Source organism: Salvia hispanica, chromosome 6 (assembly GCF_029641045.1).
Source record: "Salvia hispanica isolate PSC_SH4W2 chromosome 6, Shi_PSC_v1, whole genome shotgun sequence".
NCBI classification, from domain to species: Eukaryota; Viridiplantae; Streptophyta; class Magnoliopsida; order Lamiales; family Lamiaceae; genus Salvia; species Salvia hispanica.
The window spans coordinates 22971707-23097843 of record NC_142697.1 but is presented as its reverse complement, the minus strand read 5'-3'; the positions used below and the strand labels follow the sequence as shown (position 1 = coordinate 23097843).

The 126137-nt window shown below is 36.4% G+C and overlaps 16 protein-coding genes and 1 non-coding gene across 30 annotated transcripts; 5 read left to right on the top strand and 12 right to left on the bottom strand.

Moving 5' to 3' along the window:
• Positions 1-2117: 2117 nt before the first annotated feature.
• LOC125204651 (uncharacterized) lies at positions 2118-3357 on the bottom strand. 2 transcript variants are annotated; one of them, XM_048103359.2, is made up of 3 exons: positions 2910-3357; positions 2658-2767; positions 2118-2549 (listed from the first exon to the last, which is right to left on the bottom strand). In XM_048103359.2, the coding sequence occupies exons 1-3, from the start codon at positions 3160-3162 to the stop codon at positions 2544-2546; spliced, it is 369 nt and encodes a 122-aa protein (XP_047959316.1). In that variant the 5' UTR covers positions 3163-3357; the 3' UTR covers positions 2118-2543. The 2 variants fall into 2 exon arrangements, with proteins under 2 accessions (XP_047959316.1, XP_047959314.1); XM_048103357.2 differs by having other exon boundaries at positions 2118-2516; positions 2910-3355.
• Positions 3358-9602: 6245 nt separating this feature from the next.
• On the bottom strand, positions 9603-13033 carry LOC125208601 (nucleobase-ascorbate transporter 6-like). 2 transcript variants are annotated; one of them, XM_048108253.2, is made up of 15 exons: positions 12904-13033; positions 12362-12510; positions 12138-12235; positions 11883-12059; positions 11709-11809; positions 11552-11627; positions 11406-11465; positions 11137-11321; positions 10965-11061; positions 10802-10888; positions 10668-10726; positions 10505-10596; positions 10342-10419; positions 10094-10254; positions 9603-10011 (listed from the first exon to the last, which is right to left on the bottom strand). In XM_048108253.2, the coding sequence occupies exons 2-15, from the start codon at positions 12474-12476 to the stop codon at positions 9793-9795; spliced, it is 1605 nt and encodes a 534-aa protein (XP_047964210.1). In that variant the 5' UTR covers positions 12477-12510; positions 12904-13033; the 3' UTR covers positions 9603-9792. The 2 variants fall into 2 exon arrangements, with proteins under 2 accessions (XP_047964210.1, XP_047964208.1); XM_048108251.2 differs by lacking the exon at positions 12904-13033 and adding an exon at positions 12585-12858.
• Positions 13034-14635: 1602 nt separating this feature from the next.
• LOC125208603 (Acyl-CoA N-acyltransferases (NAT) superfamily protein) lies at positions 14636-19435 on the top strand. Of its 7 annotated transcripts, none has more exons than XR_007174144.2 (6): positions 14636-15319; positions 15725-16000; positions 17074-17145; positions 17373-17442; positions 18431-18867; positions 19010-19435. XR_007174144.2 is itself a non-coding variant. In XM_048108255.2 (2 exons), exons 1-2 carry the CDS (start codon positions 14703-14705, stop codon positions 15984-15986), a joined length of 879 nt encoding a protein of 292 aa, XP_047964212.1. In that variant the 5' UTR covers positions 14636-14702; the 3' UTR covers positions 15987-16446. The 7 variants fall into 7 exon arrangements, 1 of the variants encoding a protein (XP_047964212.1); XR_007174143.2 differs by having other exon boundaries at positions 17289-17442; XR_007174142.2 differs by having other exon boundaries at positions 17074-17175.
• On the bottom strand, positions 16711-19091 carry LOC125208602 (Protein kinase superfamily protein). 2 transcript variants are annotated; one of them, XM_089061818.1, is made up of 7 exons: positions 18959-19091; positions 18695-18879; positions 18412-18610; positions 18162-18325; positions 17966-18076; positions 17334-17456; positions 16711-17247 (listed from the first exon to the last, which is right to left on the bottom strand). In XM_089061818.1, the coding sequence occupies exons 1-7, from the start codon at positions 19026-19028 to the stop codon at positions 17011-17013; spliced, it is 1089 nt and encodes a 362-aa protein (XP_088917944.1). In that variant the 5' UTR covers positions 19029-19091; the 3' UTR covers positions 16711-17010. The 2 variants fall into 2 exon arrangements, with proteins under 2 accessions (XP_088917944.1, XP_047964211.1); XM_048108254.1 differs by having other exon boundaries at positions 17966-18073.
• A 6781-nt stretch (positions 19436-26216) lies between the features above and the next one.
• On the top strand, positions 26217-26967 carry MLP423 (MLP-like protein 423). Its single transcript, XM_048101781.2, has 2 exons — positions 26217-26445; positions 26586-26967. The coding sequence occupies exons 1-2, from the start codon at positions 26265-26267 to the stop codon at positions 26864-26866; spliced, it is 462 nt and encodes a 153-aa protein (XP_047957738.1). The 5' UTR covers positions 26217-26264; the 3' UTR covers positions 26867-26967.
• A 29-nt stretch (positions 26968-26996) lies between these two features.
• LOC125203441 (WAT1-related protein At1g70260-like) lies at positions 26997-30555 on the bottom strand. Its single transcript, XM_048101780.2, has 7 exons — positions 30292-30555; positions 30056-30118; positions 29846-29962; positions 27911-28151; positions 27675-27833; positions 27445-27596; positions 26997-27364 (listed from the first exon to the last, which is right to left on the bottom strand). Exons 1-7 carry the CDS (start codon positions 30483-30485, stop codon positions 27208-27210), a joined length of 1083 nt encoding a protein of 360 aa, XP_047957737.1. The 5' UTR covers positions 30486-30555; the 3' UTR covers positions 26997-27207.
• Positions 29287-29358, top strand: TRNAH-GUG (transfer RNA histidin (anticodon GUG)). Its single transcript has one exon. It is a non-coding gene; the product is annotated as a tRNA-His (tRNA).
• Positions 30556-42043: 11488 nt separating the features above from the next.
• LOC125204976 (WAT1-related protein At3g28050-like) lies at positions 42044-44543 on the bottom strand. Its single transcript, XM_048103754.2, has 6 exons — positions 44240-44543; positions 44111-44173; positions 43933-44046; positions 43483-43858; positions 43250-43401; positions 42044-42291 (listed from the first exon to the last, which is right to left on the bottom strand). Exons 1-6 carry the CDS (start codon positions 44416-44418, stop codon positions 42162-42164), a joined length of 1014 nt encoding a protein of 337 aa, XP_047959711.1. The 5' UTR covers positions 44419-44543; the 3' UTR covers positions 42044-42161.
• An 836-nt stretch (positions 44544-45379) lies between these two features.
• LOC125207892 (WAT1-related protein At3g28050-like) lies at positions 45380-47826 on the bottom strand. Of its 2 annotated transcripts, none has more exons than XM_048107400.2 (7): positions 47568-47826; positions 47437-47499; positions 46888-47001; positions 46295-46529; positions 46069-46227; positions 45804-45955; positions 45380-45738 (listed from the first exon to the last, which is right to left on the bottom strand). In XM_048107400.2, exons 1-7 carry the CDS (start codon positions 47753-47755, stop codon positions 45600-45602), a joined length of 1050 nt encoding a protein of 349 aa, XP_047963357.2. In that variant the 5' UTR covers positions 47756-47826; the 3' UTR covers positions 45380-45599. The 2 variants fall into 2 exon arrangements, with proteins under 2 accessions (XP_047963357.2, XP_047963358.2); XM_048107401.2 differs by having other exon boundaries at positions 46888-46990; positions 47568-47790.
• Positions 47827-56683: 8857 nt separating this feature from the next.
• LOC125204771 (protein RICE SALT SENSITIVE 3-like) lies at positions 56684-58400 on the top strand. Its single transcript, XM_048103500.2, has 7 exons — positions 56684-56919; positions 56999-57052; positions 57126-57248; positions 57327-57432; positions 57512-57553; positions 57641-57697; positions 57772-58400. The coding sequence occupies exons 1-7, from the start codon at positions 56783-56785 to the stop codon at positions 58231-58233; spliced, it is 981 nt and encodes a 326-aa protein (XP_047959457.1). The 5' UTR covers positions 56684-56782; the 3' UTR covers positions 58234-58400.
• Positions 58401-60231: 1831 nt separating this feature from the next.
• On the bottom strand, positions 60232-70241 carry LOC125205395 (AP-1 complex subunit gamma-2-like). Of its 2 annotated transcripts, none has more exons than XM_048104290.2 (18): positions 70007-70241; positions 68300-68602; positions 68019-68160; positions 67597-67770; positions 67303-67482; positions 66963-67117; positions 66275-66365; positions 65017-65180; positions 64393-64447; positions 63573-63695; positions 63386-63481; positions 63173-63300; positions 62943-63047; positions 62589-62842; positions 61595-61846; positions 61338-61513; positions 60899-61003; positions 60232-60639 (listed from the first exon to the last, which is right to left on the bottom strand). In XM_048104290.2, exons 1-18 carry the CDS (start codon positions 70036-70038, stop codon positions 60544-60546), a joined length of 2631 nt encoding a protein of 876 aa, XP_047960247.1. In that variant the 5' UTR covers positions 70039-70241; the 3' UTR covers positions 60232-60543. The 2 variants fall into 2 exon arrangements, with proteins under 2 accessions (XP_047960247.1, XP_047960246.1); XM_048104289.2 differs by having other exon boundaries at positions 61338-61519; positions 70007-70240.
• Positions 70242-70331: 90 nt separating this feature from the next.
• Positions 70332-73367, top strand: LOC125205396 (NHL domain-containing protein). The gene is made up of 6 exons (XM_048104291.2): positions 70332-70538; positions 70636-70833; positions 71585-71749; positions 72146-72343; positions 72560-72657; positions 72737-73367. The coding sequence occupies exons 1-6, from the start codon at positions 70469-70471 to the stop codon at positions 73229-73231; spliced, it is 1224 nt and encodes a 407-aa protein (XP_047960248.1). The 5' UTR covers positions 70332-70468; the 3' UTR covers positions 73232-73367.
• A 485-nt stretch (positions 73368-73852) lies between these two features.
• LOC125208430 (NHL domain-containing protein) lies at positions 73853-76632 on the bottom strand. Its single transcript, XM_048108039.2, has 7 exons — positions 76307-76632; positions 76149-76229; positions 75898-76074; positions 75509-75679; positions 75131-75343; positions 74959-75047; positions 73853-74777 (listed from the first exon to the last, which is right to left on the bottom strand). The coding sequence occupies exons 1-7, from the start codon at positions 76404-76406 to the stop codon at positions 74109-74111; spliced, it is 1500 nt and encodes a 499-aa protein (XP_047963996.1). The 5' UTR covers positions 76407-76632; the 3' UTR covers positions 73853-74108.
• Positions 76633-80403: 3771 nt separating this feature from the next.
• On the bottom strand, positions 80404-85484 carry TPS8 (trehalose-6-phosphatase synthase S8). 2 transcript variants are annotated; one of them, XM_048107328.2, is made up of 6 exons: positions 85222-85484; positions 84881-84943; positions 81504-83529; positions 81141-81408; positions 80718-81053; positions 80404-80613 (listed from the first exon to the last, which is right to left on the bottom strand). In XM_048107328.2, the coding sequence occupies exons 3-5, from the start codon at positions 83483-83485 to the stop codon at positions 80730-80732; spliced, it is 2574 nt and encodes an 857-aa protein (XP_047963285.1). In that variant the 5' UTR covers positions 83486-83529; positions 84881-84943; positions 85222-85484; the 3' UTR covers positions 80404-80613; positions 80718-80729. The 2 variants fall into 2 exon arrangements, with proteins under 2 accessions (XP_047963285.1, XP_047963284.1); XM_048107327.2 differs by having other exon boundaries at positions 80404-81053.
• Positions 85485-97019: 11535 nt separating this feature from the next.
• Positions 97020-101271, bottom strand: KUP6 (K+ uptake permease 6). Its single transcript, XM_048105304.2, has 9 exons — positions 100898-101271; positions 100699-100764; positions 100125-100611; positions 99985-100038; positions 99102-99362; positions 98972-99024; positions 98761-98884; positions 98420-98674; positions 97020-98331 (listed from the first exon to the last, which is right to left on the bottom strand). The coding sequence occupies exons 2-9, from the start codon at positions 100735-100737 to the stop codon at positions 97265-97267; spliced, it is 2340 nt and encodes a 779-aa protein (XP_047961261.1). The 5' UTR covers positions 100738-100764; positions 100898-101271; the 3' UTR covers positions 97020-97264.
• Positions 101272-110669: 9398 nt separating this feature from the next.
• LOC125207114 (Potassium transporter family protein) lies at positions 110670-115906 on the bottom strand. 2 transcript variants are annotated; one of them, XM_048106330.2, is made up of 10 exons: positions 115785-115906; positions 115156-115433; positions 114429-114657; positions 114104-114352; positions 113637-113687; positions 113136-113396; positions 112424-112476; positions 112235-112349; positions 111881-112135; positions 110670-111808 (listed from the first exon to the last, which is right to left on the bottom strand). In XM_048106330.2, exons 1-10 carry the CDS (start codon positions 115819-115821, stop codon positions 110772-110774), a joined length of 2565 nt encoding a protein of 854 aa, XP_047962287.1. In that variant the 5' UTR covers positions 115822-115906; the 3' UTR covers positions 110670-110771. The 2 variants fall into 2 exon arrangements, with proteins under 2 accessions (XP_047962287.1, XP_088917358.1); XM_089061232.1 differs by lacking the exon at positions 115785-115906 and adding an exon at positions 115624-115777.
• An 878-nt stretch (positions 115907-116784) lies between these two features.
• LOC125205976 (spermidine synthase 1) lies at positions 116785-120110 on the bottom strand. The gene is made up of 9 exons (XM_048105215.1): positions 119821-120110; positions 118688-118764; positions 118447-118569; positions 118055-118159; positions 117874-117946; positions 117692-117763; positions 117423-117618; positions 117142-117271; positions 116785-117056 (listed from the first exon to the last, which is right to left on the bottom strand). The coding sequence occupies exons 1-9, from the start codon at positions 120002-120004 to the stop codon at positions 116985-116987; spliced, it is 1032 nt and encodes a 343-aa protein (XP_047961172.1). The 5' UTR covers positions 120005-120110; the 3' UTR covers positions 116785-116984.
• Between the last annotated feature and the right edge of the window lie 6027 nt (positions 120111-126137).

Sequence of the window (126137 nt, the reverse complement as noted above, 5' to 3'; positions counted from 1 at the left end):
TCTTCATCTCAAAACATTTTTCTTCTCCCAAATTGAATCAATTCATGGATCATTTGAGCAAATGCGTCTAATAATGGAACAATCGCTAGAAGAAGATCGACTCTTTCTTCTGCTTCTTTGCCTCCATTTTTTTTAAGGTGTTTTTTTTTATGATTTTAATTATGTGTTTTTATTTTTTTAGGATTTTAATTATATGTTTTTTTATATTTTTAGAATTTTAAATTGTAAATGAAGTGTGTTTTTTATTAATTGGATTTGTTGAAAATAAAAATAAAAAATGAAATTGAATGAATAGTTAAGAGATGGAGGGATGTAGGTGTTGTCTCTTAGTTAAGAGATGGAGTGAAAAAGTACAGTGGGGCCCATGAATAGTGAAGAGATGGATAAAATTCAACGTTGTGGATGGTCTAATAATTGATATGAGATCCAAAGTTTCAAGCCATAAACATTCAAAGACTTAGATAAAGGTCGTAAAGGCATCAAAATGTGAGCAATCCCTTATAAGCTAATATTTATTAATGTGAATCTTCTAGATTGAAGACTCATGAATTTGCTCCGGACTTATTCTTGTAAATAAACCCAATAAATAAACAAGATAAATAAAAAAATGGAACCAAAAAAATGGATAAAAGGATAGAGGATGGATTAGTGTTATGATTTAGGTGAAGAACAAGAAAGAAATCCCAAAGACAATTTCACATGCAAACACCTAATGGCTCCACAAACTAGCAACACAAGTACTAGCAAGCATACCTTTACAATCAACCTTAGCCCGACAAAAGATCGAATGCAACCCGAAGGAATTTGATAAGTCTTCAAAAGATGAAGAAGGTGAGCTCTCAAATATGGAGAAATTGTCTCTTACAACTATTCAAAAGCTCCTTGAAATGAACCCTAGCAAAAGTATTTATACTAGGAGTTAAAAAGAAGCAAAACAAGACAAGTCTTGGTAAAAAAGTCATATTCCGGACAAAACACCCGACCAGGTATTTCCCACGGCTCATTTCACCTGCCCGCGTGAAGTCTCTGGACAAAAACTGATTTCTCGGCAAAAAAACCCGACTACGTGTTTTTGGGTTGGCAAAACACCCGCCCGCGTGTTTCTTTCTGCATTGCATGACTTTCTTAAAACGATCATAACTCTCTCATACGAACTCCGTTTGGGGCGTGTGAGGTACTCACGCGAAGCTCTTTTGACGATGAAGACAATGGTGGTCTTAGAAGAGCATTTAGACACCATCTTGATAGACAAGTTCTGGTTTGGTTTGACCTCCGAATCTGGCTTGGCTCCTTGCCATATCTCCACCTTCTTTTCAGACCCCAATCAACCCATGGCCCTCGATGTCATTGCATCCTATGATTGTAAATCCCCAGATTCACATCATTTATACTAGACGACATGCATATGCTACAAAACATGAATTGAACAAAATAGGTACTATAAGATAGAATCTGGTCGGAATCTTTAGGAAAGCAAAAATTTAGAAAAAGTTGTAACATGATTTATCATTTATCATTTATCATTTATCAGTTGAGTCGTATTCCTTTTTAGTCTGTCCCAACAAAGTTGAGTCATTTCATTTTTTAATAAAAGACAAAACATTTAATCACTCTTTTTTATTCCATCATTTACTTTACTCTCTCTTATCTTTCCTACTTTTTTCATCTTTCTTATTTATTTAATATAAATTTTAAATCTCCGTGCCCAAAAGTTTTGTCTCAACTTTTATGGGACGGAGGAGTATCATTTATCATTATCCATATCACATGGAGCCTTGTTAGATATATATCATTAGCTTTCATATATTTTCCTAGGTTTCTGTTCACAATATCTCTCCAACAAAATGGCTCAACACAACTTGCTTTTAACTTCTCAATCACCTTTGTGCATATCTCAATAAACTAAAGCTGAATATCTGTACACTAAAAGCAAGGCCAATTTGTCGTAGCCACAGTCCAAGACATGATTTCTTTTTTCCTTTTTATATTGCATAAACAAAATCAACTTATTTCTGTGGTTGAGGAGGTACGAGTGTGTTTTTCTAATATATCTTCATATCATATAGTATTAGCAAAGTAAGCCATTGTTGGATTTTGTTGGGGATGCAAACCACACATTTGAAATCGGGAAATAAGTAATTGTAATTGCATCCCAACCCCATTATGATACTTTTGGGGAGTATCAGTATCCTAAACACAAAACCGTTTGCCCAAATCGGATGATACTATACTAAAGTGGAGTTCAGGTACATCGACCAACCTTCACAGATTTAATCTAAACCATGAGAGTGTTGCCCAAAGCTGACAATATATACTAACGTGGAGTTGGGGGCAATTTAGAACTCCGGTTGAATAAAAAAAAATGAAGTCGAAGAAGGAAGGAATAATTTGTTGATTATGTAATCTTGTAGCTATACAAGTATTGATCAGGTTGCAGCCTCGGATATGCTCTGTAAAGACGGCCGCCACGATCTCGACCTTCCTCCGCCTTCCCGGTGCCGGAGCCTTGCATCACCCTGATATTAAAATTCCCAACAAAAACATCAATTCTGTCGGCAAAAAAAAGAAGTACTTTAACAATCTCTCATATCCATAAAATAAAAGGAACTAAAATCACTACAAGTCTTAAGGTAAAGGGTGTAAGATTTAATTATTACCTCATCATGGTCGGTCTCCGAAGCAGGCAGTCCTGGCTCGGGCTCGGGCTCGGAGGACACGCTCTTCTTCATCTTTGCATGCTTCTTGGCTCTCACAACTTTCATCACCTCTGCCAAACCAATTCATATTTAATTAGCAGAGAACTCATCTATCTTCGAGTTTATATATATGACTAAAATATGTGGGTTTTTTTTTATATCATATTTTGTTTATTTATCTAGAGATATGCAGAATAAAAAAAGGTAAAAGACCTTGAGTGGTGAGGAGGCGATAGGCGCGGCCGAGAACGAGGGTGTCGGTGGGGCGGAGAAGCTTGACGCGGGTGAAGCGGACGGTCTGGTTGTGGTGATCGGGGAGAGTGAGGGGGATGATGAGAGAGATGTAGTGGCCGGGGTTAGTTTTCATGACATCGGTAGCGGAGATGGGGCAATACATCCTCTCCAGCTTGCCGCATGGGTGCTGTATCACCAGGGCGGCAGCGTCCACGGCCTGACAGTTGCCCATCTCTCTCTCTCTCTCTCTCTCTATAGAATGTAATTGTAATGAAGGGGGAATATGGTTGGTTTGGTGTAGTTTTCTTTCAGTTAGGAATGTTTGTGAACGACATGGACGACCAAATTAATTATACTAACCAAGAGAAGAAGAGACGACGAAGCTCAACATGGTCCCTTCGCACCCTCCATTCCATATTCTTATCTCTCATATTATAATACTCTATTCTTCAAAATTTATACTACTATACATTTTATTTGCGTTTACACTATTATTTATGTCCGCTAATACTCCTATTTTTATTTACTAATACTCGGATCATTCCAAAGTTTCTATTCTCAAGATATATTCAATTTGACCGGTACTACCTATTAATCTTAGTACTCACATTCAAATTCAAAATTTTAACATATTTTTTTAACAGATAGTAGAAAACTATTTTAACATAATTGGGTTCCATATGTTAATGTACGTGCTTGTTTTTTATATTGATATTCATATAACATATAATTCATCCATTTATTTTGTGATTCCAAAGTCTCTATTCTCAAGCGGCGGAGTCACGGAGAGAGATATATTCAATGATTTATAGTATGAAGTAATTTTTGGTTATGCATGGATAATTCTATTATAATGCTGGCCGAATCAATTAATAAGAAATAGTAGTCCTCATTTGTTTCATATATGATGGTGCTCATCATAATTTTGGTGAGCTTAGTTGAAACGGTCAACGGGTCAAAGCTAATTTTTATCAGAAGTATGGTTTATTTATAGTACTCTACATTGTAATAAGTCAATAATGTTTCTTTTATAATAAAAGTATAAATTAATTAAAAGTAAATATTGCATTTATTTAAACCGCATCCTTATATCTCGTACTCCATGTAATAGGTCATCGCGTTTTAACCAAATTTCTTAAAAATCAAGTTAGTATATTGGTTTGAAAAGATGTTAAATGTAATTTTATATTTTCTCTTGTTTTCTTCTGCAATAACGCATAATACTATAAACGCTTCATATATTGAAATAGTTTTTTTTGTACATATCAAACAATACAATTTAATTAAAAGAACAACACTGATACACTTAGAAGATATCGGTACTTCTGTTATTGTGTGAGACAAGTTGCATAAATAATTGCCACTTCAAAATAATTGAATGCCACCTCAACATATTGAACAGCATCTCACTCCATCCAAGTATAAATTCAAACTTGATTTCGAATTGTAGACTCATCATCACAATTCAAAATTGAAGAAATTCAATCTTATTATTATGGTGGTAATTCGTAACTTGGAGTATATTATTTAACATAAATTGTAGAAAAAAATAAGAAACATGGTATTGAAATTTTTAAATAGATCCACACACTCTACCTAACCATGCGTGGACAGTCTCGATTTGCTAACGACCGGCCAACCTTCGTCTGTCTATATATCTAATGGAGTATTTATTAGGAAATTGCACTGTCCTAATAATGATTAGCTCCTACAAAATAATTAATTTTCCCCTGATTAATACATGCATATGCCCTTAAATTAAAAGTAGTTATAACAAGATGATTTTTTTTAGTTACTACTGTACAACTTAAAACTCACCACCCACTAATACATCGACATTCTAATTTTTTTGTTAAAGAAACAACATCTTATAGTACTAATTAAAAAACAGGAATTGTGTTGTTCAGTCGCTATATATTTCTACACCCGTAAAAATTGACTAATTTCTGTCTTGGACAAACTTTTTAAAATCTCGTGTGTATTGTATATAGATTTCCGATTACTTGCAAGATTTACTATTAACTAATGCAGAAAATCCCCTAAATCTTGTCAAATATCTTTGACTTTCGAAAACCAGATTTACAAACAACTAAACTAGAATCCCTCGATTCGAATATTACTCAACTTAAGGTTTGTGAACCATGACTTTCGCAATTCCAAAAATTTCTGACTGATTGCCAGTTTGTGTAAGCCATGTGAGATGTTGGGGATCTTAGTTCCAAAAACATTAAATGGTGAAATGGACTATTTCCTGTTCAAACGTGACCTAACTAGGGGACTATAACACTTGGTTATTATATTATTCCATAATATTTTATTAGCTAGTCAGTTGATGAACCTCATATGATTATGGACCGCGGAATTGAGTTAAATATATACTCCATATGTATACACACACATACTCAAATTATATAATCCAGCTAGTGCTAATCAGTTAATGAATATGAGAGCCTAGCTATTGAAGCATATGTGGGCACAACAATTTGTTTAGGGAAGAAATTATATTGTAGTAGAGGCTATACTTTGTGGAAAGGGTTTATATATCAATAACAGAAACCATTAATTATGTGCTAGTACATTGCATCGATCTCATTAAAGCATTTCCAAAAAGGCATATGATTAAAAATAAAATCCACATTTTATTTAATCTCGCGCGTGATAGTACAATATATCATGTGTGTATAACTAGTCTTCAAACTAAAGTTGTATACCTATGATGTGAGGGACAAAATTAGGTGTGTTGAAATCTAGCTATGACTAAACCACATAATTTATAAATTCAGTGAATGCATTATTGATATTTCATGAGTGTCAATTAATTATGTTTAATATTTTAATTTATAAATTCAATGAGACCCATGTTTTAATTGTGACATTAATTTCTACTCTTTTAAATGAAAAGGACTAGAAGAACACATATATCGATCATTACGGAAATTCTTATCTATCTAAAGGAACCCTACAAGAATAAAGAATCAGTACTCTTAATTGCAAGATAATGCAGCATATATTCTTGTTAGTAAAAAAGAAATCAATATTTAAACTTACCTAAAACGAATCTACAAGTATTAGTACTATTAGGGTATCTCCACCGGCGTCCCTCCCGGTCGCCCGTCGGCGACGTCCGATTGGACGTTCGTCGCAGGGAGCGGGAAGGGCGCCCACGCCCGTCCCGAGTGCCCCTGCGATGGGCTCGCCCCTCGCGTCGACGTCCGACCGGACGTCCGACATTTTTAATTTTAATTTAAAAAAAAAAACTCTATAAATATGGCTCCCCCAACTTCATTTCATTTACACCACTTGTGTTGACAAGTTTCTCTCTCTAAATCTACAAATTTCATTTCTACTACAATGGAGTACAATAGAAACTCCCCCACCACGAGCGGAGGAAACACACCCTCGATTCCCATCGGATCGGAGGGAAATTTTGCAGGGATGAATCCCCAGATGGCGGGGATGAGCGGTATGCCGGCGATGACTCCCCAAATGTTCTACACTATGTACAGTTGGATGAGTCAGATGGGTCAGATGATGCCAGGGGCAGCGGGTATGCCGACAAATATGTCGGGGATGGGTGGGACGATGCCAGGGGCAGCGGGGATGGGCGGTATGCCGCCAAATATGGCGGGGGTGGGAGGGATGATGCCCGGGGCAGTGGAAATGGGCGGTACGCCGCCAAATATGTCGGTGGGTGGGTCGATGGAGAGGCGGAGCCCGAGGACGCCTAGGGAATCTGTGTATCGGCCATATATAGATTTGTTGGCCGATGATTCCCCTAGTACTGTTCCGGAGACTCAGTACGGCGGCATCGAGACTTTTTCTTTTGAGGATCTGGGGCTATCGCCGATCCGCGAGACTCCCGATGAGGCGGAGCCAGCTGCAAGGGGCAGGAGCAAAGGCAAGGGCAAGCCCAAAGGCGGGGGTAGGGGCAAGGGCAAGGGCAAGGGCAAGGCCAGAGGCGGGGGTAGGGGCAAGGGCAAGGGCAAAGTCTCGAGCTCTTCATCGCACACGGGGGCAGAGGAGGAGGAGGAGGAGGAGGGCGAGGATGAGACTGAGAGGAGGACGATCTGGACCGTGTGGGAAAATGCCGCGCTTGCGAAGGCATGAATCGGTGTTGTAGAGTATCCCTATGTCGGGGAGAACCAGTATGTTGACCGAATGTGGCATCGCATTAGTGCCGCCTACCGCAACGTCAAACCGGCTGGGGCGAAGCCTCGCATACCCGAGCAATGCCGAAAACAGTGGCTTCGGTTGAGGCCTAAGCTCAGTCGTTTTGCCGCCCTCTACCATAACAACATGCGCATGATAAGCAGCGGCATGTCTGAGGATGATGTGAGGAGACAAACCTTGGCCCAGTACCCCAACCGAGATTTGAACATCAAAGAGTTTGACCAGTGGGAGGCCTTTCTCGTGGTCAAGGATTCGCAAAAGTTTGCGCTTGGTGTCGAATCAGGCTGGAAGCGGATGAAGATCAACTCTTCCGGTGAGTACAGCAGCAGTGCTGGTTCGCACGAGCTCCCCGAAGCCGAGGAAGAGGCCCCGCTACCACGAACAGACTCTCGCCGTCGTCGGTGCCCGATGGGGCAACAGGCTGCGCAGCGGATGGCGAGGGGAAGCGGCAGCGGCAACGGGTCCTACGAGGTCGAATCGGAGGCCCCAGGAGAGGACGACGTCCTCGCCCGCGCGCAGCAAACGAAGACCCTGATGCAGAGCACTATGAAGTGGTATAACGCGCAGGATCCAGTGTTGAAAAGGCTGTGCAAGGAGGTGGTCGACCAATGTCGGCGCGATTTAAGGCTGCCACCAATTGATGATTATGGCGTCGAGATCGGGGGCGGGGACGTCGGAGGCGGCAGCAGCACGAGCGATGGGGACGAGGACGAGGAGGAGGAGGAGTGAGAGCCGAGGGTATTATGTAATTTTTTTTTTAAACTATGTTTTTTTTTAATTATGTAATGTAATTTTCGTATTTTCCGTTCGTATTCGTATCGAATTTTAATTCCGTGAATTTTAATTTTAATTGTGAGTTAATTTAATTGTGGGAAGGGCTAGTGCAGTGGGAAGGGCTAGTGATGTGACCGTGAAATGGGAAGGGTTAGTGCTGACGTGGCATGCAGTTTTTGTGGAAAGGGCTAGTGGAGGGGCGAGTGGGAGGGGCGCCACCGGAGACACCCTTAACTAATGTGATGGAAACCGATCAGAGAAGCAGGACCGCGTATATCATGTGTTTGGCTTTAAGAAAATAAAAAATACTAACTAAAACCGCGTTATTGATTTAATTTCTATGTCTAATTTACAAATAATAAGATCAATTAACTTGACAATATGTATACTCCCCCCACCCCGCTCATACTATCATTTTGGAAAATTCATAATTATATATCTCATTTATTTTTTCCTGATTTTAATAGATTGATTTAATATTTCACTTACTTATTTCATTCACTTTGTACTCTATGAAATATAAGACTTACATTGTATTCATGTTTTTATTCAATTTTATTTATATTTTTTAGAACTTAGAATTAAATTTTAGAAGTTTATATGAGTACGGTAAAAATTTGCCCCAAAATAAAGGATGGAGAGGCATTTGCATCGGACTGGATTTTGCCTTTATCATGATCCAACCCACCAATAAATGTGCCTCGTGACCCGTCGGCCGTCGCCCCCACCTTATAATAATAATAATAATAATAATAATAATAATAATAACAATAACAATAACGGAAAGTTTCCAAAAATAATAATAGAATTCCATGTCCAAATAAATTATTATGTGAAATTATTTATTTGAAATATTTGCGGCTGAGTTCATGTTCGGATTTGTTGTAAATTAAGAATAAAATAAAAAGAATTTGACACTGGCCCAAATTATTGGCTATGCACAGGACCATGTCGACTAACTTAACCAATCCCGCGAAGCTATACGTGTATCTGAAGTGGTTTTGTTGCCTCTATAAAGTATAAACTGAGGCCACATTTTGCAAGGACTACCCAATTATTTGAAGACATGCTAACTGAGATAGTTTATGTGGATTAATAGGAGTAATAAATTAGATAATGTTGTTACTTGTTAGCCATGCAATTTGCCCTTTATCAGACCAAAAATTTAATTTTGATCCCCTCCCCCTCGCTCTACAGTTAGCATGTTTCCCTAGTGCAAATTATAAATCTGGCACAATTAATTATTGTTTTGTAACTTTATCTGTAAAGTTTTTGGTCAACACATGTGGACATCAGTGAGAGTCGATTAGACAAATTTTTTATCTATTTATTTTGAATACAAAAACAAGACAATTCGCAGAAGAGCAGGAATGTTTAAGCAAGATTTAGGGAATAGGGAGACACAATTAAGCATATCAACATTTTCTTGTATATAGATATAGCACTTGTATTATTACTTTATAGAATGCCAGACACTGTCACAACAATAATTGAAGAAAACCAAAACATAAATTATAAGGAAAAATTGTCATAAAATTATTATGTTTGGTCAAATTCTAGTATATCCCAGCATATAAAAAAATTGATTAAAAAATCATAAATCAATTTTCACGCTGAAGAGATTGGTTCATAGAGATATACTCCCCATGACTTATAATCTTTGCTGTAGCCTGTAGGTGTAAAACTTCACATTACTTCAAAATAATCACTAAAATTTACACACATGAGTAGCATAAGTTTGTCATTACATAAGCTTAAGGGATTCATTGAGTAGAAAGTTTCCTAATCATAAGCAAATATTGATCTCATTTTACAAGAAGAAAACACAAAATTTTGACACAGTATATTAATAACCTTGATACTACAGTCTACAGTTGGTGAAGAAAACATAGATAGTGTGATAGTATTTTGCAAAGATCTAGACAGATGGGAAGAACTTGTTGAGATTGAGAGGCAGAGAGTAGAACTCTTCACTCCTAGTATCGGTCTTGTAAGACCGGAACTTGTCCCACCAATGCATGCCTCTGTCCTTCCTCGTCGTGGTGTCCTTGGGAGGCATAGTCAGGTCCAGAACCAGGCCCAGAAAACCAGCCACGAATGGCTCAGACGAGAAGGGCACGTTGATCATGTCGTTGAACTGCACAAACATTCATGTCTAGGCTCAAATGCTCGAAACCAAAATTAGTGACAGGAACGAATATGGGTGGCTTCTTTCTTACCCATCTTGCTTTGGTGTGAACAGGTCCATAGCCTTTCAGAGATTCGTACTCGTTGAAGTAGTGTGGCACGGACAGTCCCATGAACACCGAGAATGCAAGAATGAACTTTGTCCTAAAACTGTTGAGATTGCAGAACTGCAGGAAAGTAAGCCCACCAACACCTGTTTGTAACAATCAATGTACTAATGAGATGAATATAATATGATTTGGATAATGTAAGATCAACACACACATTAGTCATTACATACCAACATAGGCAAAGAGAAGGCAATACAGAGCAGCGATGATGGGAGCAGGGATTGAGGCGAAGACAGCTCCAAATTTCGCTGAGGTGAAACGAGGAAATGGCCTTTTTAGTAAACAAACATAATTCATGTTCATGCTTGGAGAGTAGTAATGGTGACTACTTGCCTAGTATGGAGAAGAACAGCATGAAACCAGCAGATATTTGTATCACTCTACGGCTGCCAACGCGTGTCAGCCCAAGCAAGCCGGCATTTTCACTGTAACAAGACAATGTGAGTGTGTATCTGTATAGTATTTGTGTTGTGATGATGAAGAAGAGGCAACTTACACAGACACTGAAGATCCAGTTCCCGTACCAAATATCCCGGAGAACAATATGGCGACACCCTATAACAAATTCGGGTTGATTTAGACGAATGAAATTAGGTAAAGAGAAAATAAGCAGGAGGCAAGTCATCATACCTGCCAGCCGATGCCACGGCTAAGAACAGAATGTGGTACAGGAGTTGCACTCGCATACCTTGACACAGCAATGAAAGCACCAGTTGACTGCACTTCACAGATTCAGATAATCAATGTCAACAATGTACAAGAAAATTTTTGTGCTGATTAAGAATTTTGAGACCTCAACAAGGGCTACAAATGAAGTTGCCATCATGGCAAATGATTCCCCAGCATGAAAGCTTGGAGCTCCCCATTGAAATGGATACGGAACTCTGATCCTGCAACAACGCGCCTCTCATTTTAGACATGTTCACTTTTTTCTCTCTCATTCAATTTTATAACACTTTTCTCACCAAGGAGCAGCGCCTATGATCCCAGCACGGTCAGTTCTGCAGCTTAGCTGAGTCGTGAGTGGCACGTTCTTGTATGCTCCGCCCACGGTGAGTAGGTGTGCATATATCCAGACGATGATCACGGAGAATAACACTGCAAACCGATCAAACACATTTCTCCCCCCTTTCATCAGATGTGGCAAGTACTGAAAAGCAGCCATATTAGGATTAGTTATGGAGTTAGTTACAAGCTAAAGATTCTTGCTATATGTATTTGATCAGACTCTCACCTGTGAAACTATCACAAGCAAAACAAGCTGAGGCAGTCCAATCTCCACACATTTTGTAAGCTGGAATCACAGATCAAATTGGATATCATGTAAGAAAGGAAACAGAACCTCTGAAAACTTGCTTGCATTCTTCACATAAATGTTACCAGAGGAAAGCCTAATTCATACAGACCGAACCCGGTGAGAGCTACCAATGGAACTGTGGAAAGGGGGCTCATTAACCTGAAATATTGAACTACATTACTAACTTTATGTCATAAACAAGACCATTGTACAGACACATACACACACGAGGCATGTCACCTGGTCACGTTGCGCCACAGGCCACTGAAGCCGATGACAATCTGAAGAGTGGAAGCTACAATCATAGCCCCTTGAATTCCCCTCATAATCTTCTTGAATTTCTATAAATCAATGAAGGCATCAAGTTAACTAATTAGCTAAAGAGGGTGAAAAGGGACATGATTTGATGATCACCTCATAAGGATCCAAAATATCACTATATCGGCCAGCTAAGACGATAGACAGAGTGGCGGGCACAAAGGTGTAAGAGCCTCCGATCACAGCCGGTAGGCGAGTGCCAAACAATGTCTGAGCAAGAGTGTTCAAACCAGCAACAAACTGTAGTGTTTGAATCATCAAAGCTTTCTCTTCCTAACAGGGGACAAATCATTAAAATAAAGAATTTGTGGGACTTATTCAAAACTTATACAGAACTAAGCATATCCTTACTTTTCCTCCTCCCATTTGGGGGACCAAAATGGAGGGTATGAGCACAGTTGTGCCAAGCATCACAAGAAAGTGTTGGAACCCAAGCAATATGGCCTCAGCTTCATTAATAAACATCACCAAAATTTTAGAAATTCAAATCATACTTTCCAATTACATTTACACACACAGTTTTAACATTACTAATGAGAAAAGAAGAAGCAAGAGAATATGGAAGATGGGCTCACGCCATGGAGGTGGGCTAGTGATGCAGAAAGAAACTCCGGGAAGCTGATCTTTGACTGGAAATGGCATTAACTCCTCTTGCTTCGGCGGCGGCGCTGCTGCTCCTCCTCCGGCCATGATCTCTGCTTCTTTTTCACCCTCAGTAAAAAGCCTTGAAATCAAACAATCTCAATTATTACAGCTCCAACCTCAGACACAACAAATCAACAACATTAATAAATTTACCAAAAATGATGGAAAACAAGAAAGTCTTTTTGACAGCGCAAGTGATCAAGAAAAAGAAACCATGCAAAGTCCCTGCCACAACATTGGAGCGCTGTTTTTTTATTTCTACTGTGAGTGAGGTTTTGAGGAAGAAAAATAAAAGAGTACTAGCGGAAAAGGACTAACAACCTTCTTCAAGAAATTCAAGAATATGATAAAGCAAATGTGAATATGGGCCTAAAAACAAGGCAGGGGTGAGAGGAAAGATGGCCAACAAAAAAACGAAAGAAACAAGAGAAAGAAAAAGAGTAAAGAGATAAAGCAAAAACCAAAATGCAACCTTCTCAGCAATTAGCGCCTTCCTAGGCGATTCTGTTTCGTGCAATTTCAAACACTCACAAAAAATAAAATCAAATTCAACTTCTCTGTGAAGCAAAAGATAAAGCTATGGAGCATCTTGCCACCTTTATTAGACCATCCACACAAATTGAAAACTAATTAAAAATTGTACATGCAGATTTAGAAGAATTTATGTTGTGGGACAAGTTGCTTTTATTATTTGGGTATAATTAAAGGCGATAGCTTCTGCAAGAATACACTCTAGGATTCAGACTCTAGGCCTTCTGCACCAGCATTGTACTAGCCATACAAGTCCAACATTGGGACGCGTGGCATGATTTCATTAGCCCAATGCTGCTGGACTTTGTAAGGCCACCGTAGAAATGGCTGCACGCTACTACGGTCGACATTGTAATATAAGTTTCCATTTCTTCAGTCGAGTAATTTTTTTTTACTTACTCCCTCCTTCCATCATTACCGTCAATTTGATCGGGCATGAGTTTTAAGAAATGCAGTAAAAGTGAGTGAGACATTTATTGATGAAAAGATGAAAATGATAAAATGAGACAACCGACTGAGTATGATTTCAGGGTGGTTCAATACTAAAATGTCTATAAAAACAAAAAATATTCAGAATCCATTTTCTGAAATTATTTTGAAATTGTGATACTGCTAGAACTCTCTTTGGTTAATAATTTATGCTAGGAAATTTTCATAATCAGGTATAATGGGACAGAAATCAGGTATAGTGGTTCGACTTTCTACGACATCATTTTAATTTCGTTCTTTACAGTTTACGAGAGTATAGTAGGGGTATTTTTTTTTTAATTATTGTTATGAATGGGAACATTTGTAGGGTTTAACACCGAATAGTGTTTTTGTATAGAGCTAATTTTTTGCTGAAAATTATTTTCTATGAACTTAAAATTTCGTTGCAAAAAAATCATAATGTTATGTGTGTCCATGATGTTGAATTGTGATTGGAATTGGGAGAAAATTTGAAACTCATCTAACTCACAAAATCGATGCGATTTATACCCATTAAAAACATCATTTTTACAATTGACCAGATTGTCCACTTATAATATGATATGCAACATTGAATTTAATTTAGGGAAATATTAAATTCTTGAAATTTTGTTTACAAGTATAAATTTATGATATTAACGATCAAGTTTTAATAAGTTCATGAACAAAACAAAATTTTAACAAAAACTTGTGATTTTAAAAACCCTAAGTCTATATTATACAAAAATCTACTATAGTAATATTGAATACATAATCACATAGATTTGTTGGTAATGGTATTTGTATATATACCCTCCCATTCTTAAGGAGGTGTGGGCTGGGCGAAGTTTTGTCATTTTGAAATAAATGGGCTTGAGTTGGGCCTCTGATTTTCTTTGAACTTGTTGCAAAGGTTCTGCTTAGCTTTAAGTTTCTTTTCACCACTAATTATTGAATGTAGAGATGATTTGTCTCCGAAATTAAATGCAAATTCTAATTCTGAAGCAAAACTGAAAAATGAAGAATTGAATTTGGATAATAAGAAGAAGAAACACAGATTTCTGGCGTTGAGTTGTGTGACTTTGTACTGTAAATTATTATTATTATTATTATTATTTAAAAAAGTGTTTAAAATATTATCTTGGAAAGTGAGAACATAAAAATTAGTGGAGAAAAAAGAAGAGCATATATGTGTAGGAGTTTGGAAATCATTAATGAAAATAATAATAAAGTTGTTGAATTGCCTCAACCATACACTAAATCTGGGATTCCCAAATCATATCAACTCTGGCAATGGCAGCAGAAGCTTCCCTCTCAATCTCCCTACGCTTGCAGCCGCACCACCACCACCTCCACCTCCCAGCCGCAACCCACCGACATCCATTTCTCCAATTCCCCAACCACAAGCTACACAATCACTCCATCTCTCTCTCAGCCTCCCACTCCCCCTCTCCCTCTTCGTCGTCTCCATCATTACAGAACCCACTCCAAACCGGCCGATTTCTCACCGACGACGACCTCGATAAGCTCGAGCTTCTCGGGAACTACAGCTACCACAAGCAATTGGAATCCGGGCTTCTCTGGGTCCGCGCGATGAGGGAGGAGGAGATGGACCTGACCGTGACTCTGCTGTCCGAGTCCTTCGCGGAATCGATGATGATGGCGGGCGGTTATGTGAAATTGTTGGAGTTCTTGGTGAAGAATTACCTGATTGAGAGGAGGGAGATGATGCCTCACAATGCTACGCTTCTTGGAGTGTACAGGGAGAATGGGGAAGAGGATTTTGAGCTGGCCGGAACTGTTGAATTGACTTTTGATGGAAAGGGGGCGAATGCGAATCCTCCTACTCCTACGCCGCCCAACAACTCGCCTTACATTTGTAATATGGCTGTCAGGAAGCCTCTCAGGAGGTATCCTCCACTCTGAATAAGCTATATCAAGATGTGCTCTTTAATTGTATAAGCTAGGTAGTAATGATTTTAAGCTCAAACTGTAGCAATCATGAATCCATCTGGCACAACCATTATAGATCAAGTTTCTCACTTAGTATATGTATGAAATATGGATTTGGATGCTGGGATGAGATGGGTGATTTTCTGAGTCATATTCGTGTTTGACTTAAAACTCTACCACCGTTTGAGGTATCTCATTGACTGCTGACTTCCCATTGTGGAAGCATTCTTTTTAGATGGAATGCGTTATATGTCATTCATGGGAACAGTTATATCTATGTTGAATATCATCCTGTCTCTGGATTTCATTAGTTTCATAATCTTATTGGATGATTCGAGTCTTCATGTAAAAATGCATTCCAGGAGAGGCATTGGCTGGCATTTACTGAGAGCGGGTGAAGAACTTATTACAAAAATGAGCTCGTCTAGGGAGGTCTATCTGCACTGCAGAATCATTGACGAAGGTCCATTCAACATGTATACAAAAGCAGGTTACAGCGTTGTTCAGACGGATAGCATCTTGACCTTGTTAACGCTACAGAGGCGGAGGCGCTTGATGCGCAAAGAACTTCCTGCCTCTGAGGATGCTTCTGTTGTAGATGCTCCTCTTGATGAACGGTTGTAAAAATGGCCTTTGAGGTACGAATCAAGGGGAAAATGTTGGAAATTTCCCATGAAAGCTTCTCATGTATTTGCTTCATTTTTTTTCACTTGCTGAGAACTGTTGCTGTACACTATACATGACCAAGAAATAGAATATACCCGGTACCGACTTCTGCACACGACATAGTTTCATCAGAGGTGTCTGAAGACGGAAGAGTAATAAGCAACATAAGTTCCACTTTGTTTTACCAAGTTCAGTGGTGCCACTCTGTAATAAACAATTATTCTGATCTAATCTAACTTCTGTGGGATGTTATGTCCCAGAAAATGGCCTGAAGCTCCCAATTAGTAGGTCAATGTAGCTTCAGTATTCGTCTGTGTCTTACTCTTACACTGAATCTTATGAATGCCATCACTTGTATCCTTGACCATTGTTGTTACAGTGATGGTCCTTTTAATTTGGCTGGTTGACTTATCTCATCTTTCCATTTTGCTTGGATTTATAATTTTTCATCTGCTGTTTCTTCTTTTCTTTAGTATATAGTCTGGTGATGCTGAGCTGCTTACACTCTTATAGTTATAAGGGATTATCTCATATTCTCATCTGTTTTTTATTTGCTTAAGTGCATTACACTCTTAGTTATTGTGTTATATGGGTATGGAACTCCTATTATTCAAGTTACTCTAGCTTGTAATTTCGACAGAACTGTAGTAAGCATCCAGATGGCATTATCAATTCTTGAATATGTTTAATGACCAGAAACATCTATATCAAACACAACAGAATAAAATTCTTATGAATACAACAAGAACATGTCTCGTCCGCATGAATGTTTTTTAGCTGGAATTTATGATTGTTTTGTTGAGTACTATCAGATTACTCAGAAGCACATCAACATCTCTGATGTGTTTGAATTGAAGCACTTTGAATGGTTCCCTGTTATCAAGATTTAGGGAAAACCTTGCGGTTGACTGCCCATCTTATTAAACCTTGCGGTTGACTGCCTATCTTATTCTGTTATAAACAAAATCACTTCTGAGTGGTTTCACAACATTCTAAGTGCATGCATTGTCATCCCTAATCCTTTAGAATTGATGTACATGATCAGTTGGAGTTCTTTCACACATTCTATCATCGAGGGCCTCTCGTGACTGTCTACTCGGATGCAGCGTGATGCCAGGTTTGCAAACATGGCTACCGACTCCATTGTGTATGAACTCCGTGCCATTTCAGGATCAATCACCCTTTTCAGTTTCTTCTTGTCATTTAATATGTGCCTAACCTGTGGAATTTGATATATACACCACTTTATATTGGTAACAGGTTTAGGATGCTCAAAGAAAGTACAGTTTATATTATATCCAGTACCTGGATCACTAAATTTTGATCGCTTGGTCCTTGGGTCAGGTCAACTGCTCTCCGTCCAGTCAAAAGCTCGAGTAGCACGACTCCAAATGCGTAGACATCACTTTGTAGAGTAAGTTTCCCTGTCTGTTGCAAGGTAGACATAAATATCTCGATCCCTCTTGCCATTCCTTAAGTTAATATTAGAAATGGTTTCCCTGTTGGTTGGTTTGAAAGCCCTATCTCAAGATAAAAAAAACTAAATAATCCCTCCTTTACTCCTTTATATTAGCTCCCACTTAAGGCAATGATCTCCAAGATTTGTAAAACTGAAAATGTCTATATCCAGTTTAACTAGTTTATTATGAAGTAAAGAAATGTTAGTTAAATGATTCCTCAAGTAAGGAAATGTTAGTTAGTTTCCTAGCTTTATCAAAAATTTGCAACCAAGACAAAAATATAAGAGTTTATGTTTGTAAATATAAAAATTTAGCTTATGGTAAGATAGCTATTGATGGATTTATTGCTTTCATCTCCCAAGTTTCTAATTCAAAATTCAGTCTCTGGCATAGAGAATTTAGTAAAAGCAGTCAAGAAAGAAACCAAACCATACATTCTTTAAGACGAAAACTATAGAAAGAAGTTTGTAGTCATACCAAGGTATATTCGGGATCAAAATAGCCAAAAGTGCCAAGCACTGTTGCGGTTGTGATACAAGTTTCCTGGCCTTCTGGCATTAATTTTGCTAGTCCAAAGTCTGATATCTGCTAATAAAGCTTTTGATGATAAGTCTTAATATGCTTATGATAACAGTTGTAAGTAATATGTTAACGTTTCTGGGAAAAATGTTACCTTTGCTTCCAAATTAGTATCAAGAAGAATATTAGTAGATTTGAAGTCTCTGTGGACAATAGGAATCCCGACATCAGAACCTGAATGGAGGTATGCAAGTCCTCTTGCTGCTCCGAGAGCCACTTTCAGCCTCGAAGGCCAATCAATCTTTACATGTTCGATTCCTGTAGGATGATTTGCATATAAACCAATGAGGCAATGGAAAATGTAATACGCTAAAACCTCTTTTTATTAGTCCTTACTAACCCACCGTTTAAATGATCTTGCAGATTCCCTTTGTGCAGATACTCGTACACCAGAAACCTTTGCTTCCCATCTGCACAGTATCCAATCAAGTTGACAAGATTGGGATGGTCCAGTCTGCTCAGAATATCGACCTCTACGCGGAACTCCCTCTCTCCCTCTGCCTTTTTGAATGGTGGTAGCTCCATTTTCTTGATCGCCACAACCTGTCGATTCAGATACAACTTATTGTTACAACTTCTTATTTCAGGTATTCTTTTTTACTGAAGAAACGTGCAACTCCAACATACCTGCCCGGACCTTAGAGTGCCTTTATAAACCCGGCCAAAGCCTCCTTTCCCAAGCAGGTATTCATCACTGAAGGAACATGTCGCCTCCTCCATCTCCTTCACCGTGTATACTGCTGATGCAGTTCTTCTCTTTGGCGGGGGCCCTTTGCACTCGATCTGCCACTGCTCCACAGGTTTGTACACCCCTAAACCAACCACAAAAATCTCAGAACTAAAACATAAATATCATATCATCTTAGAAAGTATGAGAAATAGAAAAATTACAAGGATTGGTCTGATCCTCGGACTTGCTTCTCCTACGTTTGTTCCACGCAGAAACTAATCCAAAAGGCATCTTTTGTTGCTCTGCTCTAGGAAGAAGTAGTCCTAACACAACAACAAAGGAGTTGAGTTTTCCTTAAACCAGAAGCAGGTGTAAGTATGAGCCCGGAGAGAGGTTATATTGTTTGGAAGTACGAGAATCGGTATATGAGTGTGTACAAAGCAAGTGAGGTAAGTTAGCTTTGAGCATACTTAGTTGCAACAACAACCAGGATTTGGCACTTGAAGTTAAAGAAAGAGGTGTAATTTGCTTAGGTTTGTGCGTGCGTATGTATGTCTGAAAGGGAAAGAGCATCTGCAAAATCTTGTTCCATAATATCTTATTTTGAATAATTGTGAGATTGAGAAAGAATATGGTTGAGGGGTGGCTTTCATTGCTGCTCCAAATCAATCTTCTGTTCAACTTCTCATTTGATCGCACGTCCTTGTTCTTCAAAGCAACTTTTGTTTGTTAGAATAGAACCATAATAGTAATATTTTTATTTCTCGATTCTGTATTTTTCAAACTAAGAATTATGGGCTTTTGAAGATTCTTGATTTTTTCACTAGATTGGTATGAATGTGTGCCATATCTTGAAAAGATTTCCATTTGTATATGGCCTTTTTTGAGGAATGAGTTATGGGTTTCAATCAAGAAAAGAATCACTACTTCCAATCTACGCGAAGTGTACACTACCCTCTCTTTGTATTAGAATTCGTCGTATAAAACAAGGAAATAAATACATACTAACAAAATTATTTTTAAAAATATCCCTAACAATTTAGCAATTATTAAAACTTTCCCACAATAGTTATTCCCTCATTTGAATGTAGCAAAGATTTTTATGATAAAAAGAAATGGAATTTATTATACATCTACAAATTGGAGAAGAGAAGCCGCGTGCGGTATAAAGTTTAGATCACTGTGGTTATTATTATAGGCACCATTGAATTTTGATGTTTTTCTATTCATTTTATAAAAAATCAATAAAAGTTCCTTATTAACTTCAGTGATTATGGTGGCTCAAATTCTCAACACATTGATTGAAGGGAAACATCATATTAACAATGCCGTGCTTCCTCCCAAATCATGCTCTCGGATTGAATTCATTAATCCGATTGCACTAAGAAGGAATTCGTTCATCCAGATTCAAATGAGATAAATAGGACTTCATATCAGCAAAGGAAATTTATGAGCTTTGAATATATATATAGCACTAAAGTTTTTGCTATTTCACGAGATCTTTTTATTATTAGTAAAACTATGGAGCCATAATGTACAAGCCACAAAATTGCTATCCAATAATATATCTATCAAAAAATAATAAATTAATTCTCATTTAATATTCAAGTATTTTACACTAGCATCATTTCCTACTTATTTTATACTAGATGGTATGATTATCTTGCAGTAAGAGAAAAACAAGGGTGGGTGGTGGTGGTATTTCATTATGTTAAGTTCATTACTTTTTTTGGAATCATTCATTTTTTCATTTTTCTTTTCTTTTAATTCTTATTAATTAAATTTAATTGTAAAAAGTAAATTCAATAATAATTTGTATAATTAAGTTCTGCCGATAAATTATAGTTTTATAAATGATTAAATAATAATATTACTTTTACTATTATTATTTAATTATGTATATAATGGAGTAGTAGGATTATGTTAAGATGACAACCCTTCTTAACGTGATAACGTACCACCAATCTCGTGCTGCCACATGTCACGTTATCCAACAATATTAGAGACTTATCCAGCAATATTCATTTAGTATGCGTTTACAGATTGCATGATAGTAATAGGTGGATTGCTGTGTAGATTGTTGAGTATTGCTGTATAGACATAGAATGTTTCACTTGCTGTATATATATAGACAGATTGCTTATTAAATTGTAATCCACGTAGTACTATCATGCAATCAGTAGAAATCCATCTAAAACGCTTACTATGATATTGCTGGATACGCCCCTAATATTGCTGGATAGCGTGCCACGTGGCAGCACGTGGTTGATAGTACGGTATCACTCTAACTATAGTGGCACCCTAATGTTCCCCTGGAGTAGTATATATTATGACAAAATATTAGTGATAATCTTCGTAAGTTATAGGAGTAACTGAGTAAGGGTACGACTTAGTATTGTAGGAGTATATAAATATTATGACATCCAAGATATTATAGTAGGTTTTTGTTAAAATGACAACACCTCTTAAAGTGACATTGTGACACCACGTATCCAGAATATTATAAATGCTACACATCAATAGTATAAACGCTAGACAACAATCTATATTGCTGGACGAGAAAAACTGCTGTCTAGCGTATTGGATATTGCTGGACGAGAAAATTTATCCTTGAGTTTTTTTTATGATTGCCACATGGTAGCTGATTATTCGTCCACGTTTACGAATGATTGACTAAGAATGATGGTATGATGTTATTTTAAAAGGTGGTGTTATTTTAACACACCCCTAGTAATTAGATTTTAGATTCAGTTGGATAAATGATATTGGAATTCAATTGGTGATTTTTATCATTCTTTCTTGGTCAATTTGTAGTGTTGCTTATTAAATGATCCGTTCAGTTGATAATAAATTTAATTGTGAATTTTTTTTATCGATATAGAATTTAATTAAATATTTGGTTGTCTCAATTGGAATATTGGATAATTGGTATTTTTGATGATTCTCAATTTATTTTATTGAAGAAATTGGGGCATTAATATTGACTAGTATTAACCCTCGTGCGATGCACGAATTAACTTATTTCTATATTGGTATATTTAATATTGTCAATTAACAATTTAATAAGAGTACATCAAGTCTAGGCACTTGTGAAAAATACCTTTGACAAACCTTTACATTTCTATACTACGAAAACAAAAATAATTTTTCTAACAAATAGTTAATCCACGACTTATAATATTCAAAATATCAAAATTATTAAAAAAAAAAAACATTTTGACACAACTATAATTGAATAATCACCATTACTATTAACTTATTTGTTTTCAATTTCAATTGGGAACGCTTTAATGCGCTTTAATGCACTCAAGTCGTATAGTACAAAATAGAAAATTATTGGATTTCACTACAGAAGCTAAAATAACATCTAATGAAAATGAGATTATGGACTTCTTTAACACTTCTACCATAAAAATAATATCACCAAATATCAATTCATTGCACTAAAAATGGAACATAAAATGGTAGAACTTTATTGCATTATAATAACGTTAAACGTATATAATTTTAGACATTTATTCACACTAATTCTAGACGATGAAGAAATGATTCATATTAGAATAATGAAAAATGAAACTTGAATAAACAAATATTGTTGTATATCTGAAGGGTCGGGTTTTTGCACGTGTGTCGTGTGCACGTGTCCCTCCTTTCAACAAGATTTATAATTTTCCCACTAATGCAACAAATATTACTAAGTATAAGCGGCAAGAGCGGGGTCGAACCACATGGACTATGGACCTACTCGAGATCGTTTCTATGACACAAGCGGAAAAGGGGTCGGCTGCTGCCACGCATTCATTGAGTGGGTTAAAACTCTAATCTACTTGACCTGGCGGAATTAAACTGGACTCTATTTGCCTGACCTAGGAGACGGGAGAAGTACGGAAGGAAAATAAAACACGAAAATATTTTTCATCAATTTAATAAAATATGAAAGCAACTAAAGAAAACAATTGAAACTTACTAACCAAGCTAAAGGCTTTCCTAAAATAGGCAGACAAGGTGTAAAAGTAAAGTGGGGACCATTTTTCTCAAACTAGTTGGGCTGACAGAAAAGCGGGAAAACCAAAAAGCAAAAGCAAAAAGCAGATCTGATTCTCTAACTAACTCCTACTTCATCTTCTCCAAACAACCAAGTAAAAACAGAGCATAGAACAGAGCTTCAACACCATTGACGAAATAAAACAGAGCATGCTTCAAAACGAGACGTAAACACGAAATTCAAGCTAGAACTACCAGATCTACGCTACTGGGTCAAGCAGAAAACGAAATGAACACAGATTACCTTGCATGCATCACCTAAACTATCGGATCTCAGAAATCGAGCACGTGAACAACTAAATCTCAACCTCTAAACTACTGGAAATCATGTAAATAACATGGATCTAAACATCTAAGCTACTAATTGCGAAAAGCATCCAAGAAACATAAGTAAATAGCATCAATAACATGAAAATAAACACCAAATCTTCATAAAACCGAAAATAAGTCGAGATCCAAAGGTGAAGTCGTCCATTCCTCCGATGAAACTACATATTTAAGCCAAGAAAGCAACAAACTATCGAACTAAACTAAGAGAGCGGTGGCGTTAAGCGCCTACGAGAGCTTCCTACCTAAACTACGAAGCGTTAAGCGCCCCCTCTTCATTGTGGAAAGCTTCTATTTATAGAGTGGCTTTAACTTCAACCCTAAGGCAACTTCTTGTCGGTATTTGACCATTTTACCCTTGCAATAATTGAGGATCTTCATGTCAGTATGTCATTCTGTCTCCTTGACCAGGTAGATGACTTTTTCTGCGCTTTTGCTCCATTTCTACTCCTGTCGTCAACTTCCTGATTCTCCTAGGTCCGAGCGACGACTTCTGGTATTTTACTTCAAAATCAGCTATTTTGCATCTGCCAGGTCAATTAACACAAACTCCCGGATCCAACAGATTTCTGCACACTTAAGCTCAAAATTTGTGCATTATCTCCCACAAAAGCATATAATTTTAATCCAAAACCAATGCATGAAACGAGCCTTATCAATATCATAACTAACAATCATAATATAACTCAAGAATCTACCCTAATTCTAGAATTATTTGCAAACAATAAAAGGGAATCAAGGGATGCCTGAAAGTCTAGTCTTCACTTTTCTTGAATCTTCCGTTCCTTATTCTTTATCTCGGCTCTTGTCAAATCTTCCATCTTTGATGCCGCTATACTCGACTGAGCACATCTCACTCTCAGCACCGTCACCCACAGAAACACATCTGAAATTTTGATTGAAGAAATTTGTTGGGTGAATAAGTATTTATAGAGAGATCCGTGTAAATGTGCTAACATTATTACATTAATTACCGTTCCTTTGAATATTGGTTCATTAATCATTTTTTATTACATTTTAAGTGTAACTTATTGGAATATGAATAGTCTAGCCTATTTTTTATGCATGTTTATAGTTGTTCTCGATAAAGATTTTATTTTTATGACATAATTATAGCCAAATATTTATTAATTATAAGGAGTATATTTTATTCAGCACGTTTAATCACCTATAAATAAGATTCTTCATATTAAAATTTATTGTGCCACCAAAATAGCTAAATCCTAAATCCTTCTTTCTACCTCAGTCAATAATAGTTATGAAGTAACGTTTATATGATAAATAATCAATATTAATTGTATGAAGAAACGCATATATGAGAACTAATAATGAGTGAAACCATGATTAGGATATTAATTTTTTACATTGTGGACTATTAAAAGTAACGTGTATGTATGAGTAGTACATATGAATATGTAAATTTATACTATTAATTACAATAGCACCCAAAATTTATAAATATTTTAAAAAGCGGCCCAAACTCGCATTTTATATATGTATAGATTATAGATTTGATTGACCAAATGGATTTCAACTTATATTTAATTCGATTGAGATTAAATTCATTATTGATTTAGTTGAATAATGGTAGTACAATATTTCAATTGATTCTCGATTTATTCTAGTATTATTTTTTGTTATTCTTAGATCTTGTATGTGAGATTGAGATAACAAAAAAAAAAAAAAAAACTTCCATTATTATTCATTCTTAATAATTATGTTATTCTTTCTAATGCTAAAATTCTTTGTTATTATTAGATCTTGTCTATGAGATTGAAAAAAAAGAAAGAAACTTCCATTTTTATTTATTCTTATATAATAACTAAAATTCTTATTAATAATTTTTAATACCCCCTACCTACCCTCATAGAAAGAGAATAGAAAGAAGAATTTTGATTTCCTTATTTACAATTTAGCAACGGTCTTTATTTATTTATTCCCTATTTGTAGAAATAAACAAATAACTATATAAATAAAATAAGTGTGGTGCATTAATGTTCTGTAACTGCCTACTGTATTTCCACCTGCTGAAATTGAAGGTCCAACACAAGCAATTAATTACACATCCGTCTCTTACCCATCTTTTTCCTTTCGGAACTAACTCATACCCACCTTTAACTTCTCAATTAATTCATCACCTCATTCCTCTTTCAAAATAATACAGCTGAGTAAAATTCACAACATCCATCCGTCTGTTTTAATTAACACTGCCTTCCTCTCTAATATATTATTGATTATTCCTTTTTTATATATGTCCCCCAAAATTAAAATGAGTATTTTATAGTTTCATATATCTCGAGATTAAAAAAATATAGTACTACATTAGTCCATAAAAAATAGTTTTAATAGTAAACAACATGAGTGTTAAGTAAGAGAGGTAGAAGAAAAAGAGGTATTAATCATGAAAAATTGGACTAACTTTGTTACAAAGTACTACTAACATATTATAAAAAAGAAGAAGGCTAATTTTATTGGACAACCATAAATGAAAAAATAAGACTATTTTTCGTGCATGTATGGTGTAACATTTTTGCATCACGCATTAAAGAATTAAATACCCGTGTCGAAATATTTCAATTGGACCATCAAATTTTGTCGAAGTCCTAAAACTTTCATATAGGTATATAGTACTAGTACTACACTACTACTACTATCAATCCGTAAACTGGTAATTTTGTTGTCGTAAACTCGTAATGCATTAAAAAACGAATAAATTAGTTGAATGATAACAACCATGTTTGAAATGGTACGGTTGTAATTCAATAATCATTTATTTGCAGTAGATCTCGATGCTGTTCGAAGTAAAATGTTACTGTATTATCATTATCATAGCAGACAGCATGGTCAACTAGAATAAGCCCTAGTCTATTTCGAGATATATTTTTTTACAGCCTTAGGACACATGATTTTTAATGTCTATAAACATATCTGAAGCAATTTACAATTTTGGGATGAATTGGATTGAGATTTGTAGCATAATGAAATATGGTTGGGCAATCTATAGTTGTGCATTAATAGATGCATGGAATCAAGTGGTTAGGTTGTTAAAGGAAATTGAATGTAGATAAGGAGAAAATGAGTGTATATAAAGAGGGGTGTGTAACAAGTTTATACATAGCATCATCAATTAGTGATAGTGATACAAATAATCAAGCAATGGCATCAAAGATTGAAATGGAGGTTGAGTTGAAAAGTGAAGCAGAAAAGGTTTGGAACAGCATGAGGGAGTCCACTACTCTCTTCCCCAAAGCCTTGCCTCAGCACTACCAAAGCATCCAAATTCTTGAAGGCGATGGCAAGTCCGTCAACTCTGTGCGCCTCGTCACCTATCCACAAGGTTCTCTCTCTAACTCTTTCTGTGTTAAGATTGTGACTGTACATTAGTTTGATATAGCTAGTCTGTCTTGCATCAAGCCCGCACAAGGTCAATGAATTTGAGTGAATGAATTTTTCATCATATCAATTTCACAAATGCAGGAATATCACCAGTTTCAAGCATCAAAGAGAAGATCGAAGCGGTAGACGATGAGAAGAAATTCGTGAGTTACAGTGTGATAGAGGGCGACATACTGAAGTACTACAAGAACTTCAAAGGCAGCCTCAGCGTCAGCAGCAGCAGCAACGGCGACAACAAAACTTCACTGAAATGGACCTGCGAATTCGACAAGGCCACCGAGGATACCCCTGACCCGGATTTCATCAAGGAATTTGCCCTCAAAACTTTCCAGGATTTGGATGCTTATCTTCTTGCTAATTAATCTCTATGTTTCTACTTATGGAAGAAGTAATGGCTTCATCGAAGCACTATAATAAATTATCCATAAGTTTAATTAATATATATTATTCCCTTTTTATATAAGTTTCCATTTTCATTAGTAAAGGAAAAGCTAAGAAAAATAGAAATATTCGTAAACACAAAGCGACATTTACATAAGATGCAAAAGTAGAGCATGATTATTAAAATATTGAAAATGGGGAGATGGAAAAATAACAACCCCCTCCAGAAAAAGAAAGTGCATGCATCTTCTGATGAGAGCATTATAATTTATAGGAGTATCATAATTAAGATTAATCCACGTGATTAATATCCATAATAAAATCACACTTGAGAATCTTGCTGCAGAAGAGGGACCTTCTCATCCCTTGATGGGCTGACCATCTTGTTACGACCGTCCAATTTACTCGCCTCCTCGTCCTTCGTCTGGCCCCACAGCACGGTGTAGTACCCCACCCCGCAGATGAACGCTCCCATAATGCTACACACACACAACACAACACACCATTTTACTAAAAGTCAGATTGAAATTATGAAAAGTGGGTTTAGAATTTAATTTACCTTCCATAATGAAAAGTATCGGAAAAGAGCAAACAGCCAAAGGTGGTGGCGTAGGCAATCCCACAAGGCTTGAATAAGGGCACAAAAAAAGGCCCTTTCAAACGTGTACACCACATTTGAACTTTCGTCCGAATCAGGCTGCTGAATATTCCCTGTTACCACCATCATGTTCACGTAATAAATAATTTACCTTCATTTTTTACATTAGTGTATTAATTAATTGATCTTACAGTTAAGACGATGATGAGAAGTTCGAAATTAAGCCCTAGCTTCCATGCCTCAGGATCCCTTTCAAAGTAGAGGGCCACACCAGTTGTTTGGATGGTCCCAAACAAGGTGTAAAATGAGATTATTTTCATCACTTGTTTGCATATTTTGAGAGTTTTCGCCTGATGATCATTTATACAAATATTTAGTGATTAGCATAAATCATATGTAGGGGGGTACTTAAAAAAATTGGTTATACCTGGAGAAAGTTCCAGATGGCAAGAGCAAATGAAGAAGCAGCAAAGAGTTTACAACCAAGAACCCAGTTTTCATGAGTTGAAGTGAAGACCAGCAGCGGCGGCCGCGAAGGTAAGGTTAGGGAGGGAGCTTTGATGGTAGGGCCTTTGTAAAGAGTGAGTGAAATTGCACCACCAAAAGATATGAGGGTGCCTATCAATCTTGCTAGGCTGCCTGACCTCTTCCAATCAAATTTTGTACTCCTAAAACAACATTAATTATTTAGTAGAATTAGCAAACTATTCTATCTATATCCAATTTTTTATGTTAATTAAGGTATTTAGATTTCAGAATAAGTGAAAACTATTTTTGCCTTCTCAAATCCGATAATAAAAATGTTTTTGTAATATAGTAATAGTACTACTACATGATTTCAAAATAGTAACATGTCAAATGTCAGATTTAGGCGACTAACTGATAGAAAAGTAACTATATCAACAAAATGATACTTAAAAAAAAAATGAATCAGAGTTGAAATATTAAGAATGACAATCACATGCATAATTATCGGATGCAACAGACATATGTCATACTGATCACTAATTAATACGCTATCTCTTCTCATATTTACAAACAACCAAGTCATTAGTTGTTCAACTTCAACAACACTGTTTCTATAAATAATTAAATAGGGGAGTGTTATATTGTTAACTCAATACCTAATTGCTAACTACAACTAAATAATAATCATTAGATATTCAAATTAAGGGCCTATATCATCAACCACGAAATTTCAATACGATCAACAAAAAATATCAATAAAACCATTGGATTAATTCCATAAAATATCAATAGGGGTATTAATGTCAATTAACTACATGTTTAGTTATAACTAACTTTTAAAAGAAATCTCAAAACGTTAAATTCATATAACATATATCAAACGATATCATACACGCATATGTTCCGACGTCAAAATTTGAAAAAAAAATTCAAAATTTTTTTAATTTTTTCGTAAAGCAGAAATGTCAACATACTATATAAAATATGTCAATATAATACATGTAGAATGTCAATATGAGCAATGAGTTAACATTCTTAAAGCATTGTGTTGACATTCTCAAAGCATTGTGTTGATATTTTCGAAACACTATATTGACATTTTCATCTAAAACCCTAATTTGACATTTTTTTTATCTTTTTTTATTTTATTAATAAAAACGAAAATTACACGTAGCAAATTGTAGACCACACGTTTTCTAAAATCCTATGGCCTTAAATTAGTTGTAGTTAGCAATTGACCACTCCCCTAATTAAATATTCATTAAATCCCGAACTTGAATTGAGCTCCGTGTCACATCGAAGTTATAATTATTAGTGATGTTGCTAGACAACGATGTGGCTGTAGTTTAGTGGTAAGAATTCCACGTTGTGGCCGTGGAGACCTGGGCTCGAATCCCAGCAGCCACACATCTATCTCCTTCTATGCTTTTAATTTTTTCACACTACTACCAAATAGCGCATTATCACGTTTTTACTGTTAATATTTTAATCACTTTATATGATAGTTTAAATTAATTTTAAATTAAGTGATCAGTTAAGATAAATTAAATACGTAACTTTAATAAAGTAGCATCAAGTGATCGGTTAATATCTGTTAAACTGATTTGATGAATCTCACAGCTCAGCGCAAACCAAATACACACAATATCCAATATAACAACTCATTGATCTTCTCTTATACTACGAAAATTGCTTTAAAATTATTGACTCATCTTTTGCTTTTAGGGCTAACAAATATGTAGAGAATAATGTCAATATACAATTTATAAATTATTCATTTAATTTGTACTACCTGTGTTGTATATATATGTAAACAAACATTAATAGTATGTAGTAGGTGAAAAAAAGATTAAAGTCAGGTTTGAGGAATAGATTAGTTTGAATAGTTAAGCACCTGAGGAGTATGGCCAAAATGAAAGATAAAGCAGGCATCTGATTTGCGAAGCCACATGCAACAATGGGAGAGCTGTAGCTCAAACCCACAAACGCTAGGTTTTGAGCAATTGTTACCCTGCAAACCAATTTTTAACAACATACTATATAATTACTTATCTATGACAACTCCATGTGAACGTGTGTGCGTGGAGAGCGAAAGAGAGCAAACCCTATCAAACCGAGGACGAAGACTTGAACGAGAAAAGGTAGGGTGAGCCATGTCCCTTCCGACCTGACCATTTCACAAACAAACCATATTACTTAGTTAATCTGCGTTACATGAATCCGTACGTTAAGCTTCATCCACATTTTGTATATGTATATGTAAATACGCCAAAAACACACATAAATGTTTTTATGTTAGGGTATTGAGGTTGAAGAAGAATCAAAGTACTTTATATATACCTATTGGTATCAAAAAAGAAGGAATATGGGAGGAGAATGAGTGAAGAAAGGGCATTTGTATAGACAACAAACACGAAAGGGCTCATCCCTTTAGCCATCGCGGTGCTAGCCATGATCGTCAGCCCAATAATGCAACCCTCCACCACAACCATGCTCCCACATGCCATCACATCGCTTAACGCCACCCTCCTCATCTTTCCGGCCTCTCTCTCTATATATAGTCTATTAGTATCTCTCTCTGATCACTCTGTGAAATGAATGATCGATCAAGTTCAATTCTCCTTCATATTTATAGAGTCGAAAAGTTGCATTATGTATTTTCAAAAAGTTGAAGAAATTCAATGTAACCTTTCATGCTCATGTGAAGCTACTTAGGGGACTTTGCAACTCGTTCTGCCCCATGCATAGTTAGTAAAGTCCATACATCATCTACATATCTAGAATTATTCACATATATTCTCACATTTTCTGCTCGCATTGTCCATTTCTGACCTACACCTTTATTAGTTATTACAAAATACTACTGCATTATTATTATTTGGTAATATTAACTTTTCCAATTTTGTCAATTTGTCGCTCGTCTTATATACTTTAATTTATTTTTTGTGTGAGCAACTCTAACTTGTTTTTTTTTTTCTTTTATTATTCCGCATCAGCAACGATTCATCTGTGTTTTACTTTTAAACCACACTATTTGAATATGCATTATATATCTAGAATAATGGACTTTATACTTCTATCTTCTAAAGTTGTACAACAATGTGAAATGGTACAACTAGAAAAACACAAAACATGAGTTGAAAATAGTAAGTTGAAGTGACAATATTGAAAAACGTATAAAGTTGGATAAACGATAAGCAAAGCGGAGGGTGATAAAATGACATAAAATGGCAAATCAAAAAAAGTAATTTTGTTTATATAAGTTCTACCAAGAAAAAAAAAATTGATGTGGGCCAGGGGGGCGGAGATGAAATCATTAAACTGGTTTACTGAAATTGGATTATTAATGGTTGATATCAATTAAGGCCCTACAAAAATTCAATTAGTCAACTGCGGCCCCTCTAATTACGTGTACCTATAAAAATAGTAGGCCATTTTTTTCCTTTTCGGTAATTACTGCTTCGTTTAAAAGCTCAAGAGATTATCTCAAAAAGAGAATAAAATTAAAGGTAACGAGATTAGTACGTAGTAAGATCACTAATTAATTAACGTGTGATCCCAGTATTCTATGTATGCACCAATTAAAGGTTTTGTTAGACAGTTGTTTAATTCGGAATAATAAATGGACGTCATTATTTTAATTAATTAATTAGTGGTTATGTAGTTTCAGTGTTTTATAGTGGTGCATCAGCAGAATTATTTGTTGGGGTCTTGACGGAAATAAGACCTAACAATTCGTCACGCTGTTGCCAATTAATTATGGCATGTTTACGTGGAATTTTGTCAACTTTTTAAGATGATCTAAGCACGTTTTTTAGATCGATTAAGTATTAGTATATCCTCGCCACTTAAATTAATTTGCAAATGATTTTAAACAAAATTATTGCTATTGGTCGGTTCGGGATAAATTAGATCATTTATATGGACAAACCTATAAATAATAAATCCATATATACTGACGGCGTTCAATTGCGTATAAAAATCAGTATATGTGTGCAGTGGCAGATGCAATAAAAAAATGTGGTAGAGACCGAACTGTATATACTTTCTCGTCCACAAATAATTGTGTTATAGTACATTTTCTTATAGTCCATTGTCGAAGAATAATTATATCTATATCATCTCATACTTTTGGTAGCAGTGATAAACGTAGTGAATATCTACGTACATAATTGGATATTTTAGATATTTTCACTTCAAAATCAGTTTATTACTTTTAATTATTTTAAAATAGATTACTATATTACATATTTGTCCTTTAATATAATACATCCGAAAAATTTAAATTTTCAAATTAAAGATTATAGATTTGGAAAAAGATTTGCTTTTCTACCGTATATCTATTTAATTATATCTAAATCAAATGCAAATCGTTATGAATCTTACAAACACATTCCTTCAAAGCATTTCCGTCAATTAAATGTTAGTCATATAGTTGTACAGAGAAAAAGAAAAAATATTGTTGATATAGCTTTAAAATATTAAAATCAGTCCAAAAAATTAAAAATTATACGGAGTACTATAATTCTTATAATCAAAATCGAAAACTCAATCAATATTCATACACTATCAAATTTTCATTTATTCCCTTCATCTCTAGTAAGTGATACTCCCTCCGTCCCATGCTACTTGCACATTTCATTTTCGGACTGTCCCCAAACTATTTGCACTATTTATATTTTAGATAAAAAAAATTATGGTATTTAATTAAGATATTCGAGTTAGTTCGTGTTTCCTTTATCAAGTGTTGTTTTATTGCACTTAAAATTTTAATTTAATTACACTAATTACTCGTGTTCAAATTTGCGTTGTTCAAGTGAAAAGTGTGAGTAGTATGGAACGGAGGAGTACATTTCTTTTCCTCACGTGTGTTTTGAGAAAATGATAATAAATAATTAAAGTACAATATTCTCTCACTTACTTTGTTTTTTCATCATTTAACTACTTATATTAATTTTTCAAAACACTTGCAAAAAAAATGTGTCACTTACCTTAGGATGAGTGGAGGCAAATTATAAAATACTCTGTATAACTTTAAAATATTAAATACATAAGTCAGGAACATGTTATAATTATTTTATTGAAATTTCACTGTAACGTTCTAAAAATTAAGAATTTAATGGAGCTAAAAATTTGGAAAGTGAAAAGTTAAAACAAAATTATGAAATTCTTAAATCAAAATTGTAAATTCAATTGTTGGTATCTTTAAATCATAATTTTCCAATTTTAATTTCTTTTATGATAAACTAAAATGAGTTAGGAAGTCTAATATTTTTACAAAGAAACAGAGAAATATTAAAAATATAAATTTAAAATATTAAAGCTATACCAAAAATTAAGAGTTTAGTTAGAAAACTGAAATTTGGAATGTCAAGTAAATTGAGCTAAGGTATTTAAATAAAAAGATATTTAATATTTATTTTTAAAATATTAATTGGACAAGTTAGGAACATGTAATTATTTTCTAACAGAATTTGCCTGTAAAATTCTAAAAAATAAGAATTGAATAATATTAAAATTGAAAAATAAAGTATTAAAATTAAATAAAGTCAGAAATAGTCAGGGTATGATTTATTTAGTATGGGATAGTAATTATAGGATAAATAATTAAATACTTAGCTTCAAATATAAAATAAAAGAGTTAAAAATATATGATTTTTTTTTATCATGGTTCAACTATAGCATCCCAAAAATTAATAATTTAATGAAATTAAAATTTTAAAAGATAAAGGTATAACATGAAAGTGTATGAAAATATTTAAAATAGAATTGTATATTCAATTAGGATTACAATAAAATATCTCAAATTTTAATGTGTTACTTCCTTCATATAGTATATCGAGCTTGAACTCTAATATTTTATGAAGGAAAAGTTAAAATACTAATTATATAACTTTAAAATACTATATTGAATAGATGAGTTATGAACATATGGTTATTTTTTTTATCGATGTTCGACTGTAACGTTTCAAAAATTGATAATTTGTAGAAATTAATCTTTTGGAAAGTAACGTATTCAAATCAGACTTACAAAATTTTAAAAAAAATTAAAATTGTAAACTCAGTTAGTAGTATTAAATTTTAATTTTTGCATATAATAGTAAATTGAACTAAAAAACCTAATACTAACCTAATACTTTATATAAAAAAAGATAAAATATTAAATAGAAGAGTTAAGAACATATTTTCGACTGAGGTTCAACGTTTTGTAAAAATTAAGAAGTTGAAGAATGAAAAATTTGAAAGTAAAGAGTTAAACTCCATTAGGATTAATATATCTCAAATTTTAGTTTGCTGTATGATATAGTAGTGAATTGAACTAGGACCTATAATATTTTATAAAGTAAAAGATAAAATATTTACATATACCTTTAAATTAGTATGGAAGAGACGAATTAAGAATATGTGAAATTTTTTTTTGGGTACGATTGCAACATTTGAAAATTTAGAATTTAAAGAAATTAAAATTTGAAAAACAAAAAATGACTATTAAAAGTATGAAATTCTTAAATATAATAATCATAACCTCAATTAGTATTAATATATTTTATATTAGATTTTAATTTGTTACATGTTATATTGAATTGGGTTAAGAATAACAAAAATTGAAATATTAACTGTATATCTTAACGATGAGTTAAGAATGTTGATAACTTTTTTTTTAATTGAGGTTTAACGTAATGTCCTAAAAATTATGAATTTACATAAAAGAAAAATGTAAAGAATTAAATCAAAATTATAAAATTCTCAAAATCAAAATTGTAAACTTCATTAATAATAATATATAATATGTATCAAATTTAAAATTATTTGAATTCTTTTTTTTTTTGGAACTTTACTTTGAACCCCGATAAAAAATAATCAAATACTTTTTTAATTCATTTAATTAACATTATATATATAACTAATATTTTACTATCTTTTTAAAAATAAATTGAAATTTGAAAAGTAAAGGTATATACCTTATTAAAATACTACTCCATGTATTTTGGAAATTAAGATATATTTACAATGTTTATTTTTTAAAGTAAACGTATATAGTTAACGTTCCAAAATTAGTACTCTTATAAGAACAACTTAGAAATTTAATTAAAAATAAAATACGTATATAATATAAAATTACAAAACATCATTTCCCATTCCATTGCTTCAAGATTTTAATTTGTACGTTCGTAAGATTGAATAATTGATTTGTTACATATAGATTTATAATAGGGATAATTTAGTAAATAAACAATATAATTAATAACAAAAATAATAGAAATAAAACTGATTTGGTCCTATTTAAAAGGGAAGGGTATTATGTACGTAGAAATTTTGTGTGTTTATCTTTTTCCCCTTTTGGTAATTTAGCTCTACATCTCATTAACTTTCGTCACTCAAATTTTATATAAAATTAATATATAAAGTAGGAGTATTACAAAAAAAAATTATTTTTTCCACTCATATTTTTCTACAATTCTTAAAACTTAAACATAAATATATATAAAAAAAATTTAAGTAATATATAGCATTTATATGTGAGAAAAATATATACGTATTAAACAAATATTAAAATTTCAATTAAAACACTTCAAACTCTAATTATAGAATTTTAAACTCCAACCATGACATTTTAAACTTCAATTGTTTTTCAATTAATTACAAAATCCTATACGAAATAAACTACACATTCAATCCATGACATTTTTTTCAATTTTCACTTTTAAATTTTATGCCAATAAAGTAATGTTAAAAATTCTTATAAAATTACATAATTGAATTGAAAAGAAACAGAATAAAAAGTTTAATTAATCACTAAACTTAATTACAATATAGAAGTACTCCTATGAACCAATTTAAAATGGTGAGACACGCAAGGCTCTTATTTATAAAACTAAAAACGCTATTTAAAAATATTACTCCTAAAGTCCTAGGACTCTCTCCGTTCCCTAATAATAGAGTCATTTTACCATTTTGATACGTTCCATAGTAATAGAGTTATTTCTTTTTTTAGTAAAAGTCAACACATTTTTCCACTCCTATTTTACTCTCTCTTACTTTATTTTCTCTTCATCTCTCACTTTTTTCATTTTCCACTTTACTCCCTATTTACTTAACCCACCTAACACAATTTTTCTTAATCTCCGTGCCGAAAAAAAACGCCTCAATTACTATGGAACGGAGGGAGACTTTGGGAACTGAGTCATCTTCTTCCTCAAAAGCTATGTCAGCCATTTTTATTTAACTTAAGTTCAGTAAAGTTGCGTCTCCTTCCTCATGAACACACACAACAACCATTTTAAAAGTTCAGCCCTTCCTATCGTTCAACTTTCAGAAATTTATTCTTCACCGGCATTAATTTGGTGAGGGTTGTTAAGAGTACTTGAAAATTTTGAAAATTTTCAAAGTGGAAAAAAACACAAAAATTACTTCTTGGGATGGGGAAGGGTGTGTCCGCCACTGTATGTGTGTCAGATTCTAATTGATGTATATTTCAATACTAATATTATTAGCAAAGCTACTTAAGAATTACTAATTCCTAACTAAACTTTTATTTGATTCATATTTTTTACAAACTGATCAAGTGATGCCTTTGTCCACAGTATTATTATAATGATAGTTAGGGTAGTTAATGTTGGATATTTTAGTGTAATTGGATTAACTTGATTGATTAGTATTATTATAATGATACATCATTTAAGTATGGAGGTGCGGAGTGCAAAGTTTTCAGCAGCATCTGCATCTTGCCTAGGATTGACCGCTTTCCAATCTGTTCATCGCTACGCATCATACTTTTTGTTGGGTTTTCCCGGAACTCCTTATTTGAATTCATTATGAAGCCCCTTAACAGATGAACAGGGGTCCGGGGGCAGCGCCCCCGGGTAGCGGGGTCCAAGGGGCGGCAGCCCCTGGCGGGGTCCAAGAGGCAGAGCCCCTGGTTGGGGTCGAGCTGCCAGGTCAGCTTGGAAATTTTTTATTTCCAACGAAGTTGCTATATAAGAAATTCATCCGAAAATGTAATTTCTGAAAGTCAAAGGACTAATTTGCAATTTCGGAAACCTTTTGAAAATTAGTTATTTTCGGTTATTTTTCCCAACAGGTGCACTGGTTCGTCTTCTTCAAAATCTGATTTTTCTTCTGGTTCTATACAATCTCGAATATCAACATATTGTAGTTCTGAAATCTTCTGAATTTTATCCGATCAAATATTTTGGTAGAACCACCGAAATTGATTTGATCTGAAAGTGATATCTTCACGAGTTTCAGATTATCCGTTTTGTTCAATATTCAAACTCTCCCTACCAGTTAATTCATCTTAACCATTTAATTAGGGAATATCATGATATGCAACACATATCTAGGGGTGCCCAGTTGCAGGAGCGTAGATAAAAAATCATTACAGCATGGACAAATTTATATGTAGAATAATTTTGAGAATTTAATAAGAGGACATTTAGCGAATAATTTGAGTTATGTTTAAAAATAAGTGTACAGAAATATATGAGGAGTGGGAAGGGGGAGAGGGGCATTTTTGCACACTCCTCCATTGGCTGGCTCCGCCTATGCCTGGTTGTTTGGAGGAGTGCGGTCCAAAACAACCCCATGTTGCAGGGGGAGGGGTCTGTACGGGGCTGGGAGAGGGGTGGGAGACCCTGTATGGAAATGTGTTTGGCATAGAGAGAAGTATGCGTGACCGGGCCCTAGGCCGGACCTCAATATTTTTATTATTTTTTAATTGTAAAATTATATTTAGAATTATTTATTTTAATTACTTTTAAATTAGAAATTATTTTTTAATAAAAATTAAGGATTTCAAATTTTATAATTTTTAAAGTAATATTGATATAATTTTTAGAAATTTTAATTAATTGTATTTTATTAATGTCAATTTAGTTATATATTTTAATATTATATACGACAAAAAATTAATTTAAAAAAAATTTGGATAGTAATACAAACAAAAAGAAAAGAAAATATTATGATGGTGGTATAAGTAGAGGTAAGGTATATAGAGGGAGTAAAAGAGATTGCATAAGTTGTAGCCTGGCCGTATAAACTTTTATATACACCAAATTTAAACCTAATACTCCGTATATTAACTTCTCACTTATTTTATATCTTACCAACTATACCAATATAAATCATTTAAATCACACACTAACCTCAAAACAATATCAAATCAATGATTTTTTATAAAATTAATATTATAATATATATTGATTAATTAATTTAACTATTCTAATTAAGTAATAATTTATTAAGTTTCATAGTATATCATGAAATTTTATTTTATATTTAACAAATACCATAATTATTTCTTATAAAAATCAACAATTAGAAAAAAAAAAGTTAATTTTATTAGTAATAGTAAAATAAACTCACGTAATAAAAAGTTCTCAGCTCTTGTTAGTTACTTTCTCCCAAGCCAAATAATAAAAATTAATCCCATGTTAAACAATAAATCAATTTATTAATCTCATTTTAAACATAAATCACTAAATAAATATACACAACTTTCTTTAGCCTTCTTCCCCCACGAGTTTTCTTCAGAGTTTTCGGCACTTCTTTGATTCGTCCCCACAAGTTTCTTCCCAATCACAGTATGTCTATGTCTCTTCTCTTTCCTAAGTATTTCTCTACATACAATGAGTGCAATATTTCAAAAATAAAAAGGTGGTTTGCATTTTGGATAGTACAAACGCAAATATATAGTTGTAGACCTACACCAAATCTCCTTTGTGGCGTAGAAAACTTTTTTAACTATACTGCAAATTTAAACTCATTTTTGTGTTTTTTCAAACCAAATATAGAGTTATTGCAAAAATGTTGTGAGACGTATACTAAAAATGGCGTAACATTTGATTTTAATGTAAATGATTAAAGTAAAATTACTTTTTGGTATGACATATATCAAAAATGAGTTTAAGTTTTGTATAAATATTGGAGATGCTATTACAAATCCTTGTTTACTTGAGAGGGACGCTCTACTAAAAAGGGACGAGGAAGTACTATCTTGTCATAAACTATAACATTTGATGTTACATCTCTTACTACATCTTGCATCTATGTCACATACTCTTTGTCCATTCGTGCCACCACCAAATCTTCGCAGGCAACCCATCCACAAAAATACACCACACAACTCACAAGCCTAGCTTCGTCATTGTCGAAAAAGTTGGACGAAAGTTTCCATATTGGGCTCTTGCCACTTGCCATTGAAGCCCAAATCTATTTGGTTTAACGTCCAGAGGAAATGCCTTCTCTCTTATTTTTCGAAAAGCAAGTAACTTCTTGCATAATACTACTCCCTCCGTCCCACGGAGATTGTCTCACTTTGACCGAGCACGAGTTTTAAGAAATGTAATGAAAAGTGAGTTCAAAAAGGAATGTGGGTCCTACTTTTATATATTAGTTTTATAATAAAACATGAGTAGGAATGAGTTAGTAGAATATGGGGTCCACTACCAAAAATGGTAAAAAGTGAAACAAATTTTGTGGGACGGACGGAAATGAAAAAAATGGGACAATCTTTGTGGGAGGAGGGAGTATTTGGTATTTACTTCATACGATCTAAGAAGATGTTTGTTCCTCTTCTCAGGAACTTGACAAGTGGACCACAACCTTCATAATATGTTTGACACATCGGATCGAGTAGATGTATCTCTACAATCGATGCATATACATGTACATAGTTGACACAATCACCGATTGTCCACGTTTGACTTCTTCAGAAATGTAATGAAAAGTGAGTTGAAAAAGGAACGTGGGTCCTACTTTTATATATTAGTTTTATAATAAAATATGAGTAGGAATGAGTTAGTGGAATATGTGGTCCACTACCAAAACTGGTAAAAAGTGAAATGAGACAAATTTTGTGGGAGGGACAGAAATGGAAAAATGGGACAATCTTTGTGGGACGGAGAGAGTATTTGGTATTTATTTCATACGATCTAAGAAGATGTTTGTTCCTCTTCTCAGGAACTTGACAAGTGGGCCACAACCTTCATAATATGTTTGACATAGATATCTCTACAATCAATACATATACATGTACATAGTTGACACAATCACCGATTGTCCACATTTGACTTCTCCAGTAAACCTTTTGCCTCTCAGATTCTTCTTAACTTTCGGTTTAAGTACACCATTATCATAAACTTTCTCGAACTCGGGTCGGATTTCATCGATCACGTATGCACCATCAATTGTGCAGGGTAATGTTTGTATCTCATGACACATATTTGCTCCAACCCTCTGTCCAAAGAGTTTTATATTCTCATAGGAACTCGTGCATATTTAGCCGCAACTGGGATGTATTGTTGCTCTAATTGCGAGAGCACAAAGAATGTACGTTGGCCAAGGTAATAAAATAGCCCATGTTTTTCTTATTGACGCACAAACGACCATAATGCTAGAGTCACATTAGTTGGATCGGTCACGTCGGGAAAAATACTCCATGAATTCTTGTTGGCGCGTAGTTTTGAACATCTATAAAAAAACTATAATTAGTTATGTAGACAAAATATCATCTTCAAAATGATAAGAAACAAGGATGCAAAGCAACTTAATAGGATTACCTCTTGAACTACACTAGATTGAAGAAGTGTATTCATTTCCACATCTTACTTATTCGAATCTTCATGTGTAAGTTTAGAAGGATCAACCCAAACCCAAGCTAGGATAGGACAACTCCATATACCATGTATGCAGAGCCTCGGATCAAGTACCTTCGTTCCCTCAACCAAAAAAAGAACCGTAGGGAAAGACATAGACTATCTAGATATGCGTCTTGGCTCCATGGTTCATTCCTAAATCCATAAGTGGTGAGATGACGAACTGATTCCAAAGCTAGATTCATGAGACTTCGACTTTGGTTGATTAGCTTCCTTCTAAGATGTTATTCTTTGTAGAAATTTAGGTGATGTTTTTTCTAAGATTTTGAGCTTCAAAATGTGGTGTTGTAGAAGAAATGATGAAATCGATCTTTTGCACGTTGGGGATTTGCTGCAGAGTCTCTTGTCATTTCTACGTCTTATTCTTTTTTAGTTTATTCAAGTATCATACTTTATATGGTAGAGTAAAACGGTGTCGTCGCTGATTAAGTGTTTAGCATAATTAATGTTTACGTCATTTTTATTTCATAGTTTCAATTAGGCAATGCCTCGTGATTATTTTTAGCAAATGACTAATTATAATAAAAATTTGTACAAAAGTATATGTTTCCCGGTGGGCTTATCCCAATTCATCGGTGATCTTAGGCTTGACTAAGTCTGAATTTATGAAAAGAAGCTCAGCACATTTCCCCGGTGCGTCTGGCATAAGCAATCCGTGTAAAGAATTAGGTTTTTAGTACTAACTTAACTCTGACATTTATGTGTATACATAAAAGTATAAAAGGTATGTATATGAAGATATAATCTTAGCCTTTGTTGTTGCACTACTTTTATCTATTCCAACCTAAGTAAGGATTAGAGATATGTTTTTCTGATTATTGCGTATCATGAACTTAACAAGTACTTCCTCAGTCCCATAAAAATATGTGCACTTTCCATTTTCGTTCGTCCCAAAAAAAAATGTGCATTCCATTTTTGGAAAGGTATATCAATTTAATAATGTAGGTCCCACTGTCCACTAACACCATTTTGGAGTCACTTTTATTGTGGGCACGAGTTTTAAGAAATGTAAAGAATAGTGGGTTGGAAAAGTTAGTGCAATATGTGACCCAGTTTTTTATATTGGTTTTATAATAAAATGTGAGTGAAATGAGTTAATGAAATGTGAGACCTACTTACCATTAATGGTAAAAATAAAGTGTGACTCTTATTTTGGGACAGACCAAAATGACAGTGTAACTCTTATTGTAGGACGGAGGGAGTACTACTTACTATTAGAAATTTAACAATACTATCATATCTTTCATGCTATAATTTTGCTTAAAAATTTATTTTTCCAATTAAATTATTTATACTAATGAATTCCCTACCTTTGCTACGATGAAATCATCGGTTCTACAAACTTTGTCACTTTGATACTTGTATTTTATAAAAGTTAGGTAGGAGTATACAATAATACAAATGTAATTAGTGTAGTCAAGAATAAGGAAATATAATGAAGAGAAAGATTGACTAAAAATTGAATTACGATACAAAATGGACACTGAAAATGGGATGGATGAACACCTTATTAATTGCGTTTTTTCCCAATATAGATTGCATATATCAAGCTAGTTAGCCTTGTTCCTGCAGCAGCGGCGTCGTAGTAGTCTTCCCGTCCTCATTGTCAATCACTTTCGCTTCTTTAGCTTTTCCCCACAACACAGCGTAGAATCCCACCATCACCACCATCGCTCCGAGCAAACTGCAACCCAATTTCAACCATATTAACTAAACAATCCCTTCTCTCCATGTAACTAAATACTCCATTACTTAGGTGCTGGGGGGATACATAAAAATTTGATTGTATGGGCTTCATTATACTATCTCCGTCTTTTAGAAATAGTAATCTATTTTGGTTCGACGTTTAAAATTAGAAAGTTTATGTTTAAATTTTTTTTCTCTCTCTAATAAGGTTGAACTCATTCTACACTAATAATATTTCTCTAATGTGGTATAACTCATTCTTCACTAATAATATTTCAATCACTTTTTCTTTACTTTATTAATTATTCAATAAAACACGTACAGTTTCAAAAGTTTCAATTTTTCAAAACCGAAGGTAGTATTTGCTCCTATATAAATTGGGTTCGTGCCCCTGCTTACGTGCGTTGGTTTAGTGGTAGTGTAGTTAGAGTGAACTATATTTATGGTCCCTAAATTATGAAAAATGCGACACTCAAAAATTAAAATTCTCCTCAATCCGCTCTAAATTTTGATGTAATATCATTGGAGGGACTTTTGACATTTTTAGACTTTTTTTTTTCTCTAAATGCTCTCTAATTCTTGAAAGACATTTTAGTCTATTTGTGATGAGAGAGTCGACCACCATTTCTAAATCTAAAATTACCACTATTCATTACTACAATAGATCAATGAAAAATTGAAAAGGAAAATTTTTACATAAAAAGTTGATGTGTTCGGAAAATTATCATTTTCTCTTCATCACAATAAGACTAAAATCTTTTAGGGGCTGGAGGGTATTTTGGACCAAAAAAGTTCCAAAGTGCAACAGATCCTTCGATAATATTGCATTAAAGTCTAGGGGCATGTGGGGATATTTTTAAAGTTTTAAGTGTCGTATTTTATACAATTCTCAATACCAAAAATCTCGAGTTCGATAAAGCCTTTTTAATTTAATAAAATAAAATAAAAAAGTGTACCTTCCAAGATAGAAGGTCTCTCCCAAGACGAGGACGCCTGCTACGATGGAAACGATGACTCCAATTGGATGGAAAATGGATGCAAAGACAGGACCCTTTTTTCTCACACACCACATCGCTATACTTAGTTGAAATACATTCCCAAATAGCCCCTGCATCAAATTTCATTTCATATAGTAGGAATTAGGAGAGGAGTAGTAAGTAGTGTGGTAGCTAGGCACCAATTAACCTACCGATAATATAACAGGAATAAACCTCCCTGTGGAGTTGAGGCTCCAAGCGCCAAGGTCTTTCTCCACGATCGCAGACGCCGCAGCCGATACAACGGCGATGAAGCAGCTGTAGAAGAGCATGAGAATGAGCACAGCAGGGCATTTCCTCACCACCAACGCCTGCACAATGATTAAGATCGCCGCCGCAGCGCTGTCCAAGGTCAGGAGCAGCCCCCCGACCACCCAAGTAGACGATACTGCCGTCAGGAGATCACTGGAATTCCCCAAAAGGGAAGGCCCCTGGTACAGAGTGGCCACCACCGCTCCCCCGATCGAGACCACGGTGCCCGTTGATTTCGCCAAACTAGTCGAGCTTCTGTAGTTGAATTTCTCCAGCCTGATTTATTTCATTTCAATTCAGTCGTTGAGTATGAGTTGTATACAACGAAATTAGGGCTCACCGTCACAGACCTGAGGATAACGGCGAAGACGAAGGTGAAGGCAGGGATGAGGTTGAGTATTGTAGTGGAGAGTGATGCAGAGCTGAATATAAGCCCAGTCATCCCCAACACCTGCACCGTGAATCTACATATATACGCATTACTCATAGCTACTCACATTTATTTTAATCACAAATTACGTGCCGTACCCTATGAATCCGAGCAGGAAAAAGCCACACAAGAAGACCGGGAGGAGAGGAGGAGGATCGGATCTACAACCACACAGAATATCATGAGAAAATATTGAGATTTGCAGCGGAATTGATGTATTGGTTTACCTGTAAATGGAGAAACAAATCGGAAGAAGAAGAATTGCAGAGAATATATTGGCGTATGAGAGGAATGCGAAAGTAGTCATCCCGTTCGATATGGCAGTTTCCGCTGCTAACAACATCACCACCTGTGCAAACTGCACCACTACCATTCCTATGTATGGAAGCGCCTCCATCATCCCCATCTCTCTCCCAAACAACTATTCACTATCTCAACTTATATATATAAATACACCTTTGATCGAGGTAACTCACATGCTTTCGTTTCGTGAAATCCAACAATGTTGCTTGTGAGTTGTGATAGTACAGAGACTGTGATTAACAAAGTTTTAATGTCATAATTAAGACTTCTTTTTTTAATTAGTCATAATCAGATGCACCACGATCCTAACTTTTTAAAGCATTGGTTATTATTTAATTCTAAGGTTCACATCCAAATGTGGACGTAAATATTAACTTAATTCATTACTATAGTAGTTGAGAATTCATCCAATAAGAATTATCCACTAACAAATCTTGATTCAGAATGGGGCAAAGTGTCTTATTCAAAAAATTTATTTAATCTTGATTTCACATTTTGTTAATAATGATGATGTGCCTAATGCAGAATTATGCAGTTTCTTTAACCATTCTTGCTAATTACTATTCCCTCCGTCCCACAAAGATTGTCTCATTTTTTCATTTCCGTCCCACATAATTTGTCCCACTTCACTTTTACCATTTTTGGTAATGGACCTCATATTCCACTAACTCATTCCTACTCACATTTTATTATAAAACTAATACTTTAAAAGTAAGACCCACATCCCACCAACTTTTTCAACTTACTTTCCATTAGATTTCTTAAAACCCGTGCCGAGTCAAAGTGGGACTATCTTTGTGGGACGGAGGGAGTACTAGATTAAAAACACTAATATTGCATACATCAAATTAAAAACACTAATATTGCATACATCAAATCAAAGACAGTGGTCCTTAGTAGTATGTAGCAGTTGAGCTATCCCCCATAAGACTGAGAATTCAAACTAAAAACAATTCAAGTTCAAAGCATCTACTTGGACTTGTTGATTGTGTTTACTTGAATCTCAGTAAGTACAATCTTCATCAACAGCAGCTGCTCTAATTACTTGATCATTTGAGACAAAGTTAGCCCACAAAATGTAAGAAAGTTGTATATCAACAAGATTCACTATCACCTATCAAACATTGCATTCAGGCCTTTGATTTACAAGTTACAAAATAATCTTCAATCCACTAACTGTTCCCCTCCCTTTTGAGGGTCTAAAAGAACAGAAAATAAGAGTTTGAGGTTTGAAATAATATACTAGTAACCATTTCCAGTGCTGAAAAAATGTTCGTAGAAAAGCTACACTAGTTCTGTATTCTCGTGCAACAGGAGAGCCTGATAGTTTGATGATTGTGTGTCATTATTTATCTTCTCTTCTTTGGATTTTCCCCATATCACCGCATAGAAGCCAACAACCAACACAAATGCCCCAACCAAACTGGAAATATGAAGAAAAAAATTGAGTAAAATGGTTGGAAAATATTGACTTAAGAGTAGGAATACCTTCCAAGGTAGAGAGTCTCTTTCATAAAGATGACACCAATGATAACAGCGACGACTATTGCCAGCGGCTTGAACAGCGCAACGAAGAGCGGGCCTTTCTTCCAGATGCACCAAGAAGTTACATAGAGCCTGCATGCTATGTTAATGATTGCCTGCAGAGGAAGAGTATTTCTAGATTAATAGCAGGTATACTACAGCAACCCGAGCAAATTAGGCTTTCCTTCGATAAAGATGGTGAAAAGCTTTATTATCTAGGCATGCTTACTGAAAAGAGAATAGCATATAGGCCAATCCTCGTGTCGATTCTCCATATAGATGCATCTCTTACGGCAATCAGAGTGACCACTGAAGATTGGATGGTTACAAAGAGACAGTAAAAAGCAACTACAATCATTTCAGCTGGATACATCTTCAGTATGAAGGCCTGCAGGATTATTAATAGGAAATCAACAGCCGAATTTTTGCGCAAAGATGTCTTTAAGAGGTTAAACCTGTAATATGCACCAAGATGCAACTGCAAAGGCACCAGAAGCGAGCAAAAATCCTCCAAGGACCCAATTTTGTGTCGATGACAAGGAGAGATGAGTTAAAGAGCCGGAAGTTAGTGGCGTGTTGAGGATAGCTGGTCCGTTATAGAAGGTTACCACAAATGCTCCTGATATGGAGACTACAGTGCCCAAAGATTTAGCCATGGTACTTAATCTTCTGAAATCTACTTTTTCCAACCTGGCACAATCGAAGCCTAGGATGTAATAACCGTGCATTTTATTCATATCAGGTGCAATGATTCGACTAGAAATTTTCTCAGTGCAATGATCTACATAGTTTCAATCCTCTAGCTAGAAGATGTAGTTCTATTTATAACAAAACCAACATAATTGTCATTTGAACCTCAATCAGTTGCACAAAAACGTGTCAAGTTGTAAGAACTTCTTCCACAAGTAAGAATACATTATGTCTTCTCTTCTTAACATGTGCCATAAAACATAGTAATATAGTAGAGGCTTGAAACTTGAAACTACACAAGGATCAATGTATTAGAATTCTATCACGCGATTTTGGTGAAACGCTGATGGAAAATTACCTGAAAATAATAGCAAGGATGTACGCGAATGCTGGAACAAGATTCAACATGGCTGTACTAAGTGTTGGCGAGCTATAATTTACACCAGAATACGAAGTCATGTCTGAGAAACATCTAGCAGCAAAAAATCCATAAATTCAATTAGAATCCTTGTCTTCCATAAGTGTCAAATCCGAGTTTATCTAGCAAATGGTATGATCTTTAAGCCTTTCTTTACCAAAGTCATGAAGCAGTAAACTTTAGCATAATTTGGCAAAAGACTGAACAAATAAGCACACTAGTATTAAACATAAATTCTTTGCCATCCCTTTCCGCTGCACTAGTCAGTCTTTGTTTGTTGAGATAAAAACACATTGAATCATTGAACAAAATGTGCATAAAAAAACTAGTGATATTAAAATAAGATGCAGAAATAACTCCCCATCTGATCATGCTATATTACCATGGTAATTAAGCTAGCACAATCACAAAAATTTATCCAACCAATTCCTTGTAATCTTGAAATCTAGCATGTAAAACACAGTGAAGTAAACAAGTTGATCCACCAACCCAAAAGAAGCAAGAAAGAAAATCCTCCAGAGCACCGAAAACGATAAAGGGGGGCGCTTTGACCTGCCAAGAATGAAACCATCAGCCATAAACAGAGAAAAAAAAGGCAAAAATGGAAATGGGTTGCGTACCGGTGGAAGAGATAGGCGGTAGGGAAAAGAAGGAGAGCGGCGAAAGCATTAGAATAGACGGACAAAATGTAGAAGCTGGTGCCATTGGACATGGCCATTTTGCTTGTTATCTGGTTTATGGCTATAGTTACGACTGCCGACACCATCCCTGCATACGGCAGTGACCTCCGAATCCAAGTCGTCGCCATTGGAGGACTGTGATGATTGATGAAGCTTTGGAATTAATTTGATTAAGAATTGATGCAAGTAAAGGAGCCTTTGGACAAGTTGGCTAACTAAAATATTCAAATATTTACACTATCATTGGTGGATTAGTTTAGCTAAAGATAATATTAATAATAATAAATGGGCGTTGTTTGGTGGGTAAAATAGTATCAGCACATGCTTCATTCACCGTTCATCTCATATTTTACAACTCACCACTCATTAAACATTATATTATAATACTAATGACGTGAATGTTATTCTGTACACTTCATAAACTGGGACACTTGATCATAAAAATTTGATCCAATTGTTTGACCATTCTGCCATAATCGAATCTAATTAGTAGTGATTATGTGTCATCCTAAATTCAGGCACAACAATATTAGGAACCTTAAGGCTTATTGAACAACAAGATATTGCAGTAAGGGGACCTCATGGCTTGTGGATTCTCCCCCAATCGCGGAGGAGCATTGGTTCCATCTAGGGGTGGTTCGGTACGGTATACCGTACCGGGAGTGCCATACCGTATACCGTACCGAAAGTTACGGTATGACAAAAACCATACTGATACCGTACCGTAAGTTTCGGTATACCGGAGTTTGGTATACCGGAAATTCGGTACGGCATTTTGCCATACCGTTACCATACCGTGTTATCGGTATACCGTACCGCATTTCGGTATACCGTACTTTTGCGGTATACCGAACTGCGATATGACATTCCAATATACCGTTATACCGTGTTTTGCGGTACGGCATACCGTTATATCATTATACCGTGAAAAAATCTATTATATCCAAAATATTAAAAAAAAATCTAGTTTTAGACTACTTCAAAAAATAGGGTTCCCAATTTTGATTCTTTTATTTTTGTATAATAAAAGTTCTTATTTTTTAAAATTTAGTTTAAATATAACATATATAAATATATATTTATATATTATATATATCAATCGGTATACCGGTATACCGCGGTATGAGAAATCTAATACCGTTACCGTACCGATAGAGATCAGTACGGTATCATACCGTACCGAAAACTACGGTATACCGAAAAAACGGTATTTTCGGTATTTTTTCGGTACGGTAAGTCCGGTATTTCGATATAATTCCTCAGCCCTAGTTCCATCTTTGTCATTTGTGTTTCCACTTCCATCTTCTCCTCTAGGCTTTTGCTTTTCAAAATCAACTTTTCTTTTACCTGAATCCATGGAGAAAAAATCACACACCTCTTTTGCAATTGAAGCTGGCCCAAGTCTCCAGCTTACTCGTAACTATATCCTTAAAATATCATGCCGAAGATGTTTAATGGGCCCAGACGGCCAGACCCAACTCTCATAATATCGACTATGCTAGTTATGATGATAACGAAAAGTCAGTTGGGAATCATGATAATTAAAAAAAAAAAACTCAATTACCATATATTTAATCATTCATTTATTTGCTGCATATTAAGAAATTTCCAAATATACATGATTCTAAAATTATACTCCCTTCTATTGTACTATGGTAGTTGTTTCGGTTCCATTAATTTTTCTAATTTAATAAGAATAAGACAATTTGACTTGTGTTAAGTTATTTAATTGGTTTATAAACCATAGATATTTTCATGAGACCGTTTCATTAGTTAGTCAAAATCAAAATTTAAATCTAAATCTTAACCCAATTATTGCTGATTTTTATAGCATGAGATAATAATTGGACCGAATGAATGAATGAATAGCACTTAGGTTAGGCCTACCTACTAAATAGGTCCGACCAACTGAAGCCCCAAAGGCCGTGGGCCCCGATTCTAGGCCTAACTTTTATAAGCATATACTACCATTTTCATTTTGAACCACTAACTCTCATTTCTAAATACGTTATACCCCCAAAAATTATACCATGCAATAATCATGTGACTACTTATCCTAAATATCTGTTAAAGAAATGTTCACATTAGAAAACAACAATTTCACCAACCAAGACCCACCATCACCATATATGTGTAATGGGCCTTCCAAATCAAGAATTTCATGATTAGACTAATCAAATTATCCAATTTCACTTTTAGGGTTACCTAATTGGCTTCCAATTATAAATATTAGTATCAATACACTAATATTCCAATCACGTCGATTAAAACAGCGGTATATAAATATATAAAGTATAATAAAAATGAAGAATATGAAATTGGTAACTATTAACAATAAAAAGAGAAGAACAAAGAGCATCTTGGATAGATGGAAACCATTGAGCATGTGCAATCTCTTCTGTAAAGATAAACTCAAATCAAGCAAAGTACAGAAGATGCTGCCGGTTGACATTGAAGTGATGTTCTGATAGTGCAAAATATGCCAATGGAGTTGGTAAACACAACCTCCCCTTTTGAGTCTTTCGATAAAAGAGTCACATCCCTCTTCATTTCATGTCACCGGAATATAAAATTCATCCAACCTTGAAAAAATAATCTCATTTATGGATAATACGGGGAACTGATAGTAAATATAAGGGCTAAAAAGAAAATGTGGTAGAATAGGATAGGGAAGAAAAACACCGATGGAAAAGTTTCCATAAATAAAAATTGAGACTAATTTTGATGGATTGAATAAAAAAATAAGAATAATTTTATGGACAAAGGTAATATAGATCTGTCGAGGAAAAATAGTTTTATTTTTTAGGATACAAATTTTAATACATAATTAATAAAATAAGAGGAGTATAAAAAAAAGTTGAAATATTGTTAGTGAAAATATAAACCAGCTAACTAGAGATAATTGTACCATAAATAAATTAGATAACAATTTTGATTAAAAAAAAAAGGCTAAAATGGCAAAAAGTGACTATTTTTATGTGCTAAAACTATTACTATGGTTTAAAAGATTATACTACTACTATTCAAGTTGCTAAAATATTGAACATGCAAGAAATTTTAAATTTAAGCGTGGTCTCTCTCTCAAATCACAAAGCTTTAGATAGATGCTTATTCCATCGAGTCATTTTCAATGCATCTGTTGCCTAAAGATGCTAGCATCACCCATTGACCCACTCCTACCCCAATTATTCCAATTTAGATGATGCGTAAAATAAAATTGAAACTCAATGATAATGTAAAAAGAATTGAACTAGATATACTTGTACAATTTGGATAATACTCATATTATTTTCTTCATATGTGAATAGAAATCTTATTTTATTTTATTGGTTCGTCGGCTAATAGAAATCTTATTTTGTTATTTTGGTATACTAACAGAAGTCTCATTTTATAATGATAGTAAGTAAGCCTATTACCTTATTAAAGTATTTTTCAAAAATTCTCGCCGAAAGAAAATAGGAATACTATTGATGGAGTAAGTAGCATGTACACAACAAATTAACGTGCCGATGGTTGATATACTGAAATGCAGTACAAAGATTTTACTCTTATAGGGAAGTTAGAACTTTTAAAATATATGAGTACATCTTAATTAAAAAATATGTAACCAATGTGATCATTTCAAGACTTACTTTGAATAATTGTTTTTTAAGGAAACGATGAGGCAACCCTGAAAATTAAATTGCGCACTAAAAGGACCACATTCAAAAGAGCTTTTCTCAACAGTTACTTTCATTGGTTAACATAATCATTCTTAATATTCTAATCCACGAATAAGAAGAACCAATGATTGCAAAAAGTAATTAACAGAGACTGCATCCTAGGTTATGAGCTATTTTAGATCTCCTAATCATAATTCATAATAAAGTATTACATGGGTTGACATGGTTGAACTCTTTTCTTAGTTAGGGTTACACAAGCATTTTTGTTAATAACTAGGTTTCTTTTATTTATTAACTAATTAAGCATGAGAAATGGGCTAATTTATGGTGCTTACTTCCTAGTTCATTATGAAAAGACTGTTGTCCAGGTCAAAATTTAATTTTCTAATTCATAATAGATTGAATAACATATAAATGATAACTTCAATAATTTACAAGCACAATTAATGCCTTTATTACTTCTTTAGTTTCTCCTCTACGCTGTCAAAACAATATATAGATCCTCAATTGCATTCCAAAACTGGGCCACCGACTTCAGTCACGGTCGGTAATATAGCACCGTTATATTTTTCCTACCCACTTTTATATGTTTCATGTCTTTTTTTTCCACTATATTTTTTCTAACCGCTTTAATATGTTTCATATTTTCTTTGGGTATATTTTCTGATAAATGGACTTTGTATTTTTATAATTTTTCCACCAAAATTTATCATATCTTTAAACAATTTTTTAAAACTCATTTCGATCAGTCTTCAGGATATGGTGCGCGCTCCCACAAAAGAGCTTTAGCCGAATATAATTGATTATATATTCGAATAGTTATATCTTACTATCAAATGCCAAAAGGAACCGTTTTGACTAAGTTGCGTGGCATCCAGCTCTTTCATCACTGGCTCTGAGTATTTTCCCTTTGCTTCTTTGACAAATATACACCCATGCTCTCATCAAGTCTTCCACTAACCCAACCTATTTAATTTTAGTGCGAAATAATATACCACAAGCTGTCATAAGATAATGAGATTTTTTTAGTTGTTGAATATTTTGTGTGCTCGAATCGGTCTTTTTAATTATAATTGTGAATTTATTTATATGGATTTCAGAATTCGGAACATGAGGCACAGTGCAACGTGTCGCTCAATGTTACAAACTTAGTGCGTTACACCCTTCCCCACAATGATACCAATAATTTTAGTTTGATGTATGATCAAAATATTTATTTAACTACCATCTCTAGATTTGATTAGGACATATTTTATGGACTGCTGCGTAATTTTTCATGCACCAAGGTCAGTTAAGCTAAAATAGTACTCCTACCGTCCAAAAAAAATAAAGATAGCAAATAAAACAAATTTTAATATAAAAATTAATACAAGTAGAAAAATGATAGAAAAAATTTATTAGCCATTTAAATCATAAAGTTTGGTCAAATTCTGGTCAATCCATAATCTTTGAAATCCGAATATTAAATTATGAAATTTTTTATATTCATATTATCTCATGCATGTGTAGAATGTCGTCTTTTGATGATGTTGAATAGTACAACTTGTTTCACTAAAATAAATATTTTCTTTTATTTTCCTTTATATATGTTATTATTGATTTGTTTACTTATCAGATAAACGAGAAAAAATGAAATTTGGTGATTTCAATTTCAAAGATTATGGACAAATTAGAATTTAACTAAAATTCATGATTTAAATGATTACTGTTCTTTTCCTTTTTATACAGGGGAGGAGGGGGTGAGAAGACGGCAATGGAGGAGGCGGTGGGGCAAGGGGTGCGCACACCAAAACTTTGGTCAAAATAAATAATAGTACTACAAAATAACTTATCAGAATCTTATAAGTATATACATAAAGAAATCGTCAAAATATTTGTATATAAACTAGAGTAGATGAACATGCATTAATGGCCGCTGGAAGGATTGAATGCTAACGCCGATTTCTGAATTTAGAAGGTCAAAAAATTACAGAGACATGTGGGAAATTGTAGAAATTTAACTAATAACTGCATATATTTTATAGTATAAGATCCTGGGAGTATCTAAATTCATCACTCCAAGAAAAAACACTGAATTTTATATCAACTGATATCTCTTAAATTTGTGCACTCTTTTAACCAATATCGATCGAGTCATTAATATGGTAATCCAATTTCAACGATTTAGCCCAAAATGCCCTTTTTTTAACCGGGTAATCTTCTTTCAAAAGTGCAACTATTTTGTAAAAATGATGAGTAGTATTAGGAAAATATTAACATTATAAATTTTAGAATCTTCCGAAATCCTGATTCTGTTAAAGAATTAAAGAAAATCAAAGACCCATATATAAATATAAACATATATAATGACGTAGGCTACCTCTAAAGTGGTTAGTTATTTAATCAACATAATTCGTTTTACTGCACGAATGCAATATTGCTTAAAAGACGAGCAACAAATTATTACACAGCATTCTAAAACCAATTTATGATGAAAAAGTATCCAAGATGTCAGATCATCATCATTATATAATTTTAGGGAGAATTCTACCGGGAATCAAGGAGAAAGACCAATATTTGTCTCCTATATTCTACGCTGCAGTATCATCCATTAATATACGGAGTATTTATTTTGAGTACACCACTAATTTATACTTCCTTCATCCAAAGATGGTTGGGTCAGTATTTTTTATTTTTTAATCGAGTTATTTTTATTTTTGGCAAAAATCTCTCTCATACTTTGTCATGTATTCCTCACTCTTACTATACTCTTTCCATTTTAACATTTAACGTACCAATTTCTTAAATCTCATGCCTAAAAGAAATGTATCTACTACCTTACCTTGGGATGGAAGGAGTATATGAATTTGTCATCAAGACCCGTTCTTGAATTTTTACATATGAATGGTGAATAATGTTCAGTAGATATATATACAGTAGATGAAAACTATTGGATATTTGGGTGTAATAATTAAATTGAAATAAAATAATGAGAGACAAGTAACAATGAAAAGGATGGGCCGGAAGGGCAGAGATTCCACTTCCTTAATGGAGGAAAGGGATGGGGCAATGCATTCCCACACTTTGTTATCTTTCACCCAACCTTTTCTTTCTCTCTCATGCCATTATTTTTCAAACAAAATCCACAGAAAATCTGGGAAATTTTAATATATGTAGCTAAATTTTATAAATAAGAACAAAATCCAATAACACTTCAACCATCACTATCCCAAATCAGAAACAATAAATGTGAAAATTAATAAAACTTGCAAATTATTATTTCCAACCCCAAGCATTGCTTACATCATTTCCTCAGATTTTGTCCCAATTTTTCTCTACTTGTGCAGTCGTACATACACGCACCCAACCAATATTATATCAATGTACCATTACCATTACTATATGCTTCACAAAAACCCTACTCTCTCTCTATCTCTAGTGTGTGGTGTGTGTGAAAAAGGGGATGGGTTTTGGGTAAGAAGAAGCCAAGAGAGGGATAAAAGAAGTGAAACTAAAATTGTGATGTTGTTTTCTTGTTTCTATTTTTAATAAATCATGGAGTTGGTTGCATCAATTTTCACCACTGCATAAACAGTACATTTTCTTGTTAATGAATGGTCAAAAGGACTTTCTTAATGTTTCTGTCAGCCTGGTAGATATGAAACCACTCACACCATCTATCTATATATATATTACAACTTTATTTTAATTATTTATATAGTCACACACACACTTATATTTACTGAGCTTCAAAAAGAACAGTTTTTTTTTTTGGAGTATATTTTAGAGAAAAATAAATAGCTTTACACAACAATCATAATAGTAGTAGATTGTAATTGGTGGAACACACACATATATATGATGTATATATGCATGTATTTTTATATGATCAGCTGTTGTAATCATGCAGCAGTATGTAAGGAAAAAAACAGTACAAGTTACCAAAGACTCAGAAAAAAAAAAAGTACACTGAGGAATTCGACCACTCTTTATTAAAACTGTGATATGTTTGTACACGATGAGTCAGAGATTGAGAGTGATGTATACACTGTTAAAGGAGTACTCACAACCTTCTATTCACATCACATTCATATATGCATTTATTATTTCCATCTTCTTACCTTGACAAATGTAAAAAAAAAAAAAATAACATCTGTGGGCTTCTTTTAATTAATTTTTTACCTAATTCTCTTATGTTCTTTTAACCGAAGTTAGGTGGCAATAGATATTGGTTGGTCAACCGAAGAGAAATTTTAAAATGAGAAATGGGCAAGATCACCTGATTATTTTTCATGTTTAATTTATCGACCATTAAAAATGGGTAATGAATTTTGCTCACCACTTTTTGCGGTTTGAGTCTTTGTGGTTATATTGACAAAATAAAATAAAATTCCACATGACATTATTTCAAGCCATTAGAATCATTAGATCGCCAAAATAGTGGTTAATAATTGGTCTTTGTTAATATTTAGATTTTAATCATTATTTGAATAAATTCTCAAATATATACTACATGGTTGTATTTTCATAAAGTCTGTATAGTTTTGGCTTAGCTAGGCCTAGGCTGTCTAGATTCTAGAATGTGTTCTAACAGTAAATATAACTCGATTATTAATTTAAGCTACATAGGTTTTAACAGAGAGTAAATTCTTGATTATGATAGTCAAGAAGATTACAAACACTTGTCCTAAATTGGGAAGATGATTCCTGCCTATAGTTAAGTACGTTAGCATGATGTGACTAGGTGTATTATTGAAAACATCAAATTTAGGTGCATTTAATATCAAATAAATTTGTACGATCCTAATTAAACCCCAATATACTACCATCATAATGTTGTCTATATACATTTGCAGTCATTCATTATAGATAACGAATTAACACATGACACATCTATACAATTATGTTTGCTATATATCCCTAATTTCTGAATTAATCTTATGGGATGTTTGGTGGTTTTGGGAGAAATAATGTAGATTAGTTAGTAAGAATGCATAATAATAATAATTTAATTAATTAAAATTGAAATTCTAGGTACCAATACCATTACCAACTAGTCCTATAGCTAGTTGGAGGCATTTAATTTGATAGTCCATAATTGAGATTAGGCAGAAGAGTGTAAATAGTGATAATGAGTGTGATAATGAGTGGTAGTGTGTCAGGGAGGAAAAGAGAAATAAATGGGAGGTAGTGATTATGGATGATAAGGTTTTTGGTGAGGACGAAAAAAGCATACGACTATAGAGGGCTCTAGTGTTGAATGGAGGTTTGAAAAACTCGACACCATAAAGCGTGGGCCATCTCAAATCATTTTCGTAAAATAGTACTCCATTATGAGTAATGAGAGAGAGAGAGGCGTTGGTGGTGGCCTTACCCTTATATAAAGGGTCTAAAGAGATGTTGGGGTTTTACTTGTTTTGTAAATTGCCTCAACAAACATACAGAATACTTAGTATAAAGAGTGAGAGGTACTCCATTCTCTCACTAACCCCACCAAAAAAAAAGAAAAGGAGAATGGAAGAGCAACTCAATTCTCTAGCTGTAACTCATCTTCTCCAACACACTCTTAGGAGTCTCTGCATACATGAGAACTCCCAATGGGTTTATGCTGTTTTTTGGAGGATTCTTCCTAGAAACTATCCTCCTCCTAAGTCAGTCCTGTTGACATACATACTCTCTATCTATTCTATATGTATGTATGTTTATTTATTTGATGGTTGTTTATGACAGGTGGGATGGGCAAGGAGGGGTGTATGACAGGTCAAGAGGTGTGAGGAAGAACTGGTAAGCTTACGGTTACTAATAATAGTAGTCCATATAGTAGTAAGTAGTATTGATGTGTATTTAGTTGAATCAGGATACTGGTTTGGGAAGATGGGTTTTGCAATTTTGCAGCTTCTGCTGGTGAGGTGAAGGAATGTGGGCTGCAGCCTGACCTCTTCTTCAAAATGTCACATGAAATCTACAATTATGGTGAAGGGTATGCATGTTTGTATGTAGAGTAGTACTACTACTTAATTATTTCATTAATCTGTTTAATTAATTAATTGATCCTCAGTTTGATTGGGAAAGTGGCGGCTGATCACAGCCACAAATGGATCCACAAAGAGCCAAATGATCAAGAAATCAACTTCCTATCTGCATGGCATAACTCAGCTGACTCTGTAAGTATACTTTAATTATCTCAATAAAGTAGTAGTAGTAAATTGGTTTTATAACATTATAATAATTGGGAACAAACAGCACCCCAGGACTTGGGAAGCTCAATTCCGGTCTGGTATTAAGGTACAATGAACCTCAATCATTCAATTCTTTTTTTAATCGTACTATATTAGTAAGGAATTAAATCGAAGCCCACATCCATTATTGCAGACTATTGCTTTGATTGCTGTTAGAGAAGGTGTGATTCAATTAGGAGCTGTCCACAAGGTTCTCACTCTCTTAATTTAATTGTCTAGAATATTAATATAGATAGATAAATTAATATTGAAAATGTGGTGCAGGTTGTTGAGGACTTGAGCTATGTGGTGCTGCTGAGAAAGAAGCTGATCTACATCGAAAGCATACCGGGAGTTTTGCTGCCACATCCGTCATCGTCTTCATCGTCGTTGTCAGCTGCAGCCGGCTACCCTATGAAGATGGATGCATACGGTGCACCTCAAGAAGCGTGGCATTATCAAAACAACATGATGAATCCGGTTGCAAATCATGAGTATTACGATCATCAGTTTCAAGCTGGGGGGATGAGAATAGCCCCATCGATGAGCAGCCTCGAAGCCCTTCTGTCAAAGCTGCCCTCGGTGGGGCCCTCCGCGGCCACGGCCAGGCCGGTGGAGCTGATGAAGGAAGAGGAGGCTGAGGAGGAGGAGAATGAAGAGGGAGAGAGTAGCATGCCGCCGGGCTACTACGGTTTTCATCACCATGATTTGAATGTGAGTAGCAGCATGAACAACAGTGGATGTTGATGATCGATCTTCATGTTTCTTCACTATTGTAGTAAGTTGTATGCTTGTTTATTATTAGGATTTAATTTGATAATATGTTGTTTGATGATTGTGTAGCCTTCTAATTTCATCTTGGTCAGTCTAGAATAAGGGCCAAATATATTTATTCAATCCATTTTATAGTAGTATATGCTAATCTATTTTTACCAGCTCTCTCTCTCACACACACACACAAAGAAAGACACACAGAGGCAGACGATGGATGCTGTAAATAGCAGTTCCCTGGTTGAGTCTGAGCAAGTATATATATATACTAATATGGCAAGTGCAGTAAGCGTGTATACAAAATTGCAAGGTGCAGACTGCAGAGTTGCATCTAAGCTCACACACACTTGATGCTCATTTTCAACTATATATATAGGGTTTCTTCTCCAATTGGACCACGATTTTGTGTCTTTAACTGTGGCCAGAATACACAATATGAGAGAATTGAATGTAAATTTTAATGATATATAGATCAATTTCAATTAATAAAAGAGTATATATAAGATAGGGAAAACCAGTGATCACGTGTAGCATAAATAATGAGTGAGGGTCGGGTGTTTGTTACTCCTTTAATTCTCATTTTAAGTAATATACTAGCCTATTAAAATAGACATTAAATAAGATAATTAAGGTGATGTATTAAAAAGGGATTAACGAATTACTCCCTACATCCGACACTTATAGTCTCATTTTGATTTGGCACGACTTAATAGAATGTTGACCCCACTTTTATATATTGATTTTATTATAAATATATAGTGATCAGTGTAATAAGTTGGGTGAATGGTAGGGTCTATTTACTTAAAATAGAAAAAGATAAATGGAACTTCGTATCGCAAAACTCTGCGAAACTGAAAAATGAGACATTATTTCACGGACGGAGAGAGTAATAGACAACAATATTTTTCTCATTTTATGTATACTACTAGTATACTACTCCCTCCGTTTCTTCATAGTTGAGTCATTTTTCCATTTCGAGAAGTTTCTTCATAGTTGAGTCATTTCTATATATGGTAACTTTTTTCTCTTTCTTACTTTACTCTCCCTTACTTTATTCACTCTATACTTTATTATCTCTACATTTTCCTCTCTCTTACTTTTTTATCTATTTATTTAACACATCCATTATTCCTTTCTAAAACTCCGTGCCGAAAAGTTTCGCTTCAACTATGGCGAAACGGAGGGAGTATTTGTTAATATTAATAACACTTATTCTTTCAAATTAAATAATTGGTTTAAATAACCAAGAAAGCCAGGCCTTGGACACAACCCAATAATCTTCTGTATTTTATTCATAATAATAATAATAATTTTTTGTCTCATATTTCACTAAATCATTCCACTTACTTTTTATTATAAATCATTCCACTTACTTTTAATCATTCAATATATATAAATGTATGAATCATATTTGATAAGTTTTTACACTCCCTTTCTTTTATATTTCTAAAACCTCATGCAGAGTCAAATTGAAAAATTTAGTCTCGTACAAAGAGAGCATTATTTTTGGGAAGTGAATCCGATCATAACCAAACGAGCACTGGAAACGTTAAATTCAATGGGCACTAGCAATAATGCTGAAAAATCACCTACTGTTGAAAAATGATGAACACGCACCGTCGCATAAATACGAAATTGGCATTTGGGTCCTCCACCATTCAAAAAGTTTTGAATATGTTTTCCGAATATTGTTTTTTTTTTTTTAATTAAGAATCATGTTGGAGTTAGAGCAGCCGTATACGGACGATTGGAAAAGGGTTGCATTTGATTCGACATTTATGTGATTGAGCTCTACATTCTTTTGACCATTCAAGAGACAACTATGTCATACTTTCATTTGTTAGCAACAAATTTATTTACACAATTATGCTTTGTCTTAATCTTTTGAGTTTACTACTGTGTGTTTTGAAAGAGAGAAAAAGAGATCGCATGTCGACTAGTGATATGATATACTACTATATATTCATGATAATATTACGGAAGGTTAACAAACATTTAAAATTAACAAAAAAACAAATGTAGATTCACTTCTCTCTTTCAAGATTTACACAAAGCCTGAATACAATCGATAATCCATTCAAATAAGATATCTGGACTACAAATAAGTATGTATGCACCCAAAGGTTACAACTACGTCGAAAAGATTGTCAAAAAGGAAAGAAACTTTTCCTGGAGGTAGTGATGAGGCAAAGACAGGCCGTCGTTCAACATCATCGTACTCCAGTTGCCACCATATCTTAGCATTTTCATCTGAAACTCGTGCTTCCCCGTTCCAGAATCATGAGTCTACAGACCATGGGGGAAATTGCTTATTTGACCATCCTCCAAAACATCTTTGCCGTTGGCCTTGTAGTTTATTCTTACTCTCATTACCAGGGATTTCTGAAAGTAAAACCATACTCTTATGAAATGCAGATTAGCAGATTACTCACAAAACTACTCTTGCATCTTTTCATTTATTAACCTATTGAACCATTTTCTATTTTAAGATAGAAGGGTGCTACAGGTTATGCAATACTATTACTCAATACATAATTCTGAAGAATATATATACACATCCGTATGTAACATTATAGTATGCAATATTAATTCTAATAATATGCAACCGGTAAATAATGCGAGTAGATATGGATTATCTTACCTTGCCATGCTGGCTGTTTGAAACTTTTAGCTTCTGCGTGATCGATCCATTACCACTTGCTCCAAGCGTACTGCCACTGGCTGGTTCCAAGTGCAATTGAAGAAACTGTACATTGGATTCACAAAACGATATGAGGATAGATGCGATAACCACCAAGGACAAAAATAATAAGAGCACGATTCTGCAAGCCGACACTACAAAATAACTGAGGCTGTGCGCAAAGGCTAAGCAATAAGAGCTATATCACCACAAATAACAGAAAGGGAAGATGACTGACTTAGAACCATCATATGATAAATACAAAGTAACAAAACACTAAAACAGTAATCCTCCAGCTTGTACAAGGACAAGAAAGGAGTCACTTTGAGCAGAATAATCTCTTAGGAATTCCAGCACAGGTAAACAGATGCATATAAATTCAATTGAATGCTTAAAATACCTTTGGCACAGCAGCCTGGAATACAAAATTAGAGTAGATATCAGGAGACTTGTTCACAAACTGAGCCTCAATTGTTGTGGTCTGAGGATTTCCAGGCTCTTTCGAAAAGTTGAAAGTTACTTTTAACGAGCCGCTCTCAAATGCAACAACTGATGGATAGGATGGGCCACTTGTTTCTGCAACTATAGCTAGGCATCAAAGTACTAGAAATGAAGTAATATAAAAACAAGGGAACTTGACTGATGAAAAGGACATACCAGGAACAGACGAGCTGGTTCCAAATCCATCCAACAAATCCATCATTGAAGAACTTGAAACAGCTGAAGAGGAGTGTGCTGAAGATGTAGAAAGGGATGCAAAATTGTCTAGCAGACCCTCAGACCTTTTGTTATCTTGTTCAGATGATAACATATCAAGCATGGAAGAACTACTTTGTGCTGTAGGAGCTCCAACAGATAAAAGGTCTAGCAATGCATCTGTTCCATTCTTTGGGGCCTTATTAATAGTTCCTGAAACCGAAGACATGCAGATGTTAGTGACAGAGGAAAAAGAAACCAAAAACTAATTTAGAACAATTTTATTCTCGCTGTTGAAATAAGGATAAGGGGTAAAAGTGTTTTCCCGTCCCAACTATGAGTGTTTTTACCCTTTACCATCTTCCCCTGGATAACCGTCCAAACATTATCCATAACTTGATGATTATCCAACATTCGACAGAAATTCATCTTGACATGTTTCAGTTTTTGAAATATGGAATATAAAATACAGATAATAAACAAAAGATATATAGAAGAAGAAATAGAAAATTAATGAAGGTGTATATAATGGTGCCACCACAGTGTATTTAACTTTTTATGGTTTTTGTAACTAGTGGTCATAAAAGACTAAAACTAGTAGGAACTTGATTGAAGAAAATCTATAGTTTAAATGGTAAACTATTGTGATTAAAGTTGAGATGGTAAAGTGCAGAGATTAGTATAGTTGGGATCATAAAGTGTTTTCACCTGAGAGTAACTTAACAGTAAACTCAATGCAACAAGACTGTCCAAAAAAACATGATACTTGTTTTACAACCTATGGATCTCATAATTCCTAAACCCTTGCAAGTGCTCAAGAGAAGAAAAGGCAGATCAATGCCAGTGCATGTATATCGAATAAGTCTTGGCATCATATAAAAACTTCAAAGATGACATATAGACATTCCCAAATATTCAATCTAACAAAATCAGATATAAAAATAAGAAAATCAACCTGGGGAAGCTGGAGACAGATCAACACCAAGAAGATCATGAAGAAAATCTCCACCAGAAGAGCTTGGTGCTTGAACGTCATCAGAGCTAAGATCAAGTAAATCAACAAGAGGAGCTGAAGTGGGTTTAGCAACACCATTTGACATTTTCGGTTGAGTTCCTAATGAAGTTGAAACCGCAGCTGGTACAGGACCAGCCCTCCTCCCACTATAAGTTGCCTCATCAAGCACCGGCATCCTTTCCACCAATGCAGATCTGGACCACACAGCATCATCTTAGAAGTTGACATTGAATATAGAAGCAAAGCAATGAAAGTATATATTTTCTAATCATGGTTGATAGCCTGGATCTGTACCTAATTTTCCCATGCTTCTCAATAATAGAGTTGAATTCAATGGCTCTTTGTTGCAACTCAAGCACAAGGCTTCCCTTCTGATGAAGGACAATGTCATTTATCCTCCTGCAATAGATTACAAAATGATTCCCAGCTTCATAATGGTAACTGATCATATAATTAAGATTAATAAACAGTAACAAGAAACAGGCAACCCTGGGATAATATGCAGGGAACCAATGCCAACATACTTTGCACAGGAAGGATATCGACTTGATAGCTTTAACAATGCGATCAAACACATTGCTTGAGTTGTGAGATCCGAAGAATGGAGCTTAATTGCAGTTTCTACAAGATCCACAGCTTCAGCTTCAGTTACCTGTTCCAAGTTCCATTGATAGAAAAGTCAAGGAATTTAAAAATGGCAATTTTTTTTAAGAAAATCCGAAGAAGCTTCAACTCACAGTTATGGGATCCTCAACATCAAGCATACCAACATTACCCACCAACATTTCCCCATATTCACCAATGCACCACACGGCAACTCGAACAAGTGTTTCCTGATGAAGAAATAGAAAAATAAGCATGACGCTCAGACAAGACAATTTAACCAAATTTCAGAAGGAACGTGCGCCTCTGCAGCATGCCTACCTGTTCACTTGATTTTTGAACAGCCTTGTATAGAGCTCTAACAGTATATCCATGTAGGTTAGGAGCATTAGTAAGAACGACAATAAGTGCATGCCAAACTTCATCCTTTACATAGTTTCCAGCCTGAAACACTATCACAAAAATCAATTCTCTTCATTATGACAAGAAATAAAGATAATTTAATTAGGCCCAGTTCTGTCTATAGGAATTTGATTGTAGAAAATATGAATGAGTATGAATTAACGAAAATCCAATAGCATATCTTGCTTTTGCAAAAATACATACAAGCAACAGGATGAACATGACAGCAACTTTTTTTCAAAAATTGAAAAGCACACAAAATTCTGATAACAAATCAGGAGATATATACAATACAAAGTCAAAGTAGGAGATAAATTGGATTAACGAAAATCCAATAGCATATCTTGCTTTTGCAAAAATACGTACAAGCAACAGGATGAACATGACAGCAACTTTTTTCAAAAATTGAGACGCACAAAATTATGATAACAAATCAAGAGATATATACAATACAGAGTCAAACTAGGGGGTTCGTTAAGTTTATATTTTAATGTGAATCAAAAGATTTCTCTGAAATACTTTGATGAGGACAATAGCAGCACAAGTACTTGGCATTCTCAAACCACGGACATATAAGCTTTAAGCATCTTATATTGAACATTCTCTATACCAAGAAGAAAATAACCTGCTTCTCGAGCTTAAATATATGAATATTTATTCATCAATCATCAAGAAAAACCTCTAAAGTCGAAATAATAGTACACAGAAATTCCTAAAAGTATTTAAGACAAAGGTGTACCTCTGACAGAACCTTCACCATCTGATCAATATACCACAATTTTTCAGGGGAAAACCTGGAGTAACAAAAACAGACGAGTAAGGATATGAACAAATGCAATAAACTGGAAAATATATCATATTCCACATCCAATCTAGCTATTTATATTGCTAAACACAAATTGCAATCATGCATTCTTTCACTGTTTTAAGTGACGATAAACAGAACGGTTATGGAAGTTCAGAGAATAAAATTGTGATAAAGTGAGTAAAACTGCAGATGAAAGGATAAAACAATGTTTTAACATGAAAGCATATTCCTGTAGTTGTAAGAATAGTTGCAGGAGCTAACTATTATTAGGGAAAATGGAAATAAAGAACTTTCAAATGTCCTGTTGTTAAAGCTATTATTTTCACAAACCATGATCTGGTTCCTATACAAAGTGAAACGAATCACCGATGAAAATTTCTTATAGCTCAAAAGTGTGGCTTAAAACCCATCTACAGTTGAACAAAAACAATTTACAGCCTTTCATATTTGTGAGTTTCTAGAGGGACAAACAAATATAGCCACAACACAGGACAATTATAAATTATTAGCAAGAAAAGAAAATCTTCTTTATCAACTTCAGGATAACCAACTTACTTCTCCACAATTGAGCATATTTTCGCCGTCAGATCTCCCTTGAACTCCGGGTCACTTACTTCAAGATAGTCAACAAGCTCCTTGGTCAAAGACTTTGCATTGCTTTCATTTACCAGAAGATAAACAAGCTCCAGGGCCCTTTTACGGATTGAAGCATCTGGATCCTGACAACGAATCAGCTGGCTTTATAACTATCCTATATGTTATCCTAGCACAATACGGTTTGAAGGTAGTTGGAGAAACGGGATGAAAGAAATTTAAGAAACTGAGAAACTTAAATTGATGGGTTCTAATAGGAAGCAGAAACTTGTGGATTACATGGATATAAATAAATAAAATCCATTCACTTAACAGGATTGAAAATTTGGATTGGGAATCTGGGATTCCAGGGTAGTATATAACTAATTCACATAACAGCGTTGTAAATTGGATTGGGAATCAAGGAGAATATATCACCAAAGTTATAAGATGGCACAGAACTAAATACCCCACTGGATTAATCTGATTTCACAAGTCAAGTTTCATGCATTACCATATACTCCCTCCGTCCATGAAATATTGTCCAAGTTTAACTTGGCACGGATTTTAAGAAATGTGAAGAAAAATGAGTTGAAAAGGTTAGTGGATTGAGGGTCCCACATTTATAGTATTAGTTTAATAATAGAATGTGAGTGTAAAGAGTTAGTGGAAAGTTGGGTCCATTTACCAAAAATAGAAGGGAAAAAAAACAAACAAATTGGACAACTTTTCACGGACGGACCAAAATGGTAAAACTGGACAACATTTCACGGACGGAGGGAGTATATTACTACCAAGTAAAGGAAAACCACTTGGAACGGAAGAACCAAAGTCAAGATTTAAATAATACTCCCTCCGTCCACGAAAATTTGTCCCAGTTTTCCATTTCCGTCCGTCCCCCAAAATTTGTCCCATTTCACTTTTACCATTTTTGGTAGTGGACCCCATATTCCACTAACTCATTCCTACTCACATTTTATTATAAAACTAATACTTTAAAAGTAGGACCCACAATCCACTAACTTTTTCAACTCACTTTCCATTACATTTCTTAAAACCCGTGCCCGGTCAAACAGGGACGAATTTTCGTGGACGGAGGGAGTAAAATGCTAAAATGCATGGTGAATTCCCGGAGATAAACTGTATCATGTCTGAAACAGAAGAATTCAATTGAACATATGAAAATTAAAAAGGAAAACTTTGCAGTTAAAAAATAAAATAAATTGTGGTTACATGATACCTTTACACATTCTAAAATTGTTGCACGATGCCTCTGTACTGCTTGACTATCTAATGAAATAGCTTTCATCAGCATGTTCAATGCTACGTATCTGGAGGATGACATTCATTTAATTAGGTCAATTAGGTAGAAAAAAGATCCAGAAAAATTGGAGTACCATCCAGGTACATTCAACCAACATTGAAGTGAAAAACTCCAAATAGAATAATACAGCAACCAATGCCCTTGCTTGCCACACAAGGATTCATCATTAAGAGTAGAAGATATATAAGCCTCAGAGAACAGGTCATCTTTACAACTTCCCTAATGAATTCGAGAAAATAAATATGATGCAAGCATGATTGATATCATTAGTTCATGGAGTAAAATTATGTATCAAAATAGCCCTGAAAGAGACTTTTACTAGAAGAGCAAAATTATGCATCAAAATTATTCTTTAAGATTATTGAAGTTAAGGCAAATTATCATCATTCTGCTAGTGTTATACTTAAAGATACAGTTTGCAGTGCCCATTACTGAGTATGCCAAGCGCTCACTAAAACATTTAGCAGCATGTGAGCTTCGGTTCACAATTAAGTATAGATAAGCTGAAAAAAGTATATCACGGCAAACATGATGTTATGCAAGACCAAACTGTACAGCTTCCTTGACTTTTTCGTGGTCCCATGACTTGTTCATAGAAAATTACCTAATATTGTTGTCACGGCTGGACAAAAACCTTCCCAGAATATTGACAGCAAGCACGCGTAATCCACCATTATCTTCAATATTCATGATTGTAGCAACACATTCATAGAGTATGGCATTGCCTGCATTTTTATTTGTCTCGGTCTTTGTAGCCACCTAAAACATAAGGGAAATAAAATAACATTCAGAAATAGGGTACCCGATTTTCCTTTGAAAGTGCTGAATATTGAAAGTTAAGCATCAAACATCATAATTAAGGCTTTTATGGAGGAATTAGTATAAACAGTTAATTGTGATCAATAATTTTCTCTTTGTAGCTTAGACCAATGCAGCTTACTTGCCTGGGCAAGGACATCATTCATAGTATCGCTAGCATCAGCATCTCCTTGGCCCAACACATTCAAAAGCCTGAGCAATCTAATATGAAGTAAAGGATCTGTGATCCCAGAAATATCATACTCGGGTGCATATGGACTGTTTGCAAGATCCCGTAGAAGTTTGACCACACCATCTATGCATTTCTGGCAAATGAAAGAATAAAACAAAGAGAACATTAGAATCTTTTTAAGTTGGATCTTCATATGTTGGGTCATTTTGCCTCTCCAGGAAGCTCACACGAGTGACACAAAACATACCTTTCTAAAATGTTCATGAGCCTCTGTACTGACTTTACACATATCTGTGCAAAGCTGCACACCAGTTATTAAAACTCCATGGTGCTTTTCTTTAAGTAAGGCAGCAGCAGCATTTATAAAATTCTCAGCCAGGTCCGGCACTTTCTTGATTATCCTTATTGTGCATAGTGCTGCCTGTTTATGACAAAAAAAAATAAGGTCTACATAGGGAATGAAACATGTCAGACCTCCCATGTTCTGAGTCTTCTGACAAAAATACCGAAAATAGCCAATAAGCAAGCAATATCAATACAGTTTTTACATTATATTCTGATAGGTGAAGACATCACAACAATGGTATAGCTTAACTGGATACTATTGACAGACAATATAGGTAGATCTCTAGACTCATACTGTCTTTAAAGAGAAATCAGGATGCTTACTTTCTTCCTGATGTTAGGATCTCTGAATTGAAGCAATCTTTCGACTTCTGGTGCAAGATCACGAGCCATTTCTGCAGAGCAGATATTACCCAAAGCACAAAGAGCAAGTCCAACAATATATTGGTTGGTATGATTTAGATCTCTTTACATAAGTTAAGGCAAAATAAAGAACAAGGGACAAGGAAAGAGATGGACCATATGTAGTGATTTCATTTCTCTTATTTTACTATATGTAGATATGGTTGTGTATGTTGCTTCATCCTACATAGTAAGAAGGATACTGTTTTATGGAATTCGTAACAAGCATCAAAACTTCTTGTCTTTCATCAAGGAGCAACATTAGACCAAGATAGCCTATTCTTTTCTCTGGGAATCCTGGAGAAGCAATTAATTTTAAACATTCCATTTGACCAAAATGTGTTGGGTAACCAAGCATGTGTATGAACATGAGCTTCGCCAAATTGCGATGCATATAATCTTGGTCATTTTCACTTATAGAAGCTCGAATAGAAGCACATTCTTTTCTAACAACAGCACGTTCCTCTGCAGCAGTTTTGCAAGCACGTATAGCCCGAATCATATCCCTAGCAGAAACATTGAACTTATTTCAGTACAATCTTATCTATATAATCAGCACAATGAAATGCAACTGTATGCATGGGCCCGAATTCAAGTTGGGTTTTTGAGGTATTTATGTTAATGTTCCATAATATGATTGCAATGCAAATGAATGAAAATAGATAAACATATCATAGTACATACTTGGGCGCGTTTGGTAGACTTACTATATTTCTGCTAGGTAGGATAATAACCATGATATGTATCATGACTAGTTAGGTATCTTGACATGTTTGATAGCTTAGTTAAAAGTTCACTTTATCATAAATCCATGTTTGATATATAAGATAAAAAACATGTTACTCCCTCCGTCAACAAAAAATAGTCCCATTTGTGGAAGGCACAGGTTTTAATGAGAAATTGGTAGAGTAAGAGAAAGGAGAAAAGTGGGTAAAGTATGAAAGGAACTTTTCATTTTTAGAAATAGAAATATTTTCTGTGGTCATCCCAAAATGGTAAAATGAGACTATTTTTCGTGGACGGAGGGTGTATATCTTTTGTGGACAAAAATAACCTCCATACTAACCATTTCGGTTTGGTTAATGTGAAGGGCATTCATGGAAATTTCTCCTACTATCTAGATTTAATCCATGAGGCAAGTATTGGTGGGTTAGTGTTTCATGGTGAAACATAGGCTTTTTTGGCAGGCTAAATACATCACATGGGCCCTCAAAAAACTAACTTACTTACCAAACGCATGCCAAACCCATAAAAAGCTCGTTATCTTACCGTAACATACCTACCAAACGACCCCTTAGTGTTGAGTTCTTCTGTAGGGAGATTCTTCACTACAACTAAACAACTAACTTTTACAGCAAACAAGAAGATACTTTTGCGCTTAACAGGAAACATGGAGGATTTCTATTAAGCGCAGGAGCACGATTACCTAAGAGTACTAAGGCTATATAATTAGTTTAAATAACAAAATGATGATTTAATTGTTCTACCAAGTACCAAGAATGCAGGAGTATCTTCAATTCGCAACATCTAGGTTCTATATTTATCCCTACTAGCTTTATTTGAATTATCTACAGTCTACACATCATTTTTATCAATCAATTCATCAATGAACTCCTCATTCAACCCACAATTCATCAATGAACTCCTCATATAACCCAAAAGAAAGACAGAAATCCCGCATCCAATAATTTAAACGAACATCCACAGCAATAAGTCCAATACAATGTTGAAATAAACCTATACCTACGCCCCAATGCGACATTACCGAACACTCAGCAAAAATAGAACCAAAACAAACAAAGACGAAGCAGACCTATCACAATTACGCGCATTTCCACACTTGATCCATCTAGAGTCGAGTATGAAATAAATAGACTACAAATTATGAAGATGCATAAGTTACGACTAACCTCAGGCGAGTGCCGGAGGAGAAGGGGTTCATGATTGGATCCGTTTTGAAGCTCCGAGAAAGCTCAATCAGATCCAGCTGTGTCGAATTTTACACACTCTTAACGGCCTCACCGCCGCAGTATAGTATACGAGATCACAAAGAAACAGAGCGTTGATGCAGAGATCTGGAGAAGCTGGAATTCAATAATTGGATCTGGAATGGGAAATGAAGATGCCAGAGTAGCTGCTAAATTCGAAGAAAGATTTGTGTTGATTATATTAAAAATAATACTAGTAGATGATCTTAGTTGAAAAATTTCTTTCCTTTTTTCCCCTTTCCTTTTATTTGGGGGTCTTTGGAAAGTTTACAAAGAGATTTGGGGTGATTTCGAAAATAGTACAGTAAATGTTACTGTAAGGTAACTTCGCCTTTTTCACTTGTGCACATACAGTCATCGTCTCTCTCCCCTTGCAAATCGATCATGGTGCATTCCAACTTTTCCCTCTGCTTCGTCGTTGTCTTCCTGCAATTTTGTGTGATTCTGGTCCAAGGTAAACGAATCGAGAAAATATCAAAATTGTCGGTTAAAAATCGAGCCATTTGATCATTACGAAATTTGGAAATTTAGTTAATTCTTTATATTTACAGTGGCAGGTGGAAGTGGGGAAATCATTTATGAAAACGGCTACACAGTCACCACACTCATCAATGGTGACAAGTCTAACATCAAAGTCAATCCTCAGTCCATACTGCATCAATCTCCGCCGTCCGATCTCTTCATCATTCTCGACTCCGTTGCCAGCACTTTCTACACCGCATTGCTGCCTACAACCTCAACCTCCAACGGTTAAAAACTTTAATCTTTTCATCTAGTACTCCAACCACACTGTGTTTTTTTTACTGAATTTAGGGTTAGGAACAGTGCTACATTAAATTTTCTGTGAATTGTTTAACTACACTAAAGTTAGTGGGAATAACTTGTGTCTCAAACTAACAGAACGCTGTCCCAAACTCAAATGGCTGTTCCATGACATTCTGATCTCCTATCCAGTGTTTAACTATTGAATCATTAAATTATTCTTTGTACTTCAGCGCATTTTACGTTGCTGTTAGTGCAACAGTTATCCTTTAGTGCAGGACTTTCAGTTTTTGTTTTTATGTCTCTTTAGTTATTATACTACTAATATTCTAATTAAAGTACAAACAAAAACAGTAAAATATTATTTTCACACTTAATTTAAAGAATGGGTGGAAAATGGTTGTAACTTGTATGCTAAAATTTTGTATTTGGTAAGCTAGAGTTGGGTTAGAAACTTGGAGGTGGTTTTCAAAGAAACACATTTATTGTAGAAAGTGTCCCAAATTTGATGGTTTGATTCAAGATGGTACTTCAAGAAAGTGTTCTTATATGTTTGTGTGTTATGGGTAGGTTGGAATCGGAGGACGTGGTGCCGTATTTAGGGGGTCGTAAGTTAATACATGAAGTCCATGCTTCAAATTTTTAATTTACCTTATCTTTTATTGGTGAATACTAATAATGGAAGGGTGAAGGGTGTTTACGATATAATGAACTTTTCCTGGGATCTTTGTCTTGCAGAGACTGTGATGAAGAAGCTGGCAGGAAATGAAGAGTTTGGGTATGTGGATGGTGACTTGGCTTCAGCAAAGTTCAATAAGCCAAAGAGTTTTTCCGTTGATCTCAGCGGGAATTTATATGTTGCTGACCATCGTAACCATGCCATTCGGAAGATCACCAAATCAGGTGGATACATCAAGGACATGTTTAAGCAGACAATACATTCTTTTGCCTGCTTACAAACATACATCATTGTTTCAGTGTCAAGGAGACCAATGAAATCCTGAATCAGTTTAACTGGTTAAAGTAGGCTTGCCATATGCTCTTTTTTAAAAACATTTAGTGAAGCATATTCACAAACTTTTACTGATTTAAGGGATACTTTTATGTGATGCATTTATGTTTTTTATAATGCAACTGACAGGTTTTACTGATACACCTGTTGTTCCTTCTTATTCTCATACTACAAGAATCATTTGATTCTAAATAATCTATACACTTCATATCTGGCCTCGGCTGGAGAACAATAATCGTGTTCTTTACATGTCGTGTTTGATTCCTTTCTTATATTGTATATTGCAGGTGTGACCACAATCGCTGGAGGTTATTCACAAAAGTCTGGCCATGCAGATGGACCTGCTCGTGATGCATCATTTTCTGATGATTTTGAGTTGACCTTTATCTCTGAAATGTGTGCTTTGCTGATATCTGACCATGGCAACAGATTAGTTCGTCAAATAAGTTTGAGACCAGAAGATTGTAGCAGGCAGTCTGGCTCTGGTGAGAACTACCGTATTTTTGAGGTTCTTTGTTTAGTTTCATTATTCCTCTCCAGGTTCTTTGTTTAGTTTCATTATTCCTCTCCAGATTAGTTCGTCAAATAACTTAATACTTCCCCTACTGCTAAACATATGAGGAGTTTTAAGTTCTTTCGTGACATGACTGCATATATTACACATTATCATGTCTGTCTTAAGGTGCCATTTTTCTTTGCAGTTCTGGGAACCACCTCTGCCTGGCTTCTTGGTTTGGGACTCTGCAGCGTAATCAGCCTTGCTGTTGGCCTTGTGATCCGCCCTTATGTTATTCCATATGTAAGTCTGGCCGCGTATACATACAAGTGAGTTGTGTAATACCAATAACCACCATATTCTAACTATACTTTGTAGACAGGAAGGCGTCAGACGTCATCAGCTCCCCTGGACATGGACACATTGCCAAATGAGTCTGGAGAGACAAGTACCGATGCTCTGCTCAGACTTGAGAAGCGCAGTTGTTAAATCTACAGTATATTTGCGCGGTCTTCAGATCATTTTGCTCACCCTCTCGCACTTATCCCTCATGTTTAGGCGTATGCCATTAGAGTCTCGTCCTAGTTCTGGAAAAAAAGTTTCTTTGTTGGACATGGATGAAGTATGTAATAGCAGTAGCAGTAGTAGTAATACAATCATCTCACAGCAGGTGGCAGATCAACTGAAAGATCTGCTCACTTTTGACAAAGGGCTTTTGATGGCACCCGTGAATACAGATGAAATTGCGGAGCCAGAAAGCAAGCATGAGCACCAAACGATTGATGGTATGATTAAGGCAAATCTAGCTAGTTTTGAAGGTGAAGCTCTTAAAGTCTATTCCTCTGACAGCCGGTTGGGATTGGTGAGGCGAAGATGAAGTATATGTCATCCACGCTATGTCTCTACTTGGTTGTCGTATTAAGTATTGTAAGTGTGATATAACCATACACCGCTTGTTTCTATTGCAGCAGATGCTTAAAATGCATTATGGCAGCTCTATGCTTGTTTTGGTATCTTCCCTCTCTCTCTCTCTCTCTCTCTCTCTAACATTCCAAGAATATGGATAAAACTGAGATAAATCTAAATTGTGATCTGGCTAACAGATCCCAATAAATTGTAAACTGAGAACGTGCTCGGACCCTCAAATTGTAGTGACAGTCCACTGATCTAAATTAAACTAATGAAACTTCCAACAACATGAGATATTTTTTAACTCAAAGACATTCTTGCACAAATAATTGTATTAAGATGAATGTCTGTATCTGCCTAGTTCATTGTAGCTCACCACCGTATAATATTAATGTGACTCGATATAAATATTTAGCAACATTGGATCCGCTGACAAGTGACAACCCCAACTACTTCACTCTAAAAAACAGGGCTTAAATTAACTTGATCAACTGAGAAGTTTCTTTGGCTGCATAATTCAATAAATTCAATAAATAAAATAAAGTAGTAGTAGTAGTAGTAGTAGTAGTAGTAGTAGAAGGGAGTAGTATTTAGTTACTGAAGAAAATTTAATTAAATTCCACCCATTTTCACAGGACCGGTGAAGTTCTGTTTTCAAAGAGCTACAACAGAAATAGCCATTGTAAACTTTGCACTACCCTACTTGAATAAACAGATTCCACTCTCAAAGAAGGTGTACTAATACTGTAATCTTGCATCTAGCTATATTCCAGATTCCACAACCGAAACCTTTGGCAAGTAGTCTTGATCAAATCAAAGAACAGTAGCTTTGTATGCATAACTGATCAATGGTCATGATTGTAGCCAGGTCGAGACTGAATGTTTTGACGATCATAGTAAGAAACACCATGCTTTAGGGGCTTGATCACCACAGTTTCTCTCTTTTTGTCTTGCTCTTGTACTGCTCCAAAAAGTATCTCATTAGTTGTCTCAGGGCTTCGCTCGTAGTAGGTCTGAGCAGGTGATGCGTGATACTGATGAAGATGCTGTTGTGTCTTGGTTTGCTGCTGCTTCTGAAGATCGCCATCCCATCCAGAATAGAAGGCACGGCTTTGCCTAAGCTGCTGCATTTTCTCCGAGTCTTTAGTCATGAAGGCATACGTCTTCTTAGGAGTAGGAGCTCTGGTTTCAATGGAGGGAGGCTCGTCTTCATGTGGTATAACGTAGCTCTCCTGCACTGGCCAAGCATTTGAGTACTTGAACTGCTGTTCATACGGATATTGGCTCTGATGTTGAGTGTTCGGTTTTTTCTTCTTCAACATGGGAAACACTGCTCCTAGAATATCGGCAGCAGATTCCCCCGTTTGTGCCACCAGCCTCGCCAAAGATCCCAGAAAGCTTTCTTCTTGCTTTTCCTGCTCATCTTCAGATGGAATCAATGGTGGCCTCATCATAGATTTTAATGGCTTCTGAAACTCACTTTGGGGAAAACTCTCATTCATGCCATCTTGATCCTTCAAGAGCAAATAGCAACACACTGTTACCAAATATAGATAAGAAGCAGCAAATTCAAAACAAAGATCCATAATCACATTTTTCTTCTTTCTACACATTGCCAACAATCCGCACCACAAGAACAATTATATACTACTTTCTGGAGATGAAGTATGATGCAATAAGTGGATGACGACTCACATTTTCAGAAGACACAATCAAACCAACCCTGCGTTGAAGCAACGCCAGCATGTAACCAAAGAAGCCAGCTGCTACAAGCACAGCAATTCCTGCAAAAAAAGAAAACGGAGTTATAAGAGTTAGTACTATTTGTGAACTTAACGTAACTAAGATAATCATACGCAAATTTTACCTAGGGGGAAGCCACTCCCATACTGATAAGCACAATCATCAAAATTGAGTTGAATCTCCCTAATTGCCTTGTTTCCACGATCGATAACAAGGAGGGAGCAGCTGCTTCCAAGATACACCACATCAAAATCATTTGAAAACTTTGCATCCTCACTTGGTCCATCCACATGTCCACCTCCACGAACCCGTTTGCCCCCAGCAATTGTTGTGACCCCTGAAAAAAAAATTGACCACAGCAAAATCAAGAATGAGTGATGTTCTATTAGTGATTCAAGTACATACAAAAGGACTTAATAACACATCTGAATCGCTTATAGTTGATTTCATATATGTGAAGCCAGCAGTTAGATGCAGTGAGTGCTGAGGTATATCAAATCACCTGTATCACTTATCTTCCGGATCGCCATGTTATCTGTGTCAGCAATGTAGATATTGCCTCTGTCGTCAACGGTAAGCCCCTTCGGATGATTCATTCTTGCTTCCCTCAGTTTCCCATCCACATGTCCATAGTATCCGTCTCCCGACCCTGAAACCAGCCTCGGCCTACTATCTGATTTCACCAAAATTGCATAAGTTAGTCCTCATACCAACAAGGAAAAGCAGATCCCAATGATTAAAACTGCTAACAAGAGGAGCTCCAATAGCAATCAAGGACATCATACAGTTGATGTTTATGCAATTGATCAATCACAACTCTCAGTTTGTCTGTTGTCTTCCCGAATCAAGACACATAATTCACAAAAATGGAAGCAAATAAACGGAACTCACACAATGACAAGGATGAGCCGATCTTGTAGAGATTACTGTTAGCGGAATCCAAAATGAGAAGGTCGCCATCTGGCAAGACCTCGACGGAGTAGGGCTCAATTCCGAGCTTGCTTCCGTCAAACACGGTCTCCACATTGTATCCTCCCTCGAACTTCATCATGGGACGCCCCGAAATGGCTGCAAAACAGTAGAGTTTTTCAAAACAGTGTTGGAGGAAGGGAAAAGGAATCGAATCAGAATCCAATCCTTACCAGTTTTAGTAGTAGCCTTGAGCGATAGAGTCCATTTCATCAGCATCGAGAATGCGTTCGAGAAAGCCCCATTAACAATCCCTGTACCCAAAAAATGAAAGAATTTCAGCACAGATCAATTGAGAGAGAAAACTCGCACGCACAATGCGTGCACTTACTAGCGGGTGAGGAAGGAGCAGAAACGCAGCACACGCCGCCAAAGAGGAGAGAAAGAGTGAAAAGCAGCACAACAACATTTTTCCCCATTTTCAACACCATTTTTAGCAAAATGTGATGCAACCAGTTCAGAAACGGAGTGAGAAGCTCGGCATTTGCTGGAAATCAAACCCTAGCAGAGAAAAGGGTGCGGGGTGAAAGGTTTCTTTGTGGATTTTGAGATTCTTGACGCCAAAAAGGGAGGGTGGAGGAAAAAAAAGTATGGACTTTGTGAGACTGAGGGGCGAGTGCGTGAAGAGGAGAGAGAATGGGATGCAAAGAGACAAAAGAGAGAGACGGTTGTGAGGGCCACTGTGTCATGTGTTGCTTACTAATTTTGTTTAATTTTCAATCAATTCATAACATAATTTTACACCATCTACCTTTTTTCCAATACAATTTTACATCAATTCTGCTTTCCATATAAACTTTTGAAAAATTCTTTCCAGGCAGTAAGAGCATCCGCAATGGTAAATTCTCTCCCCTGCCACATAAGCAACACTCAAAAAACCCCTTGCCACATCAGATTTAGGCCAGCCATAGGCCAGCCATAGGCCAGCCGCAATAAAAATAATTCAAAATACACTACATTTACGGAATTAAAATACGGAATTAAATTTACGACACATATACGGGAAAAATAATCCATTCCATTAAAAAAAAGTACAAATTTTTTTTAAAAAAAAATACATGATTCTTTTCAAAAAAAAAAAGGGCTTCAACACACGGGCCCCGCCGATCTCTACTCCTCGTCGCCGTCTCCGTCGTCGTCGCCGCCCCCGCTGCCGCTGCCGCCACCCGTGGTATCTGAGCCCACGTCGGAACCCGCAAGCCGTGCCCTCGCGGCGGCTAAATCGGCACGCATGCTCTCGAGCATCTCCTGAAGAAACATCTTCTCCGTGGGGTCTGTGGCGGCCCTCCACTCCTGTAAGACCTTGTACATCTGATCCCGCGTATGGTTACGCGAATGGAGAGTGTACTCGAGTGGGGCGGGTGGGAGGGCGGAGGACTGGACCTCGCGGGGCGATAGGGGGGATCCGCCCCTCGCAGCTCGCTGCGCCCGCTTCTGGCCAATCGGGCGGGGGCGACCTGTAAATGAAGGAGGAGACGGAAACTCCTCGACATCCGGGGGGAGGTCGTGGGATCCGCCGCTGCTGCCGCTGTAGTCGCCGCTATAGTTCAGTCGCTGCTTCTTCGGCCACCCAGCGTCGCACCCCGCCCGGAACTTCTCGGAGTCCTTCAGCAACAAGAAGCACTCCCAGAAGGTGAACTCCTTATACTTCCCCTCCACGGGGAACTGACCCGCGGCTATCCTCCGGGCGTCCTCCTCGGTCTGCCCACTCTTGAGCTGACGGAGGGCGTTGGCGTACAAGTTCGCAAAACGGCCCACCGCGGCCCTGGTGCGCTCCCACCCCTTCCGGACCTCCTCGTTGCTGAAGTCCTTCCCCTGCGGGCAGTGCCTCCTATAGGCAGCTCTGATCTTCGCCCACATGTTGACGACCCGCTGGTTGTTCGCAACCAGCGGGTCGTCGCACACCTCCAACCAGCCCCTGGCCACCCCGACGTACTCATCCTCCGTCCACTTCCTCCGGGTCGGGGTGTGGTCAACCGCGGGCTGCGATGACTCGCCAACCGCCTTCGCCTTCCCCCTCGTCTTCTTCTTCGGCGCGGCCCGCCTCGCCGGAACGGGAGTATCCGGATCATCGAGATCGATCCCCATGTCATGCAACGACAGAAGGTCATCGCCATCGCCAGTGAACTGCGTCTCCGCTGGGGTCGAAGTGTGAGACGACGCCGTCAAAAAATCAAGAGACGGCCGATATACCGGGTCCCCTCCCGGTGACCCCTGCCCCTGCAACCCCCCCTGCATCCCGGGATACATACCATGCTGCACCCCCCCCTGCCCCCCGCCCAGCCACATCATCCCCATCATCTGCTGCAGCATCATCTGCTGCTGCATCTGGGGCATACCCCCCCACCCGGGCGCTGACTGCCCGCCGCTCCCCTGCCCGCCGCTCCCCTGGCCGCCCGTCATCCCCCACGGCATACCCCCCGGCATCCCACCAGGCATACCCCCCCCGGCGCACCAGCCATCATCCCCATCATCTGATTCCAAGGGATGTTAAATCCCGGGCCCATCTGCCCCCATCCAGATCCCACAGGTACTGTGGGAGTCTGAGAGCCACTCGTCGCTGGGCTGGACTCGTTGTTGTGATCCATCGCTCAATAATGCTCTTGTACAGAAAGTTAGAGAGAGAGAAAACTCGTTAAAACAAGTGGTGCAAATGAAAATGAAACGAAAATCGCGTTTTTATATAGGTTTTTAAAAATTAAAAAAAAAAAACGAAAAAACCCGCTGGCCGATCGCTAGCCGATTTGGCCTCTGCAATGGCGGCCAGCGCATCGGCTAGCGCATCGGCCAGCGACGAGCGATCGGCCAGCCCACGCCGATGCGCTCGCCGATTTCGCGCTGGCCGATTGCAATGGTTCGGCTAGCCGATCGGCTAGCGCGACGAATCGGCTAGCCGGTCGCTAGCCGACCATTGCGGATGCTCTAATAAAATTGTAGGAAAGTAAATTAAATTCATCATCCTCGTATATAATATAACGTTTGAAAACTCAAAAATACGTATCTTTAAATGTTATCTACAATTTTGACAATTCAAAACAAGAATGCGCAATAAATGTTTGTAATATACATTGTCAAAATTCATTAATAGCTTTCATTTTAAGCAACAAGAAAATGTTAACAATTATGTTGTGGGACACTAAATCCCATGGCCTATTATGAGGAATTTACTTTTAATCAATTATTATATTTTTAAATAATGATATTCAATATTCACCATCAATTGTTGGGAATGGACTTATTTCAGGGCCCCAGACAAGTTTGGAAAAAGGCAAGTAGGTCCACAATAGATTGGCCCATTAACTTTATTCTCTCACACTCATCAACACGCTAGTGGGCATTTTAGCCTTTATGCATTTATGAAAAATATGGTTTGAAAAATCTAATTTGACTATTTGAAAAAAGATTTACTACTACTAGGTAGGAGTAAGTACTAGGAATACTACTATTATAATTTATAGGAGTACAAATTTAAGGGAAATGCAAATCTAATTATCTATGTACGACCAACAATTAAAAGTGATCATGAAACATTGGACGCCAATCCTTAACATTATTATAATGATCTAACCACAGAGCAAATCATAGTATGACATCATAGTATGACAAAAAATAGGAGTTATATACTTCCATTTCTACCAAAATTAATTCATATCTATTTATAAAAAAATATATCACAGTATATTATCCATATACATATGCATATTTACAACTTATTAATATACAACTCATCACTTCAACCAATTTTCTCTCTTTTTATCCCATTCTTGAATCACTTTTTTTTCCCATATACTTTATTAATTGTGCATCAAAAGATGTATAGTCTAGACATCTAATAATATAAATAACTTTTGCAAAATAGAACATAATATATTGATATTGTATAATTAAAAAACATGTTTGGTAGGGGTGATAACTCATCTAGAGATAGAAATCCATGAATGCTCCTGTAATGAAGTTTAATTAATGTTCTTTTTTATTTCTGATTTTGTGTACGTCAAGAAGTCAATCATTTTTTGTAGAAAAAGATCTAGTATGGATAGTTCTATATTGTATATTTTGGTGTTATTTATCAAAAACCATGAACAAAATATCCACTATATAGATAGGTGTAATCACATGCAGGCCAGCTTTATGTGCATCTTATCTTATTGTCACGAAAACTAACATGATAAGATTTATAAAAGTGTAGTATAAAATATACCAACTATTATTCATCCATCTTGATAAACACGATAACGATGTAGACAATTCATTACACTTTTCTCAATTTTCCTGCTACTGCGGCTAGGCTAAAACATAAACAAAACGAAATGAGCTATGATTTTAAAAATTGTAATCCTTCAATATGGTTAATCACCTATATAACCAAATGAACAGTATGATAACAAAATAATTGAAAATTTCAAAAACTTCCAACAAAAAAAAGCATGCAGAAAAAGATATAAGCTGAAATCGTGATGAAATTAGGATTACATTTGAAGGAGCAATTTCAACTATATACAAAATAATGGTGGCATCTAAGCAATGAAGAGCAACCATTATCAACATCTGCATAGCACAACTACAACATGCTCTTCTACACTATAAAAGTATTTCACAACATCCCACGAGAAGATTTTACCTCAACGTTTCCACACCCTATTCAAAGTTAGAACCCATGTCAATTTTTCTTTTTTTTTTCTTTTTTCTTAACCTGGTCAGAACTCAGAAGTCCAAAAGCAAAAATATAGTACAAAACCTACCTTCGACTTCGGTCAGAAAATTCTATCGAATGCGACCTTGAACTGGGCACTATGCCGAGGATTCGGGTTAGAAGCTCTGGCAAGACCTCGAAGCATCCTCACAACATCTGCACTGTCATCAAGATAGTACTTAGCCTTGCTCGGCTTTTGCCCAACAGTGCAAGCGAATATCGCTGGAACTGCAGTGCCGGATGAATTAGAGACAGTGTTTGATATGCTCTCAAACATATCTTCATCCGATCTATCATCCCCGATACACATGACAAAATCTGGTGCCTTGCCATCAGCGGCCAACATTGAGAGCACCTTCTCAGCAACCAAACCTTTGGTCACTCCCTACAGATGAGAGATACATCAATATGAAAACTCATACCCATAAAGTCAGAGGGTTGAAGTATTTGTGAGTGAGAGAGAGAGACATACTTGCGGTTTAACTTCAACTATATGCAGACCCCTTTGGACAACGGCAGGTTCATTTGCAAGAACATTTTCCAAATGATCTAGGAGTTCCATGGCCTGGCAGGAACCGAAGTCAGGGTCAGCATCACTGTGATGCCAGACCAATGCGCTCTCTTTAACTTCCATAGAAGATCCATCAGTTGCCTCCATGTAATGTTTCATAATGGGTTCGACAATTCCTTTCCAATCAAGATCCGCAGCTAATGACTCCCACTCCGAGGTTTTGTTCCACCTGACAAAGGAAGGAAATAATGATGTTGAGTTGCATCAAAGGGCACACGAACATTCGATAAAACAGAAGTACAAGAACAAGATTATGTTCAATACCTTAGAAAGTACCCATGTTCAGCAGCCAGTCCCAAATTTTCACACGGAGCAAGCCACTCACTTAGTGGTTCCCTTCCTCTACCACTAACTATGAACACCGTGTTATTAGAATCATTGCTCAAAGCATTGAGCATATTCACCACTTCAGGACTGGGGAATTTAACCATGGAGGATTGAGAAACAACAGTACCATCATAGTCCAGAAATATTGCCCTTCTGTGAGTCCTTTTATAGGATGAAACAATGTGATCAACTGACAATTTCCTAAAACTTGGAGAAAGTGACACAACCCTGAAACCCAAGCCCAAGCCGATTCCCCAACAGCGCTTGTCGTAGTGATCCTTGCAAGCTCTCTCCAAGTCCTGCATGAAGCTGCGAGCCCAATAAGCGATATCATGAGAGCTAACATATCGATAGTGTTTCTCGTGCCGCAATTGCTTTTCTGCATCAGCCATAGTGATTGCCATGTTCATGGCCTCGGCAACAGCATCAATATCCCATGGATTAACCCTAATAGCTCCACTTAAAGAGGGCGAACAACCAATGAACTCCGACACAACAAGTGTGCTTGTCCGGGGAGAATCTGGTTTTGTACCAGTAACTTGATCCATTATAGAAGATCCCTGCCGGCAAACAATATATTTATATGGGACCAAGTTCATCCCATCCCTCACTGCATTAACTATGCAACATTCGGCAACAGCATAGTAGGCGGTCTTCTCATACCGAGGAGCATGACGATCAATTAAAATAACAGGTACATAATCTGAACAACCATATAGCTCATTAATTCTTTTAGCAGCATTGTATGTTTCCTTTTTTACTTCCTGAACATCTTTTCCAGAGCTCCTTGCAGGATTAACTATCTGAACCAACACAAGTTTACCTTGCAACTCTCGATGCTGCAGCAAGAGCTGTTCAAAAGCTAGTAACTTTAGACTGATTCCTTTGAATATATCCATGTCATCAACTCCAAGAATCACTTTCTTTCCATTGAACTGTTCTTGCAATTCTTTGACTTTATTGCACGTAGAACGCAGATTCAACACAGATTCCAGTCTCCCCATGTGAATACCTACTGGGAGGATTTTGATGTAGACTGTTCGACCAAAGTAATCCAGTCCAATATGCCCCCTCTTGGATGCATAGTCAAGGCCTAGCATTCTACCACAACAAGACAAGAAATGACGAGCATAGTCAAATGTGTGGAAACCTATTAAATCGGCATTTAGTAGTCCTTTCAGAATTTCATCTCTAACAGGCAATGTTCTGTAAATCTCTGATGAAGGAAATGGACTGTGAAGAAAAAAGCCAAGCTTGACACGGTTATAGCGCTTCCTTAAAAAAGTAGGCAGCACCATGAGATGGTAATCATGGATCCAAATGAAATCATCCTCTGGATTGGCTATTTCCATGACTTTATCAGCAAATTTCTTATTTGCAGACACATAGGCCTGCCACAGTTGTCTATCAAATCGATCTCCATGATCTGGGCACATAGGCAGCATGTAATGAAAAAGAGGCCAGAGCTGTTGCTTACAAAAACCGTAATAGAATTTTTTCTGGATATCAGGAGGAAGAAAAGTGGGTACACAATTGAATTCATCTAGAAGACTCTGTGCAATTTCCTCCTGTTCATTGGCCTCTATTTCGATCTTTAGAGATCCAACATATATAACTTCAGTCTCAGGCGAAAACCCATCCTTTATTTGTAAATATAGTGAATCTTCATCCCAACTAAATCGCCATTTACCAGTCGCATTATCCTTTTGAGCTATCAATGGCAACATATTTGTCACGATAATTTTCCTCTCACGGGAAACAGCTGACGCGCTATCCGATTCTACATCACTGTTCCCATTTCCATCACCTATAATTCCAGGAATAGTCATCACTCTTGGAAGGCTTCTGGGAGTTGGAGGAACTTCCGCCAATTCTCCAGAAGCCAAGTCAAAGAAATTTCCACATGATCTTGAGGCCATGGAACTTCCCAGAGAAGAGTCCCCACGAACTTGTTCCTTAGAAACTGCAATTATAGAAGTCAATGAAAAGGCTGCCATAACTTTTCTATCAACAAGTCTACATCACATAACAGAGCAGTTTAGATACTAAACATAAGTACACTTCTACACTTTGGTTAACATAAGTTCTTCAGTACTAACTTTGTAAGACAAAAGTTGAACGAGAAACAAAGTAGTGGGAATAAAAAGAGAAAAGGGGGATTCAAAAATGCTCCATTTCTCCGCTAATTAAATAGATACTCTAGTCTGCAAGTATCACATCAATCTAGTTGATCAAATAAAAATGACAATCTAGAACAAAAAACTAGTGAAGTAGGTCTATTGCATAAGAAAGACAAATAAGATAATAACAAACCAAACTTTAGAGGAAAGTACAAAATTACAAATGCATAGAAAAAACATTGAAATGTTGTTGCATTAATTAATGTCCAAATTAAATAGCATTGGCTGATCAAAGCATGCCTAGGCGATAAAAATATTCTACCAAAATCAACAAGCTGATGTCTAACAGAAAAATGTGGCTAACTGAGTAGACACAAAACTGTTTATACATATGTGCTCCATACGTCCCAATGAAAATGTCTCAGTTTTTTAGCATGTCCCAAGTCCCAACAAAGATGTCACACTTCCATATTTGGGAAAAGTAAACATCATTAATACATCCAACTAAATTTTTTTCTATTCATTATTACTTCATTTACATTTTTCTCTCTTCATTAATACATTCAACAAAGTTTACTATCACCACATAACACACTAAATAAAACCTCCTAAAGCCTCATACTACAATCCAAAAAAGTGGGACATCTTAGTTGGAATGGAGGGAATAATAAACAAGAAAGAGATACATTTACAGATCATGCACAACAAAATTGATACTTCTGACAAAAGTTTATAGATAATACATGATGCACTAATATTAGTTGCAGTCTTCGGATGACTGAACAGCAGAAGCCCTATACATAGATTTTTAGTTGCGGAACCAAACTCGAGCCGAACAGCAGTCACAAATCGCAAGAGCCATCACTGTGCAGTTATAACTATACTAATGGAGTAGGAGTACATAACTGGGGCAAATATAAAACTTTTGAAACATAGATTTATTCAAAAGATGTTGTAACTTGTACGGATATATCCAACCAAGTTTCCAAAGAAGAGCATTTAGAGAAAGATGAGAGAGATATAAGAACACATCCACCGCAAAATATGCTTGTATAAAATGAATGACTGCTAAATTCATAGCTAATCAAGAAAATTTTGATAGAATGGCTCTCGTGCGATAAACATATTCTAGAAACCACTGGCAAAGACACCCAAGAAAAAAGAAAAAAAGAAACAAAAAACAAATTTATTCACCTTAGCCCAAAAAAGGAGATTTCTTCCCAAAGAGCGTTCTCACGATACTCGGAAATTCAACTCCTGTAGGCAGGAAAATAAAGATGAAACCACATCACTATAAAATAATACTATAAAAGTTAGTTGAACAATACAAGATTAAGAAAAGCAGATCAAATAGCAAAAACCACACCAAACTCGAATAATTCACGTAGCAACTTGAAAATACAAAAATCAGAAGTAAATGAGAAGAAGTCTCGACATATTCCACGATTTGTAACTAACACACAGAACAGAAATCCAAAAGTCAAAAGAATAAGAAAAAAAAAACAAGAAAAGAAAGAAGACGGGGAATCGCTCACCTTCGATCACAACAATAAGCCGTCGACGCCAGCGCCGATGAACCTTCCGGAATTTGTCCGTGGTTGAATAGAGGAGAAGAGAATTGAAGAATCACCGAACAAATTTGATAGAAAGAAGAAATTGAGAAATTAGTATTCGGCCAGATGGATATAGTTTTGAGAGAGAGAGAGAGAGATAGAAAGAGAAAGAAAGATAAAGATAAGGATATAGTTTTAGAGAGAGAAAATAATAAATGCGGCAAGATGGATAAATGTAACAACTGGCAGAAATGTCGAGAAAAAGAAAAATGGAAATGAAGTGGAAATGCCGCAAGAAGAAATGGATAAAGACGAGTAGACTACTATAGTCCGGATGTGTGATCTAAAACCTAGGCTACTTCTCAGCCCACTATTCTCTATTTCCACCTTTACCCCTACTTCCTCCTTATATTTACCACAATTATCTTATTCATTTTTCATTTATTTTATGGTCAGAGCCATTAAAAAAAAAGTAAGAAAGAATAAATGACATAACAGATAAAATAGGTTAAATGTTAGTACTATATACTCCTGAAAATTGATTCAATTATGATAAAACTTTCTAAAATGAAAAAAAAAACAACTTAGCTATGATGAAACTTTCTAAAATAAGAAAAGGGGGAAAGCATTTTTTTTCTATAGAGGAGCGCAAAATATTCAAAAATAAAAAATCTGACCTTAACTAAATTAAAACTTAAAATTTGCTTCAAATTTTCATTTCGGGTCATTTATTTCTTTTTAAATATTTCAAATATTTGGATTAAACTGGATCTGATATTTTAAAATTTGTAATGCAAAATTTGAAATACATTTACTGCTTAAACCAATTCAGTTGATTAAAAAAAGTCTTAATGGTGGACACCAAGAATTTAATACAAATTTAGTAAATAAAGAAATTGATTGAAGTGTCATTACTAGAAAATAGAACTCACCTCATCAGAGATTAAAAACTTATAACAGATAAATATAAACTACTTTTTATCATTATCCAAAATTGAATAATAAGACTATTTTTGTGACCGGGTTAGTATATTTACTATAATGAATATAATATAATAATTATTATTATTATTATTTGTTGTTGTCGCTGCTAAAAATCTAACAAATACTAGTATAAAACATTTGTGTTGAAAAAAGCTGAAGGAATTTGATAATTTGATTTCAATTTTTGGTTTTTAGTATTGAAATTTTGAATGTCATATACTTATATGTAATTTTGAAATTTTTGGACCAGATTTCGTAGCTCGAGTTTCAGATATCGGGCATTTCGATTAGATCACATTCATTTTTAATAAAATTTTGGATTTTCTGATCAAATTGGATTGGACTAAAATCCAATCCAAAATTCAAATACTCATCCTATTTTTTTATTCAAAATCAAATTTATATGAGGTGATTAACATCTTAATCCCTTTTAAGTTTTAACTATGCCAAAAAATGCTAATTCATTTTATTTTTCCTATCCCTTCTTACATTCTTTTATCAAGAAATTTCATACTTATCTTTTTTTTAAGTGATGCATCTTATTCTAACACAAAATTTAAGAAAATAGTATTTATCAAATTAAATTAAATAGAAAAAATAAGATATACAAAAGTATTAGAGCGAATATAAATTATTTTTACACGAGGTTTTTATAATAAGGAATACACATCACTTTGGGACGCAGAGAGTATTAGCAAGCGCAAGAACTATTTGCTAATACTCTACTTATTTCTTGAACGAGTGTTGTAATACCATCTCTAACGGTATATTAAAACTTAAATTGAGATATGTAGTTAGCTCTAATAGTATTCCAAAATCTTTAGGTTATACTAAATCAAAACCAAATATATTTTCAAATTTTGTGATTAAAAAAGGCATAATTTAGAGAATATTATTTTAAGTTTGAGTTTAATATAAATGGTTGGAGATGCTCTAAGTCGGAAAAAATATAGTGGTATTAAGTTATAGTGAAGGGTTATTAAGAGTCTGCAAAATTCTAGTCGTGGTGATATATTGAATACTTTATTCTTAGTTTGAATACAATTGCAAGGAATTCATTAGAGAATAGAATACGGTCATTTTCAAACAGATAAAGACGATCAAAATTACTTTTTTTTTGTTTTATCTTATTGCGATAAGAGAAATCCTGAACAGATCATAATACAAAAATGGCCGTATGCAAAGTAGTGTATTTCATTTTGGCCCATTGTTTATCGGAGAAGGCGTGCAAGTTGCAACTTGGTGGCCTTGAAGCATTTTAATTGGATATTCCAAGTCAAATGTAGATATGCAAATCACTAGTGCTTATTTAATTTGGTAAAAGATTAAGACAAATAGTTCCCTAAAGAATAAAGTTAGTACACCACCACCTGTAGCCTGCATTTTTTGACTAATCACGAGTGAGATCTAATATATACACGTACACTATATTAAATACACATATTTAAAATTCGTTAGAAAAAATAATCAAAGAGACATTCTAAAGTTTGTTTTGGTGAAGTGGAATGTGAAACATAATCATTAGTAACTGACTTAATCTAGAATCCATTAAATTCACAAGAAATGTTGCATATAATCATTAAACCTAAACTTAAGGCCATTCTTTAAACTTTTGTACAGATCAAGGAATACTGTATTCGTATTTCTTTTAACAGGACTATATGTTAATGCTAATTGAATATGACTTTTGGTCCTACATAAGTCCATCTTTTATTTGTTTCACAGTTGTTGATCGGTAAATTTCTATCCAACATTAATTAAACCTAGTCTAACTTATTCCAAAGTTTAAGTGAGAGTCAATCACACGGCAAACTAATACTAGTATATTGATTATATAAAAATTATAGTCATATTAATAATATTAGGATTGTTGTAATTCTCCGATGGTTGTGATGAAGAAAAGGAGGTCTAAATCTAAATTTGTTGCCTTCAATTAAATGCACTTTATCCACTTATCCATTTCTCCTTCATCTACTGCAATTATTGCATCTTACTACCACTCTTTATTTTCAACCTATATTAATATACCTAGAAACATATAGACACGTGCAAAATTATACTATCAACAACAATGATATAAATATGGATCTGCCTGCCTTTCATCTGCTTCACTCGGTTGATATAAATATATTACTCCCGTCTCACAAAGATTGTCCTACTTTGATCGGGCACGGGTTTTAAGAAATGTAATAGAAAGTGAGTTGAAAAAGTTAGTAAAATGTGTGTCCTACTTTTATATATTAGTTTTATAATAAAATGTGAGTAGGAATGAGTTAGTGGAATATAAGGTTCACTACCAAAAATGGTAAAAAGTGAAATGGGACAAACTTTGTGGGATGGACCGAAATGGAAAAATGGGATAATCTTTGTGGGGCGGAGGGAGTACATGCAATAGACGTTAGGGCATCCACAGTGGGACGCCCTAAGCGACACCCTATGCACCGCCACATCAGCATTTTATCCTCCTCCCATTCCACCTGCAGTGGGGCGGACTATAGCCCGCCCTAAACGACGCCCTAAACATTTTACTTCTATTTTGTATTTATATTTTTAGGTTTGCAAATGTAAATAAAAATAAACATATAAAAACAACAAAATTAAAGGGAAATTCTAAATTTACTTAATTAAAAAAATATACCAATTAAGAAATTAAAAAAAAAAAGCACTAAATACAAAAAAAAAGGAGGCTAGTCTAGAGTAGTCCCAACTTGCGGCTGAGGCCATCGATCATCCGCTGGATGCCTTCGATTTGAGCCGGATTGGTCGCTTGCATGAGGGCGGTGTGCGCGTCCAACAACGTCCTGTAGTTGGAGGAGGCTGCCAAATCCGAGTAGGCATGGGCCGCAGTCGAAGTCGCGGACGGCGTCGAACTCGGGGTCGGCGACGGGGCCTGGTCCGCGGCGGAGGAGGATGTGGCCTTACCCTTGCCTTTGGCAGCCTTGACGCCAGGGGGACACCGGGAGGACATCGGTGTGCCGGAACTCTCATCCTTGAACACCGGATCGTTGAGGTCCATTGGAGACGTGCCGCTATCGCTACTTGTATAATCTGCGAAGGTGCGCTTCAACGCCCTCCTCCTCGCCGCCGTCGATGGGGGAATCACACCACCAACGAACTTCTGCTTGTCCCTCAAGAGCGCCCAGCACTGGTAGTGCTTGAAATCGCCATACAATGAAATGTACGACTGCATCGTCCGCACCATTGCGGATGCCCTTATTCTATGTTGTATATAGGCCTACAAATTTGTGTACCTGGACCTGAAATTTCAAAAATATCATATCCAATACCTGACTCGTATGTGAATTCAGATATTTTAATATCCAATGCGGATACCCGAACCCAACTAATCGGATACCTATAAACCCGAATTATTATATTTTAAATTTATCTATTCTATAAATTATATTGTGATGAGAGTAGAAATTATTAAAGGTTTAAACTTCAATTTTTATGCTTTAGCTTTCTCTAGATTATGATTCTATGACATTAAACAAATAGACATTACTTAATTTTAAAATAAAAAAAAATCGCATAATTGAAACTCAAAAGAGATTAAAATAATTTTTTATAATTTTAAATAAACATGTAAACAAAATGGAGAAAGCATAACTATATATTGAAAAGATAACAAGTAAGAATATAAATAATACAACATGATATTTAAATAAAACAGAACATATCTCTAAATAATACTAGAACAATAAAATGTCAAAGCAACCCTAAATCGGATTACGGTATACTAAAAACATTCATAATCTAAATGTGATTAAAAATTATTATGAAGTAGAAAGAGATTAAAAAGTAAATGACAATTATTCACATACTCTTCTCTTCCATAGTATAAGATAATTTCCTTTTTAAGACGATACAAGATTTTATATGTATTGTTTAACTTGTCAAATTGTGAACGAGTAAATTAGAGAAGATAGGAGTATTTTGATTTTTAACAATCCCTTCGCCCTATAAGAGTAATATTTTGCTATTTTAGTCTATTACACAATAAGAGTTACATTCACTTTTATCATAAATGATAAGTATATCTTCCATTCCACTAACTCACTTCACTCATATTTTATTACAAAATCAATAAAAAAAAATAGACTTTATATTCCACTTTATTTTAACTCACTATATTTTAAATTTCTAAAAAGTTATGCTTTGCTTATATCAAATGTAACTTCTATTACGAGACAGATGGAGTAATAACTTCGCTTTGAAAAAAAAAGAGTCATATTCATTATTTGTATTCAAAATACAAATTAGTCCTATTTGTATTTTATTGAAAAGTCAATATTCTATTACTATGATGGCGGGGCCACTCTGATTACATATATCTCATTATCTAAAGTCTATATTATTTATAAATTTATACACAATATTTTTAAATTATCTATTTATGGAGGGTGAGGTGGAATGAGCAAAAACTGCACGCTGGGTCCCACTTCCGAGCTGGTGTGTACGTATTCGGATAAGATTTATCGGATCACCAGCATCTCCGAAACGTTTAACTCCATCATACGTCAATTTTTTATATACATGTGTGTAGTAATATTAAATTTTAACATTAGATTATCTTAAAGGATAATGATAAACAACTAGGTTATATTAATGATTTGATGGATTAGTTATATATTAAAATTATAAATATAGTAAGTGAATAAGTTAAAAAGACTTATTAGCCTTTAATCTCATTTTTTATATTTATATTTGAATTTTCTTTCTATTGTTTTTAATATTTGAATTAAAGTATGCACTAATTATATTTATAGTTCTAAAAAAATAAAAAAAATTATACAAAAATTATAAATATATGACCACAATATTATGCACTTTCCATGTATTATATATAGGGCTGGGGAAAAATACCGAAATACCGAAATACCGGCCTTATCGTACCAAAAAAATATAAAAAATACCGAATTTTCGGTATACCGTGACTTTCGGTATGGTATGATACCTTACCGAAAAATTCCGGTAAGGTAACGGTATGAATTTTCAAATACCGCAGTATACCGCTACATACCGAAATTCGGTATATACCGTAAATTAAGGTATATACCACAAAAATATAAACACAATTATATTTTTAAATTATAAAATCTATTGTGAAATATAAATATAATTATGAATAAATTATATTTAATTTATTTTTAAAATTATAAATTATAAATAATATTTTAAAAACTCTAATTTTCTATTTTAATTGATGTTGAAAGTCAGGTATACCGCAAAAGTAAGGTATACCGAACTTCGGTACGGTATATACCGAAAATGAGGTACGGTATCGGTATAAAAATTTATCATACCGAAAATAAGGTATACCAAAGTTCGGTATACCGAAAACTTTGGTAAGGTAAAGGTATGACTTTTTCACATACCGTATTTACGGTAAGGTATACGGTATGGTGGTTTCGGTAAGGTATACCTTACCTACCCATCCCTAATTATATATGCATCTAAATATTTTAATTAAATGCATAAATAAACCTATTTTTGGTCAAATAAACTAGATTTTGGTTGTACAAAATTTGGTCACGTAGATTTGTTGTATCTTAAAATTTGAAAATAGAACATGTCACCAACACGCATAGGTTTCGTGACTGTCGTCCCAGTTCCCACGTTACCATCTTTAACATTTTCTGACATAATTTGGATAAATGTCACCATTAGACAACTTTCAAATTTTCAATCATACTATCTCCCTTATTATATCATCGTTAAATGCAAATTATACAACTTATACTTCTTTAAACCTAAAAATCGAATGTATTTCAAAACTTAATACTACTAGTATCTTTCCATATTTTGTAGTGGTAGTGGTATATTTTATTTATTTTTTGTTTTGCACATCTACCCATTTTATATGATTATTATATCAATTATCATGCTCCATGTTACAACTTGTAGAATAATGGAGTATATATGGAGTACAATAAAAAAATTAAATGATAACAATATTTATTTTATACTATATTTTATTTTTCTGAATGAACTTTTACGATTCTTTATTGTACACAGATTTGCCATATTATGAAATTACTGGTATACAAAAGAGTAAACTTTGAATGTTTGTACAAATTGCCAAATTTATGAATATTTTATACTCATATAGGTTGGGATTGTTCAGTCTCTCAAATTTGATCTCACGCACAAACTATAAATTCCTCAGTAATTACCCCCTATAAAATGACAATATCAAGTTACTATCAGAACACAAAACAAATAAAAACAAAATACACGACACATAAGTACGATTTATTATTCAAAAAAATGAGGTTTTTCATTTGTATTTTGGTTTGAAAATTCTTGTTTCTATCATATATCTGCTTTCGAGATATTTTTTCAATAATAAATATAATAATTACACTATGTCATTGTATTGTTGTCACATTGATTGAATACTAATTTGTCATGTGGTAAATTGGGAGCAGTACTGATCCTTTCAAGCTAATCAAGAACTGTACGATTTTAGATGGATCGATGCTAATTAATTATGAGAGGATTTATTTCTCTCTCTCAAAAAGAAGAAGAAAAATCAAGAAGGCTAACATTGTAGTAGTAGTAGTATTTTATTACGAGTAAAATAATTAGGCAAAAGAAAAAAGAAGTAGCAGAAGCATAAATAACGGTAATATAAGGTCTGTAGCGGCGACAAGTTTGTTCAAATCGGACAATTATGAGTCTTCCGACAAGGATATTTTCGGATTCACAATTTCCATTTTCCTCATCCACCCACCGTCGACGTCCTGCCGACGGGCCCACATCGACGCCGACGTACCAATTAGCGCACAACACGTCTTCCAAAAATGGTATCCAACTGTCTACGTCAGAAGATGGACACGTGAGAAGCACGTGGTCGCATGGGGCCGACTTTATCCGAAAGGCCGTATTTATCGGACAGGCTATGGCGTGTGGGCTGCTCTTTCACCACCCCTCTATTTTGACCCCACACCTTTTGATTTTTCCATTTTCTTTCTTTTCTCCTACCCACTCAAACAAGAATGTTCCAAATTCCAACCGCATCTTCAAGCAACATTTAGTGGCTATTAGGTGGATATATATATAATGGGGGTATGAATTCAGATTCAAATTTTGATCAATCTTATTCTTAGTACTCCGTGTATAAGTAAGACGGTTTTCATGCAAATTGTTACTCTCTGTCACTGAAAATATGAACATTTGATTCGGCGTGAATTTTGACGTATAATTGATAAAGTAAGAGAGCTATAAATAAATGGTAGTATAAGGAGTGTTAAAAGAGTGGACTCCATATTATTTATACCGTAGAATAATGATATGAGTTGTAAATAAAGTGTTTTAACTACTTAAAAATTAGAAAATCCATACTCCATTCGTCTCATATTCCTTTTTGGGATGTCCCAACTAAGTTGAGTCATTTATTTTTTAAACAAAAAACAAAACATTCAATCAATCGTACTTTACTACATCACCTACTTTACTCTCTATTTACCTTTCCTACTTTATGACTACTACATATTTTTCAACACAATTTCATAATCTTCATATCCAATTGACTGACTTAGTTGAGACAGAGGGGGTACTTTTCAAGAACGGACTGATAAAGAAATACAGTAGTTCATAGTACTTTTCAGAGACAGAGAAGGTATTTTAATTTGGTAAAGTATTTTTAGCTGGTATTTTTAATTACACCATGAAAAAAAGAGTATGTCAAAAAACTTCATTCTATTTTGGATAATCACCTCAAGACTTCTTAAGGGGATGAGTGACTCATTTCTATATGGTACTAGAACGATTCAGGTCAATGTGGATCTCTTTGTTCCGGTATAGAAGTCTGATCTTTGGTGTGCATTCTGATCCACACATGCGAGGAACTTGGTTTCTTGAATTCCTTGATTTGTAATGTCTATTATATTCATCATCGACTCACTTAAACTTTGAAAAATGAAACGTCATATGAGGAGAAAGACTTACTTTAACTTCAAAATTTGAAACCTTATATAGGGAGAAAAAGTTTTCAAAGTAGTAAAATTTAATTTTATTCCACCACATGGAGCAAGATTTAACTAGCACATAACAAATTATACCCGCTAAAAGAAATTTATTGTTTGCTAGATACAATTAATAACACAAACTCATATACATTGCTGTTAAAAATGGCATTATGTTTGATCACTTGAAGTACTTATATTGTGCTTAGAATGACGTTAAACTCAAGTAACAAATCTTGTACTATTCTTTTACATTATTGCATTAATTGTGAGTGGGAGATAAGAGAGGAATGAGAATAATTGATGCGTATGATCTTTGAAATAAGTGTGTGTGGTGTGTGTTTACGAAGTTGCAGTGCATATGGACATATTGATACAGCATGGATATTGTAAAACATAATGACTCGTTACATTCATTGTTCCACTTGCAAAGTCTTTATTACCAATCTCACAGATTCTCGTGACCCACAAATGATCTTCAATCTTAAATTTGCAAGTCCTAAATTATTTCCACAGCCAATTTGCAGCCTTTATTGGGTAACTTTGAAAGCTTATTCTCTTCCACAATTGGACAATTACCTTCCGAGTCAAATAAATGCTCAATTACAGTAGTAGGAGTATTATCCTATATTATAGTATCAATTTCATTTTATACTCTATAATAAGTGGGTGTTTCTATAGTACTATATACAGAGCAGGATATGCCTCTTACCATTTATTTTGTGAAAATAGTAGTATCAAATAAAAATCGTTCTATCCTTTTGTGAAAATAGTAGTATCCTTTATTTTGAGTGGAAAATTATCATTGATCCAATCAAATTTTGCAAACCTTTGTCTAGGATTTTGACATTTTTCGGCTTCCTCGGATTCCATTTTGTCATGCTTTTAGTCTTTGTATGTATGCTAGGATTTTCCTTTTGTGTTAGAGAAAAGTGCTAAGAATGGAGAATGATATTTGTAGACTGGCTTTATGTGAAAATTCTTTTGGTACTAAATTACAATCATACTACTACAAATAATTTGATCTCGTTTTTCCGATTTGTGGAGGGGATCCTGTGAGATTTGAATCCAAATTTTTTTCTAATTACATTGAAAGTTGACTATATATGTCCAGGTTCTTGTATTTCTATTTCGTTAGGTTATTGTGGGTAATACTTTTATTAAAATTATGAGGCACGTGAATTAATATTGATTAAATAAAGTATATGGGAACAAGATACCCAAAACGAAAACACAATAATCCGCCATTTATTTATATTTGGAATGGGATAAATGCTGGATCCGAGTATATGCTGACTTGTTACCTGTAAACTAGCTGGCAATTCATGCCATAGCTTTTATTTGTGCCTAAAATTTTAATAGTCCAAACATATTATGTGGTACGTAATTATAAAAATTAGAAGGAAAATATATATATGCAAAAGAAATTGTGACTGGTTGGGCACACAATATATGCAATTAGGGATGTCAATCAGGCTAACCCGTTCGGGTTCGGGCCAACCCACTCGGGTTGCCGGGTTATTTGGGTGCGGGCTATTCGGGTTATGGATTTTTCAAGTTATAATTTTTCAACCCTAACCCTAAACTTCCGGGTTTTGGGCTAACCCATCGGGCTATTCTGGCCTAAAAGCTTTCGAAAATAATATCTTGTATCGAAATTTTCTTCTATAAAATAATTTTAAATTTTAGATACATTTTTTCTTTTTAGTTAGAATCATATAAAATCTTCATATTTTCATAATATTCTAATACTTGGAGAGAAACATTTCATCTCGATCAACTACTACATAAATTAAAACTTGTGTTCGTTGTCATTATTTTGGCATTGTTCGTAACTAATTTTTTATGAAAATTAAAAATCATATCTTACATGAATCATTATTAAAATGATAAATATATTAAGATTTTGATGAGTTATTTCTTAATTTTGTCTTGATTGGCTTTGGTGGTGGTAAGACACTCGTGGCAGATGATGAGACGGTGGAATAATGAGTTGAGGTGAAACTTGAAAGCTGATATTGTGGGGATCGAGTGGAAAAATATAGAATGAAAATTGAATAAGACTAATGATTATGTAGAAATATTGAGGATTCAGAAATAAAAAAACCTTTAAAACTTAATAATTTTTAGTTAAAAGTACGACCCATCGGGCCGACCCGTTTAACCCGCCAATCCATTTAGCCCGTTTTGTATTCGGGTAAAATTACAACCCTAACCTGCTCATTTTAGCGGGTTGTTTGGGCGGTCCACGGGTTTTGGGTTGAATTGACATCCCTATATGCAATTGGTCGGATTGAACACCGTGGGTCTGAAGTCTTCCCTAATTGGTCATGCAAAAACAAATTCAATCTAGTAAATCTATCCAGACATTGATTCTGCACAAGAAAGTGTATCACCTAGTTTCCTTGGTTATAAACATGGCCAATTCGAACAATCTACTCTCATTGTATTGCGATTTGAATGTTTTCCACCAACACCAAAGCACTTGTTCTACTTCCGTGTCTTACAAAATGTGCACAACAATCAAATTATCGGTCTCAGCAAATAAATTTAGAATCTCGCTGCGGGGCTGATTTCAGTCAACAACTCAGACGTGCACTACCAGCCGAGGCCGCACCCTGTATAAACTCGTCACCTATATATGTCTAAACCAGATTTTTATACACTGCTCACTTGTCACCCCATTTTGATATCTATAAGTAACATAGTCGTGCGAATCTACGTCAAAAAATAGGCTACACTAACTGTCCTATGACATTTTCGAGTACAAGATTTGTCATTTTCGAGTTTTCTAAAATTGACATATGCAAATACTAATATTAACTCTTTTCATGTATCCAAGAATTTATTTATTATAGTCAGCCCAAAACACGTAGGCCCAATAATGGTAAACTTACTAATCTAAACAAAATGTCATCAACTCCTACTATAGATTTTGCTATTTTAACTCATCATCCTCAGCAACACATGTAAAGCTTCCTATCTACAACATAAATAAACAAAAAGCAAAAGAAAAGGAAGAAAAAGAAAACATGCACAATGTTGTTGAGAGTAACTCAAATCAAGAAGACTCATATATGATACACCATTCCCACTTCCAATGTTGAAGAATGAGGTGAGCTCATAGCAAGAGTTGAAGACCTACAATTCCTTCTCAAAAAATCATAACCACAATTTATTACCATCTTCTTCATAAAACTTGACCCTTGCTTAGCTCTCACATATGAATGCCCCAAGATATAGGCTATGCCAGCTTCCCTAGCATCCATCAGATCCCTCAGCTCCTCCCGCGCCCCTCGGTCGATCTTTGGGTTCTCCGGGATCACAAACCTAACCTTCTTCCTCGCCTTCATGGGCGGGGCCGGAGGCGACTGTATCTCTCTGCGCTCGGACGTGCCGGCCACGTCCGGGTTCACCCCGTCGTCCTCGCATAACTGAATCCCGTGCAGATGAGTCGAGGGAGTCCCGACCACTATCATGTCTTCGTTCTGTCTCGTCACGTCCTTGTCTTTACCGTTGAGCCCCGTGCTTCCGGTTCGGATGTACTCTGCGATGCTGCACACGAGGTCGTTCTCGAACTGCAGATCGTCCTTGTGGGCGTCCCGGTAACCGTACCTGACGATGCACCTATACATGCGATACTCTCTCGGGCCGATGTGTCCAACGAGAAACCGCTCCTCGTGTTTGACGTGGGGGATGGGGACCGATTTCACGCAAAGGAACACGAGAACCTGGTGGAAGGCGGGGAGGTTGGTGACGAAGTGGGAGAAGATGGCTGGGATCCCAGAAACGAGTTCCGTGTGGATGAGGCCGATCCCACGGACGCGCACAATGCCCAAGCTCGGACCCAGGCCGAGGAGCCAGTCAACCGAGACCTTGTTTTGGACGTCGAATTCGTACTTCTTTAGCGTTCCATAATGCCACACACACATCACAATCATGAAGGTCAATGAGAGGGCAATAGGCACCCAAGCTCCTTCCAAAAACTTTATAAGCGAAGCAGAGAAGTATAAGGCTTCGATCATCCCGAAGAATAACACAAAGCAGACGGCGAGTATAACGTTGTGGTGCCAGCATAAAACGATAACGAGAGACATCAAGCACGTAGTCACCAGCATGACAGTTATCACTGCTAGACCTGATCGAAACGAAAATAAGAAATCAATAAACTAAATAGAAAAGATCAACATAGGCATCATTTCATGATCTTGTAGTGTGTGTCGTACCTGAAGCATTGCCGAGCCGTTTGGTGTCTCTAAAACCGATTGTCACAGCCAAACATAGAACCATCAAAATCCAGTTAATTTCCGGGATGTATATCTGCCCGTGCATTTTTGACGACGTGTGCACTATTTTGACTCTTGGAAAGCACCCTAGAGCAGAGCACTGTTTTATGATGGAAAAGGTTCCGGTTATGATGGCCTGGCTTCCGACCACCGCTGCCATAACAGCAATCACCAGCACTGGCCATCTCAATTTCTCTAAGAAAAAAACGATATTATCCATGAGGTGAAATTTTTTTATACACATTCCTATACGTTCAAAGAGCATCGGTTAAAGGCAGTACCAGGTACGGACACATAAAAGCCGATACGGTAATCACTTTGAAATTCGTGGTGCATGGAAAGATAAGCAGCTTGCCCCATATACGCGAGGACTAGTGACGGATAGACAATGGATGTGAAGGCTATCTGCCATTTCACGACGATTAAATGTTAGACGAGGCATCATTTTTCACTAAATTGTTGTGTAAAAATTAGAGAAAACAGTATATGTGCCTTAATTGACAGCTGAGAGAAGTGTCCAAGATCTGCAAACATCGCTTCTGAACCTGGAAATTTGAAATCAAGTGTTAAAGGAAATCTTGTGAAGGAAAGCGAAATATCTGCGACAAATACTTGTATTTACCAGTGATGCACAGTAGAATTCCACCCAACGACATCCAACCTCCTCGTTGGGTTTTCTTGAGAAATTTATACATGTAGTACGGAGAGAGAGCTTGATACACGTGAGGGTTCCAGTAGAAAATGTTATATAAACCGATAGCACTGATGCACAAGAGCCATGTTAGGACCACCGGTGCAAACAAGAATCCAACCCTGTGAGTGCCATAATGTTGAAGGGCAAACAAGGCTATCAGTACGATACAAGCAACTGGGACTTCTACATCTGCAAAATTATAGGATTGAGTAGTGCAGGCATGTGTTAACACTATTGTATGAAAAGATCGAACAAACATGCCGAGGGAAGACAAGAAAAGTTAAGGCATCACTGCATCAGAAAAGGATATACTATATCATGTAAATATTCAAACTGTCCTTAATCAAACTCTTAATCAATAAGATTAGAATGAAGAACTTCTTAGATCTTGACTGCAAATTTGCGGCTAAAACTCTAACTGCTCATAAATATGATGTCAAATTCAGCCACATTCCAATATTACCCATGCCAAAATGCTTAAAAGAATCATCCATCGACAAACAATTCATTTAGCAACGGATGTTTGTTGAAACAGCGATTGATAACAGCAAGCAATCAAGGAAGATTTGATTGATGCTTTTTGTTGTGAAAGGTAAATTATAGCTTTCAGCAGCATAATAGCCATGTTTTGATAAAAATGGGAATCTTCACATAAAGAGTCGGAACATGTTATTCACACATCACAATTCATTCTAAAAATGATTTCCCAAGCCCAAATGAAAACCATAAACAGCTTGACAATCAAGGCATGAATACTACACACTACATGACAGCTAAAATATAAGGAAAAGAAGGAATTTTACAATCTTACATTTATGATGCTCCTTAGCCATGGCAAGTTCTACGCCAGAAACGGCTGAGAAAACTGCAACAACACCCCAAAAAGATTACTCAGATAGATACCAAAAGACACAAGGCTAAATTAAATCAACAAAAGGTGTGAGACAATACCGGAAATAGCCGGAGTTAATATGCCATCTCCAATCACCATACAAGCACCAAGCAGAGCCAAGAGAAGCAAAACCCTCTGCAACACTCCGTATTTCTCCAAAGTGGACTTAATCTTCGCCCTGACAGTCGAGGGAGCAGGGCTCGTTATATCCTTCTTATAAGTCGACAAATCCTCATCGGCCGACTGAAAACTAGGCAGCGAATTAACTTTGGCGTGCCTACATAAGAGTGAATACAATGCAAATGTGCCTCCTTCACCATTGTCATCAGCTCTCAGCACAATGAACACATACTTCAAAAGAGGGACTAAAGTCAATGTCCAAAATATGAAGGAAAGAACTCCAAAAATCTCATCATTTGTCTCAGTGTGCTCTATATCTTCAGCAAAAGTGCTCTTGTACACATACAATGGCGATGTGCTCAAATCCCCATACACTACACCTAAACTCTGATACGCCAATGTAAATACAGTTCTCCAAGACTCTCTCTGCAATCCAATCATTTAATAAAGGGCATGACTAAAAAAAATGCTCAAATTGTTCAAAGATTGCAACTTTATTGACAAAGAACTCACCTTAACATGATTCTGATAAAACCCACTTTCAAGATCCATGGTAATGCCCTCAGAAATTCATGCCCACTGCAAATTCAAGAATTTCAACCAAACCACCCTCCCCAGTAGAGAACTCCCACCAAAACACATACTGACTCACACAATAGGAAATTATATACTCAACACAAGCACAGAAATGGATAATTTATTCGGATAGTACCTAAATGTGCCGCAGTTCAACAACCTCCAGAGAGAAAGAACAAAGAGGGAAAAGAAATCAGAAACGTGTGATGATGTAATAACAACAAAATATTATTAATAGGCACTTGGAAATTGAAACAGAGAAGCATAAATAGTGTGAGGAATATTTCTGTTGTGACCCTGAAAAGAAACTTCCACTTTCCATTTATTACTGAAAAAAAAACTAGTATAATTCTTTATGTTGTGGTAAGTGAGATATAGCTCGTTTGAGTACTGAATTTTGTTTGCTTCAGTTTAGTTTATTTCTAGGAGTGATCTGGGACATCACACACGCAATGCTCCACGTATTTTAGTGTGTGGGAGAGAGAGAGAGAGAAACAGGGGAACGTGTAGACGTGTGCTTCAAGCAGACAATACATATTAATATATGGATATTCAGTGAGGATTATAGAAAAGTCTTCATCATGTTTTGCTGATTTTATCTCTTATTTTAGTTGACTCTTGAAGATATGAAAGTGACCATCAGATTTATTACTGGTTATTGATTTCTAGTATATAATTATTTCTTATTTTTCTAATTCAAGATACATTTACTTTTTATATGTGAAAGATACCTTTTTGACGAATTAAAGTTGTTGATTGGTGAGAAATTTATGCGTGTTTGGTGAACTAAATATCCTATATATTGGCTTTTGGGTGTCCAAAATTAGGTTCTACACATTTTTTTATATATTTATGGAATATATTTAATGTTTTAAACACACCCTTACGTAACAACTAATAAGAGTAACAATATTTCAACGACCAAATGCCATAGTAATTAAGAATTGTTAATTAATTTAAAACCTACTTAAATAGCCTCTAGGAAATATTTTGAGGCTGCCTTTTCTGTAACGTATAATTAAACAGTTTTTTTTGGCCTTAACTGAATAAAATAAAGCTAATATTTTTTCCGTTTCACATAACATGAAAGCTTGGGTTAGTGAAGGGTCAAGATTTATAAACACAATTATGCAAGTTTTAACCATTGACTTATTGAAGATAAACCAATGCCGTTTACTAAATATAGGCTAAAATATTTTTTAGATGCCGTTTTTGTTGAAGATGGATACCTAAATTTATTTCGATTGTATTCTACCTTGCATATTTTGTCGTTATTTAGAATTTCCATCTTACTATAAGTATTCGTTCCATAGTAATGGATGTGTTTTTTTTCGGCACGGAGATTAAAAAAAAATTGTGTTGGGTGAGTTAAATAAATGGAGAGTAAAGTGAAAAATAAAAAAGGTAGATCGACGAAGAGAGAATAAAGTAAGAGAGAGTAAAATAGGTGTGGAAAAATGTGCTGACTTTTACTAAAAAGAAAAATGACTCTATTACTATGGAACGTACTAAAATGGCAAAATGACTTTATTACTATGGAACAGATGGAAGTACTAAAATATAAGACTTTTCTCTAGAATAACATAAATTAAAAATTCAATAATTTTCTGTTGGAACTTTATTAAGTTTTAGAACTTTGGATTCCAAAAGTTAAATACTTCGAATACTCAGATCCAGCATGAATATTAAATAATATTGTTAAACTAAATGGAATCTTATATTTGTTTAAGTTATTATGGTTGAGAATCTAAAATATTACTTATTGAACATTATCTGTAACTACCTTATGTAAGCTAGTCATTTTGCTTCTACTTTGCTGAATAAAATTGAGGATCAGAGCATCCGCAATGGTGCTTAGGCCAGCCATAGGCCAGCCATTCTCTCCCCTGCCACGTTAGCAACACTAAAAAAACCACCTTCCACATCAGATTTAGGCCAGCCATAGGCCAACCGCAATAAAAATAATTCAAAATATACTACATTTACGGAATTAAAATTACGATTAAAATACGGAATTAAATTTACGACACACATACGGGAAAAATAATCCATTCCATTAAAAAAAAATTACAAAGATTTAAATAAAAAAGTACATGATTTTTTTTTTTTAAAAAAGGGCTTCAACACACGAGCCCCGCCACTCTCTACTCCTCATCGTCGTCGCCGCCGCCGCTGCCGCCACCCGTGGTATCTGAGCCCACGTCGGAACCCCCCAGCCGTGACCTCGCGATCTCTAAATCAGCACGCATGCTCTCGAGCATCTTGTAAAGAAACCTCTTCTCTGTGGGGTCAGTGGCGTTCTTCCACTCTCGGAACACCTGTAACATCTGAGCCCGCGTTTGGTTACGCGAATAGAGAGTGTACTCGAGTGGGGCGGCTGGGAGGGCGGAGGACTGGACCTCGCGGGGCGATAGGGGGGATCCGCCCCTCGCAGCCCGCTGCGCCCGCTTCTGTCCAACCGGGCGGGGGCGACCAGTAAATGAAGGAGGGGATGGAAACTCCTCAGCATCCGGGGGGAGGTCGTGGGATCCGCCGCTGCTGCCGCTGTAGTCGCCGCTATAGTTCAGTCGCTGCTTCTTCGGCCACCCAGCGTCGCACCCCGCCCGGAACTTCTCGGAGTCCTTCAACAACAAGAAGCACTCCCAGAAGGTGAACTCCTTATACTTCCCCTCCAAGGGGAACTGACTCGCGGCTATCCTCCGGGCGTCGTCCTCAGTCTGCCCACTTCTGAGCTGACGGAGGGCGTTGGCGTACAAATTCGCAAAACGGCCCACCGCGGCCCTGGTGCGCTCCCTCCCCTTCCGGACCTCTTCGTTGCTGAAGTCCTTCCCGTGCGGGCAGTGCCTCCTATAGGCATCTCTGATCTTCGCCCACATGTTGACGACCCGCTGGTTGTTCGCAACCAGCGGATCGTCGCACACCTCCAACCACCCCTTGGCCACCCCGGCGTACTCATCCTCCGTCCACTTCCTCCGGCCAGTGGCAGCGGGCTGCGATGACTCGCCGACCGCCTTGCCCTTCCCCCTCCCCCTCGTCTTCTTCTTCGGCGCGGCCGGCGTCGCTGGAACGGGAGTATCATCGTCCCCGAGATCGATCCCCATATCATGCAATGACAGAAGGTCATCGCCAGAGAACTGCGTCTCCACCGGGGTCGACGTGTGAGACGAAGCCGTCAAAAAATCAAGCGAGGGCCGATATACCGCGTCCCCTCCCGGTGACCCCTGCACCCCCCCCCCCCCCCCGGCATCCCGGGATGCATACCGTGCGGCATCCCCCCCGCCACATCATCCCCATCATCTGCTGCAGTTAGGGCATACCCCCCCACCTGGGCGCTGACTGCCCGCCGCCCGGCATCCCCCCCGGCATACCCCCCTGGTTCCCCCCATCGCCCCCCCCCCCCCCCCCCCCGGCGCACCAGCCATCATCCCCATCATCTGATTTTAAGGAATGTTAAACCCCGGGCCCATCTGCCCCCATCCAGATCCCACAGGTACCGTGGGAGTCTGAGATCCACTCGTCGCTGGACTGGACTCGTTGTTGTGATCCATCGCTCGATGATGCTCTTGTACAGAAAGTTAGAGAGAGAGAAAACTCGTTAAAACAAGTGGTGCAAATGAAAATGAAACGAAAATCGCGTTTATATATGATTTAAAAAAAAAAAAACATCGAGAGCGATCGGCCAGCCCACGCCGATCCGCTCGCCGAAATCGCCCTCGCCGATTGCAATGGTTCGGCTAGCCGATCGGCTAGCGCGACGAATCGGCTAGCCGGTCGCTAGCCGACCATTGCGGATGCTCTTACCCGATAAAGAAGTTGCAAAAACTAAATGCTGCTGCTACTACTACTGGTTAAGAACAAAATCCTGAGAAATTCATTAAATAAAGACCAACAAGTTTATCAGTTTCAGCTAAATTAGGGGGTTATGCATTAGTTTCAATAGAAATAATTATGCATACATATATCAATAAAAATGTTACTACTACTATAAATCTAATCATCATCGAGACCTAATCTAATCCCTTTAAAAAGAGTGCAAATAATCATCATTTAACTTTTACTATTATATGCCATCTCGCTTCTCGAGATGCTACCCTGCATTTCGTATTTGCTGCTTATCACCTTTATTAGGAATAATTAATTGTTAAATATCATTATTTAGTCAATTAGCTTAACCAGCCATGGCCCCAAATTAAAGAAACATGAAGTGGTGGTAGAGATGCTTCGTATACCGTTGGTTCCGACTTTAGAAAATCATGAAGCAGAACCGACCCATGAGCATATTGCGGTTCCGATTTGTAAACTGTCAGTTCCGGTTTCGATTCGAAACCATGTTTTTCGGCATTTTTCACTATTTCAATTCCGATTTGGGGTCTCCCGGTTTTCTCTATTTTTAATTTTTTTTAAGTATTTCGATAATTATAGCGTATAAAATAAATTCGAATATGACAATGCGTAACTTAAATTAAAAGTAAGATGGGAAAGGTGGAAAAAACCAATTTTATTGAATTAGAGTAGTAATGGTAGTAGCCATACATGTAGTACAACGTTACAATGTATTAGTACAATTTACAAGTGTCGGTAACCCATATAAATCTTAAGCACGAATTTGGGAAAAAGAAATAAATTGAAAATGACTTTAGTACAACTCTAACTTTTAAAGTTGGATTTTACAAATTTAAGTTGAGTTGACTACGTATCCCCGATTTTATTAAGGCATCAAAGTGCACATAGATTTCTCTTACCTTGTTTACCTCTATTTAACAACTGCTTTAGCACTATTGACAAAGAGTATTTGAATGAGATGCTTGTTAGATATTCATTCTAGTTCATGAGTTGGATTACATGGGAATGTGAAATCTTGCAAGAATCATGATTTACTAAGAGATAAATCTTTGAAAAAAGCTCAAATGCAAAGGTTTTTTATGCATAGATATTGATATAATATAATACCGGAGTAGAAAATAGCCAACAACGCATTGTTGTACCCAAAAGCACTTTAAAGGAGAAAATAGTTGATGATTTGGAATCTATGTCACATGCTCATTCTTATGGATGTCATGTCAATAGAGTGCAAATTCGAGGTTGTTTGAGCATAGTGAATACATATGATAGTGAAATTGCAAGGATTGTCGTTGAGTATTGCACAGAACATCTGTTCCATTTGGTGAACTTAGAGATGCTCAAGGTTCGTAAACCGACCGTTACTGTTCGAAACCGTTGGTTACGATTTTAGAAAATCATGAACCGGAAAACAGACCCATGAGCATATTTGGCATTTCCGGTTCAAAACTATCCATTTTCGGCGGTTTTCATGGTTTTAGTTGGTTTCGGCGTTTTCTCAGTTTTCTTTATTTTTTAAGTATTTTGATATATGATTATAATGTATAAAATAAATTCGAACAAAATAAATAAAATTCAAAGTAAGACAAAGAAGCTGAAAAAAAAATCAATTTTATTGGATTAGAGTTGTAACGATAATAGTCGATATGTACAAGTGTCGGTAATCAACATAATTCTAAAAACATGAATTGAGAAAAAAAGAAATAAATCGAATAGGGCTAGGGCTTGAGTTCAACTTTAACTATTAAAGTTGGACATTTCAAATTTAGGTTGAGTTGTCTATGTATCCCCAATTAAATTGTAAATTTGAATTAAAAAAATTGAAAATCTCCCGTCGTTGGTTTCGGTAAAAAACCACGTGACAAAAGCCTATAACGCAAGTCATGCACACCTCTCAGCCTAATGCATCGTGTTTGGCGCCGAATTCGTGAAACTGGTGGTTCTGTCACATTTCCAATTACATTATTTTTAATCGCAACCAGTCCGAGATTTAAAAAGTCATGATTCTAGTCCGTGGTTGTTCTCATAGTCCCAGTTCTGATTTTACGGTTAACCGCCGATTTAAAAAACATTGGGCATCTCTAAGTGGGGGGCCGTTTACATATAAGAACACTAATTGCTTCTATGGTTGAGTTTTACAACCATGGCTGGATTAAACATATTAATTTTTGTATTATGCTCCATATATTTCCAATTGACCATAAATTGCAATTCTTCGGTCATCAAAACTACTCATCACATTTCCTGATTTATAACGAAACGAAAAGGAATACTCCCTCCGTCCCAATTAAGTTGAGTCGTATTCATTTTTGGGATGTCCCAACTAGGTCTGTAAATTCGGTACCCAAACCCGAAATCTCAAAAATATCATATCCAATACCCGACCCGTATGTGATTTCGGGTACCGTATCCAACTAATCGGATACCCATAAACCCGAAATTATTATATTTCAAATTTATTCTAATTATATAAATTATATTTTGATGAGAATAGAAGTTATTAAAAATAACAAAATAGTAATAGTACTATTTATTGATTATTATTAAAAGTTTAATCTTTAATTTTAATGTTTTAGCTTTCTCTAGATTATGATTCTATGACATTATATAAATAGACGCTATTTAATTTTAAAATAATTAAAGAAACTTTTAGCACAACTTGAACTCAAAATAGATTAAAATAAAATTTTTAAGATTTTAAATAAATATGTAAATAAAATGGATAAAGCATAACTATATATTGAAAAATTAATACTAAGAACATAAATAATGCATATGAAGTTTAAATAAAATAGAACACAAAATGTAAAGAAGTAGTATTAAAATCTAGATAATAGAATAATAAAATGTCAAAACAATTTTAAATCGGGTTACATTATACTAAAAACATTCATAATCCAAATGAAATTAAATAAATTTACCCTAAATTTACCTTATGGGCCGTAGACGCTATAATAAATCGAAATATTTATCATAAATATATAATTAATTGGGTTTAATCGGGTATTAGTCGGATACCCTAATACGGGATTCGGGTACCCTAAACCCGAAAAATTCTAACATGATCAACTACCCAAACCCGTACCCGAACCCATAATTTTGGGTTTCGGGTACCCAAAATCCGCTGGGTATTGGGTCGAGATCGGGTATACCCGAAAACCGCGGAATAAATTTTCGCCCCTAGTCCCAACTAAGTTGAGTCATTTACTTTTTTAATAAAAAACTAAATATCTGATCACTCTTATTTTATTACACTATCTATTTTAGTCTCTATTTATCTTTTCTAATTTATTTCTCTATTACTCTAAGTATGGTGGAGAGAGAGAGAGAGAGATTCTCTATCTCTGGTATGGTGGTGAGAAAAAGAAGATAGAGAAAAAGAAATGAAAGAAAAAACAAATAAGGAAGAAAGAAAAATAGTGAATATTCAAAATGATATGATATGATGATTGTTGTGATAAATGGTAAAACCATGCGTTGGGCGAAGTTGAACGACGACTGCGTATATATATAATAATTAGGCCAAATATGATATAAACAACAGCATTTATCAATATATTAGGTGAAACATCATAGTCTGCAAACAGCAAATTGATTTTGGTCATTTGGATAAATGAATTCAAAGTGGAGATATATGATTTGGCCCTTTCATTTTCGGACTCGGACACACTATGTTCCATTGCTGGAAGAATCGAATTAAATTTATATTCGTATTGTATATTTTATTTATCTATCATTGTTATCATTATTGTGGTGACCCGTGAAACACAGAAGTTGGTAGAAATTGCAACATCAGAAATAATAATAATAATAATAATAATAATAATAATAATAATGTTTGAAATTAATAATTTATTGGTTCTCTAGAAAATCTATAAGTATACATACAATGATGAGATTTCAATAAACGAAATTATAAAAAACAATTATTACCCAAGTTTTGTATAAAAACAAAAATAAGTAACAATTTTGTGAGTTTCTTTGTCACACCATAAATTTCTTAGTACTTATTTTTTGTAAAAAATATATTTGTATCCAAATAATCTAATACAGTAGTTCACTTATAAAAACAAAATCTATTATCCTACAAAATATTAAGTAATTAGATTAGCTACAGACTTGGTATATATAAAATCAAAACATGTGGACCTTGATGACAGCACAAAAATAGGCCAAGATGTGGATTCCCATTTCGAAATGACAACGTAATCTTCAAATTTAACCTCCTATTTATTGAACGATTTAAAAATAATTACCGACCTCTAATATTTGCATCATCTCTCACAAACTTTATGTTACCTGCTCCAATCACAAACAAATGCTTTTAGATTATTTACTTTATCTTTGAATCAGCACACCAACATCCTTTTCCAACTGGGTCCCTTGAAAGCTTCAATTGGGAAACAAAATTAATTGATACCTAATTTTCCTTCTTTTTATTCCATGACCTAATTTAATTTAGTGCACAGCCACTCCTCATCTAATTGAGCACTCAACAACATTAACGAAGCAAGAAAATGACACCACTATGGAAGGCTAGCTTAACCCATAAACAACCTTTTTTATGCAATTTCATCACACGTGGATAATTGTTTGAGCGTGGGAAATTAGTCCAAATTTCATAATTTGGAAAGATTATTGTGTCCCTATTTTTCAGAAATGGGCTAGGCCCTCTAGTTCTCTACTCTTGTTTGCAATTCTTGGAACATGTCACCTCAAATGGGATTCCAGCATTTTTTTTCAGTAGCATGTGGAAATGTTGTTTTAATTACCAAGTGTCTAAATTATAGTATGACCTATATCATTGGCATCTATCGGATCCAAGTCGGGTGTGAGGGTGCGACCGACCGCTATGGAAATAAGGACTTAATTTTCTTTCAGGATCGGCCGATTTGAGTGAAAACTAAGACATTCTCTCTAGCTCAGATTTGTAAGCTATCTTGTCTAGTTTAGTTATTTAATGGGGAATGATTGTTAGATTCAAAAGTTTTGTTGTTGTATGGAACTTGTAGCTTGGCTTTGGATGATTTAAGATTTTAGTTGAATTATTTTTATTCTTTAATTGTCTCAAATCAATGTTACTCAACTCTTACAAGAATCTATCGTTTATAATGTTGTTTTGTAAGTCTTTGCCTCCAACTCAAGAAGTAGGAAATGAGGGATTTTTGCTGGTGTTTTCTATCTTATCATTCGAAATTAGTCTGAACCAATAAATTGAGCCGTGTAAAAATGACGTCTATACATTTCAAACACTTAATGTCTAGCTACAAGATTTTACTGGGTATATCATAGGATTTTAAAACATCCCAAATCGAATTCATCAATTCAACAATTTTGTGAAAACGAATATTCAAGTTGACCCGTGATTTCGACGTCTTGTTTTTTATTACTATAGTGAAATATTTGGTAGCTAAATTTGAACGGGCGACTCCCAACTATGCGGACTACTAATCAACATTCAAAATAAATTATTCTGTTTTCTCGTCCACACAAATTTTTTGACTCCAAAAAAAGAGGAGACGTGTGATTTTTTATCATGATAATTAAATTGATTACAACGTAGCCCCCCCCCCCCCCCCCCCCACCCCAATAGCCGTGCATCATGTGTTAAATTCGTAATTCATTATTAAGCCGACAAAAAAAGATGCAGGCTTTTAAAATGACTCGTGTATAATCTAAAATACTACTCCATGGAAGGAATCATTTATGGGCCAGTGTCCCAAAACATGTTTTCTTAGAGGACCTAAATTACAAACACCTAAAAACAAACACAGATAACTAATATAAAAAGTAAATATTTGATTTTGTCTTATCACTTTACGTTTTATATGAAAATATCAAATTGAAAAAGAGAACTCAACGTTTCATTTCTAGCTTAAAAATATGTAGGTATTAGAGTATTTTCAACGTCTCCAAATATAAAGCGTTAAGTATTTTTTCGGCAATTGAGACATTTTTGTTTAGATACAATAGATAGTACAAAATCAACTATTTAGCCTAGGAAGTTACCTATTCTACTTTTATTGTTGCAAATTCATATAGATTATAGGTAGTTACATCTCTAGAAATGAAAGAAAGCGGCATAAAAATCCAATATAACATATTATTACAAGATGCTTACAAACACGAGGAATATTCAATAAAACACAAGTTTGATATAGTACAAAATATCAAACCATATAAGTCATACCAACTTGCAATATGTTCATGTGAGGCACCTTCATAGTTGCAACACCACCCCTGCAGTTATTCCTCAAGAATGCATAGAAGTAGTTCACCACCAGCTTCTTCAAGAACACAGACTTCTTCCTCGCCCGCACGTCGCCGTGCGCCAGCAGGTACGTGAACCCCGACTCAGACGCCTCCCTCAGCGCGGCCAGCTCGTATTCCAGGCTAGGATCCTCATCTGCACACATCACACTGGCTGGCAGATCCTCCCCTGCATTTGATTCCCTAGATGTCGAGGTCTGTGCTGCTTCGCGCATCAAGGGGACCCTTGTCTCGTCTAAATCTTGGACCTCATCGTCTCTTGACCACATAGAGATGCTGTCAAGATCCTGCTCCCCAATGCTGCTCTCAAGAGCAACTTCTTGAGCTTCCTTCCTTAGGAACTTCTCAAGACTCTCGAGCAGAAGCTGCTCGAACGCACGGTGATCTTCCTTCCGTATGTCCTTGTATCCGTAACGAGCAATGCAACGGAACATATGGTAGTCTTTGGGACAGACCCTCCTGAACAGGAACCTCTCCTCCTGAGGCACAACCGGCACAGGGACATTCTTGATGCAGACAAAGATTATGGTCGAGTGGATAGCCGGGAGGTCGAGTAGGAACTGCCCTAAAACAGAGGGGATACCTTGAACCAGCTCGTTGTACACCAGCCCGATCCCTGGTGTTCTTACTGTCCCGAGGGAGGACCCAAGGTCAAGCATAAAGTCCATCGAGATCTTCCCTTGTACTTCGCTTTGGTACTTCAACACACTCCCGTAGTTCCATGTGTACATCACGCAGAGGAAGAAGGACGCGAATGCTAAAGGGAGCCACCCGCCTTCTAATAGCTTGGACAGAACAGCGGATAAGTATATCAGCTCAATAGTTCCAAACACGAGGGGGAAGCAGAGCGCGACGAACAAGTTGGTCTGCCATATGAGAAGCATAACCAGCGTCACCAATGCAGTGCTGACTATCATAACACCAACCTCAGCAATGCCTGCAAGAACAGATTGATTTAGCTCCTTTCCTTGAACTTGTACAAAAACAGGAATATAGGATGAAGGCTAACCATATGCGTTCGCTATCTCTGTTGTGCTTCTGAAAACGGCAACCACAATGATGCACATGACCATCAAGAAGTAGTTGATCACAGGGATGTAGATCTGGCCCATGAGTTTTCTTGAAGTGTGGATGATCTTCAGCCTAGGGAAGCACCCGAGGGACATGGCTTGTTTAACACATGAAAACGAGGCGGAGATCATAGCCTGGCTAGCAATTATAGCTGCAACTGTTGCTATGACAAACACAGGCCAGAACAAACTCTCTGCAACATTTACCAGTACATTGTCAAAGGCTAATCCAAGGTCAGGAAATTTTGGGAGCGAAAGATGTCGGATTTCTTATATATACGAGAAATCGTTACCTGGGACAGAATCATAGAATATCCTGCTGGTGTCATGAGGGTTTTTCATAAGGTATGCAGCTTGACCCATGTAAGCTAAGAGAAGGCACGGGAAGACAACGGCGGTGAAAGCAATCTGCAGCATTCGTTGAACACAAAATTAGGATGCATGAGAATAATTGCAGGTTTCAGAAAAATCAAAATAAGAACCTGTATGGATGGCACTGAAAAATGGCCTAAATCAGCAAACATTGCTTCTGCACCTGAAAATGTCATTTATATAACATGTTATTGATCAAGAAGTTCGTTTATTGCATAAACATAGAATGTGGATTTCTGCAGCCATTTTAATCTCAATGGATTCAGTAGCATTGTCTTTCTATCCCTTTACAAAGTGACTAGTAGTTTGATGAATACTAGAACTCATTGTTGGCTGTTATTAAGATTAGTAAGAAGCTAAGCCTATATGGTGATTTAGTATATGCATCAAATGCACAAATGGATCATAGTTTTTAAGTTGAGATGTGAATTGTCTTGAGTTAACAGCAAAGTTCTATCAACTGTAACCACTCTGATCATATTTTTCAAACAACACAGTATTTCCTTATGATTTCAGTTTTATTGTTTCGATTTGGGAGTGACTTTTTCAAACTGAAGAAGAGCGACAAGATTGATATTATGTAGGTGTTGTTCGGTTGCTATGACTCATTATCATATGATTACCCATCTAGAATTAAGTTGTGAGATTATTTTAGTTGGAGGGGATGGCTATGACTCGTTATCATATGATTATACATCTAAGATTAAATTGTGAGATTCAAACTCATAAACCAAACATAATACATACATATTCAATCATGAGGAGTATAACAACTCACCTGTGATAGTATCACAGAACAAGAGATAGCAGAAAACAACTCACCTGTGATACATAAAACACAACCACCAAGTGCTGACCATGCCTCACTGCTATTCTTCTTAAAGAAAAGATATATATAGGCAGGATTCACGGCCTTTATAACAGTTACATCGTATTTGAGCATGTTGTAGAGTCCAATTGCTCCCAGGCTGAAGAACCACAGTGCAAGTGCAGGAGCGAATGTCAAGCCTACTTTACTCGTTCCAAACCTTTGTATGCTAAACAGCCCCACAAGAATAATAATTGATGTAACAACAAGAGCATCTGCAAAAAAACAAGGACAGTTTAATCAATATTGTAGCAGTCCCTTTTTGAGCCATTTTCTGTCAAAGGGTATTGTAGCAGTCCCCTTTTGAGCCATTTCATGAACTAGACAAGAAGAAAGACAATTTATAAATTCAACTTGGTTAAAAGTAATTATGTGTTTGTTTTGTCTGTTCTGCTACAAAGGGTATCATTAGAGAAGTAGTAAGAAATGGATGGAGGTAACTCATGTTCACTGACCTGTGCCAAATCCTGGTATCCGACCCTGCAGACCGCTCACAGCAGACATAACTGTGAACGAGAATTGTGTAAGTAGATTATGGACTTCAAAATAATGCAAAATCAACCAACAATAAGTGCAAACACGACCCTCCGGCCTTCAAAATATGGGAATTGTGCTTGCTTTGCAGTGCATCTGATTAATAAATAACTAAACCCATAATAGCAGTCTTAGCATGCATATATGCTTGAGATTCACAATACTTAAATGACCCGGAGTTCGTTTGCATACAGGACGTGAAGCAACATCTAACATTCGATTCAACGCAAAAGATAGTTAAGTGACTACAACTTGTCTATCAGAGTTACCCGCTAAAGGGAACAGCTGCACCAAAATCAGCAGTGAATATGAACTAATAATGGAAGTAGCATTTAGTTAATGTAACCTTTTGACTATCACCAACACAAAACTAAGGGACCGGGTATACCTGAAATAGCTGGCGTAAGAATACCATCCCCTATAATCATAGAAGTCCCCATAAGAACAAGTAGTAAGAGAAACTTCTTCAAGAAAGCCTTACGCTCCAAGGCCTCCTTTATGGTCAAAGCTCTCTCCAGTTCAGGAGTGGGTAACTTGAGCTTGAAACTGGAAATGCGTTCATCGGCTGGCTGACGATTTGGAAGAAGATTAACATTTGCATACCTGCAAATCAATGAGTATAATGCAAATGTTCCACCTGTCATTGGATCAATATGAGGTATCAATAGCAAATTGTAAATGGAGGCTCCAGTTTTCCAAAAAAGATCTTGCACCTTCCCCACTGTCATTTGCCTTGAGCACGACGAAGACATATTTTGCTAATGGAATGAGAGCAATTGTGTAGATTACTAGCGACAAAGTCCCCAAGACATCCACATCTGAAGTGATAGGCACCTTGCTGAATACATCAGAGAAGACGTAGAGAGGGCTTGTTCCCATATCACCATATACAACACCGAGTGTTTGAAATGCCAACGCCAAAGTTCTCCAAAGAGAATCATCCTGCATTAGTAAAGTCCAGTTGTAAACTGCAAGATGTGATATTCTAACCTAGACTAACTTAAAGCATAATACTCCTAGATATGTCACGTGATAATCAAGAACATGTTTGTGGTCAGTGGAATACATATTACAGTGAATCAGATCACCAAAATACCGCAAGTTCAACATGTATCCAGTATATTCTGCTAAAGATGAAATGCATCAGTATCATGAGTGTTTGAAGCATATAACTACATTTCACTAGCAAATTAGTATCTCACAATAATAGCAAATATACATATCATAGAATAAAACATCAACCAATTTCTAGCTGCATTTAGTACTAAAAATGCTTATAACCCCCAAGTAACATAGAGAAGATAAACCTTTCTTACAAAAACCACACACACACAAGCAATGCTGTCTTGAGTTACAGCAACTAAGAGAGGGAAAAGAGCATTCAACAGAAATTTTTCAAAAATATAGTAATTTTTATTTCTTGATAATAAAATTGGAAACCTTGTGATGGTGACCATGAGCGCCGGCAATCTCCATGGCTTCAACATCAAAGGAATCAACTCTCCTGGGCTTCTTAATCAGCCTTCTTCTGACAGTCCCATATCCTTCTCTCCCTTCCCCATCGCCAGCCAACGACCACGGCGGCGACTCCGAGTCCACCTCACTCCCGTCCACCCAACGCCGCGACTCCCCGCCGCCGCTGCTTCCCAGCAACCTTACGCTGCTCTCTTCAATCCAATCACCATCACCATCCATTTGCTTCCTCGCGGCCTTCACTCCTATCAAGAAATGGGCAATTTACTCCTCAAAAAAGGATTCCGCGAACCACCAATCAAATTTCACGCCAATTTCAAGAAAAATACTATATTACTAGTACTACTATAATCCAAATCGTTCATGGGCAAAGAAAAGAGTTGGACTTTAGAGTGACAGTGGTAACTTTCTATTTTTAGAATGTGTAAAAAGTACCATCGGAGCTGAATAACTTTCCGACGACAACAAGTTTATGTTTTTTTCTGAATAGAACAATAATTGATGTATTATTGGGCTAGGCTAGTTAGTATGGCTCTTCACTTCTCTCTGAAATTATAAATTTGCCAAGAGACCAGACAACAATAATCTAATCTGACCTTGGATAAGGAGGAGTACAATATTATATACAACCATTCACCAGAGCAATGCAAGGCGAAGCAACCCCAATTTTGTTCACTCTTTCCCACTATATTGCTTTTAGTATTAAAAGTAAACATAATCCTCTATGCCTTGATGAGAGTCAACATACATCCACCAAATATGCAATATTGTAAACACTAAAATGTAATAGTATATATTTGTGAAGGTGTAGATGAATTTTCGCAGATTGCACTTTAGTTATAGCGGAAGTAGATTGCATCAAATTGCATTATATATTGTTGAGTTTTGCATTTTAACATAAATAAAAATAAAATATATAAAATGCAAATTTAACTGTCTATGTCTACAATGCAAAACTTAACAATATAAAATGCAATATGCATATAACAAAAATGCAATCAGTCGAAATCCATCATAGCTTCTACAAATGTATATTGCATTTTGATGTTTACAATATTTCATTTTTCGTGCCACATGGCAGCACGAGATTGGATGTATGTTGAAACTTAAATTAGTTATTTTTAAGCACATCTCTAATCCTCTATTTACGAAGAGATTACTAAAGTTAAAAAATACTAAATGATAGTCTATCCTACAAAGCAACAATATTTTGGCCCTTATGACAAGAAAAATTATAGGTGTAATGGTAATAAAGTCTGGCCAAAATATGATAATTACCACTAACTTAAAATTTGGTTGTTAATATCACAAATTTATGTCTTATAGTGTATTTCCCACGAATTCAATTTTTTTTCCTAATTTGAATTCGATGTGGCAAGTCAGATTATGTAAGTGAACTAATCGGTCGAGTTGGAGAAACATCATTTTTTTCCAAAATTTATGATTTTGGAAACAATCCTTTTTTGACACCTCACCAACTAAAATAATGGAGTACTACGTGATCCTAGGTCTTACGAAGTAAACGGTACGTGGGTGTTTAGATCATCTTTGTTAATCATTGTTCAACTTCTCTGACCTCACTGTGTCATCCGAAACTTGAATGCAACAAAGATAACATATAATATGGCAAAATATCATAAGTTGTGATGAATGATCAAAAACAAAACATGATGTCCAAACTCCCTGGTACATTTCTAGATTGCTAGTATTAAGTCAAATGCATTAAATAGACATAAATTAGGAACCAAACAACAGCCTAATTCCTACGTTTGCTCTCCCCGGCCTCAAGAATTTCTTCAGTTAGCCGCAGCTTTTGCTTCGATCACCTTTTTGGCAAACGAGGGCAAGCAGAATGCAGCCGAGTGGATCTGGAGATGAGATCAAAAGACACAAATCGTCAATGGCTAAAGGAAGAATGTGAGGTAGTTTTGCAGACAATGCTAAGTGTAGTACCTCGGAGTTGTAGAACCTCAATGGTCCATTTGTTTTGGCATGATCATCATCAGCATCTATCGGGTTGATTGGATTCTTAAAGTCAACTGGGGGGCCTTCCGTGGAACAAAGCATGAAACCAATCACACCACTGAAAAACAGATTCATTAGCATCATCACAGATATGGCCTTCACCTTGTTAATCGTATGGTGGGTTATTTGGTAAAGGAATACGTATATGGGAAATCGTGGAAAAGCGAAACATTTAGGAGAACTGCACCACATTGTGTGACCGGAAATACCTTGGGTATGTGGGGACAGTGGTCCAGGCATAATTGACAGAGCCTTTGAAGATCTGGCGGCAATTCGCAACAATATCTTCAATAATGTGCATGTGAAGCCATATGCTTTCAGCCTGAGTACACACGACGCCTCCTGGTCGGAGAGCCTTAGCTACTGACGCAAAAAAGGGTTTTTCAAACAACTCTTGGGCAGGGCCTGAGACGTGAAACATACAACTTAACAATTGAACGAGATTTTTTAGGAAGTGCTACTAAGAGGAATACTTTACCTATTGGATCCGAAGAATCCACTATAACTGCATCATAAGTTCCCTCTGGCACGGCCTTTAGGAATGCAACCCCTGCAAAGAATTCAAGAAAAAAATCACAAATTCAACTAAACATAAGCATAAAACATGCACATGTTTTTATTTTTGGTGGGGGTTTTGAAGCAGCAGGGGACTGAAAGTACCATCTCCAATGTGCAGTGTGACTCGGGGATCTTCATATCCCACAGCTACATTCGGGAAAAATTGCTTAGAAACCTGTGAGGAAGGACCATATTAGTTCTATCATATATTTCAGGAACAACGCTCCAGCACATCAACTACAGGATCATGACAATGAACCAAAATACATTTAGAATAACTCACATCAACAACCATCTTATCGATCTCACATATGTCAATCTTCTCAACAGAGGCATAACGCGATACTTCACGCAGGACACCACCATCCCCTCCTCCAATCACCAAAACCTGAAAGAAACTTACTCTCAGACCTAAGAATGATGAACTAAATGTATTAAGTAATTTTTATTAATAAACAAATGGCCTTCCAAAAATCAGCTGAAAGTGGTCAATGAAGAAAGAACAGTTAGATATATTTGATGCTTTTAGTGTTTGCCCACCAATAATACTAAGATAGCCAAACAACAATTAATTCACAAAGTACAGCATATGCTAATAGTCATTGCAAAGAAATGCCCCTATTTTAAGTTACCAACTTATGGCATATGTTAAAGGCTTCCCACGAGTGAAAATACCTTTTTTGGGTTTGGGATTGAGCTGAGTGGGAGGTGAGTTATCATTTCTTGGTAAGCACATTCATCCCTCTCAGTAAGTTGAATTACACCATCCAAGACAAGAACCTTCCCATATGTTGATGACTGCAGTAGAACATTTGACAAGGGCATTAGCATGCAATAAGACAAAATATAGCACTTAATTGGCACAACAGAAAACTAATGCTAAAAACGATCATGTAGTCATCAAAGCGGCAGGTACCTGGAAAACAATGACATTCTGATAATCAGATTTTCCCTGAAACAATATCTTTTCAACCTTCAGTGAGTGCGCTTCTCCTGTATGTGTTCCAGCAAAATAGCAGTGAGGATCATGTTACTACATATTACAGAGTTCAGATACACCAAGACAAACAAGTACTAATTATTAACAGATTATTTATGCAATCTCGACAGCATGATTCAAACTTTAGGTTTCAAATATTAATCCAAATAAAAAAGAATCAAGGAAAGCCACAAAACAATGCATTTAAAAAAGAAAGCAACCGGCCGAGTGGATTGTATTTTGTTAACATAGATGATGAACTGTTGCTTTATCAGCTTAGGAAAGCAAAAGCACAACTCATAGCTGCAAATAAAAAACACAGATGAATGGAAATTATATGCACTTAGCATTTCTCTGCTGTAATACATAAAGAAAAAACAACTTAAGCAGAAAAATTACAAGTACACATCATCATCAGCATATACTAACATTTTAGCAGTAGTAATCTAAAAGCTGTTGCTGTCTCTAACATTAATAAAGGACTAAGTAGGTCTTCACTGAGTGAAATATTTGACCATAAACAGAAAGCTGTACCTTTTTATTTTCCTTTTCTCATTTTCCATGACTACAGAGTAGTTATTAAATTAGAACAACGTAACAAAGAAAACGGTGAGTTGGTACGGCAATCATTTAACAGAATATGGGTGGGGTGTACTAGAGGGACTTATTCTCCTGATTATGATCAGGCACAGGCATTATTAAAGGGAAAAACATGCCGTACAAGTCGCAATAATATTATACTATAAGACAATATTCACAAAACAAGCGTCACAGAGAATTTAGCTAAAATTGCATCTAAGAGTATATATTCAATTCCCACTCATAGGCAGCGGATCAAATCAAATCATAAGCATATTCGGCTTGAATAAAAATCTTTAGACAAAACAGCCAACCATCAAAACTCCAACTTGTAGAACACAATTGAACAAAAGCTTATGCACAGAGCAGATTTTGAACCAAATTGAGATGAAAATGCAATACAATACATGCGTTCCGAAAATCAAAACATAAAAATACAGTAGCAAAGAAGGAAATCGATGAAAATACGCAATGAGTGAATAAGAAATCACCTGGCCACATTGGGCTCATCTCCGAGAACCACCCGGGGATAACGGACGACATGCACTCGGGAAGCTCCGTAACGGCACCGTTATTAACTTCCATCTCAACCGAAACGCCGCCGTTTTCCTCCTCCTCAGCGCGAGGTCTCTTCACCGGTAATTCACCTACAGATTGAGCCGCCGCCTCTGCCATACGCTCAGCACGAGTGGTTATATAGTATAGCTATATGCTCACGCAGTAGAATGTGCTAGTGTGTGAGAATTGATTGGAGAGAATCTGTTTAAGGCTATAGGCGCCGCTGCTTTCTGCTTAGTGACCTAATATAATTACCTTTCCTCTGTTTTTTTATTTTTTATTTTTTATTTTTTATTTTTTTATTTATAAAAGCATAAATATCTCTCCCACCCCCCTCGATAAAGGTGGTCTGTGTTTCCATTTCGTATAAAGATGTTTTCTTATTTAATAAATTAAATTGATCATGTTGGGTTTTGTTAATGACAGTGAATATTGTCCTATTTTGGACTCAAATCTCTGATCAAATCTTTCTATTCATTTTTTTTGTTTTCTTACTTAATTTACAATTTTATACTGTGACAAGCAAAATTAAAATAAATGAGTCATTCAATATAGAGCAACCTAATTATTCATATGACTTAATCTTTTTGTTTCATCGATGGAGAGTGTATATGGTAAGGAAATCTGCAAATATTGTGCATAAATACAAAGCAATTTCCATAGTGGAAGGTTCATTATGAAGTAACTTATCTTAATTTATTAAAAATTAAAAAATGAATTCAAGGTGAGAAATATAATGATTGTCTTATTATTATTGTCAGACGCAAATTTCGAATATTTCATTGAGTTTATCGATTAGCCTTTCCTGGGATTGAGAGAGAGAAAGATAACCCAAATCCCATGATTGCGGCTTTTCATTTAGGGTTTCGCAGAGGGTCAATAATGTAATTTTGTTGAGTGGGTCCATCCCGAATGTATATGTTTCGTCTATATGCTTTTGTTAGAGCATCCGCAATGGTCGGCTAGCGACCGGCTAGCCGATTCGTCGCGCTAGCCGATCGGCTAGCCGAACCATTGCAATCGGCGAGCGCGAAATCGGCGAGCGCATCGGCGTGGGCTGGCCGATCGCTCGTCGCTGGCCGATGCGCTAGCCGATGCGCTGGCCGCCATTGCAGAGGCCAAATCGGCTAGCGATCGGCCAGCGGGTTTTTCCGTTTTTTTTTTTTTTTTTTTTTTTAAAAACCTATATAAAACGCGATTTTCGTTTCATTTTCATTTGCACCACTTGTTTTAACGAGTTTTCTCTCTCTCTAACTTTCTGTACAAGAGCATTATTGAGCGATGGATCACAACAACGAGTCCAGCCCGGCGACGAGTGGCTCTCAGACTCCCACAGTACCTGTGGGATCTGGATGGGGGCAGATGGGCCCGGGATTTAACATCCCTTGGAATCAGATGATGGGGATGATGGCTGGTGCGCCGGGGGGGGGGGGGGGGTATGCCTGGTGGGATGCCGGGGGGTATGCCGTGGGGGATGACGGGCGGGCAGGGGAGCGGCGGGCAGTCAGCGCCCGGGTGGGGGGGTATGCCCCAGATGCAGCAGCAGATGATGCTGCAGCAGATGATGGGGATGATGTGGCAGGGCGGGCGGCAGGGGGGGTGCAGCATGGTATGTATCCCGGGATGCAGGGGGGGTTGCAGGGGCAGGGGTCACCGGGAGGGGACCCGGTATATCGGCCGTCTCTTGATTTTTTGACGGCGTCGTCTCACACTTCGACCCCAGCGGAGACGCAGTTCACTGGCGATGGCGATGACCTTCTGTCGTTGCATGACATGGGGATCGATCTCGATGATCCGGATACTCCCGTTCCGGCGAGGCGGGCCGCGCCGAAGAAGAAGACGAGGGGGAAGGCGAAGGCGGTTGGCGAGTCATCGCAGCCCGCGGTTGACCACACCCCGACCCGGAGGAAGTGGACGGAGGATGAGTACGTCGGGGTGGCCAGGGGCTGGTTGGAGGTGTGCGACGACCCGCTGGTTGCGAACAACCAGCGGGTCGTCAACATGTGGGCGAAGATCAGAGCTGCCTATAGGAGGCACTGCCCGCAGGGGAAGGACTTCAGCAACGAGGAGGTCCGGAAGGGGTGGGAGCGCACCAGGGCCGCGGTGGGCCGTTTTGCGAACTTGTACGCCAACGCCCTCCGTCAGCTCAAGAGTGGGCAGACCGAGGAGGATGCCCGGAGGATAGCCGCGGGTCAGTTCCCCGTGGAGGGGAAGTATAAGGAGTTCACCTTCTGGGAGTGCTTCTTGTTGCTGAAGGACTCCGAGAAGTTCCGGGCGGGGTGCGACGCTGGGTGGCCGAAGAAGCAGCGACTGAACTATAGCGGCGACTACAGCGGCAGCAGCGGCGGATCCCACGACCTCCCCCCGGATGTCGAGGAGTTTCCGTCTCCTCCTTCATTTACAGGTCGCCCCCGCCCGATTGGCCAGAAGCGGGCGCAGCGAGCTGCGAGGGGCGGATCCCCCCTATCGCCCCGCGAGGTCCAGTCCTCCGCCCTCCCACCCGCCCCACTCGAGTACACTCTCCATTCGCGTAACCATACGCGGGATCAGATGTACAAGGTCTTACAGGAGTGGAGGGCCGCCACAGACCCCACGGAGAAGATGTTTCTTCAGGAGATGCTCGAGAGCATGTGAAGAGTTGATTTTCTTGCTTGCTGTATCCTATCAATTTCTAATTACACACTTCCTAGATCCAGTAAATCAACTAGATCACAAGGTCTAGAGACTCACAAGACTGGAAGTCTGGTCGTTGGTACGCAAGCAAACCTTCAAAACCCTCAACCACAGATACTAAACTAGCACAGGGAAGTAGGGATCGATCCCACAGAGATGGACTCGTAAAATACATGCGTAGAGAATTGGAAACTATTTTTGGGTTGGCTGCTGCCACGCATATTTTGGGTTGAGGAATTTAACTAAGTGAATTTGGAAATAAAGTATGCTATGCTAACTGCTAGATCTAGGCAAAAAATGAATTATGTATAAGAACTAAATCAAATCAACTACTAGATCTGGGACTTCTACGAACATCTCTAGACCAAGGAGATTAAAACAAGTGGGGACCAAACTCTGAAAAAGGTAAGTACGGACAGAATCGAATCTGCAGCCTAACTAACTAAAGCATCAACTGAAAATGACTTCATCTTCTTCAACGAACACAAATAAATGCAGAGATCGAGAAAAACAAACTCAGATGTAGATTGGAAACATAATTTTAACGGTAAACGAAACAACGACGGAAATCACACTACTAGACGAAGCAAACCAAGCAGAACAAAATCCCCATAATCTCATGCACAAATTTCACCTCCCCTGTTCAGATCCACACTTCGGATGCTAAATCCACTCCGGATCCAAGCATCCGAACAAAAATCCAACCGAACACAACTTCAATACCACGATTCTCGAATCTCCTAAAATATTCAGCAACAAATTCAAGAGAACATCTCAAATAAACAAACCAAAATAGCAAGCGTCATAATAATCAACACGAAATCCAACTTCATCAAGGCAAATCAAACGTAAACAGAACGGATAAACTGATTCAGCAACAAAACAACAAGCTCGACTTCCAAACGTGAAGTTCGAGACGGAACAGAGTAGTAAACAGAAATTAAGAGAACAATTGTTTCTTCGCCCTCAAGGGACGGTGGTGCACTGATACGTAATTCACGAAAACGAAAACCACCCCAAATTTCCCATTTCCCTAGTGTGTGTGCTAAGAGCGTGACTGTGTGTGGAGTGTAACCGATCTGCCATTCTTGTTGCGCACTCCTTTATTTATAAGCTTCGAGGTGGGGCCCAGCGAGGTATTGATTGACTTGATTGCCCTCAGCTTTTGGCTTCCTTCCTCTAGCTTTTCCTCTTGATTCCGTTCCTGCTCCTCGCTAGATCTACTCCTCCAGCATCTCCTGGATCTAGCGCTACACACACACCTGGCTTAACAAAACTTGTTAGATCCAGCAGAAATGTGATGTTTTTCACTATATAACCAATGCATGAAATTAGCCTTATCAAACTGCTCACACTTAAACCATACTTGTCCTCAAGTATAAAGACAAGAAGAAAAGAAGAATAAGGCGAATTTCAAGCATGGTTATCCCCTTGACCGACTCTACAGACTCTAGACAAAACTCCTACACCTAGACACAACTGAGGCAAAGCTAGACACTAAAACAAAGAGTACATAATCACATAGGATGAAAACATATAAACACATATGCATGAACTGGTTTCAACTTTTAGGCAACCGTCCCCACAAGATTAAGATCAATCCAACAGGCTGCACTCCTCCAAATAGGCCTTTTTCTCCCCTCTACCTAGCCAACCTGTCAGCTCGTCAAGATAGCCTGTTACTTCCCCAATTGTTAGATTCACTCGATCGCTCATTCCTTACCAGGGATGTTAGGACCGATTCTCTCTTAAGTTATTGCCAAACCACTGAAACCTCGGGTTATGAGAATTCCTCCTTCTATCCTCCGTCACTATCCCCCTTTTTTTTTCTTTTTTTTTTTTTTCTTTCTGGACTTCGTCCAGCTTATACCTCCTTGATTTCCTGGACTTCGTCCAGCTTATACCTCCTTGATTTCCTGGACTTCGTCCAGCTTATACCTCCTTGATTTCCTGGACTTCGTCCAGCTTATACCTCCTTGATTTTTTTCTCTCTTTTTATTTCCTCCTCTGGACTTCGTCCAGCTTATACCTCCAAATTTTTGCGATTATATATTTTCTCCTTTCCCTTTTTTTTATTATTTTTTTCTTTTCTCTTTTCCTTCAGCATTCAGTGGCAGACTTTTGACATGTGTTAGCTCTAAGTGTTATCACAGGCTTATAACTCACCTCTAGAGTAGGGCTTCACAACTGAGCAAGTAAAGGCATTTACTATCGTTCTCGCTTCATTCAGATTGGTTCGGCTTACTAAAGAATCAGGCTTCTAAGTTGGAATACCTCCTATTTTCAATTGCTCTCCCTAAGGGAATCTGCCGTATTATATCCACTAGTTCATGCGACACACCCCTAGACCTACGACTCCTCAAAGCATAATAACACTGCATTGACTCCTCTCCCCCTCCCGCTTCACTCAAGCTTGGCCTCAAGCCATCGTCGTGAAGGGGGGAAAAAGAGAATTCAATGCAGAAATAAACAACAATTCTAAAAAAAAACAACTTCTCACACTTAGACCGAGCAACGGGCTAAGTGGGAGAAGAACAAACCAACAGAAAACATAGAACTTCTCACACTTAGACCAAGCATTGGGCTAAGTGGGAGAAGATAGCATAAAACACAGCAACGCATGGAAATAAAACACAGAAAAAGAAACACAAAAACTAAAATTTACTTGGTCTGGGGAAATTGCTCATTTCTGGGGCTGGCTCCCGCGAGAGCCAGACGGTGGTGGAACACTGGGGCGGTTTGTTTTCACTTTCTTCTTCGCTGGTTGCTCCAGCTCTTCCTTTCCTTCTGCAGCTTGATCGAGTCCTGGTTTCCTCATTAGCATTTTCGTCCTCGGTGGATTTGGAACTTTCTCGGGAATAGTCGGGGTGGTCAACTGCTGGAATGGCTTGATCGAGGGACTGCTGTGGATGATCTTCTGTGCCTCGCCACTTGACCCAGGAGTCGACTTCGACTGGGTCAAGGGAAGCGTCTGATGCAGCCATTTCAACATCCGCGTAGATATCTCCACAGCTTCCGCCACTCTTTCACTTTGTTTGGCACATTTCGTGGCCAAATCTGCTACGTTGCTGCTCAGAACTTTTACTTCTTCCCGACTCCCATTGAGTTCCTTCCGTATTCCCCCGAGTTCCTTCATCATCTCCTTTTTCATCAGTTGCATTTCCTTTTTCATGTCCTGCACCTCCTTCCTAAGCTCTTCCACCTCTTCACTTGGCATGGCCTCCTCAGCTTCCTCCGGCTCCGCCTTCGCTTTATCTCCCAGCGAATAGAAGTAAGTCTTGTTGCCTTGAGTTTGCAACAAGCCCTTGTTGAAGAAGTAGTCTACGCTGAAAACCTCTGGGCGGTCGCACATCACGACCTCGGGAGCAAGCTCGGCGATCTTCACCTCAATGTTTCGTTGCAGGTAGGCGCCGATGAGGTGGCAAGTATACATGTGGCGTGAGGGATTGCTCGTCATCTGGTGGTTTGACAGTGGCAGGCAATTTCCCTTCATTTCCCCGCATTTCGTTCAGCGACGTGGCCAACTGGGACATCTGCTTTGCCAACATGTCCATGGCAGACTTCTGCTCCTGCTGGG

What these genes read in the sequence shown, in the direction of transcription:
- LOC125204651 (XM_048103357.2), bottom strand. Translation starts at nt 3,162, where the DNA reads ATGGGCAACTGTCAGGCCGTGGACGCTGCCGCCCTGGTGATACAGCAC. An exon ending in TCGCCTCCTCACCACTCAAG is followed by an intron (nt 2,768 to 2,909) that starts GTCTTTTACCTT and finishes TTGGTTTGGCAG; the next exon opens with AGGTGATGAAAGTTGTGAGA. An exon ending in CGGAGACCGACCATGATGAG is followed by an intron (nt 2,517 to 2,657) that starts GTAATAATTAAA and finishes TTTTAATATCAG; the next exon opens with GGTGATGCAAGGCTCCGGCA.
- LOC125208601 (XM_048108253.2), bottom strand. Translation starts at nt 12,476, where the DNA reads ATGGCCGGAGGAGGAGCAGCAGCGCCGCCGCCGAAGCAAGAGGAGTTA. An exon ending in ATCATAGGCGCTGCTCCTTG is followed by an intron (nt 11,062 to 11,136) that starts GTGAGAAAAGTG and finishes GCGTTGTTGCAG; the next exon opens with GATCAGAGTTCCGTATCCAT. An exon ending in GCCGTGGCATCGGCTGGCAG is followed by an intron (nt 10,727 to 10,801) that starts GTATGATGACTT and finishes AATTTGTTATAG; the next exon opens with GGTGTCGCCATATTGTTCTC.
- LOC125208603 (XM_048108255.2), top strand. Translation starts at nt 14,703, where the DNA reads ATGGCAGCAGAAGCTTCCCTCTCAATCTCCCTACGCTTGCAGCCGCAC. An exon ending in GTCAGGAAGCCTCTCAGGAG is followed by an intron (nt 15,320 to 15,724) that starts GTATCCTCCACT and finishes AATGCATTCCAG; the next exon opens with GAGAGGCATTGGCTGGCATT.
- LOC125208602 (XM_089061818.1), bottom strand. Translation starts at nt 19,028, where the DNA reads ATGCCTTTTGGATTAGTTTCTGCGTGGAACAAACGTAGGAGAAGCAAG. An exon ending in GCACTCTAAGGTCCGGGCAG is followed by an intron (nt 18,611 to 18,694) that starts GTATGTTGGAGT and finishes CTGAATCGACAG; the next exon opens with GTTGTGGCGATCAAGAAAAT. An exon ending in TCTGCAAGATCATTTAAACG is followed by an intron (nt 18,326 to 18,411) that starts GTGGGTTAGTAA and finishes ATCATCCTACAG; the next exon opens with GAATCGAACATGTAAAGATT.
- MLP423 (XM_048101781.2), top strand. Translation starts at nt 26,265, where the DNA reads ATGGCATCAAAGATTGAAATGGAGGTTGAGTTGAAAAGTGAAGCAGAA. An exon ending in CCTCGTCACCTATCCACAAG is followed by an intron (nt 26,446 to 26,585) that starts GTTCTCTCTCTA and finishes TCACAAATGCAG; the next exon opens with GAATATCACCAGTTTCAAGC.
- LOC125203441 (XM_048101780.2), bottom strand. Translation starts at nt 30,485, where the DNA reads ATGAGGAGGGTGGCGTTAAGCGATGTGATGGCATGTGGGAGCATGGTT. An exon ending in TTCGTCCTCGGTTTGATAGG is followed by an intron (nt 29,963 to 30,055) that starts GTTTGCTCTCTT and finishes ATTGGTTTGCAG; the next exon opens with GGTAACAATTGCTCAAAACC. An exon ending in CCATCTGGAACTTTCTCCAG is followed by an intron (nt 27,834 to 27,910) that starts GTATAACCAATT and finishes AATGATCATCAG; the next exon opens with GCGAAAACTCTCAAAATATG.
- LOC125204976 (XM_048103754.2), bottom strand. Translation starts at nt 44,418, where the DNA reads ATGGGGATGATGGAGGCGCTTCCATACATAGGAATGGTAGTGGTGCAG. An exon ending in GTCTTCGCCGTTATCCTCAG is followed by an intron (nt 43,859 to 43,932) that starts GTCTGTGACGGT and finishes GAAATAAATCAG; the next exon opens with GCTGGAGAAATTCAACTACA. An exon ending in GAGACCTTCTATCTTGGAAG is followed by an intron (nt 42,292 to 43,249) that starts GTACACTTTTTT and finishes ATTGGGTTGCAG; the next exon opens with TTTGCTCGGAGCGATGGTGG.
- LOC125207892 (XM_048107400.2), bottom strand. Translation starts at nt 47,755, where the DNA reads ATGGCGACGACTTGGATTCGGAGGTCACTGCCGTATGCAGGGATGGTG. An exon ending in ATCCTTGCTATTATTTTCAG is followed by an intron (nt 46,530 to 46,887) that starts GTAATTTTCCAT and finishes CGATTGTGCCAG; the next exon opens with GTTGGAAAAAGTAGATTTCA. An exon ending in TATATGCTATTCTCTTTTCA is followed by an intron (nt 45,956 to 46,068) that starts GTAAGCATGCCT and finishes CTTCCTCTGCAG; the next exon opens with GCAATCATTAACATAGCATG.
- LOC125204771 (XM_048103500.2), top strand. Translation starts at nt 56,783, where the DNA reads ATGGAAGAGCAACTCAATTCTCTAGCTGTAACTCATCTTCTCCAACAC. An exon ending in GGCATAACTCAGCTGACTCT is followed by an intron (nt 57,433 to 57,511) that starts GTAAGTATACTT and finishes GGGAACAAACAG; the next exon opens with CACCCCAGGACTTGGGAAGC. An exon ending in AATTCCGGTCTGGTATTAAG is followed by an intron (nt 57,554 to 57,640) that starts GTACAATGAACC and finishes CCATTATTGCAG; the next exon opens with ACTATTGCTTTGATTGCTGT.
- LOC125205395 (XM_048104289.2), bottom strand. Translation starts at nt 70,038, where the DNA reads ATGAACCCCTTCTCCTCCGGCACTCGCCTGAG. An exon ending in GTTACGAATTCCATAAAACA is followed by an intron (nt 68,161 to 68,299) that starts GTATCCTTCTTA and finishes ACTTATGTAAAG; the next exon opens with AGATCTAAATCATACCAACC. An exon ending in TCTGTCTCCAGCTTCCCCAG is followed by an intron (nt 61,847 to 62,588) that starts GTTGATTTTCTT and finishes CTTCGGTTTCAG; the next exon opens with GAACTATTAATAAGGCCCCA.
- LOC125205396 (XM_048104291.2), top strand. Translation starts at nt 70,469, where the DNA reads ATGGTGCATTCCAACTTTTCCCTCTGCTTCGTCGTTGTCTTCCTGCAA. An exon ending in TACAACCTCAACCTCCAACG is followed by an intron (nt 70,834 to 71,584) that starts GTTAAAAACTTT and finishes TTTGTCTTGCAG; the next exon opens with AGACTGTGATGAAGAAGCTG. An exon ending in TAGCAGGCAGTCTGGCTCTG is followed by an intron (nt 72,344 to 72,559) that starts GTGAGAACTACC and finishes TTTTCTTTGCAG; the next exon opens with TTCTGGGAACCACCTCTGCC.
- LOC125208430 (XM_048108039.2), bottom strand. Translation starts at nt 76,406, where the DNA reads ATGGTGTTGAAAATGGGGAAAAATGTTGTTGTGCTGCTTTTCACTCTT. An exon ending in CAAGGCTACTACTAAAACTG is followed by an intron (nt 76,075 to 76,148) that starts GTAAGGATTGGA and finishes ACTGTTTTGCAG; the next exon opens with CCATTTCGGGGCGTCCCATG. An exon ending in CGGCTCATCCTTGTCATTGT is followed by an intron (nt 75,680 to 75,897) that starts GTGAGTTCCGTT and finishes TGGTGAAATCAG; the next exon opens with ATAGTAGGCCGAGGCTGGTT.
- TPS8 (XM_048107327.2), bottom strand. Translation starts at nt 83,485, where the DNA reads ATGGCCTCAAGATCATGTGGAAATTTCTTTGACTTGGCTTCTGGAGAA. An exon ending in GAACATGGGTACTTTCTAAG is followed by an intron (nt 81,409 to 81,503) that starts GTATTGAACATA and finishes TTCCTTTGTCAG; the next exon opens with GTGGAACAAAACCTCGGAGT. An exon ending in TAGTTGAAGTTAAACCGCAA is followed by an intron (nt 81,054 to 81,140) that starts GTATGTCTCTCT and finishes TCTCATCTGTAG; the next exon opens with GGAGTGACCAAAGGTTTGGT.
- KUP6 (XM_048105304.2), bottom strand. Translation starts at nt 100,737, where the DNA reads ATGGATCTTGAAAGTGGGTTTTATCAGAATCATGTTAAG. An exon ending in ATTAACTCCGGCTATTTCCG is followed by an intron (nt 100,039 to 100,124) that starts GTATTGTCTCAC and finishes GTGTTGTTGCAG; the next exon opens with TTTTCTCAGCCGTTTCTGGC. An exon ending in AATTCTACTGTGCATCACTG is followed by an intron (nt 99,025 to 99,101) that starts GTAAATACAAGT and finishes TCAAATTTCCAG; the next exon opens with GTTCAGAAGCGATGTTTGCA.
- LOC125207114 (XM_048106330.2), bottom strand. Translation starts at nt 115,821, where the DNA reads ATGGTTGTATATAATATTGTACTCCTCCTTATCCAAG. An exon ending in TCTTACGCCAGCTATTTCAG is followed by an intron (nt 113,688 to 114,103) that starts GTATACCCGGTC and finishes TCTCGTTCACAG; the next exon opens with TTATGTCTGCTGTGAGCGGT. An exon ending in TTTCAGTGCCATCCATACAG is followed by an intron (nt 112,350 to 112,423) that starts GTTCTTATTTTG and finishes CGAATGCTGCAG; the next exon opens with ATTGCTTTCACCGCCGTTGT.
- LOC125205976 (XM_048105215.1), bottom strand. Translation starts at nt 120,004, where the DNA reads ATGGCAGAGGCGGCGGCTCAATCTGTAGGTGAATTACCGGTGAAGAGA. An exon ending in GATGAGCCCAATGTGGCCAG is followed by an intron (nt 118,765 to 119,820) that starts GTGATTTCTTAT and finishes GAACACATACAG; the next exon opens with GAGAAGCGCACTCACTGAAG. An exon ending in TGAGGTTCTACAACTCCGAG is followed by an intron (nt 117,057 to 117,141) that starts GTACTACACTTA and finishes TCTCATCTCCAG; the next exon opens with ATCCACTCGGCTGCATTCTG.